This window comes from Candoia aspera, chromosome 3, assembly GCF_035149785.1.
Source record: "Candoia aspera isolate rCanAsp1 chromosome 3, rCanAsp1.hap2, whole genome shotgun sequence".
In the NCBI taxonomy this organism is placed as follows: domain Eukaryota; kingdom Metazoa; phylum Chordata; class Lepidosauria; order Squamata; family Boidae; genus Candoia; species Candoia aspera.
In genome coordinates this window covers 113587335-113709230 of record NC_086155.1, presented here as the reverse complement: position 1 = coordinate 113709230, position 121896 = coordinate 113587335, and the positions used below count along the sequence as shown (strand labels likewise).

General features: G+C 40.7%; 3 protein-coding genes across 4 annotated transcripts; 1 reads left to right on the top strand and 2 right to left on the bottom strand.

Moving 5' to 3' along the window:
- Positions 1-7966: 7966 nt before the first annotated feature.
- On the bottom strand, positions 7967-49092 carry LOC134493842 (histidine--tRNA ligase, cytoplasmic). 2 transcript variants are annotated; one of them, XM_063298642.1, is made up of 13 exons: positions 48958-49092; positions 47362-47451; positions 38990-39109; positions 35737-35832; positions 34201-34326; positions 25456-25563; positions 24683-24781; positions 18155-18248; positions 17007-17134; positions 16681-16923; positions 13133-13249; positions 11367-11513; positions 7967-8279 (listed from the first exon to the last, which is right to left on the bottom strand). In XM_063298642.1, exons 1-13 carry the CDS (start codon positions 49033-49035, stop codon positions 8220-8222), a joined length of 1506 nt encoding a protein of 501 aa, XP_063154712.1. In that variant the 5' UTR covers positions 49036-49092; the 3' UTR covers positions 7967-8219. The 2 variants fall into 2 exon arrangements, with proteins under 2 accessions (XP_063154712.1, XP_063154713.1); XM_063298643.1 differs by lacking the exon at positions 48958-49092 and adding an exon at positions 46588-46699.
- Positions 49093-53352: 4260 nt separating this feature from the next.
- Positions 53353-68866, bottom strand: LOC134493841 (histidine--tRNA ligase, cytoplasmic-like). The gene is made up of 14 exons (XM_063298641.1): positions 68624-68866; positions 67459-67672; positions 66466-66549; positions 66087-66206; positions 62492-62587; positions 60934-61059; positions 60563-60670; positions 60297-60395; positions 59575-59668; positions 59191-59318; positions 58832-59101; positions 56506-56607; positions 53772-53918; positions 53353-53598 (listed from the first exon to the last, which is right to left on the bottom strand). The coding sequence occupies exons 2-14, from the start codon at positions 67558-67560 to the stop codon at positions 53533-53535; spliced, it is 1542 nt and encodes a 513-aa protein (XP_063154711.1). The 5' UTR covers positions 67561-67672; positions 68624-68866; the 3' UTR covers positions 53353-53532.
- A 63-nt stretch (positions 68867-68929) lies between these two features.
- ZMAT2 (zinc finger matrin-type 2) lies at positions 68930-113843 on the top strand. Its single transcript, XM_063298640.1, has 6 exons — positions 68930-69054; positions 83386-83479; positions 83858-83981; positions 96230-96303; positions 108573-108718; positions 112319-113843. Exons 1-6 carry the CDS (start codon positions 69037-69039, stop codon positions 112460-112462), a joined length of 600 nt encoding a protein of 199 aa, XP_063154710.1. The 5' UTR covers positions 68930-69036; the 3' UTR covers positions 112463-113843.
- Positions 113844-121896: the final 8053 nt, after the last annotated feature.

The following is a 121896-nucleotide window of genomic DNA, read 5'->3' as shown; positions in this document are numbered from 1 at the left end:
GGTGGTGAACGGCGAATCCGATGTTCTAAGGATCAACACACCATTGGAACCTGGAATGTAAGATCTATGAGCCAGGGCAAATTGGATGTGGTTATTGGTGAGATGTCAAGATTAAAGATAGACATCCTGGGCGTCAGTGAACTGAAATGGACTGGAATGGGCCACTTCACATCAAATGACCACCAGATCTACTACTGTGGACAAGAGGACCATAGAAGAAATGGAGTAGCCTTCATAATTAATAGTCAAGTGGCTAAAGCAGTGCTTGGATACAACCCAAAAAACGACAGAATGATCTCAATTCGAATTCAGGGCAAGCCATCTAACATCACAGTGATCCAAATATACGCCCCAACCACAAATGCTGAAGAAGCTGAAGTAGAGCAGTTCTATGAGGATCTGCAGCACCTACTGGACAACACGCCTAAAAGAGATGTTATTTTCATCACAGGAGACTGGAATGCTAAGGTGGGCAGTCAAATGACACCTCGAATTACAGGAAAGTATGGCCTGGGAGAACAAAATGAAGCAGGACATAGGCTGATAGAATTTTGCCAAGACAACTCACTCTGCATAACAAACACTCTCTTCCAACAACCTAAGAGACGGCTTTATACATGGACTTCACCAGATGGACAACACCGAAATCAGATTGATTACATCCTTTGCAGCCAAAGGTGGCGGACATCTGTACAGTCGGTAAAAACAAGGCCTGGAGCTGACTGTAGTTCAGATCACGAACTTCTTCTTGCACAATTTAGGATCAGACTAAAGAGATTAGGGAAGACCCACAGATCAGCTAGATATGAGCTCACTAATATTCCTAAGGAATATGCAGTGGAGGTGAGGAATCGATTTAAGGGACTGGACTTAGTAGATAGGGTCCTGGAAGAATTATGGACAGAAGTTGGCAGCATTGTTCAGGAGGCGGCAACAAAATACATCCCAAAGAAAGAGAAAACCAAGAAGGCAAAATGGCTGTCTGCTGAGACACTAGAAGTAGCCCAAGAAAGAAGGAAAGCAAAAGGCAACAGTGATAGGGGGAGATATGCCCAATTAAATGCAAAATTCCAGAGGTTAGCCAGAAGAGATAAGGAATTATTTTTAAACAAGCAATGCGTAGAAGTGGAAGAAGACAATAGAATAGGAAGGACAAGAGACCTCTTCCAGAAAATTAGAAACATTGGAGGTAAATTCCAGGCAAAAATGGGTATGATCAAAAACAAAGATGGCAAGGACCTAACAGAAGCAGAAGAGATCAAGAAAAGGTGGCAAGAATATACAGAAGACCTGTATAGGAAGGATAACAATATCGGGGATAGCTTTGACAGTGTGGTCAGTGAGCTAGAGCCAGACATCCTGAAGAGTGAGGTTGAGTGGGCCTTAAGAAGCATTGCTAATAACAAGGCAGCAGGAGATGACGGCATCCCAGCTGAACTGTTCAAAATCTTGCAAGATGATGCTGTCAAGGTAATGCATGCTATATGCCAGCAAATTTGGAAAACACAAGAATGGCCATCAGATTGGAAAAAATCAACTTATATCCCCATACCAAAAAAGGGAAACACTAAAGAATGTTCAAACTATCGAACAGTGGCACTCATTTCACATGCCAGTAAGGTAATGCTCAAGATCCTGCAAGGTAGACTTCAGCAATTCATGGAGCGAGAATTGCCAGATGTACAAGCTGGGTTTAGAAAAGGCAGAGGAACTAGAGACCAAATTGCCAATATCCGCTGGATAATGGAAAAAGCCAGGGAGTTTCAGAAAAACATCTATTTCTGTTTTATTGACTATTCTAAAGCCTTTGACTGTGTGGACCATAACAAATTGTGGCAAGTTCTTAGCGGTATGGGGATACCAAGTCATCTTGTATGCCTCCTGAAGAATCTGTATAACGACCAAGTAGCAACAGTAAGAACAGACCACGGAACAACGGACTGGTTTAAGATTGGGAAAGGAGTACGGCAGGGCTGTATACTCTCACCCTACCTATTCAACATGTATGCAGAACACATCATGCGACATGCTGGGCTTGAGGAATCCAAGGCTGGAGTTAAAATCTCTGGAAGAAACATTAACAATCTCAGATATGCAGATGATACCACTTTGATGGCTGAAAGCGAAGAGGAACTGAGGAGCCTGATGATTAAGGTGAAAGAAGAAAGTGCAAAAGCTGGCTTGCAGCTAAACCTCAAAAAAACCAAGATTATGGCAACCAGCTTGATTGATAACTGGCAAATAGAGGGAGAAAATGTAGAAGCAGTGAAAGACTTTGTATTCCTAGGTGCAAAGATTACTGCAGATGCTGACTGCAGTCAGGAAATCAGAAGACGCTTAATCCTTGGGAGAAGAGCAATGACAAATCTCGATAAAATAGTTAAGAGCAGAGACATCACACTGACAACAAAGGCCCGCATAGTTAAAGCAATGGTGTTCCCTCGCATATGGCTGCGAGAGCTGGACCATAAGGAAGGCTGAGCGAAGGAAGATCGATGCTTTTGAACTGTGGTGTTGGAGGAAAATTCTGAGAGTGCCTTGGACTGCAAGAAGATCCAACCAGTCCATCCTCCAGGAAATAAAGCCAGACTGCTCACTTGAGGGAATGATATTAAAGGCAAAACTGAAATACTTTGGCCACATCATGAGAAGACAGGACAGCCTGGAGAAGATGCTGATGCTAGGGAGAGTGGAAGGCAAAAGGAAGAGGGGCCGACCAAGGGCAAGATGGATGGATGATATTCTAGAGGTGACAGACTCGTCCCTGGGGGAGCTGGGGGTGTTGACGACCGACAGGAAGCTCTGGCGTGGGCTGGTCCATGAAGTCACGAAGAGTCGGAAGCGACTAAACGAATAAACAACAACTAGGTCTATAAACATAGATTGCACCTACAGGAATAGCAAGCACAGATTCCTGTATACAAGGAAAGATCCAGGTGAATTTACAGGATATCTAAAATCAGATGTTTCGGTCATATACACATACAGGTTTGCAAAATGGCACTATAAATTAAGTGATTCTTTGCAGCATTGTGGTGTTGATACATGGTCTCAACACATACGATCAAGAGCTCCTGTGTCCTTTGTATGAGTTTCTTCCCAGCAAATAACAATATGTATCATGGTCTCTACCATTAAAGTAACAAACTTTGAACTTGCTGCTTAGTTATAACACAAAGCATGGATTTGAGCTACAGTTTTTAGATTTATACTTTTGTGCCAATGCATTGTATAGTATAAAGCATGAATCTGTTGCTTCGTTGATTCAAAACCTTGATTTGAAACATATTCAATACAAAGCCAAATCACCAGGGATCCTCCTGATTTTACAGGGAATACTTCCAGGTTTGTTGTTGAATAGAAAAGTACATTTGTACCTGAAATACTCTTGAATAAGCTAAATCGCTTTTGAAATGTTTTAGACGCTTTCCAGCATTCCATTTTTAATGTTATATTTTAAAGTATGTGTCATATCCTGGCAATTTCAGGAGTGTTAAATGGCAACGGTTATTCCAATTAATCCTATTCTGGCTTATGGGCGATGGTTTTGGACTGAAATATCCCTGATTGTATTAGTCAATTGTGAATGCCAGGAAAGTGTGATCTGCTTCTCCTACATGTCTTGGCTAGGGAATCCTCAGCCATCTTATCCTCTAGGCTGAAAAAATGGAGTAGGATGTGGCAGTTGCTCCAGTCCTACATGAAGAAAAAATTCAGAAGGTAGTATAGCTAGTGAGAAGGAGGTTCACTTTCAACCTCAGAGCCTTTAGCTTATGAAAGGGTCCCCTGAGATTCCACATTGTCCTCCCTGCTTCTTGGTATCTACATAGAGCAATGCTAGATAAACTCATCTGGCCATTTGGGTTGAAGTGCCTTTAATGAATAGAAGATACAACTCTGTCTTTCCTCTCTTTAAACAGACTGTAAGAATTCTGAACGGAATACATTTGCACAAGCATTATATCCTATCAGTATGATGAGTGTTCTTACAAAATATATGATCCATGTTATAACTGAGTCTGGATGCTGATTTATTTATTTATTTATTTAAATATTCTCCTCCACCTTGTTATTCTGAATAATGGTGGCTTAATGAGTATAAAGATCAGATCCAGCAGAGAAGGTATGTTACTGGTTCCATTGCCTACGGAGCTACATTTGGCTGGCCCTGGGCGGCAGGCCTTTTCTGCTGTGGCCCCTGCATTGTGGAATCTTCTTCACCCTGAGGTGAAGTTGGCCTCATCACTGTTGGGCTTACGGAGGTCCCTCAAGACCTGGTTGTGCCAGCAGGCCTGGGGACCCCAGGGGAGAGGTGAACTAGTAAGGTGGCTCCCTTATTTTTGATATCCCTTCATCTTTTATTCTTTAAGTTGGTTTTTAAATATTTTTGATGTATTTATTTATTGTTTTTAGCTCTTTGTACACTGCCCAGAGTCACTTGTTTGTGAGATGGGCAGCTATATAAATATGAAAAATGAATAATAAATAAATAAAGACTTGAAAGTTGTGGGTTTTGCTGTTTGTGAAAGAAGGCAAAGAAAGAGCATCCCTGCCTGCAAATGGGACAGAGACAATAGTTTTCCTATGAACAAGGAACCACTAATTTTTAAACATTGTTTCTGTGCATATTTTCAGAATTACAGATTTTGAGTTAAAATACATACAAAAATTCATGCCTCTAGTGCAATGAAGACCAGAACAAAGAGATAAAGTCAAGAGTTCATCTAATCCAGCATTCTGTATTCCACATCGGTCATTTGGATATCTTCAGGGAAGTTCACAAACATGGACAGGAAGATGTCAGGCCTTTTCCAAGATCTCTCACATGCCACTAGTATTTCAGGTCTGCTGCCTGCAATTCAGGAGGTGGTACTGTATTAATTTGTCCTTAAGTGTGAAGATGCTAGTCTTCAGCACCTGACCTTCAAAATGATGTATCTATTTAAATATCATAGATAATAACTGTTCCATCTATCCTCTCCTTAACTGTTAAAGATTTTGTATGTGAACATAGCCGTAGTGAAAGCAGCAACACTCATGTGATATTTATGTATTGCACAAGAAAAGATACTTCTTTTTTTGCCAGTATGGAGTTTGCTGCCTGTCTTGGATTACTTCATTGCCTCTGCTTGGTTGCTTCAAGTTTGAATTCTACAGCTAAGGAAGAAAACTAAAATAACATGGATTTAAATTACAAAATGTGGTTACCAAGGCTGGGCAGCCAACTAGCAGGGATAACTTGGAATCCTGCCCCAAGTCTCTGCTGGTGGCCACATCTCAAGGATGTTGGCTGATCTTGAAAGCTAAGCATGGTTAGTGCTTGGATGGGGGACCCACCTGAGAATTCCAAGACTGTTGTCCAGATGGGAAATCAAAAAGGAAAAAGTAAAGAAAAAGAGGAGAAAATTCCAGAAGAAGACAATTGTGAGCCATTTTCATAACACAGTTAAGAAAATTGCATGGATCCAGTCACAGGATTCTAGCTTGTTCTAAAGGCATATTTACCTTTACTGAGCAGGGTTATGGTTTCATAGTTTCAGTGGTCCCTTTGATGGAATGGTGATTTTACAGTTAATTTGAAGAAGGCAGTGAAAAGGCCATGTTTAGCTTCACAGACTGACCTTCCCTTGTTGCTGGGAGAGGATTAAGATAGATGAGGTGCCAGTGTGTCTCATTCGCCTTCCTGTTAAAGGCTGCTTGTTTTATCAGCCAGGTGCAGTGAGGAGGGAGGATCCACGCAGTGAGAATAGATAGATAGCCTTGAATTTATCTTTGGTTGCTAACTTTCACTTGTTACTGGATAGGAAATAGAAGCAGGTGAATTGCAGGCAATAGCTTTAGTTAGACTCCCTTCTGCTAAGGAATCTAGATCAAAGCCTTCCCCTTGCTGTGGAATGTTTTCCTTATCAGCTAGCTTTAGCTAAGCGCTAACAAGCAATTAACTTCTAGAAAGCAGCCTAAGGACCAAGTAATAGTCTGGTCATGTTTTTTTCTGTTACCATTTACCAATGATCACATATTTCTTTGTTTCAAAACTGTATAAAAAGCTGTATTAAACTTTAAGTGGCAGGCTTGCTTTGCGACTTGAGTCCTGAGCGCAAATCTTTGTTTCTGTTCTGAAATAAAGTTGAATTCTTGTTTCCACCACCTTTGTATGATCTTTGGCTACTTGCATCAGGTGAAACAAACCACCCAGCTTTGGGTTGGGCCAACACCTTCCAGCTTTTGAATTCTAAGATTTCAGTGTTCTCTACTTACGACATTTAGCAACCGTTCAAAGTTACGACAGCACTGAAAAAAGTGACTTGTGACTGGTCCTCGCACTTACAACAGTTCCAGCGTCCCTGCAGTCGTGTGATCAAAATTCAGACATTTGGCAACTGGCATGTATTTATGATGGTTGCAGCATCCCAGGGTCATGTGATTGTCATTTGTGACCTTCCCAGCTGGCTTCCAACAAGCAAAGTCAATGGGGGAGTCAGATGCACTTAATGACCGTGGCAAAAAAGGTTGTAACTTTGGCTGATTCACTTAACAACCACCTCACTTAGCAACAGAAGTTCCGGCCCCAGTTGTGATCGCAAGTCGAATCTGCATGTGCTACCTACATAATATCCCCCTGTGGGGAAGATATTAAAACTTTGAGTGTCTGTATCTCCTGTAACTAAATTATGATCCATCTACTCAACCCTGACTCCTGGTGACTCCAGGGACAAGTCTGCAGTTTTCTTGGCAGTATTTTCAGAAGTGGCTTGCCAGTACCTTCTTCCTAGGGTTGAGAGAGACTGGTGCAAAATCACCAGGGCTAGAACTCATGGCTCTATTTGAGAAACCTGCCTAGAACCAATCTTCTAATCTGCTATTAAGTCACATCTTTCCCTGGACAAGAAGAGTTGATAAAGATAATACTCCGAGAAACTTCCTTAAAGTTTTGCCAGAATGCAGAGAAGGGCCAATGTGTAGATCTTGTTCCTGCTGACAATTAAACCCCAATTTCTTACTCCCAAAGCAAGTACACATACTGCTTTGACAGGCATCCTTTTATATATTTCTACAAGGAAATAGAAAAACAAAGTAATTCACAACAGCTCAGCTAGCTGTCACGTTTGGGAGGGGTCCAGGAAGCAGTGTAAGGTTTAAGTCATCAGGAGCTGTTGAAGTCTAGTGGCCCATCAGCAGAACTGATACTGAAAGATAGCCTTCAAAGCTTTCCATTTGCATTTCTGAGGCATTCCGTTTTCTGCCTAATGACAAATCTGTTTCCTGCTAGCAACAGGCAGGGTCAAACAAAGATGGAGGTTCAGGACTGGTACTTCATTGCCAGTAACTATGTCTGTCACTGAGCCCGTATCACGTGCAGCCTGTCTTCACCACACTGTGGCAGCAACTGGTTGGATGCCATGCACTTTATTATTTATTTATTTGAATTTATTAGCTGCCCAACTCCAATGGACTCTGGGTGGCTAATACATTGTCTTTTGACATGCACTTTGTTTTTCTTACCCTCCATTACCTTCCCCAAACTAATAGACTGGATGTAGCAGGCTTAAATTATTTGGTTCTTACTGCTAAGCCAACAAGTTTGCTATCTCTTCAAAAGAAAATTGGGAAGAAGAAACTTTCTTCCAGCAGAAAGAGGAATAAATTGTTGGGTATGTATAATTGTCTTCAAAGTGGGATAAAACTGCAAGCTCCTGTAGCTCTCCAGAATCTGTGGGTCTGAAATTTTCATCCCCTTTGAAAGGTTTTGGAGAGGGCCTTCAACAGCAAAGTAGATTATCTGGACTCCCCACCCCCCAAATTTCGACTGCATTTTTGTCCAATTGTTTCATGAAGCCTCCTTGCTAATATCACAGGCAGCAGAATATTCTAAGCAGGATAGCTGACTGAATATGAGTAACATAAGGCTAGATATTCAATACATTTTATTATTTTGCTATAGTGGAAAAGATGAATGCAGAAAACATGGGTTGAAACAAGTTTTATTAATATCATATCATAGATTCAAAATGTCAATGTTTTAAATAATGGACCAGAATATTGGAAATATCAGCCTTCATTTGCTTGGAACCACAGCTCCTTACTCTTTAAGATTAAGCTCCTTGATCTCTAAGGTTAAGGAGCTTTACAGCAAAATAAATTACAGCTTTGAAAAAAAAACTGATTTGCCACAGTTACGAAGAATTTTGCAGATCTTTTCAAAGGGAAATCTAGTATTTCTAGAGAATATATGTTCGCCTCTTGATTTCCTCCACCAGCTTTCCTCTGCAAATATCCACCTGCAAAGCAAAAGTATGGCTTAATTAAGCTACAAAATATGTATCTCAATATCTTTCTCACTATACTTTAAAGTTATCACAATGTGACATTTATGTCGTATCTTCTCCATATTGCTGCCCAGAGTCACTAGTTTGAGATGGGCAGCAATATAAACTGAATAAATATCAGGGTTGCCATGTTTATGTCACTTCCAAGCAGATTGCTTACATCATGCAGCAGAAGACATGCCAAAAGCCTAGGTACACTTTTAATTAATTTTTTGAAAGACTATTCAAGGCCTGAACTTATATTCAGAGACTGTTGAAGGCTGCATTCTAAGAGGAGAGCTGTGTTCATCTATGGTAACCAAAAATCAGAAGGAATCCGTCAGCATCTTTTCAGACTACCAAATCTTATTAAAAGGCATAAGCTCTTGTAAACTGCAGCTCAACTCTTGCATCAGATGCATGGAGAGCTAAATTGATTTGGAGCTAAACTGGGATGAGGGGTGGCCAGAGTGGGGAGGGGATGGGGGGAAGCCAGAACACAGGGTGGTTAGGCAGGTTACATCTGAGGCAGCTTACAAGTACCTTACCAATTAGCAGTTTGTTGAGATCTTAACAAACACAATGGGTTTTTCACATATTACAATTGCTAACTGGTAAGATGCTTGTAATCTGTCTCTCATGTAACCTGCATCTGCATAAGCACCTTGTCTTTCCTGCCTCTTCCCAATTTAAATCCTACATCACTTTAGCTCCTTCATGCATCTGATGAAATGAGCTGCAGTTTATGACAGCTTATGACCTTCTAATAAAATTTGTTATTCCAAAAAGGTGCTACCACACTCCTGCTTCAAGGCTTCATGTTTCTCATGCAACAGCTGATGGATTACTTTTTGGGGAATAAAGGCACAAGGTTTTAATTCAGTCTGCCTCAGTACAATTAGTATCATTTTCTAACTTTACTGCTTGTGTAAAAACAGTCATCTCATTCAGTATCACAACATGTTCTACAAAAGGTCACTTTGCACTACATCTGGAGGAACTGAGGTGTATACATGTTGGAAGTCAAGAACAGGAAATGAATTTGTAATGTGGAAACTATGATAATGAACAGGAAATGTGCAATTATTTACTGCATCTCTTATAGACAACTATCTTCTGTTGGCATTTAACTTTTAATTAAAAAAAAATCATTCCTAGAGCTGCTTTATTTCAAAGCAAAGCCCTGGCCTCAGGCTGTACTATACTTATTTTCACACAGTGCCCCTTGGCTCCATGCAAAACTCACACATTCTCATCTACCAACACACAAACACACAGACACACACACAAATGGAGAATGACTTAATCAATCCGTTATTAGACAAAATCAAAACAGTTACTTTTTGTTGGGTCTTGGAGGATGATTTCAAAACTCCTAAAGGAGCCCAGGGGCACTGAAAATTTGCAAGCCCTACATTTTAAGTGCAAATGTATGCTTTTCTTCATGGTCTTTGTGCATCACAATGTGGTTTGTCCTTACACGTGGACTGTTTGAATTTTCTTAGCTGAGAAAAAACCTGCATAAGTTTAAGGAAGCCTCTTTTGCTATCACTCCAGTTCCTTTCATCTGCTGCAGTAGTAACATCTTTATAACTTTTCTTTAAGGTACTACTTTTTTTATTTTCCCCCGAGTTGTTATTCATCACGATACAGTACTCTTGGGCATTTTTTCTCACCTTTCTTTTCATATATCCTTGAAGGCTCTTGTCTATCTGTGAAATATGGCAGCGCAATAGCTCCCTTCAATCAACACCACTTGTAGCTCCTATCTTTGTGTGAGGGCACATTTTCAATTCATGTGCTCTCTGCCACTTCCCAGGGCTTTCAGGCCAGGGCAGGTATTACTGACAAATCCCTTATAGCCATGCTCAATTTCAGGAAACTTCTTCCAGATTTGCATGGCCTCACATTACATCCTGACCTCTTTTAGAGGAAGTAAGCTTCCTTCTTTTTAAGGGAGCCACTGAACTGGTGCTACCCTGGGATTGTGACCAAGGGTTTCTTCCTATCTATCTATCTTGGCAGGAAGAAACCCTTGGTCACAATCCCAGGGTAGCACCAGTTCAGTGGCTCCCTTAAAATATATATATGATATGATATGATATGATATGATATGATATGATATGATATGATATGATATGATATGATATGATATGATATAATATGATTTTATTTATTTGTTTGTTTGTTTGTTTGGTGGCTTTGGGTGAGTGTTGACTCTCAGTGACTGCCTGGACTAGTCCCTGCAGTTTTCTTGGCAAGATTTTTGGAAGTGGTTTGCCTTTGCCTTCTACTTAAGGCTGAGAGAAAGTGACTGGCCCAAAGTCACCCAGCTGGCCTATTTTACTCTCAAAAAATGGGATAGAAATCTTTGTCCTTAACCATTTTATCATAGAACTTCCTTCCTGGGCCTTTGATTGCTTTTTTAAATTTGTAAACAGAGTTAATCTATATGTGTCTATTAATGGTTGGTGTTTAATTTCAATATACTGTATGTAGACAAATTATTTAATTTTACAGGACAGAGACAAATTGAATCACAAATTCAACTGGGAAACTAATCATCTTAGGAGAAGCCACACCCAAAAAAGCAAGAGAATTCCTAGAAGTTTGGCATTCTGACAGATCAGCCATTAACAGACATATATAGATTAACTTTGTGTAAAAATGATTAAGAGACAAAGAAACAAAGGCCCATGAAGGAAACAAACAGCCTGGAGCACATCCTTTCTTATCACACACTCAACAATCAACAGATAAGCAGGAACCAGCACAATCAGCAGACAATACAATAAACTGAGCCAGGTAGGCCAATCAGAAACAGGCACCAACAAGCTGTAACAACCCATTAAGACAGGTAGGACAAACTGCCATACATAAAAATCTAGCAAACTTCATTCCTTCCTGTCAAAGCACTGATGATGTTACCTAGATTAGTGATGAAATGTCTGCAAGAAGAAAAACCAGCTCAGATAACACCAGAATCTAACAGTTCCTGCTTTTAGTTGAGCATTTAGTCTGGTATCATGCCATAACCCTAAAATAAAATGGCATGCACACCTCTTCTCTGGTAACCACATCACGCAATTTGACAACTCCATCCTTTAACTCTTGCTCTCCCAATATGGCAACAAGTGGAATTCCTGTTTCCTCACAGTACTGCAACTGGTTCAGTAGTTTGGGATTTTTCTTATAGAGAATCTCTGCCTGGAAAATATGGTAGAACAGAGGAAAAAGTTAGTAGGCCATGATGGAAACTAGCCTTCATTACTCTGGCTCCAAAACTTCTGATGCTCATCACAGTTTTTCTCAGTAAAGAGAGCTAGCCAGAGCTGCCAAGATGTTCAGAAGAAGGCATGGAAGTCTTCTTTGATAGCACAGCAGTTTGCTGTGGTATTATTCCTTTTGCTTTTTAAAGATTCTTTGCTGTGGCAATGTTTGAGTTCATGAGTTACTCATAATGGAATAATCAATCAATCAATCAATTTTATTTCAGGCATAGACCAGCATGCAACTAGTAACATAACAATCAAGCTAAAATAGACATAAAAATAAGTCATATTGATAGCATAAAATAAGGTAAAGATGAAATTATTAAGGTAAAATTACAGATATTAAAAAGCAAAGGAATCCTATAACATTATAATTAATTTTAGAATGAATAATCTAAATACTATAAATAACTAGGGCAAATAACTATAAAAGGATATAAGTAATACTAGAATTTGTAAAACACTACAAGAAAATAAAGCTATGCTAGCTTATATTATCAAATCAATTTTTATTCGGTCCTAGACCAGCAAATAAAACAGAAGATTCACATCTGATTAGAATAAAAGAAAAAACACTTAACATTCTAAAAAAACTAAGAAAAAATATAGAGCAATATTTAGCTGTGGTCAATGAAGTAAAATCAAATTGAGCAAACTTTCAAGTTCTTCACTATTGTTCATTAGACTACGCATTAAACAAAGCCTTTGATGTGGTACGTATGTTGTAGATTTATTTAATTGGCTCAAGCTTTCCTTGATGTTACAGATCATACAAAATCAAATTCTTGCCCAGTGGTTTGGATGTGCGTGCGCACACACACACACCACTACTGCTCAATATTTTCTTTCATGCGAAAGGTAAATTATTCCTTAGTGTTCCTTAGTGTAGGCTTTTGAAAAGGAGAAAAAAAGCCATTTTAAACAAGCTCATTATAAGACATCAGAGCATACAGAAGAATTTGGTACAAAACACTGTTTGTCCTGAGTGCAAAACTTTCAAACAACTGAAACATTTCTTCTGAGCTGCAATGTTTCTAGCTCTGAATGTTTTACAAACCCTCTTCCCAGGGTGGCTGAAAGCATCCTCCACTGATGGAACACACCAACTAAACTTCAAACGATCGAACAAATAATGTGTTCTATTGTACGGATATTCCCATAGTATTAGCTGAGAAGTGAAATTCTTGCTGCATTATAAGATGATCAAACTGATACTCTTAATGGGACCCAAACTACCAGGTTTTAAATAGAACAGGTTGCAGGTCTATCTTACTGAAGAGCTCTATTGCATCAGATATACTGTTTTAGATTCTTCACCACTTGGATTCTTTATTTTTACTTCTGTTTATATTATTTTTTAGTGTATTTTATTCTTTGTATTTATGGTGATGGTTTTAATCGATTGTTGTAAACCGCCCAGAGTCCTCCGACGGGAGGAGATGGGTGGGGATAAATTAGATAAATAAATAAAATAAAGAAATACTTAAGATTCTTTCCTACCAAACTCAGAGATCTAGTCTGGAATTCTAAGACCCTGATATAATTAAGTTGCACCTTAATTCCTGAATCCCACAGCTCAGACACGAGCTTTAGTCTTTCTTCAATAAGTTTCTTTTGAGCAGATGCTACAAGCACCTGGGTCTCTGTTGTTCGGATTTTCTCTTCAGAAGCCTGAAGGAGAAAAAAGAGTTGAGAGAGAGATTTATGGAAAAATACAATAATAAGAGAATCACTACAATTCATACTTGCAACCTGGATGGCTCCCAGGCCTTGGGCTGGGGTTGTTGGTACCCCTTTGTTGGATGTCAGTTGTTGGGGGGATGTTTCTGGGTTTGCCATTTTGCTCTTCTTTCTTTTTCTTTATCCAAGTTTGGTTCTGTGGTTTGTTTGTTATATTGTTTTGGTATACTGTGAGCCACCCAGAGTAGTTCGGAGTTGGGCAGCATTAAATTGAATAAATAAATAATAATTAAAAAAATATCCTGGCACTACTGTAGAAAATGGGTGCTGTGATAGACTGATAAACTGTGATACAAGTACAAGGAATTGATTCTTGATCCATCTAAGGATTACAACCTGATATCCTTCCAAATAGTCCTTACTCCTTAAAAAGATCTCATCATCTTGGTACACACCAAGGTCATTCTACACACTTCTACACACTTCACTAGCTGCCACATCAAGCATTTAATTCTTTTTAAGTCTGGGAAAAAATATAAGGATGGACACGAACATTTATACAATTATGGGTGATGTGATGGAGATAAAAGAAATAAAAGAAAGCTGTGACACTGTCATTTTATACTTTACACACATTTTATACCAATATTGATCAGTATAGCTGATTAATGTAAGAATGAATACAATCAAAAGAACATCATACAATAACTTTGCCACACTTTTTATTCTAAGCCAAAAAACGGTCTAAACTTTAATGTTTAATTATACAGAGGATACCCAAGTCATATGAACACTTTTTCAACTTTACTATACAATGACTAAAACTTTCCAAAAGTCTTCAAACATTGTCTAAATATTTATCTTTTTGATAAACTATTAATATACTTTAACATTTCCATATAGCTGCAAAGACTTAGGATGTGGAACTTATTTTTGCAGAAGCTACTGTATGCTGGTTCTTCTCAGCAAGGATAGTTCTTCTTTATGGAGCTTAATGGCTTCCATCAGTTTCATGGAATACATATTAGGCTAGCTAACATACAATACCCCAAAATTGTTACTCTAATATCTCTCTCTATACATTTGCTTAAAGATCAGAAACTTTGCATTTAATTTCATTAAGGGTCAGTGAATAGACGCTATCTAGAATAAGTGACTGATTAATTTTTGTCATGGATGGGGAGGAACTCCAACTCAACCCTAGCAAGATGGAGAGGCTTTGAGGTTTTGGTTCCCCTGGATCTGGTGAGGTATCATCTCTGACTGTTGCTGGGGTAGAACTGGATTTGCAGCTCCTGCTCAAGGAGCAGGTTGCAGCTGTGGCTAGGCAGTCATTACACAGTTTAATCTTGTGTGCCAACTGCAGCCATTTCTGGACCAGGAGGCCTTGCTCACAATCACTCATGTACTGGTCACTTCTGGTTGGATTACTGCAACATGCTCTACATAAGGCTGTCCTTGAAGAACACCTGGAAATTATAACTGGTCCAGAATGTAGCAGTAAGTGCAATTCTGGGCACTCCACTGTTTGCTCATATTACACTGCTGCAGTGCAAACTGCCCTGGCTTCCAGTTTCTTTTGAGGTGCAATTCAAGGTGTTGGTTATCACCTTTAAAGCCCTAATTGTTATGGGGCCAGGCTATTTGCGAGACTGCCTCTCCCTGAGGGTATCTGCCATTCCACCAGGTATGCTCCAGGTCCCTTCCCTTAAATGTTGTCTTAGTGGGATCTAGGAAGCACACCTTCCCTTCAGCAGTCCCTGCCTTGTGAAAGCAGGGACTTGTGAAAGCCCTTCCCCCTGAGATCCAGCAGCCCCTACCCACCTAGTCTTTCAGAAAGTCTTGAACAGCTTGCTGTTCCTAGAAGTGTTAGGATACAGAGAGGCTGGAGCCCAGTAAAGTGGAATGATGATGGGGGAGAGGGAATGTTGCCTTTGCGAAGTTTCTGTTATGGTTTGATGTTTTTAATTATCATTTTGTGAGTCGCCAAGGGTTATGGTACATAAGATTGGTGGCAGCATATGACTTTTAAATGTATCTGTATCTGTATTTATCTATCTTTGGGAGCAGATAGCAACATTTGGTCATCTGAGATAGTGGTCTTGAGTGCTGCCATGGAAAATGGCTGTCATGGGGGTATAGTCATTTACAGAACATCAGTTTTACCAAATGCAAATTAGTAATGATGACAGACAAACAACCTGACTGCAAATAAGAAGTGGGTCCACAACCCAATACACAGTACTTGAATTTGGACTTAGTTTTCGGACACAAGAGAATTTCAGATGGTACAGAACACAGAGGCCCAGAGAGAAAAAATACTAGAGACGTGGAAAATGTTCTGAGAAGGAAACATTTTAATTTCCTGACATGGGCCGTTTCATCTCTGTTCTTTGATCAAAGTAGATGTCTGGCCGCTTAGGATATACTTGGCCAGAAGTCAGAACATTTTGACTTAAAACATTTTACCCACTTCTAGAAAATGCCACTGTAAAGAACTGGTACTTCCCTGTAACTGATGTTTGAGGGGTCCATGAATTCAAACTCAGAGATGCAGACAGTGTCCTTGTCTGAAACACTCCAGAACTAAACGTTTTTGGCAGGAACCTTATCTCTACATAGACTGACACACAGACCTCTAGAACTGGGAGACTGAAACAATCACTTAGGCCGTATGAATTCAGAGATGACCACTTAAATAACATAAGGAAATAAACAGCTCTTTTTCATTGTGATTTCTGTAAAGCACACATATGAATGAATAATGTGCTCCATTTCCTGATGATAGGCTTAGCTGGCTATAGAGCCAAGGATGCAGGACCGCCTTTGCTGAACCTGTAATGTTTTATAAATATGGATGGATGGGAAACTACTGATATGGCCACAGCCTAAGTGGAATAATCTCTAATGCCTTCTGGATATGGTACATCAGCTAACTAATAGCAAAACTGTATGGAGGCAACAAGATGGAGGCTGAAACAAGATGAGAAATCTCTCTTGCACCCTTGTAACAAAGGAGTCTGTCCTCTGCATATAAAATGCAGCTTCTCCCATAATCCAATTTATGCAGACAGCTCTCCAAATGTATGACAGGATTTAGAAGGTACATAGGGAGAATCATATTTTGATTCATCTGGTATTCAATACCGTCATGAACAAAAAAGAAGTACCTAGTCCCAAAACAGAGTGCCACTTTGGTGTAGTGGTTATAGGCACTGGACTAGAAGCTGGGAGATCAGTAGTTCTCCTTTCAGCACAAAAGCAAGTCACATGCTCTCAGCTCTAGGAAGAAAATGCTTACAAACAACTTCCAAAATGTTGCCAAGAAATCTGCATGGTGCAGCTTTTATTTCATTTGTTGCAAGCAGACTTGTATCTAATCACAGACAAGCTTTCAAGTAGGAAAAGCAAGCAATCATTACCTCCATTTTTTGTTCCATAATGGAAAAGATCCGTTCAATGCCAATGCTGACTCCAACACAAGGGACCTTCCGACCCTTGGGATCAAACATTCCTACTAACCCATCGTAACGGCCACCTCCGGCAACACTGCCAACACCAACAGACTCCTCCATATGATCGTTTGGTTCCTGGAGAAGGATAGCCTCATATATCACACCAGTGTAGTAATCCAAACCACGCGCCAGACTTAAATCAAAGGAAATCTGTAAAACAATTTTAAAATCTCATAAGCGGAACAGAAATTCCCAACTCAGTGTCATTAGAAGAGCAAAGAATAGCATTTTACCTGATCTGAAATGCCAAACAGATCCAAATATTTGAACAGCTGTTTCATTTCTTCAAGCCCTTCCTGGGCCAGTTTATTTTGTGATAGTTTTGGATCTTGGAGCAATTGTTCGATCAAACTCAGCCCACCTGTGGAAATGAGACATGTAGGACAGATGTTCTGTGTGAAAGATGCAGCAGCAGCAGCAGCAGCAGCAGCAGCAGCAGCAGCAGCAAACCTTTATGAAAACTTATTCCATTCAACCCTCCTTTACTTTCTCTCTCTCATATGCAATGCAATTTCATTTCTTCTAAGACTGAAATATATACAAGTTGAAGTAGGCACACTGTACAGATAGATCTTGCTTAACAATGCTAATGGGGACCAGGAACACCGTTGTTAAGCAACGTGGTCGTAATTCGAAAAACCACGTGACCAGACTGCTTAGCAATGGCAGTTCCAGCAGTCCCAGTTGCTCTCATTAAATGAGAACTGTATGGGTCATTAAGCAAGAACCTCATGTGACTGTCACTTCCGACTTCTTCCGGCTTCCCCATTGACGTTGCTTGTGGGAAGCTGGCAAGAAAGGTTGCAAATTGAGATCACATAACCATGGGACACTGTGATGGCAAGTATGAAGTCTGGTCATAACTATCACTCATTCAGTACCATTGTAAGTTCAAAGAGTCACTGAACAAGTGGTTGTTAAACAAGGACCACCTGTATTTATACAGGTAGACCTTGCTTACCAACTGCCTCATGCAGCAACGGTTCAAAGTTATGAAAGTGCTGAAAAAATAAATTTGCAACCAAGGTGCGCATTTATGACTTTCACAGCGTCACTTTCTCTCTTAGTCACATGATCCCCATTACACTCAGTATGCGTTGTCCTGTACATGACGTATCTTTTTTTTTCTCCCTTACAGAGCAGAGAGATTGGAAAGGATTACAAGAGAGTAAGGAGCCACACAATGGGGAATACACATCAAAAGGAATGTGCTAGTGCTGGCAGCCACAATCGTGCTAGGCAAACAGCCACTTTGTGTGTCTATTTACTCTCCTGTAATCTCTCAGGTACTACCTTGACCAGTGATGGGATAGAAGAGAATAACATCAGTTTTTGGCTTGCATAGAGAGCCAGAATGTATCTCACCTGTTTTCATACTCACCATGGAGCCTTACATATTCACCAATATGATCTGCAATCTCTGGTGCCAATCCCTTCTCTCCAACCATCTCATTTTTTACATCCTCCCAAGCCATCTGTAGACAAGATCAAAGCTATGTAGACTCTGCTTCAGTGAAGGATTTTTCTCTTCTATTAGCCTGAGATAATCTGGAACCATATTGTTTCTTCCTGTTTTTTATTTATTTATATTTCAAATTTCGATCACCGCCCATCTCTCCTGAAAAGGGGATTGTGGGTGGTTTTTCCTACTCTAATTCTAAATACTCCTGAATGTAGAAGACTAGTAATTTTCAGAATATTCTATTCAAAAACATGCAACAATTGGGAAGAAAAGAAGGCAGGAAAGGAAAATTATTTCTTTGAACAGAATCTTTAGGAAAAAGATTGAAAATGAAACAAATAATATAGTAACGTCCTACAATATTTCAGATGTGATTGTCCCTATGGGGCAATCACATTTGAAATATTGTATTCAGTTCTGGTCACTGCATCTCAAAGCTATACTGTAAAGCTGGGAAATGTGCAGAAAAAGGCTACCAAGATGATTAGGGGCCTAGAACAACTACCCTACAAGGAACTAGAACAATCTTTGGGATACATCTAGATTGGCACATGTGTCACCTCTCTTGTGGGAGCGCATTGGTTACTGATTTGTTTCCAAGTCCAATTCAAGGTGCTGGTTATCACCTTTAAAGCCCTACATGGCTTGGGGCCAGGTTATTTGAAGGTCTGCCTTTCCCCAGTTACATCTATACAACCCACCAGATTGGGGAGGCAGGGTATGTTACAGGTCCCTCCCATTAAGGAGGTCCATCTTGAGGGACCGAGAAGAAGGGCCTTCTCCATGGTGGCTCCCTTCCTGTGGAACATCATCCCTGTGGAGATAAGATTGGCCCCCACCTTAATATTCTTCTGAAAGGCCCTGAAGACATGGTTTTGCCAGTGAGCATGGGGATCCCAGATTGATACAGAGCCCATCAAGTGGTTTGTTTGAATATATTGTTGTCTCCGGGGGAGTGGGGGTGTAGTGGGTTTTGTATTTGGGGTTTTATTTCTGTAAGCCACCTGGAGTCACCATGAGTGAGCTGGGCAGCCATATAAATTTCATAAATAAATAAATAAATTTTAGTTTACAAAAAAGGCCGATAAGAGAAAAATCTAAAAGAAGTATGTGAAATTATGGATAGCATGGAAAATGTGGACAGGAAAGCATTATCTCTTACAATATTAAACTTGAGGTTATCTAATGAAATTCAAGACTGTTAAATTTGATTGTTTTACACAATGTACAGTGAAAACTACAGAATTTATTGCCATCAAAAGTGGTGATAGCCAATGATTTAAATTGTTTTAAAACAGAACTAGACAAATTAATGAAGTATAGCTAGTAGTCTTATTTGTTGTATACTAACTGCTAGTTTACATGGAAGCATACCTTATACAGTGCATTCGGAAAGTATTCAGACCCCCTTCACTTTTTCCAATTTTGTTATGTTGCAGCCTGATACTACAATCGTTCAAATTCATTTTTTTTCTCATTAATCTACACTCAGTACCCCATAATGACAAAGTGAAAACAGAATTTTAGAAATGTCTGTAAATTTATTAAAAAGGAAAAACTGAAATATTACATGTATGTAAGTATTTAGACCCTGTAAAACAACATTTGAAATTTAGCTCAGGTGCCTCCCATTTCTCTTGATCATTGCTGAGCTGTTTCTACACCTTGATTGGAGTCCATCTGTGGTAAATTAAATTGACTGGACATGATTTGGAAAGGCACACACCTCTCTATAGAAGGCCTCACAGCTGACAATGCATACTGTATCAGAGCAAAAGCCATGAGGTCAGAGGAACTGCCTGCAGAGCTCAGAGACAGGATTATTGCAAGGCACAGATCTGGGGAAGGCTACAAAAAAATGTCTGCTGCACTGAAGGTTCCCAAGAGCACAGTGGCCTCCATAATTCTCAAATGGAAGAAGTTTGGCACAACCAGGACTCTTCCAAGAGCTGGTCGCCTGGCCAAACTGAGCAATTGGGGGAGAAGAGCCTTAGTAAGAGAGGTGACCAAGAACCCGATGGTCACTCTGACTGGGCTCCAGAGATCCCGTGTGGAGATGGGACAAAGTTCCAGAAGGACAACCCTCACTGCAGCCCTCCACCGACCTGGGCTTTATGGCAGAGTGGCTAGACGGAGGCCTCTCCTCAGCGCAAAACACATGAAAGCCCACTTGGAGTTTGCAAAAAAGCACTTGAAGGACTCTCAGACTGTGAGGAACAAGATTCTCCGGTCTGATGAAACCAAGACTGAACTGTTTGGCCTCAATTCTGAATGTTATGTCTGGAGTGTTAATGTTTTCTACTGCAGATTAAGGTTGCTATGATAACTAATCATTTTGGCCGGGTGAAGAGGTTGAATTCAATTGTCTCCTTTTCACGTGTTAATGGTTGCAGCACCTGGGGGGGAGAAACTTGCCTGGACTTGTTTTAGTTTCTGTTCCTCTCTGTGCAGACATGTAGAGAGTCAAGCTACTCTCACTGAGAGCCCAAGACTTTTAAATATGTTTTGCTTTCGTTTTGCTTTCTGTAAATAAAATTATTTTTATAGAAATGCCTGGTGTGTCACTTTTCTGATCTCTCCTGGGCCAAAGGCTTTCCCAGCAATCTGCCAACATGGAGGACACCAGGCACCGCTCATCTCCTGCCCAATACCATCCCAACAGTGAAGCATGGTGGTGGCAGCATCATGCCGTGGGGGTGTTTTTCAGCAGCAGGGACTGGGAGACTTGTCAGGGTTGAGGGAAAGCTGAATGGAGCAAAGTACAGATATATTCTCAATGAAAACCTGTTCCACAGTGCTCAGGACCTCAGACCGGGCCAAAGGTTCACCTTCCAACATGACAACGATCCTAAGCACACAGCCAAGACAACACAGGAATGGCTTAGGGACAACTCTGTGAATGTCCTAGAGTGGCCCAGCCAGAGCCCTGACTTGAACCCTATTGAACGTCTATGGAGAGACCTGAAAATGGCTGTCCACCAATGGTTCCCATCCAACCTGATTGAGCTTGAGAGGATTTGCAAAGAAGAATGGCAGAAAATTCCCCAATCCAGGTGTGCAAAGCTTGTCGCGTCATACTGAAAAAAACTCGAGGCTGTAATTGCTGCCAAAGGTGCTTCAACAAAATACTGAGTAAAGGGTCTGAATATTTACGTACATGTGATATTTCAGCTTTTCCTTTTTAATAAATTTACAGACATTTCTAAAATTCTGTTTTCATTTTGTTATTATGGGGTACTGAGTGTAGATTAATGAGAAAAAAATGAATTTGATTGATTGTAGTATCAGGCTGCAACATAACAAAATGGAAAAAAGTGAAGGGAGTCTGAATACTTTCCAAATGCACTGTATACCAGTTTTCAAGGAGCTTTGGGGGTTTTATAAGAGGAATGGACTTTTAGGGGCCTCAAGGCTCTTGATAACTCCTCTTTAATTTATTAGCACAGCTGTTGTTATTAAACAGAGTTACAAGTCTAGCATCTACAATTCTAGCCTGTTCATCTATTCAGGCAATTTCTAATGTTTACCTGTCAAGTAAGCAAAGCTAATTACAAAGAAAATGAATAGGCCTTCTGAATTTGTAGGAGGTAAGACACAGTAGCAATTATAAAATCAATAACCTCTTATTTGAATTCAGCTCTCATGATCATTCTTCAAATCTGACTACAGGCGGTCCTGAAATCAAATCTATAATTGCCATAAACCCAGGCTATGCTACAGCATAAAGTTTCACTACAGAGTAGATTTATATATTCCAAGAAAATTGGCTTCTCTCAATATACTGTATATAGAGAGAGGGAAAGGAAAGGAAAGGAAAGGAAAGGAAAGGAAAGGAAAGGAAAGGAAAGGAGATAAGATGGGGGAGTCTCATTTGGCAGGACTAATATTGCCAGTAAAAAATAAAGAAATGCTACCACATGAATTTCCTTCACTATTGTTACAACTGGGGAAATACAGGTAGTTCTCAAGTTATAATGGCAATTGGAACTGGAATTTCTGTTGTAAACCAAGATGTCATGTGACTGTACTGCTTAGCGATGCTTAGTGATGGGTCATTAAGCAAGCACCTCCTTGCAACTTCCTGCCAGCTTCCAACAACCAAAGTCAGTGGAGAAGCCAGCAGGAAATCCCAGGTGGCTCACAAGCAGGCCGGAAGGCAGGTAAGTGGCTGCTGCTGGGTGGGACAGGGAGCGAGGGGGGGTGTGGGTGGCTGAGGAGGCATGGTACGAGTGCAGCAAGGCTTGGGGAAGGTGCATGAGGGTGCACAGGAGGCGCGAGCATGGCACGGCTTGAGGTGGCTGCTGCCTGGTGAGAGAGGGTGCACAAGTGGCTGGGGAGGGTGTGTGGGTGGTGCGGCATGAGCACAGTGGGGTTTGGGGTGGCTGCTGCCGGCTGGGGAAAGGTGCATGAGGGTGCACAGGTGACCAGGGAGGCGTGGTGCAAGTGCAGCGAGGCTAAAGGAGGTGTGCAAGTGGCCAGGGAGGCATGATGTGAGCACAGCGAGGTTTTATTGTTATCATTGTCTACCACCAGAGTCATTGTTGAGATGAGCAGCTATATAAATTGATTAAATAAATAAATTTAAATATCTGGTGGCCCTAAGAAAAAATAGTAGGCTCTCAGCCTGAAGTAAAATGGGAAACTATCTCAGCCACAGGTTGCAAAATACTCTACAACACTCTAGAAAAGACTTAGAACCCCCCAAACCTGACATGAACATACTCTAAAATTTCAACTTGAACTCCCCCCAAACATTCCATGTATGAACTCTCAACTTTTTTCTGCCACTCTCAAAGAGCAAGTCATTGCTTATTCTACTTATGAGAAAAATGTTCTTAGGAGTTTCCTGTGTTTATAGAATGGATGGAGCATCTGCAGTCTTCTAGCGTGGCCATGGGCACATCTGGCAGGCTATGGATGAATCTCCAGAAAAATTTCAAGATCACGCTATGAGCAATGTGGGTACCTATGGTCCTTGTGGCACAGGTTTTTCCCCAGTGGCATCCACAGACAACCCCCCTCCCCAAGCTACATGACAGAGTTGTTTTAAAAGTTAAAGTACTTGTTAAACATGATTTTCTAAAATGTTATAGTTTTTAAGATAAAAATTAATAAATAAATTAGTTATAAATAGCATCACAGTCAAAAGCCTATCTGCAGAGAAATAAAAGACGGGTGTATAATTTTATGATTAATATGGACAATTATTATATGCCCTCACCATTTTAGTAATATTTGATAATCTCTACTCTCACGACAATCTTCACCTAATTCTTTATTAATTCTGACTTATAAATCTAGTGCATCCTTATTTATAGTTATGAAAAATGAGACTGGATACTGTGGAAAAAAGCACTGGAATAATCTTGACATTGAACATCACCATATATTTCTCAAAACCTCCCCCTGCCCCCTTAGGTTTCACTGTAGTCTTGAACTTCAAAATTGTCCTTCAGGAGATATAATTGTCCCCATTGGGAAATGCTGCTATAGGCTAAGGGAACCATTTAGCTAAGCTAAGGGTTTGGATCTATAGCACAGCTACACTGAAAGAAATCTATATCCCTTCCTTTCTTCCCGCTCATTCGAAATCTGTAAATAGAATTGAAGATTGTTTTTCCTTAAATAATAAATGTGAGATGTAATGCAAACTTATTCTTTGCTTTTCAGACTGGTTCTCTGAATTGTCAAGTCTACTGGGAGACAGATCAGGACCCTGTGATCTGTCTTACTCAGTTCATACGATCTGAAGAGAAACCAGAGTATTATTCAGTTTCATTAACTCCTTCATTAAAAGTTATCTCTTTGAAATCAGAACCAGAAATATTTCTGGCTGATGGGTTCTTTCTCATCACAAAGCTTCTAGATTAGAATGGATTGTTTACGAGCTTTGCCTATAAACCAGGGGCAACCCATAACCTACCACCAGCACTCTGAGAAATTTGGTAGCTGAATTTTGGCTCCACTTCCCCCTAAAAAACTAAGTGTGGGAATAGAATGAGACCCCTTGCTATCATTTCCACCTTAACATCCTGCATAGGTTCAGTTTTGGGGCTGATTCTGGCCTGCAGATTTTGGCATTTTTTCTCTGGAAAAACTCATTTCCCAGTCTTAAAAACCAGAGAAGTGGGGGGGGGGAGAGGGGGGAGAATAAAAAATGTTCACCCCCACCCCTTCTGGTTAGATGGTTTTCTGAAGCAATCTGGAAGGTCAGGAACCTAAGTTGTGGCCCCTGACCCCTCAACAGTTGCCCATCCCGATGTCCTTATCTACCTTCTTGAATGCTGAAGTTAAATTATGTCTTCTTTCCTGTTGTAGCTTCTGTAACAGCAGCCACAAGAATGCTGTTGCATTTTATGGCCGATGACTATGATGGCAAAATATATTTCCCTGGGTTTTCTAGTCACTTGAGTTATTATTCTGTTGTCCTAATAACAAATTCCTTACCTTGTCTAACTTGTCTACAGTGGAGCAAATGGTCCGGAATTTGCTGTCTGGAACCCCACAGACTGCAAACACCCCATCAAGGATGCGCCGGTCATTGACCTAGAAGGAAGTTGAGATGTTTTCAAACAGCAATCCTAATTCTCTTGGCAGATTTTGATACTATTGGTACGTTTCCTGGACTATTTGTAGGTTGGACCTTGGAGCACTGGTTTACAGCGATTCCAGTCCTTCTCACTGGGCCACGTACTAGGGACTACTGGATGTTTAATCTATTTTTACTTCCAGTCTAGGAAAATTTTGAGCATTCTTCTGGCATACCTAATTCTACTTATTTGCATGCTTTTTGGTTAGATTCTCCCAGGAACTCAAAATGGTATGTGTAATATTCCTTTTTCAAAATTTACCCACAACAACTATGTGAGATAGACTGGACTGAGATACAACTGGTCCCAAATCATCCAGTAGCTACTATGGCTGAAGATGTGCTTGCATTAAGATCTTTCCAGAACTTCTTTTACTTTCTGCAGGATAGAAATGAATGGCTGGGACACCAATATTGACGAGTAAGCAGCAATACTCTCACTCCAAAATGCGGGCAATTCTAGTTGCCATATACAAATACATATAAAAATCATGTCTCAATAGTTAAAGTATACCGTTTGTTGCCAGAAATCAAAGAAAAATACAAGTAGTAATTGACTACAATCATTCTAATGCTTGAATCACAACTGTGAGAAAAAAAAAATAGACCTTGGCCTAGGTCTTGTACTCACCTTGATGAGAAAGTCGCCTATTTGTAGGGCACTTAGAATCTCATGCACAATTTTCAGACACTCAGCATCAGGGATCATGATGTCGTAGTGTCCAGCAATGTCAAAATCCTGGGTTACAAATTGCAGATAAGAAAATCCATTAAGTATAAACTGTCCAGCAGTGAACCAGTCATTGCCTGCATTGCTCAGTATAGAGGAGCTATCGTTGCAAGTCTTGGAATCAGAAAAGCAGTCCTCTGGGATTTGACATACAGCACACACTGAGGCAATTGGGATTGCTTGAGGCTAAACCCTCTACATCCTCCAGTGACGCAAACTGCTTACTGGAGGGCTAACTGTCTGCATTTCTGAGACAGACAAATAAATAAATCCCAGAGTAGCCTACAGGAATGGGACTTCTTTAGGCATCTGTCTGTTTTTAATTGCCCCCATCCATAATCATAGGGACAAGTCTGAAAAATGAGCATGAAGGGATGGAAATGGGTAAGGTCCTCTGACTTTACTACAATAACTGCCAAATGGCGTTACAGCATTTTTTTTTATTCTGATAGGGGGAAGGAAAAACAAGGAAGCGATGGCTTCCCAGCCTCCTCTGCAGTGCTTGGGAGGACTCAGAAAACGGCTACTTCGCAACTAACTGAGATGACCAATGTCTGGGAGTAAGTAATGGAAGTGAATGTCTCTGTTACATCACCTAAACACAGCCACAGGATCTTAAATTACTTAAATCTGGCAAACAATGAAAAAAGTGCTAAATGTAAACAGAGAAATCAAGATCAGGTAGTATTATGAATATAGATAAAGGCAAAACGTAAACTAAGTGCTGTTTTATGGCACATGATTGCTGAAAATGACTGTGTTAAATCTGTAGGCGATGTATTCATATACTGCCATTAATGCGCATGATAATGCACATGATAGTGTAAAATGTCACGTCAGCAGAAAAAAAAATAGCCACATCCAACATGTTTAAAACAGAGATTCTGAGTCCTATAAGATTATTCATTTTCTTCATTTATTCTAAATCGTTTATATCAAGAAAACATCAACATTTTCTCATCACAACCATCTCTCTTATTTCTTTCACATAGTTAAATAATTCTACCCGTACTATGTTCTTACATGAGAGATTCCCAGATGTCTTTACACAATTTTGGAGAAAAAATCAGTATTACAATAAACTTTAGAATAAGACATATATGGTTATTATATAAAGACATCTATATACTGTACTGTGTTACTATCATTTATTCTGATAAAATTACACTGGCACATATGGAGGCCATTTCAAATTTCACTGGGGGAAGAAAAAAACATTATTGTATAGCAAGGATGGGAAATTCATGGCCCTGTGGGTGAACCTAGCTTATATTTCCCAGAGTGGGTGTGATCAAACATTCCGTGTATATGTGTAGATTAAGATTTAAGGCACCGATAGCCACCCTGAAAAACACTGAAAGCCTCCCAAAGATGTAGAATGATCTGCTCTCAGTATAAATGTACATTGCACATGGCAATACCCCCCTTCCAAGGGGTAAACATTTCCATGGAAATTGATAACTGGATTCCTTGGTGCTCTCTGAGCTTGGTTGTTTGCTTGCAGACATTTCATTACCCAACTAGGTAACATCATCAGTGCTAGCGAGTGTGGGGGTAGTTTTCTCCTTGGTAGTTCCTTGATTAGGGTATTGTTTTCTATGTGATTGTATGTCTGCTTGATTGTTTGTCTCCTTGGTAGTTCCTTGGTTAGGGCCAAGTTTTCTGCTTGTTTGTTTAAACAAACAAAGGAGAAAACCACATCCCCACCAACACTGACAGGGCAAGCTTCAGGGAGCAAACCCCCACACTCGCTAGCACTGAGCACTGATGATGTTACCTAGTTGGGTAATGAAACATCTGCAAGCAAACAACCTGTCATGCGCTGCCTACCTCCGAGTAATACACAGACGCTGATTCCGTGAAACAGGCTCTGGTTTATTCGCAGTGTAGATACAGTATAGGAAAAAAGCTGAGAGTGACAGGAGCGCGCCGGTGCGGGGTTTAAATACCCCGCACGGTCAGCGCCCCCTCACTCGCGGTTACGTCACCCCCCTTTGTCCAACACGCTGTCCTGCCGGTAGGTGAGGGGTTGCGAGGCCCCGCTGGCGTTCCGGGATCGCCCATCATCGGTTTCCCTATTCCTCCGGTGATTGCTGTCAGCTGGGCGATCTCCGTTGCGTTAGCGCTAACAGCTTGGGTGTGCCTCGCGATCCATTTAGCCATTGTCTCTTGTCCTTCAGTCTTTGTAAGTTGATGGCTACTTATCTTGAGCCCCTTCCCCTGTTTCCTTGTTATTGTCATGTGTGCCATTGCGCTGATGTCTTCAGCTCAACGGCACTCATGACATACTGCCCCCTGTCCGAATAGTGCCCCCCCCCGGTTTTCTGGTTTTTTACCAGGAGAGCTGTCAAAATGGTTTTTTTTTTTTTTTTTGAATTTCCCGCCGGAGTGTTTTTCGCCCCTCCCTTTCTTCCGCCCTCTACCACGTGTCTCTCTAGGGTGTGTTCTTAGTGCGCATGCCCAGGTCACACCCTGTTTGTTTGGCTCAGTTCGACGAGGAGAGAGGCGTGGCTGGTCGGGTGCTTATCAGCTCCAGGTAGGGCCCTTATTTTTTATTCTAAGTGCGTCGCCTTTGTTATGTGTGCTCCTGGGCGTTGCCCCCAGGATGCACTGTTGACTTGCTTGCCACTCCCCCGTGGGCCCGGGGCGGGGGGAGGGTGCTGGCGACCGCTTGTTACTGCCTCGTGGGCCCGGGGCGGGGGGGGGGTGAGTCCCGGGGGGGGGAGGTCCACCCAAGTCGCGGGCTTGGGGGGGCCCTTTCCCTTGGGGCACGGTAGGCGGGGGGGGCCCGCGGGGGAGGGGTTATGCAGGTGACGGTTTGCTAGTCTTGGTTTTGGCTTATCGGGGTATGCCCGGTGAAAAGCCCGGGTCAGGTCAGGCGCGTTAACGTTGTGCGCCGCCACCCATTCTGGGTGGGGGAAGTGTTTCCACCTGACCAAATAGTGTAAAGTTCCCCGTTGCCTGCGAGAGTCGAGTATGTCCCTTACGTCAAAGTGATGTTGCCCGTCGATCATCACCGGTGAGGGCAGTGGCGTGCTTGGGTGCCATCGAGAGGTGGTTGCCGGTTTCAGGAGGCTGGTGTGGAACACCGGGTGGAGTCTCCGTAGGTTGTGTGGCAGGTCCAAGCGTATTGCCACCGGGTTCACTATCTGCGTGACTCGGAACGGCCCGATGTACTTAGGCCCCAGTTTTTTCGAGGGTTGGGGTGACTTTAGGAATTTGGTGGATAGGTAGACCATATCCCCCGCTTGGAACGTCGGTTGTTGGCGCCGATGCTTGTCGGCCTGCTCTTTGTAGGCCGCCTGTGCATCCTTCAGCGCTGCCGTGATTATTGGCCACGATTCCGCAATCTTCCGTCCCCAGTCGCTAGCGTCCACCTGGGGTTCCGGGGGTTGTGGTAGCTCCGGTATGGGGACGAAGTCGCGCCCCGAGACTACCTCGAACGGAGTTTTCCCCGTGCTCGTGTGGACGGCGTTGTTGTATGCAACTTCGGCGAACGGGAGCAGTTCGGCCCAGTCGTCTTGATGATAGTTGGTATATGAGCGTATGAATTGCTCTAGGGTGGCATTGAGGACCTCTGTGGCTCCGTCCGTCTGGGGGTGCCAGGCAGTGGATAGGGCCTGTTGGGTCCCCGTCAGCTTTAGGAAGGCCCGCCAGAATTTAGAAGTGAACTGTGTGCCCCTGTCGGTCACCACACGTGCGGGACATCCGTGTAACCTGTACACGTGGATGAGGAAGAGTTTGGCTAGTTGTTGTGCGGACGGGACCGACGTGCAGGGGATGAAGTGGGCCTGTTTCGAGAAATAATCCTTCACCACCCAAATGGCCGTTTTCTTCTGGCTGGGTGGGAGGTCCACTATAAAATCCATGGAGATTTCCTCCCATGGGCGGGAGGGTTCTGCCACCTGTTGTAAAAGCCCCGCGGGTTTGCCTGGTGCCCGTTTGGCCCTGGCGCACGTTGGGCAGGACGCTACGTATGCTTTCACGTCTCGTCTTAGCGCGGGCCACCAGAATTGACGCCTTGTTAGGTGTAGGGTCTTAAGGAACCCAAAGTGTCCCGCTTGCTTGGCGTCGTGGGATCTATGCAAGATCGCTTGGCGTTGCGAGTCCGGGACATAGATTCTGCCTTCCCCCCATGCCAGGTCCTGTGCCATCGTTACCTTGTCGGGGTTTGCCAGGAACCAGGGGTCGGTTTTGAGGGTGGCGGCGAGGTCCGTGCGTATCCCCCCTGGTAGTTGCGGTTGGCGTCGTCTGGTCACCGGTTGTCCCGCCGTCGGTTGCGCCGTAGAGTCGAGCTGCCTCCGAGCGCCGCTCCGGGTGGTCACGGCCATCCCCAGTTGAGAGGCGGATAGGACCGTCCCAATGGTGTCTGGGGCGGGCTCTTCGTCTTGGGGCAGTCGGGAAAGGGCGTCGGCCAGGAAGTTCTGTTTACCTGGCATGAACTTCAGCTGGAAGTTGAAGCGGCTGAAGAACTGGGCCCATCGGACCTGTTTTGGGCTGAGGCGTCTGGGCGTTCGGAGGGCCTCGAGGTTCCGGTGGTCGGTCCAGACCTCGAATGGTTGGGTGGCTCCCTCGAGTAGGTGTCTCCATGTTTCTAGCGCCGATTTTACCGCGAAGGCTTCTTTCTCCCAGACGTGCCATCGCCTTTCTGTCTCGGAAAATTTCGACAGGTAGGCTCATGGTTTCAGAAGTCCTGCGGGGTCCTTTTGGAGTAGGATGGCCCCCAGGGAGAAGTCTGAGGCGTCGGCTTGGACCACGAACGGCCGTTCTGGGTCCGGGTGCGCGAGGATTGGCTCCGTGGTGAACAGCGCTTTCAACTTGTTGAATGCGGTCTGGCACGCGGGAGTCCAATTCAATACTGTGCCTGGGTTCTTGGCGCGTCGGGTGTCCCCCACCCCTTTGGTTTTGAGGAGGTCCGTTAGGGGGAGGGCTATCTCTGCGAACCCCCGGGCGAATGACCTGTAAAAATTCGCGAAGCCGAGGAAGCTCTGGAGTTGGCGTCTGTTGCGGGGGCGTTCCCAGTTCAGCACCGCCTCGACTTTTGCGGGGTCCATTTCTATGCCGTCTCTGGAAATTCGGTACCCCAGGTAGTCTAGGCGCGCTTTATGGAATTCGCACTTTGTGGGTTTAGCATAGAGCTGCGCCCTTCTGAGTTTGTCGAGGACTTGCCTGACTAGGGCCACATGTTCCTTGTGCGTTTTAGTGTAGATAAGGACGTCGTCTATGTAGACAAGGACCCCTTTGAACAGGTGTTCATGCAGGACCTCATTGATGAGCTGCATAAACACCCCAGGGGCCCCCGCGAGTCCAAACGGCAGCACTTTGCACTGGAAGGCGCCTAGGGGGCAGTTGAACGCAGTCTTCCATTCGTCCCCCTCCCTGATTCGGATGCGGTAGTACGCCTCGCGAAGGTCCAGTTTGGAGAAGACTTTGCCCGTGGACAGGTGGGCGAGCATGTCTTTCACCAGGGGTAAGGGGTATTTGTTGGACAGGGAAGCCGCGTTTAGGCCCCGGTAGTCGGTGCAGAGCCGTAGGGTGCCGTCTTTCTTCTCCTGGAATAAGACAGGGGCTCCGACCGGTGAGCATGCTGGCTCTATGAATCCCCTGTCTAGGTTTTTATCGATGAACTCCCGGAGGGTTGCCATCTCCTTCGGGGTCATCGAGTAGATCTTCGGTCTAGGTAAGGGGACGTCGGGCAGCAGGTCGATCCGACAGTCCATCTTGCGGTGGGGGGGTAGTTGGTCAGCTTCCGCCTCTCCGAAGACCTCGGAGAAGTCGGCGTATTGTTCCGGTAGGTCTGCTGTGGTAGCGGCGTTGTCCTGTGTAGTCGCCTCTGCTCGTCCCACAGTGGGGTTGGTTCTGCCCACCGGAACTGGTGCCCGATACTCGCCGTCGCCAAATGTGAAGGTGCGGGTCTCCCAGTCGATGCGCGGGTTGTTTGTCGCGGGCCATGGCATTCCCAGGACTGCAATGGGTCGTCCGATGTGGGTGACAACGAACGATGTGCGTTCGGTGTGAGTGCCCATTTGCAGGGTGACCGGCTCGGTTTGCATCATGGCTGGTTTCCCTCCCGCTGTTGAGCCGTCCAGCTGGTGGAATGCCAATGGCGTGGGGAGGGGGAAGCAGCGGAGGTCGAGTTTGGTGACTAAGTAGGGGTGGATGAGGTTTTTTGAGCACCCCGAGTCCACTAGTGCTGCGGCCGTGGTGGCTCCGTTGCCGGCAGAGAGTTTGATTGCCGCCATTATCACGGAGCTTTCGCCGTTCCGTCGAGGTGGTCCGCGCTGCTGTCCCACCGCCTGCCTCGCAACGCGTTTCAGGGCAGGCGGGGAGCGTTTCCCGCCGGCTGGTCTGGGTCTACGTCGTCCTCTTCCCCCCAGTGGGCGTCCCAGCCTTCCTCTGGTGTCGCTGTGGCTCCGGTCATTCGGCAGTGAGGGGGCGGCGGAGGGTTAGGTGGTTTGGGGCTAGTTTTCGAGGTGGGTTTAGGCACACTGGTCGGCGGTCGGTTGGCGAAGCAATCTGCCGTCTTGTGCCCTAGTTTTCCACACCTCCCGCAGGGCCCACGAATAAATTTCTTCCTAGGGTATGTGGGGCCGGCCGTCCCCACGTGTGGTGCGGGTACCTTTTTGCAGGTGTCGTTCGTGTCTTCCGTAGTTGTCATGAGGAAGGTGCGGTGCGCGTGTTCTGCTTTCCCCGCGAGGTGGATCCACCCGTGTAGAGTTTCTGGGTCGTCGCGGTAGAGGGCCCATTGAAGTACGTCGCGGTTGAGCCCCCTTTTGAACATTTCCAGCAGGGTGGTCTCGGACCAGTCGTTGACCTTCCCCGCGAGGGCTTTGAACTTGAGGGCGTAGTCCGGGACAGTGCGTGCGCCCTGTTTAAGTCTTTGGAGTGCGCTTTTCGCCCTCACTTTGGCTAGTGGGTCCTCGAAGTAGCTTTTCATCTCTTTGATGAAGGTGGGGAAGTTGGCGAGGGCGGGGGAGCTGGACTCGTACAGTTGGACGTACCAGTCCGCCACCCGGTCTTGTAGTTTGATCGCCACCGCAGCGATCTTGTCCGCTTCGGAGTCGTAGGAGTGTCCGTGCCTCCCCATGAACTCCCTGGCGTTCGTGATGAAGAACGACAGTTTCGCGGGGTTCCCATCAAAGAAGATGGGGAAGTCCTTTGGGGCCCGGGCGTTTTGTGCGCCCCTTCCTCTCGCTTCCCGGCCTGTGGTGTCGTCTGCCTGGGCCGTTTGTTGACCTTCATTTGGCCCGTGGGGGTTCGGCGCTTCGCTCGGGGTGTGGACCTGTGCGGGGACGTCGTTGGGCGGCGCGGGGGGCATCAGCGACTGAAGCATGGTCCGGAGTTCCTTCAGTTGGGTCTCCATGGCCGCGAGTCTAGCTTGTGCGTCCTCGTCCGCGATCCGCTCCGCCGCTGGGGCCGGTTCCGTCGGTGTGTCGGCGGGGGTGGGTTGCCGGTGGGGTTCAGTCTCTCTCGCCCGTTGGTCCGCTTCCTCCGCCGTCTGCTGGGTTGCTTCTTCGTCCTCCCCCGTGCTTACCGCCGTTGGGTTGCCGCTCCACGCCCATTGCTGGGGTGCGATGTGGGGCGCGGGGTTCTCCGCTGGTCTCGGGAGGTATGTTGCTCCCTCCCGTGGCCAGGTTGCCTCCGTCGCCATCTCCCCTTGGGGTTGGAGCTGAGGCTCGGGTTGGGTCGGGTGGGCGTCCATGGCTCCGGGAGTCCGCGGTGCCTCTGGCCTCGATCGGTCCTCCTCTGCTTCTTGCCGTGCGGCTCGCCCCCCTTGTCCGCGTCGCGCCGGCCTCATCTTCCTGGTCTTCTCGCCGTCTACTCCTCCCGCGGCTCGTTATCGTTCGGTGGGGCTCGGCGAGGCTGAGTTTATGACTCTCAGCTTTATGTCATGCGCTGCCTACCTCCGAGTAATACACAGACGCTGATTCCGTGAAACAGGCTCTGGTTTATTCGCAGTGTAGATACAGTATAGGAAAAAAGCTGAGAGTGACAGGAGCACGCCGGTGCGGGGTTTAAATACCCCGCGCCGGTCAGCGCCCCCTCACTCGCGGTTACGTCACCCCCCTTTGTCCAACACGCTGTCCTGCCGGTAGGTGAGGGGTTGCGAGGCCCCGCTGGCGTTCCGGGATCGCCCATCATCGGTTTCCCTATTCCTCCGGTGATTGCTGTCAGCTGGGCGATCTCCGTTGTGTTAGCGCTAACAGCTTGGGTGTGCCTCGCGATCCGTTTAGCCATTGTCTCTTGTCCTTCAGTCTTTGTAAGTTGATGGCTACTTATCTTGAGCCCCTTCCCCTGTTTCCTTGTTATTGTCATGTGTGCCATTGTGCTGATGTCTTCAGCTCAACGGCACTCATGACACAACCAAGCTCAGAGAGCACCAAGGAATCCAGAGTTCAACCCTGAGCTACAGATATTCTTTTCTATTGGTATTGATAAGATAGAGAGAAACAATGTTGTCATCATCCCAGGACTAGTTGCAGAACTATCCAGATATATGATCATATGAACTAAGGAGATAGAAACTTGTTGGTAACATTAGGTAACACTGCCCACATTTGTATCCAATACTGTGGAGCTATGCATTCCACTGTGGAGGAAGCCAATTAGTTACATATAACCCAATGGTAGATTGCATGTACTTACACACTGATAGAACTCCCTGTAACGTCCCTTTGTCATGGCTGGATTGTCCCGTCTGTAGACTTTAGCAATATGGTAACGTTTAATGTTGGTGATTTTGTTCATAGCCAAATAACGAGCAAATGGCACCTGGACAAAGAGGGCTAAGGAGAACACTTGAAATCCTAAGGCAAAACATCTTTCTTTCTGTGAAGATTCTACTAGAGCAGAGGGGGAAATCTAAGAACCTTTACTGCTAAGTAACATCTCTCAAGTGGAAACTATTAAAAGGCATTAACGTGGAGATACCCCATCCCTTAGACGACTGAGTAATTCAAAGATGCCACCAAGGCATCATCATCTAAATTGATATGCTGCCTGACTTCCAGCAACTCTGGGCAGTTTACAAATGATTTAAAATATGAAAAACAAGACAATAAAAACAAGAAACAAAAGAAGGGTAGAGATGGAGAATAACAAACTGGGCGGAAACAAAAGAAAACAACCTAGGTTAAAAGAAGGCTTCAGTCATCCCCACCAAAAGCCTGGGTGAAGAGCCAGGTCTTCAGGCCCCTTCAAAACACCAGCAGGAGAGGAAGAATGTACGAGGAGCAAAATGGGAAGTCAAGCCCAAAATAAGAAGCCGTGACCCTATGACCTTTCCCCAATTGATGGATATAATCCATATCCCACTGATATAAGACAGATATCTTGTTCCTAAGTGCATGTACAGAGATGTGTTATTATGTTCCTCCTAAGCAGCTTGAAATTCATTTTCCAGTAGTTGCTATATTATTCAGCAATCCTCTTTGAAAAATTTACTGTAAGTCTCACAGTTCTACAGGGTTTAACTATTTCTGTTAAGAGTCCAAAAGAAAACATCACTACGGTCTCCTCTCCTTCCTTTTGGTTTGTCACTTCAATTTTTGTTTCTCTGTTCAGAAACAAATCTTTACAACTGCGCAATGGATTCACTCTGTCCAGAACTACAGATCTGGATTTTATTCTATTCCTGTTTGCTAACTTTATGGAGTTGAACCAATGTATTTTGTTTGATCCAATGTGTTGAAGATATCAGATTACTGCCTAGATTTATCTTCTGCAAAATGTTGATAACAGCACAGATTTGTACTACCTACTCAAAAGTAAATCTCACTAAAGTCATCTTCAATATACCTCAACGGAACAGGCTCCCATGTAAGTGGATATACTGTAAGTCTGCCTAGATGTCATTAAGCGACTTCATAATTTTTGTAAAAGCAGGCTGTGAAAATAAATCCTCAGAAATGGAATACTTTAGCAATGGATCATAGGACCTGTTGTGACTTCCGTTCTTTCAGATAGTAGCATCAAATTGCCTGGATACCTATATATTTTCCCTCTTTCCTCATTTCTAGTTGAAAATTTGTTTAATCAACAAGTTGAACTATCAAAATAATGCTTCAGTAACTTGTGTATGGACTGAGCTTGAATAATTCTGATCACAGAATATGGAATGTAAGCTCAAGATGCCCGCTTACCATTTTATATTTATGACAGGAATACCAGGCCTTAGGATACAGTTAAATCATAGCGAAGAGATAGCAGCTCTCCTCCTTGGTCTTTCAGATCATAGATGAGCTTGGAGTCTTCTCCATATTTCCCTGTTAAGGTTTCCTAAAAAGAAAAGGAGTAAGAAAGAAGAGAGGAACAAGAACTAAGAAATGACAGATAGGAGTAGCAGTAAATAATGTTCTTACAAGAGACCAATAAAAGTTCTAGTCACAACGTTCTTATAAAGGTCACAATTGCTTGGCATCTGAATAAAAATAATAACAGTGAATCATTTCCATTCCTTTCTTCTACTTCATATAAATAGCAGCTTAAACAAAAAACAAAAAAACAGAAACTGAAAACAGAAACCAGTACAATTAATCAGATACAATATAAATGTCAAAATAATGAACAGCACTGATATAAATAGGAAGGGAAGAGCAGTGCAGGAAGGCTGTTCCATCAGGTATGGAGACCAGATTTTAAACCGATTTCCGTTTTTGCCTTACTTCCTTGTGGAAAACTTTCAAAGAGAATGCATGGCAGACTTCAACCGGAGTGATGTTTCAGAGCCATGGCAGTACCACAAAGAGGCAGTTGTACATGGCAATGAGAGTAAGGCTTCTTTCTTGTATGGTAGGAGGAAGTGATAGTTTGATTGGGAAGCAAACAGATGGAAACACACAAAACAACCAGGAAAATCTGATATGTGTTGGTGCAACAACCAGTACTTGACTAAATAAGTCTTGGTGTCTTGGTACTTTGTGAATGAATAAATTTATTGATTAGTCAAATGACCATATCAGAAAGTACTGGTCTTTTGGCTTTTACGGTACACTCCCTTGCCAGCAATCAACACCCAGATACACAAAAATCAACACTAGGTTTGACACCAGATGAACCATCAAACAGCACAATACACCCTAATCAAGGAACTATTAACTCAGTCAATCAACCAAGCAGCAAACAACAGCCCAATCAAAGAACTCCCAAGGAGAGAACAACACCCCCACCAACACAAGCAGGGCAAGCCACTGTATATAAACTGAGAGCAAGGCCCACTCCCTTTTCGCACTGAAGATGTTGCCTAGTCTGGCAATGAAACGTCTGCAAGAAAACAACAAGGCTCAGAGAGTACCAAGGACTCCACAGTTCAACCCTGAGCTACAAATATTCACTTCGATTGGTATCTTTACATTTGCCCCATCAATCCTTGGTCATGTGTGAATGAACTGTAAATTGTAACTTCTAAATATTTTATTAGATTTTACAGTACAATTATTTCTATACTGTTAACTTATTGCATTATATTTAGAATTCAAACTTTATTACAAGTCACTGACCTAGATTTCATTAAAAAAAAGTATGTAATACAAATTACAATGTGATATACATGATAAAAAAGCATAACAAAAAGGCCTGTAGTCATGCATAACCTACTTTGCTGTCAACATGCACAAATTCTACAGGCTACCAATAGAAACTTTCCAACAGCAAGTATATCAACCAAAAGAAGCTGCACATAGAATTCTTGTCTGACCAGGAAATGGGCTAAGAAGACGTGTTAGTAACTCATTGCAGGTGTCTTGGTAAAAATTACAGTACAGCGGGATATTATCTTGGAATTCAGTGCTTCCACCTTTGCAGGGGCAAAACCTTTCAGCATAGGTGATTTTTTTGCTGATGGCAAGATATTAAATCACAGTAGTGTAAAGTCCCTTTGAAGTTTGATATTTGTAAGTTGGGCCAGATATAATGCTGGTTTAAAATGGAATTTGCTGTGCCCCAATTGAGCTCAAAGTGATATTTCTGTGTATTCTGTTAGTAATTCTATGTCAAGAATTATTTAAGAGCTACCATTGCCTGATCTCATCTCAAGTACATCAGCATCTCAGTGTAAAACTCATTTATGTAGTTTGTAATTCATTTGGTGTTTCCAAGAAGAGTAGTAATTATCTGTTAGGATAAGATGCCTTGAGGCTGAAAGTGGGCCTTTACCCAATATCTGAGTCTTGGCTTCAAAAAGCTTCAAAGCAGGTGGTACATACTGGGCTTCTCTGGAGAAGAAGAGATGATTACTGCTGAACTCCTCCAAGTATTCAGAGCAACCCAAGATATATGATTATGTCACTTCTCTGAATAATGTAGCACAAATCTCAGGGACTTAAAACATGGGATTTGTTCAATTATGTGTCCTTCAAGGGTCCAGTAAAACTTCACATAGCCCCTTGCAAAATGCAGGACCTTTGATTTTTCATAGTTAATTTGTAATGACCTCCCCTAGAGAAATGGACCAGTGCTCCCTTGGCTCTTCTAAGACCTGCTGGTGTCTGTGATAGTATGACAGCATCATCTACATAAAGCAATAAAGATATAGGTTTACTAGCCTGGGTTGGGTGTGAAACTCTTCCTTGCTGAAGGCATCTATAATTACATTAATATAGTAACTGAAAAGAAGTGGGTTTTTTTTAGCTAATTCTAACTTCTAGTTTTAGGTTTTAGTACTAGTGTTAACAGTGCATTGCTGATTATTTTATTTATACTTAAGTGTAATTTGAGGACATAGGATGGGTTCTTAATACACAAGTTTCTCTGGAGAGGAAATCTACATGTCAGAAAATTCTGTAAATTTTTCTTTAAAAAAAAGGACGGTATACCTGTATCAAAATACTTAAATGTAAAATAATTAACACTGCAATGGCAGCATATCCATGGCTATTTAGAAATAAGTAGCATTGAGGTCAATAGGGTTACTCTAAGATAAACAGCCATAGCATGAATTTGCAATTTTGGGGGACACTGGAAACCTTTAGGATTTTGAAAAAAGTATCCCAGGAGCTTCTATAAGCTAGCTGGAATTAATTTTAAATTATTGGAATCACCCTTCCTTACCTTTACCTCTCTGAGTAGATGCATGCATGCATGCACCTCACTCTCGCTTTGGCTACGCCTACTCTTCACAGCTACATTCTTTCTGCACACACTCTTCTCTCCCATCTCACTCTGTTTTCCCAAGAAGGTTCTCTTCCTCTCCCTCTGCCTCTTCCCCCCACTCTTTAGGAAAAAATAAATAATTAGGAAGAATGGGGGCTTTGCCAAATACTGAGAGAGCTAACTATGGAGACAGTCTAGGATGCAAAGCTCAGTGGGGAATTACTTCTTAGAATATTTTTATTTTCAGTTCATTTTCTGAGTTGTTTGAAGTTACAGATTTGAAGGTTATTCATTAAATAAAAAAATATACCTGAACTGTTGCCATCCCTAACTTGTGCCATCTTACCTTTAATTCAAATACTGGAGTATCTATCGTCTCAGCTCCATGACGTTTGAAGCATTGGGTAATGATGCTGAAGACTTTCTCCCTGATAGCCATCTGTTTGGGATTATAGTCCCGAGTACCCTGAAAACAAAAATGAAAGGTGTGGGTTAGAAGACAACCTCAGTAACTTCCATCCTATTGAAAGTGTGATACATTAAGAAAGTGTGGATGTGAAGCTTGACACAGTAGAGAACAGCAGCAAAAGAAAACAATTCACAGCAGCTCTTTATTATATGGAGCTTTTAGCTTAGTTAAAATAGAAAGTGAATGGGGACAACATGGTGCAGATTTTAAAAGTTACGATTATGAAAAGGATGGATGGAATTCTTCTCATTTTCTCTCATAACTTCAATGGTTTGGATTAATCACCCAGCACTAATTATAGGACAAACCAAATTACAATGCATGCTACAGAGATGTGCACAGGAAATATCAAACAACTGTACTGTATCTGCAAACATCTATCCAGATTCTGTTATTCCATGTGTGTAAGATGTACAGTACTAATGACCCATTAGTAGTGGGTAGTTCTACTGAATTTCTTGCAATTTCAGAACATAATAAAATTACAGCAAATATGGTTTTGATGTATTATTACAAAATAATTTTACTGCTAAACTAAATCTGTAAAAATCTATCTTAAAGGTGATACATAATTGATTATGAATGATCTAATAGAATTCACTGCCACAAATTATTTGAGAGCCATTATTTAAATATGTATCTGATATTTATTGGCCCTAATAAAGGTATGGATATTGGACAGCATACTTTTAAGAAACAGAGGCTAAAAGGCAACAATGGGGGAAAGCTTGCTCTGTTTGCAAACTGTGATGGACCATAGAACACAGAGGAGGCAGAAAACAGTTAAGAGAATAAACAAAGCCATTACAGGAGAGATTCTTGAGTCCAGACGAGGGGAAAAAGAGATTCTACCATAATTACACTTAGTGTGAGTTATGCAGGAGAATTACTCTGGTAGGCTTTCAAAATTGTGTTACATTATCCCACAAGCGAAAAAGGTCTTTCTAAAAATCCAAGTGGTTCGACTTCCAGTGGGACTATGGCTGGACAGAAAACACTTGGAATCATCCCATTTGTATTCCAGAATGTCGCCTTGTAGCCTGAGGATGGCAATCAGTGTTGCGTCAATCTGGTAAGAGGAAATGGGAGTTGGGGATGCCATCATTTTCCAGACCATGCTACAGCCTAATGGGACACTAGGTCAAGCCTTTCCCATTTCTAAATCACCCAATTTATATATTTTTTAAGTTTCTCTACCCCAAGAGAGGCTTTCCACAGCAAGAAGAAACGAATCTCTTGGTACTCGTCGTTATTTCTGGATTAATCTTAAAACTTCTTTTTAATTGTGGGCTTACTTCCCATTTAAATTTTAAGGAGTGATAATAAATAATCATCTCCCTGTTACTATTTTTGTATTTAATTTGAAGGATTCAATATTTTCCTACATGTTGACTTTGTCCTTTTGAGTCTTCAGTTTTCCACTAAAACTTTCACTTCCATTCTTTGGGCTCTGCAGCTGCTGGTTAGAACACTTTCTCTTTTGTCAATATCACTCAATAACTTTCCGAAGCCTTTCCGTAACCCGCTAGTTCCGATCTGTGCTAGCCATGTATCCAGGGGGCGCCATAATCTACTGCCTGAAAGATGGATGACCTTAAGGAAACCTTCTCAGACCTTCATTCTGGGTTCCGTTGTGATCTCAAAAGAGACTTTCCATGATATTCATCAAGTTATTCTGAAAGATATTTGGGATATTTTAGAAAATATCTGCTCTAAAATGTGTCAACTGCTTGTGGACGCTTTTGAGGGAGCGGAAGAGTTCTATCAAGAGCGAGATATTTCTCCTGACAGCAAACTCTTTGAAGAAATGCCAGGCGATGAATACATTCTGGTGATGAAGGAGTTACAGTCCGACTTGCAAGATACTGATGGTTTTTTTTTTCCTTTAAGGGATTGTTTTGGGAACGAAATGGTTTTGCTTTGTGGGAGGATTTTTGACTTTTTAAGTGGGGCAGTTGGGCTGTTTGATGTCTTTATGAAAAATGCCTTATATGTAAACATGGAGACAAATAAATGTTCTGGTTTATTTTGATGTGGGATAAAAAAAATTAAGAATATATATTTGGTCTGACATTAAGGCTTATATAACTTCATTTTTCATTTTTATTTCATTTTAATGATTTGACTGGATTTTTCAAAGGTTTGATTCATAATATTTATAAGACACCTGTAAGGTAGAATAATAATCGGTTTTTAGGTTTAATAGGGTTAAAAGCTTCAGCAAAGGATCGTTACCTTGTCGTGGTGCTGGAGCTTGAGCACCTCAATGATGCCATGAGCTAAACCGTGAAGGGCCACCCAAGACGGGAAGGTCGCGACAGAGAGGACAGACTAAATGCGATCCCTGGGGAAGGTAATGGCAACCCACCCCAGTATTCTTGCCGTGAAAACTAAATGGATCAGTACAACCAGAGATATGTCGGTATACCATCGGAAGATGAGACCCCCAGGTCGGAAGATGGTCAAAATGCTACTGGGGAGGAACAGAGGATGACTTCAACTAGCCCCAGACGTGATGACGCAGCTAGCTCAAAGCCGAAAGGACGGCTAGCGGCCGACGGTGCTGGTGGTGAACGGCGAATCCGATGTTCTAAGGATCAACACACCATTGGAACCTGGAATGTAAGATCTATGAGCCAGGGCAAATTGGATGTGGTTATTGGTGAGATGTCAAGATTAAAGATAGACATTTTGGGCGTCAGTGAACTGAAATGGACTGGAATGGGCCACTTCACATCAAATGACCACTAGATCTACTACTGTGGACAAGAGGACCACAGAAGAAATGGAGTAGCCTTCATAATTAATAGTAAAGTGGCTAAAGCAGTGCTTGGATACAATCCAAAAAATGACAGAATGATCTCAATTCGAATTCAGGGCAAGCCATCTAACATCACAGTGATCCAAATATACGCCCCAACCACAGATGCTGAAGAAGCTGATCAGTTCTATGAGGATCTGCAGCACCTACTGGACAACATGCCTAAAAGAGATGTTATTTTCATCACGGGAGACTGGAATGCTAAGGTGGGCAGTCAAATGACACCTGGAATTACAGGTAAGCATGGCCTGGGAGAACAAAATGAAGCAGGACATAGGCTGATAGAATTTTGCCAAGACAACTCACTCTGCATCACAAACACTCTCTTCCAACAACCTAAGAGACGGCTTTATACATGGACTTCACCAGATGGACAACATTGAAATCAGATTGACTACATCCTTTGCAGCCAAAGATGGCGGACATCTATACAGTCGGTAAAAACAAGACCTGGAGCTGACTGTAGTTCCGATCACGAACATCTTATTGCACAATTTAGGATCAGACTAAAGAGATTAGGGAAGACCCACAGATCAGCTAGATATGAGCTCACTAATATTCCTAAGGAATATGCAGTGGAGGTGAAGAATAGATTTATGGGACTGGACTTAGTAGATAGGGTCCTGGAAGAACTATGGACAGAAGTTGGCAACATTGTTCAGGAGGCGGCAACAAAATACATCCAAAGAAAGAGAAAACCAAGAAGGCAAAATGGCTGTCTGCTGAGACACTAGAAGTAGCCCAAGAAAGAAGGAAAGCAAAAGGCAACAGTGATAGGGGGAGATATGCCCAATTAAATGCAAAATTCCAGAGGTTAGCCAGAAGAGATAAGGAATTATTTTTAAACAAGCAATGCGTAGAAGTGGAAGAAGACAATAGAACAGGAAGGACAAGAGACCTCTTCCAGAAAACTAGAAACATCGGAGGTAAATTCCAGGCCAAAATGGGTATGATCAAAAACAAAGATGGCAAGGACCTAACAGAAGAAGAAGAGATCAAGAAAAGGTGGCAAGAATATACAGAAGACCTGTATAGGAAGGATAACAATATCGGGGATAGCTTTGACGGTGTGGTCAGTGAGCTAGAGCCAGACATCCTGAAGAGTGAGGTTGAGTGGGCCTTAAGAAGCATTGCTAATAACAAGGCAGCAGGAGACGACAGCATCCCAGCTGAACTGTTCAAAATCTTGCAAGATGATGCTGTCAAGGTAATGCATGCTATATGCCAGCAAATTTGGAAAACACAAGAATGGCCATCAGATTAGAAAAAATCAACTTATATCCCCATACCAAAAAAGGGAAACACTAAAGAATGTTCAAACTATCGAACAGTGGCACTCATTTCACATGCCAGTAAGGTAATGCTCAAGATCCTGCAAGGTAGACTTCAGCAGTTCATGGAGCGAGAATTGCCAGATGCACAAGCTGGGTTTAGAAAAGGCAGAGGAACTAGGGACCAAATTGCCAATATCCGATGGATAATGGAAAAAGCCAGGGAGTTTCAGAAAAACATCTATTTCTGTTTTATTGACTATTCTAAAGCCTTTGACTGTGTGGACCATAACAAATTGTGGCAAGTTCTTAGTGGTATGGGGATACCAAGTCATCTTGTATGCCTCCTGAAGAATCTGCATAACGACCAAGTAGCAACAGTAAGAACAGACCACGGAACAACGGACTGGTTTAAGATTGGGAAAGGAGTACGGCAGGGCTGTATACTCTCACCCTATCTATTCAACTTGTACGCAGAACACATCATGCGACATGCTGGGCTTGAGGAATCCAAAGCTGGGGTTAAAATCGCTGGAAGAAACATTAACAATCTCAGATATGCAGATGATACCACTTTGATGGCTGAAAGCGAAGAGGAACTGAGGAGCCTTATGATGAAGGTGAAAGAAGAAAGTGCAAAAGCTGGCTTGCAGCTAAACCTCAAGGAAACCAAGATTATGGCAACCAGCTTGATTGATAACTGGCAAATAGAGGGAGAAAATGTAGAAGCAGTGAAAGACTTTGTATTCCTAGGTGCGAAGATTACTGCGGATGCTGACTGCAGTCAGGAAATCAGAAGACGCTTAATCCTTGGGAGAAAAGCAATGACAAATCTCGATAAAATAGTTAAGAGCAGAGACATCACACTGACAACAAAGGTCCGCATAGTTAAAGCAATGGTGTTCCCCGTAGTAACATATGGCTGCGAGAGCTGGACCATAAGGAAGGCTGAGAGAAGGAAGATCGATGCTTTTGAACTGTGGTATTGGAGGAAAATTCTGAGAGTGCCTTGGACTGCAAGAAGATCCAACCAGTCCATCCTCCAGGAAATAAAGCCAGACTGCTCACTTGAGGGAATGATATTCAAGGCAAAACTGAAATACTTTGGCCACATAATGAGAAGACAGGACACCCTGGAGAAGATGCTGATGCTAGGGAGAGTGGAGGGCAAAAGGAAGAGGGGCCGACCAAGGGCAAGATGGATGGATGATATTCTAGAGGTGACGGACTCGTCCCTGGGGTTGCTGGGGGTGTTGACGACCGACAGGAAGCTCTGGCGTGGGCTGGTCCATGAAGTCACGAAGAGTCGGAAGCGACTGAACGAATGAACAACAAGGGTTAAATGTTCTAGTATTATTAATTATAAAAGTAGTTTTTATAATTTGATTTTTGTTATAGTGGACAGAAGTATATAGAATAGTGATAGGAAGGAAAGGAGGGAGGAAAATTGATTTATAGATTTATATATTATTTCTGTTTTTTCTATAAGGGGAAGGAGCAATTGTATTAGTGATTTGTATATGTGCTAACGGAAGGATTTATAGAAATAATGCGAGCTGTGTTTGATATAGAATAAGGGTTTGAATATGGAAATTGCTGTATACTCCTGTTGGTGAAAGTTGGAAGTCACTTCATGTAATCTCTAAAATTCTTTTTTCTTGCATTTTGCACTCTTTTTAGTTTTTTTTCTTTTTGTAGTTTTTTTCTTGTAGTTTTTATCGTTTCTTTAAAACTTAATTAAAATTCTTATTAAATAAAAATAAAAATAAAAATCCAAGTGGTTCCAGTTTCCTAAATTTGCTAGCCTCACAGAGTTTGACACAAGCTTGAAGTTTGGCCACTATAAAAAACCAGATGCCAAGTTCAAAGAATCCCAGCTGTGTCCCTATGCTCTTTTCAGAGCAGTATCAGTAAGATTCTGAGACCAGCTTCAGTGTCACAAACTACTGCCTATAGCCCTCATAACTAATCCACCCAGGTAGTAAGGAACAAATATGAAGCAGGAGATATAGCAGAAGATATCAACAATGGATTAAGGCTGCAATCCTGTATGTGCTTAGCTGAGAATAAGACAGAGACAGAGTGAGATGGGGGAGAAGAGTGTGTGCAGAATTGACTTCTAAGTCAATATAAACTGGACTGCAATCAGATGAGTTCTTTCAGAGTAAACTTGTTTAATATAAAGTTATAAATATTACATTTTACTTAAGTATGACAATGGAAATGAATTGTAGGTTGTAAAATCATTTGTAAAAGTTATTCATAACAAAACATTCATAAAAGTTATTCATAACAAAACATGCATTCTGCTAGATTCTGAACTTTTGCTTCCAGAGATCATTACACAATCACCATGCTATCAGATTAACTTGAATATAAAAAATTGGGAGTACCACATATTCATATAACAAACTATGATGACAATTTAAGAACTTTAAACTGGAACAAATTATTTCTCCACATAATCATTCAACTTTAACAGTATTCAATTTAATATTGAATACTGAGATTCTATTGGTTATTACCAACAGGAAAGCTGAAAGTAATCTCTAAGTAGAGACTGACCAATGTCTTCCATTTGGTTATGATAAATCGGAGGAAGACAATTGAAGCACTCCTTAAAAATCAACCTCTATTGCACTGAAACATATGGGAGGATTGTTGTGGCATTCTCTAGATGTGTTATTTTAAACAACTGCATGCAATCCAGGGCATCATAGTTTTTACACAGAAAAAGCCTTCACTATCAAAAGGAAGGTCCTCCACTTTAGCACGTGTGGTAGATACAAAAAAAGTACAGACTTAGTGATGTCTCAGGAATGGTAAGAGGATGACAAGTGCTGATGAGCCAGGTCACCATATTCCAAATACTGAAGAAGGTTCCACTTATGACAAATTAGACGGTGTCATAACGTCATCTTATAGATTTTTGAGGTGGACAAAACTGACTCATGTTACACAACTGGGCCAGGAGTTCTCAAAACTGTTCCGTCATGACTGAGAGGGGGGAGTACACATATAAAGAAAATGCCTCTGGCATGGCAGTCAAGCTTGAGTTTTTGAGAACTACAAAGCTTATAAACAGATTTATACCTTCATTCTGTTATGAAACACCAGCAAAATTTGTTCTTAAATTATTATTTCTATTACAGAACATTTGGAAATGAGCTTTTTATACTTCAATTTACAAAATGTTTTATACACGTCAAAACTGTCAATAACATTTTTCAATACGATTTGATTAAAGTGTAATGTATTCATGGATTAGAGATTTTAATGCAATTCACGCAGACTAAACTCTCATTTCAGTACAGTATAACGACTGACACCTATTGATTGTATGATAAACAATTACTGAATATTGGCAATCCACTGATAATTACCAATAGTTAGGTTCAGCTCCTTTTGGCAATATTCACATGTCTCCAGCATCACTTCCAGTATGGCATGCAGTTATAGATCCATAGCCTTTGAAGTGTCTATAGAAGTGTACATCTTAACAAAGTTCAGTATTTTTATGTTTTATTTTATAAAATTATATCAAAGATTAAAATGTAATTAATAAAAGTGGTGCAATTCTAGTCCCAATGAAACTATCATTTTAGGGGGTTGCTGAACCACAAAGTTTGAGAACTCTGACCTTGACAAACCATAGTGCAGCCATCCGTCATGGTAGCTTACTCCATAGGATGAATACTTACAGAACAGCATGCGCGAGGCTACAGGAAAGCAAGATACCACTTCACTAAGTATTTTTGCTGCTGTATACTTCCTTTAGCTTGCAAAAGTAGAAAGATAGAAAACAAGCTGCTTAAGAGAAAAATTCCCTCAGCACGGGATGTAGTTTATAGACAAATCTTCCCAGTGTTAAAGGTTAAAAGGAAACTGGGGGAAAAGGCAGGTACTGCACCCAGGAATTTGCACACTAGAGATAAATTTATCATTTAAAAAAAAAATCTATCTCAGCTGCAGTAGATTCTAAAGCTGGGGCTTGTGCAGATGAAAATCTAGTATATGTGAGGCACAGATACCATAATGAAGAATCATCAAATTCTCCCTTGATGCCAAAAAGACTTTTTGGTAGCATAAAACTGAATAAATATAAGTGGTCCACAAGTTGGCGTCTGCAATGGAAAAAAGAAAAAGTCAAAATTTACCTTAGGTGTCTTCAAAACAAATTTATGCTTCCCTTCTTCAGGATGCATTGCTGACTTCATTTCCAGAAGCTTTGACACCTGCTTTGTGATCTGAAAGATATTATTTTTATTCATTGTAAGTTACACAGGTATTAGTTGCTACATACAGTATACATGCCTTTTTTATTGCTGCCAAATGGGATAAACTGCCTGACCCAAAAATTATTGTAAATTTTACCATTTTTCTCATGCTCAACATGCCATCTTTTCTTCTCTCCTTTAAAGTTTTTAAAATTACTTAAATATACAAGTGCTAAAAAAACAGAACCTTCGTAGAAAGCTAGTAGAAAAGGAAGCAGCACTTATGTTCAACTGGGATTGATTTAGAAAGCAATACCCAATATTACACCAAGAAAAACATATACTCTATGCACAATATTCTCTCCAGTAAAGAATATATACTGCTGCTGTTTCTTTCTTTCCTAACAACATATAAGCATACAGCCTCTTACAGCATAACATCGTCTCATTTTAATTTGCATAACTTACAGATAGAGCTTCTTCTTTGAAAACCTATTTATTCTGCTGTTCAGATATGCTCAGCTAGCACTGTAAAGACGGTGTGGATTTAATACCATATCCTTGAGGTATGCACGGTTAAGGTTACTGAAGAATTTGGAGATTTCTACATACATTTAATTATTACAAGAGATTTTTACATAGTTTCCTCTGATTTTTTCCCTGCCCATATTCAGTAAACTACAACTAAGAGGACACCCCCCCCCCCAATGTTTAATGAGCAAAGGAAGGGGAAGATAAATGGAGGTGAGGCAATAGTTTCAATAGGACAGTATTAATGGCAGGCTTCCAGGGCCAGTGCTTACGATTATAAAGATCCCTCCAGTCAATCTCAGTTCCTCCTGGTTAAACAAACACATCCATATAATTTTCTTGGCAACCACATGCAAGTGGTCTGCCCTCGCCTTCTCCTGGGTTTTTAAGGCTTCCCAATCTAGCCTACATACCTGGGATTTTCTGAGATCTCCAATCCAGGTCTATGCTGCTTGATTTTTGGCACAATACGTTGTCACATTGCTATGGTTTATTTTGAAGGACAAAATAGCCCAAATATTTGATATAAAGTAATTCTGTGCTTAAATATTATATCAACCTGAGACTTATATTCAGTTTATTGACTGCACTTTCTTTCACCTGTATGCAGGTGAATGAAGCCTAACCCCCTTGGGCAAATTAGTGCTGGTTTCAAGATAAGCATGAGAATGAGTATGACACTCCATTTACCTTCTCATGTGGCCTGTGTTTTTACAGATTATTTGCCACTGCATTGTGTGCTTTCAATATACTGTACAAAGAATCAACGCAGAGCAGAAACTTCCAAACAGCATGGTTCTTGCCCAGTAGAAATTATGAAAGCTGCCTCACCAGCCCAACGTGCACCTTAGGAGGGGTGATCTGTGACACTATATGTTATTCACATAGAACAAGGACATGTCAGTTCTCCAAGCGCCACTTTCCTGCACTTTATGAAAATCGCGAGCCGATTCCGAAATCTAGACTATGGAAAAAGGCTGTCCATAGTCCCGTTCATCGCCTTACCTCTTCCGGGCTAGCTTTCTCCTGCTTGAGGCGCCGCACCATATCTGCCTGTCTCCTCAGCGCCTCTTCCTCAGCCATAACGATGACACTCCCCGCCGACAGGAAAAAATGAAAAAAAAGGGGAGAGGAGAGAACCGCCGGCACCTTTCGCTCTTCCTCACCCGCAGAATTTGACCTTTTGCCTCCCTACGCATGCGCACTGCCTTGTATTGAGGCGACGGAATCTGCCCACACTTCAACTCGGTGTTCAGCGGGGGTGAGATTGGACGAGCCTGAGGTGGATGATGCAAGAGAAGCAAGAGAAGAGAGGAAGTGACGTTGGCTGCGCCTTGCTCATCATCCTCTTGGCGCTGCCGCCTTTCTTTTTCGCGAATGAAGCCTTCATCTTAAAATTGCAGTCCTGTTAATCTCTGTTCAGAAATAGCTCCCTTGAGCTCAGTAAGCCGTATGTTCAGGATCGGTGAAACTTAAACACATTTATATAAGTCAAGTGCAGGGGCTGTGCTTGCACATTGTCCTAAGTGATTTGTTTTAACTACAATGGTTGGGTTCACACATAACACTGAACCATAATATAGCTTATTAGCTTTAGATTATTGTTCTGTGTGAACCTATCCAGTTGCAATTATTTCAGGAAAACAAGACTTAGTGTAATGTATGAATCCAGCCAATGACGAATTCTACAGAAGGGATGTTTGGTGAGCAATCGTTCTGTCTGGCGTCAGAATTTGATAGAAGCCACCATAAGCCAGGGATAAGGACTGCACAAAAGCAGGGGTGGGCTGCCAGCAGCCCCAAGCTTCCCATCCTCAAGATTTCCCTGCTAAAATTTAGCACTTTGCTCTCTATACTTTTAAGAAAGTATTTTTTAAAATTACAAGTTAAATAGCTTAAGCATCCATTGATTTAAGACACCCATTTTACTTTTTAACCTCCTCAAAACAATTCCAAAATAATTTGGTTTTCTGTCTCCATTAAACTTATAATGTCTGCTGTACTATATTATTAAGAGGAAGTAGCCTACCACTTTACTAGACATATACAGAAGTACAGTAAGTAGAGATTAGGGCTCACACTATACAAGCTGCATATTTTTTATTATTTTAATACAATTACTTCTAAATATCTTGGCTCTCTTGTGAGGATGGTGATACAGTTCATACATGGAGCTCCATATCTAGAAACTGTTCTTTGTTTCCCCTCTAGGTGAAATCTAACCACATTTCTCCCCTTTGGACACTGGAGAGCTATTTTTTTTATCTGCCAAATGCTTTTCAAGGTTAATTTTACTGACTGACTAGTTTGGGGAATAAGAATAAGCAACTAAGGACAAGCCTACAGAACTCCAAGTCACAACAATCCTTAAAGGGCTTTAACAAATGGAGGTTTTTACCAGCAGATTAATTAGTAAGTACATTGGACTCCTTCATAGTCTCAAATGTGAATGCTCCTTTGTTTGAGGCATTACGTATTATGAATATCATGAATTTTGTATCTGATAATAATGGAGGAGGGTGGTAGAATTTACTCTTACTGTATCAACTAGAGGCTTGCAGTAATACTGTCTTCCACCATTGTCTTTCTCAACAGAACTTGTTGCCAAGGAATGCCTTTTAATCTGAGACTACATCTTTGTTATTTACCAAAACTAACCCCATGCAGGAAACATTGGAAGGGCAGAAGATTAGAATAGAAGCTCTCCTATCAAAAAAGAGGAAACATTGTGGCCAATCCTGCTGTTACTTTCCCAACCTCTTCTGAAAAGTGTCTTAACATACTTAGCACAAATGGGTTGAACAAATTTAGGGCCAACTGCACACAGCTGAGCATTTACACCTGCAACCCACTACTAAAACAACTTGCTTTCTGTTCTTCAGGCAGGTGGTTCTGTCTCTATGAATAAACATAGCCTAGAAAGGTGGGAGAATAAAAGACAGAGTATATTATCCCTGGCTCAATTGTTTAAAAGTCAACCCCACCAAACTGAGTTGCTATATGTGAAGCAACTGTTTGGTCCACATCACAAGAGAAAATTATTGCTTACATTTAAACAATCAGTTTTGCCAGGAATGTTTCTGAGAATGAGGAAATTCCATGCTAACTTTCAAATTTACCACAGTAAATTTTGAGAATTGTAAAAAACTAGAAATGAAGCAGTCTTGAGAGAGAGAGAGAGAGAGAGAGAGAGAGAATCTTATAAGAGATTCATCAGATGTCAGATTAATGTCACCCCAAAGACTTGACCCTATAAATACCTTTAAGCAATCTACGGTTACTGAAGCCCCTGTGATGTCATCTAGTGGTGCTGTCCGGTCTTTATGTGAGTCTGAACTAATGTTCAGTGTAATGTTCATAAATGTTCATAAAGCATAATGTTCAGTGTAAACAAAGAAAGCATTTATTAGGACTCAAAAAAACTTGCCTCTTTGGCCTCCCTCTTGACCAGCTAGTGTCTTAGAATATAAAGAAGCTTTCACATTATTAAGACCAGATTACTTGATACTGAACAACAGAATGAATTTAATTTCACATCATATCCAGGAACATTTAGAAACCCCTAGATGGAAACTAAGTACATATTTCACCACACCTATATCATCTGCTTAGCAACAAGCCTTTTTAAGAACCAGATATGATGTTTTACTTACAGTGGTTCTTAGTGGTAGATTAGCCAAAATTCCTTTCTCTGAAAGAACTTGTCCCTACAATTCACTCTACTAGGGCCATACGCACTGAGTTGGCAATCCACCTCTTTCATTTCAGCACATCTCCAGATTGTGCCCTGCACCATTTTGTGAACTCCTTGGCCACTTTTCAACAAGCTTTCAGCAGCATAACCACTGCTCAAATCCAACTCAAGTTGGCAGCCCTTTTAAAACCACAGCTCTTCAACATCAGTCTTGGTCTTAGTTAATAGCCTTTTATTTATTATTAGATTTATATCCTGCCTTTTTTGTACAACTCAAGGCAGGGTACATAATACTCTTGCCTGTTTCCCCACAATCACCACCCTGTGCGGTGAGCTGGCCTAAGAGAAAGTGACTGGCCCAAAATCACCCAACCAATTTTCATGCCGAAGGGAAGACTAGAACTCACGGTGTCCCATCCAGCACTTTAACCATTACATCAAACTGGCTTTGTACTTACTTTATTTGCATTCTTTCAGCTCTCCTTCCAGCCCAGTATCTTCAGACCCTCCTTCTCTCTCCCATGGGAATATGTACTATATGAAACTAAACTCTTTCCCAGCTTCTCTTTATCAGCAAAACTATCACAAAGTGTTTGTTTGGATTTCAGTGTGGGTATATGTCAGACCTTCGAGGCAGAACAGGTCAAGAAACAGGCATGGCAGGGATTCCAGGAATGGTCTTTATTAGAGTAAGGTAGGATAATAGAATCTTGAAAGCCTGTCCCAGATTCTCTGTCCCATCTTATACTAAACAAAAACAAGGTGTGGTTGTTTTGAGTTTGTTTCTCACATTTCCCTCTATCTCAGGACTGTGCAATTTTTTCTGCCAGACCCCCAATGCTCACTCCTTCCTCCCCCCACAACATTTCTCTCATACCTTCCCCAAGGTCAATCCTAAATTCCTTTACAGTATGTCAACAACCCGCAGGAGGTCACAGGTATACTTGTTGGTGGTGCAGTCAAGTGACAACAGGGAATAGGATATCAGCACTTCATGACCAGTTGAGCCTGGTGAAGTAATGACCTCTCCCCTATGGTCCCAGCTGGCCTAAGAGAAAGTGACTGGCCCAAAATCACCCAACCAATTTTCATGCCGAAGGGAAGACTAGAACTCACGGTGTCCCATCCAGCACTTTAACCATTACATCAAACTGGCTTTGTACTTTGTCTCTTCCAGGTCCATTCTGTTTGGGGAGCTGGAGAATCTGCTCTTTGAAATTGGGCAGGAGCCTGCACCTTACAGATCAGTTCTGGGACATGGTGGGTAAAAGCATGAGAAATCAGTTATTTCAAAAGAAGCACCTTTTGAAGAGAAAAACACTATTTTACCATCACAGCTGGCTGAGACACTGGATTTTGACAGATGGCTTAACCAGTATGGGTTTAGATCTCTTTCAAAACTCTGCACTTCTGCAAAGCCATGATCAACAGGCTACTACAGATGGTGAGTTTTGCCAGATGGCTAAACCAATGAGTGTGGCTATCTGTCAAAAACATTTACCAAACATTCACAAATCAATCAGCACTGGTTTCCAGCTGTCTAGTTAGCTGCAGATTTGGGAACTGACTCATGCAAATCAGATTGGCCATGTAAGTGGAGAACGTAATCAATGACAATAACAGCAAAGTTATCTGCCTTTGAAAGACTAGTATACTTGAGCCTATGTACACAGTAATAGCAGATAAGAAAATTACAATGACATAAGTCCAATTCTCCAAATCTTGGCTTGTATGACTAATACATGAATTTTTTTTTTACAAAAACTGGAAAGAAATGTTGAACAACTCCAGGTGCTTTACAGGCCGGCAGTATTCCATAAGAACGGTATATAAGTACATAAGTCAGCTCTAGGAGCAGTATAAAACTGTCAAATAAATATATGAAACTAAGGATTGTATTTTTCCAACCTTCTCTTGATCTCCTCTATAAAATTCTCTTGAGGGATATTAACCTGAAAAGCAGACAGTGGAGACTGGATTAGTGCAACTCATCAAAATAAAAAATCTTTACTAAGGGAAAATTGAATTGTAAACATCTACATGATCCCAGTTATGTTCAAACAGCTCTAGGGAAATATTCAGATCAACAGTTTCAGATTGACTCCATTAAAGCACCAAAACCAACCTCTTTCCTAGTCACAACATCCCGAAGTTTCACTACTCCATCATTCAGCTCCTGTTCTCCTAAGATGACTGCAAGTGGAATTCCTGTTTCTTCACAATACTGCAGTTGTTCCAGGAGTTTGGGATTTTGTTTATATAACATCTCTGCCTGAAAGATGGTTGTAAGAAATGGAAAGATAAATATTGGCAACATCTGTAAGATGTTTACTAACAAATAATTGGCCCAGAAAATTATTTAAGACATTTAATAAACAAATGAATTTAAAGAGACATTTTTCATCAAATTGAAGACTACATATGTCTTACAGCTCTGTGTCAGTATTTACCCCTTTTGGATCTTATGTTTGCATAACTTTGCCACTATATTAAAGCTTTGTGTGAATACTACATAAATAGTATTATAATAATTATATATGACAATATATAATCCATGTATAATATACATTATATAATATTTAATTAATTTTTATCCCGCCTTTATTACTTTCATAAATAACTCAAGGTGGCGAACATACCTAATACTCCTTCCTCCTCCTATTTTCCCCACGACAGCAACCTTGTGAGGTGAGTTGGGCTGAGTGTGTGTGACTGGCCCAAGGTCACCCAGCCAGCTTTCATGCTTAAGGCAGGACTCACAGACTCCTGGTTTCTAGCCCAGCACCTTAACCACTAGACCAATTTAAATATATAAATATACAATTTATATCATATTATATATAATATAAATTGAGTGAACAAATAACACCAAAGTTTATTTCATAAACTCATCTTAACAGGTGATATGGCAGTGTGAAAAAGTATCACTCCCCTCGTTAACTCAATACTATTAAAGGGATAACTGGGATCAGTGATGAGAGCATTTCATTAGACATTCAGGGCTGATTTGGGCCAGCCCTGCCCAATACACCTTACAGACTTTAGCTCCTCTGAGCACTGTAGGGTTCTTATCACACAGATTCTAGAGGCATGCCATGTCGTGCTCTAGAGAATTTTCTGAAGACCTCCACAAAAAAAAGTAATTGATGCTTATCAATCTGGTGAAAGTTATAAAACCAGTCAGAGACATAGTCTTGAAATGGAGAAGATCTGGATAACAGCAAATCTTCCCCACAGAAAAGGACTGGGTAAAAATACAATTCGAAGGGAATAAGAAAGCAAAATCCATGTCCACTGAAAAGAATGTTCATGTCTGAAAATTGCCAAAAAACACCTGAATGACCCTCCAGACCTCTGAAGGAATGTTCTGTGGACAGATGAGTTAAATGTGGAACTTTTTGGGTTACGCAGGTGTTGTTATATCTGGCAGAAACCAAAGACTTCTTTTAAGTTATTCAACATATTCATAAAGGACTTAGATGAATCAGAAGATACGACTACCGAATTTAGGATAAAAAACACATGGGGTGTGTTTGTGTGTGTGTGTGTGGAATAGCAAACACCTTAGAGGGCAGTATCAAAATTTAGGAGGATCTTGACAAGCTGGAACAATGGCAGAAACTAGCAACATGAATTTCAAAAGGAACAGATACAAGGTTCTACATTTGGACAGGGGAAACCAAAGGCATGAGGATAAGATGTAGGGGGAACCACACTGGGCAGCACTATAAGTGAAAAGGATCTGGCTGTCTCAGTGGATCCCAAGCTGAGCATGAGCCAACAGTGTGATGCAACTGCAAAAAAAGGCAAATGCAATCATCAATATATTGTCAGGATTGAGACAAGTCATTGTTCATTTCTATTTTGCATTGGACAAGCCACATCTAGAATACCATATTCAGTTCTTGGCATGGCATTTTAGGAACGGCTTGATAAACTGAAACATGCCCAAATGGGAGGACTAAGATGGTAAGGGTCTTGGAAGGAAAAGCTGGAAATATTTAAACAACCTGAATGGTCATCTGTTGAGGATGGTGTGTATTCTTTCACTGGGCAGGGGATTGCACCAGATGATATCCAAGATGCCTTCCAATGTTTACATTTTATTATTCTGTAAAATTCCATATTCTGGAATGGCCAAACCCACAGAAATGTTGTGGCAGGACCTGAAACGAGCACTTCATGCTAGAAAACCCTGAAAAGCTATTGCAGTGTTCATTGTGGAGGAACAGGACAAAATTTCTACACTGAGAGACCAAACACCTAACACAGGAAGCACTGCAGATATTGACTGCAGTTGTAGCAAAAGATGGGCACAACTGCTAACTAAATTTAAGAGGCAATTACACATTTGTACTGACACGTTGGAATACTTTGTTTATAAAATAAATGAAACATCTATCACTCACTCTCTTTATATTTCATTAGCACCTTCAAACAACTTAATAATAATAATAATAAAATTATATGTCACTGACTCCTAGCGGCTCTGGGCAGTTTACAATTGTTAAAAACATTTAAGAACAAAAAACAATAGAAAACCCACAAATAACAGCACAAGACAGAACAACAATGATGGCAAAGAAAACAAACCTGCTTCCAGGGTCCTGATAGATGACATTGTTTAATCGATGGAACCTGGAGCGCATCAACTGTGCTAGGTCGAACCAGCCAGGCAAGTACTATGGCAGAGAGGCAGTAACCAGGCCCTCTGCCATGTACATTCATTGGCAAAGATACATAAGCATTCAAAAAATCTGAAAGGGAGTGACTACTTGTTCACAGAAATATATGCTCTGATTTTAAAGAATTCTAGCTTCCGGGTATACAATGGTATAACCTTAACTTCTCAGGGTTACCTTGATTCCAGCATTCCATAATTCAGATATGAACTTCATTCTCAATGCAAGGAAGTTCTTCTGGGGAGTTGCCACAAACACTTGTGTCTCTGTTGTGCGGATCTTCTCCTTGGACATCCCAGATGAAAGAGAAAAAAAATCAGTATTATAACCAGAACTTGTTAAAATTTGCAGACAAGCTCTGCTTGAATTGGACTTAATTATTCTTGGAAATATTCCATGGGCGTCAGACATTTCCACTCATTTCCTAGATATGGATATGGTTAGCCATGTGTACTATGACTTGCATGCTGATCCTACTTATTTCTGAGCAAATATGCATTATTTTCATGCAACCATTTCTCCAACTGTTTCTAAACCAGTTGTGTCTTGCTGGTTTCTATTTTTCTCCCTGCTAATCTAAACAGTAGCTATTTATTATTACAAACACCTTGTTTGTTTATTATTCAAATTTAATTACTGCCCATCTCCCCCAAAAGAGGGACTCTGGGCAGTTTACAATAAAATCAAACTACAGCCATAAACGTTACAATCTCATAAAAATCAAACACATTACAATTATAAAATGCAATAAATAAATATAAATTTATTATAAAAAGAGTGCCTTATCTCTCTTATACAAAGCAGTTAATATGTTGATTCTTTCATTGATAGATGAGAATTTAAAGCATATATTTTCTTTTTTGGAATATTAGAAAACTAAAGCTGTGAAAGTAAGGGAGATGACCTTGACAGAAATATGCAAAAACTGATACCCAGGCAAAGAGGGCTGAAATGTTATTTAAGTCCTGGGAAGCAAGATAATTTTTGGAAGCGGCTCAAGCAAACGCCTCCCTGATTCAATGGAGTGAAAGGAGGAGGGAAGGTAAAGCACAATCAATTGTCTGTTATTATATCCTACCTCAATAAAATATAGTTAGTTCTAGTCTTCCTGTGGAATTGATTTTCTGGTCTGGTGTACCTAGTGGGGATGACATCAATCCATCTACTCTGAACAAAGTTTTAGAGGGCCAGGTGAATTGCATCCTAGATGCTGAAGGAACATGCTTTTAAAAATGTTTACCAGAAGAGTGCTTTTAAAAAATTGTTTCTAAAATGAATTTTTACAGTGCTTTCAGTTAATACTAGTTTTATTAAGATAAAAAAATAATGAAATATTTGCAACAGGTCCTCATAGTTGTGGCTGTTGCAGTGGCCCGCAATCATGTGATTGCCATTTGTGACCTTCACTGCTCGCTTCCAACAAGCAGTCAACGGGGAAGCCAGCAGAAGGTCGCAAATGGTGATCATGTGACCGTGGGACGCTGAGATTGTGCGGGATTTGTTGGTGCATGTGAATTCGCCTAACAACGGCAACAGAGGCTGCTGTAACTGCCATTGTGAGTCAGTGGGGTCCCATGACATCATGCCTTATGACCGCGTCGCTTAGCGATAGAGTTCCCAGTCTCAATTACTGTTGGTAAGTGAGGACTACCTATAATACAGGGGGACTGATCATAGGGACAGAGGACAAGTAAGGGAGGGCAGGTCTCATTCAAAGTGCACTGGTAAAGATTTCTTGTAGGCTATGAAAATACTGAACAGGTGGTCTGAGCTAGCAATTCTATAGTCAAAAAATAAAATAAAAATGCAGTTCAAGATGCAATGATGGTTCTTACTGGACTCAGAGAAAAGTTTATGTCTGGATCATAAATGTCTATATTAAGCATGGAAGACACTGGCTCAGTGTCCCCTAAAGAGGCAGCTGGGAGCTTGTTGAAATTGGCTTTGGGAATTTCCTACCTTTTTTCTCCTGCAAGACTAGACTGTTCTATCACTCCCTAAAGCAGTTTTTCTCAACCTTAGCAATTTTAAGATGTGTGGAATGAGACTTGGACTATTTTAGATATGCCATGGTCCTGTGGTGCAAATAGGATATAATCTCTCTGGCTGAGTCTTTTTGTGCAGGTTTCCTCCAGAGAAATTCTAGAGAGTTGGTTTGCTGCCAGGAAGAGGGGAAGGGACCTGACTACATGTGGCTGGTCCCTGACCGAACAGGTTTTGTTATCTGCTATAGCCAGGCCCCAATCACTTTCTGAATCAAAGAACAGAAAAGGGAGGCAGGCAGGCAAAACCCTAAGGAATATTTTAAAACGCTAATGGTGGAACTTTGGTGCTTAAGAATCAGGGTTGTGTTACCCGCCCTCCCGCCAAGCTTGGATAGTCCTTGCATCTCCGTATTATTTCCTATCCTACAAATATACTGTATTTCCTATCCTGCACTTCCCCACTTCTACATTTGTATTCTGATCACTATGCACAACCTTCAACCTATCGTTCCCTTAACACCTTCTAACTGCTTAATAGACCTTACCTCATTACTCTGCTCTATGATGGAGAAGATCCTTTCAACACCAATGCTGACTCCAACACAAGGTACCTTATATCCCTTTGAATCAAACTTTGCCACAAGCCCATCATAGCGTCCACCTCCAGCCACACTACTTGTGCTAAGAGACTCATTCAGGTGGCTATACTTTGGGCGTAATAAGACAGCCTCATAGATGACTCCAGTGTAGTAAGCTAGACCACGAGCCAGAGCCAGGTGTAAGGAGACCTGTGAAACAGGACAAGAGGGCTATTAACAGGAAAACACTGGACTGTCCCAGATCACTTATATTTACTTAATACTGTGTCTCAGGTCACCTGATCTATGATACCAAATAGAGTAAGGTATTCAAATAGCAATTTCATGTCCTCCAGTCCTTCCATAGCCAATTTATTCTGGACCAGTTTTGGATCCTTGAGAAGCTTCTCAATGAGACGTGGTCCCCCTGGAGAAAAACAGATGCATTTAAGGATAGAAGATACACATACACTGTTTTCTATCTACTTCAGTCAACCTTACAATTACTAACTCAACATTATTTGAGCTATAAGCAAACTTAGGTTGAATCCAATTCTCAAAACAGAAAACATAAGGAAGAGAGCACTTGGTTTGCACAAAAACATCTATAAGATCATAGTCAATCTTTCTCCAACTAGAGATTAATTATTAACACGTTATATAGTGCCTATACTGAAACTCACCGTGAAGTTGAACATATTCGCTAACATGATCTACGCATTCAGGAGAAATCCCATCCTCTCTGATCATTTCATTTTTCACTTCTTCCCATGTCACCTGTGGAGGAAATTGGGGAGTTAACTCTGCATTCTCTAGGTTAAAGTAATTCATCTTCTGGGTAATGACTCTCTTTGCTCAAAAAGCAGATCACTTAAACTGACAGACATAGGGAATGACAATTTGACAGGATCCAAGTGAAATAATAATTATTTTTATTTCATGTACACCCCATAAATTAAACAGGTAACATTTTCAGGGCTGAGGGCCATACTCAGGCTTGCATGTTCATATGTGCCTGAATCCATACAAATCCTACCCATCCAGGCATATACCTGCAATAACCTAGCAGTGCTAATTCACAGATCTACTCTTCATGTAAACACTTCCATGGCTGCATTCCTTAGCCCCCCTTCCATGTGCACAACCACAAATTCTCACACACAAACATGCCACATACACACTTCCATCAGATGTTCTGTCATCATTTTATCCCGCTTGTGCCCTCCCATTTCCATATACACATCCTATCTCCTCCGTGTTCCCTCATGCATGCCTATCCTGCTCCCTTTCAAATAAATGATCAAATATATCTATTATACTCTTCCCCTCCTCTACTTGCACTTATTCACTTTACTTTTACTGCCTCTCCTACAAGCCCACCAAGATCACACTGAAGATACTTTACCTTGTCCAGTTTGTCAAGGGTTGAGCAAATCCTTTCAAATTTGATTTCTGGAATACCACATACTGTAAAGATCCCATGCAAAATGCGCCTATCATTGATCTGGGGAAAACAAAGAGCAGAAATCAGAAAGATTTAAAAAATAAATGCATTCACTGCAGATTTTTTTTAAATTTTCATGTTTACTGTGTTTCTATTTCTTCTTTTTACAGGCAGCAGTTTGTAGCACAAGTCCATTTAGCCTAAGAAACAGCAACAGCTTTTCTTACTTTGATAAGGAAATCTCCAAATTGCAGGGCAATTAAGATCTCATGCATGACCTTCAGACACTCTGCATCAGGAATCATAGGATCGTATTGGCCAGCAATGTCAAAATCCTGGAATACAGAAAATAACTATTAAAAATCTCCAAATAAACTAGGTAGAATAATTGAACTAAGGACTCAATGAATAAATCCTATTTTCCTGAAGGGTGAAGTAATGTATGCACCATTTCATAAAGCACTCGCTCCCTTCCATATTTCAAACATGGAAGTTTCCACTCCTTTGGCAAGTCCAATTAAAAGGTCAAAGAAAGAAGACAGTTCCTCTGCCTCTCTGTCTTGCCTCCCAAAAGGGGAAAAAATCTGCAGATACTCACACACTGGACGAACTCCCTGAAGCGTCCTCTCTTTATGGATGGGTTATCACGCCTGTAGACTTTTGCAATGTGGTAACGTTTACATCGTTTAATTTTGTTCATAGCCAAGTAACGAGCAAATGGCACCTAGAAACCTAGTCAAGAAAACTTGCCTATTGCACAGAAAGTACGTAAACAATGGGCAACCTTTTCGGCACCTGAGAAATATTTTGCTTTCTAGCAAAACGAAACTAGTTTTTAAGACTTAAGAAGTACATCCAGTGACATCACCAGGGGCTAGGTTTCCAGACTTTTTCTGTGACAGATTGAAGCCATAAAATAGGTGCCTTAAATCTCATAGAAGCTCAGCTCACCTGCTTTGCACCTTGTTGAGGGGAGAACAGAACTATAAACAGAAGCATTTTGGTTGACATCAACAAGATTATTACTCTGACTCTGAATTGACCACTGGGTATTGAAAGATAGGTTCTTTTTGGCTATACTCCAAATACTGTGATTCAATCAAGTCATCAAGCATTGTGGTTTCTGGAGGCATGGTATAAAAGAATTAAACCATACTGGAAGGAGAAATCTACACAAGATTCACTGCAATGGATTGCTGAAATACACTGTCAACTTATGGATTAGGGGGCATGTTTTTTTTAATAAAAGGCCAAAGAATAAGACTTTCAAGCAATATAGTAACTTTATAATAAAATGTTCTAGCCCCCTCTTCTTTTTCATTATTATTTTGAAATCATATCATTTTGATAGTACTGTCATAAGTATCTTTGATTTTCTTCTAGCATGTATTTTTAAAAAGGATTTATTGCCACTGTAATTTTGTTACACATTAGCATCTTGTCAATTTGGTGGTAACTTTGAAGATGGATTCCATGGGTCATACACAGAGGTTTGGGAGCTTCTTGTAGCCATGGACTGTCATTTCTATTGTGGGGACAGACATAGAGACTTTCACATTCTCTGAAATATGGCAAAAGCTGGAGCTTGTATTTCTTTGTTAAAAATGTAAGATAAAACTTCTTTAAATCAGCAGCAGCAGGGTGAAACACTAGACAATTCTAAAGTTCTAGAAAAATGGTAAAAAAAATCAAATTACTGTATAGCAAATTTGGAAAGTAGCTTCTTTCCTAGAGAAGAGACAGTAAAGTTGCAGCAACCACAATAATATTTTGTGGTTTCATATTAGTAAGTTTCCTATCAAACAATGTATGTAGAAAGAATTCTCTATAAGTTCTCAACAATTTCACAGACTTTTACAGAAGATGACACACCACTGGCTCAGGCTGTTTGTATTATAGAGTTTCACCCTAACACATTAAACTGTGAATGAACACATTCTGGCTAACAATGTAAATAAGAGCTCTGATCTGATATGCTCCCCTTAAACAAACCAACTACAAAGGGGAAGCTTCTTCTGAACCTCTTGCCATTTTGGACCAGTCTTCAATCACTGTTATGAATGATAGGGCAATCTTATCATTATTCCACAATTCTGTGCAAGACACTCTGTCTTTAATAGAGTGGTTCTTGCAAGTTAGACATTTCGTTAGGATACAGTTAAGTCATATCGAAGAGACAGCAGTTCCCCTCCTTGATCTTCCAGATCATAAATCAACTTTGTTGCCTCACCATAGTTCTCCAACAAGAGTTCCTTAAGTGAAGGAAAAGAAAAGGAAAAACAAAATATATTTTGTCATCTGTGACTCTGTTTCAATCTCTATCTCTGTCCATCTGTTGCTCTGATTATAACTACAGCAGCCTCCTTGCCTGATTTGTACCTATATAATTTGTCTGTCTCCTTCTGTCTCTTTAGGACTGTCTCAGCCTCTCTGTCCACACACACTGCTGTCTCCATAGGTCCTCTCTCTTCTCTCATACCTTAAATTCCCTGGATCAGAATACCTTGTAGGACCACCTATTTTCCTGCTAAAACTTCCTCATAAGATTTGTTCTGAAATATATTGACACATACTTACTGAGGTCTACTATGGCTTTTTCCTCCAGCACTGTCCAAACTCTGGCCTCCTCTTGGAGTATAGCAATGTACCTCTTCACTGCTAACCTTCTAGAACAGGCAAGAATTTTGCTGCATTGGAAACCTCCTGAACATAGTGACTATTTCTTTACCTAATGGTTGGGCCATATGACTAAGTAGTTGCAAAGGAAAGCAAGATACATCCTTCAATAACAGAAATTGCGAATTGGATTTATTGCAAAAGTTCCTATAGTAAATTGAGAGGATCATACGATAGATAATTCCTCATATTCAATCCAGAAGAAAAAAATCAAAGAATTTTGTCAATCCTTCATGATGGGACAGAGCTTTCCAACCTAAGCTTGGCAGCAACACTGTGTAAAAATCATATTTAAGAGGAGTATTGAAAAACAGGAAAAAAACTTATAGAAACAAAGAAAAGAAAAAAATGATATCCTATCCTAACAGATATAGAACCTGGAAGGCACAAAATAATTGACTGTAGTAAGATTGCCCTTATCAGTAAGGGAGTAAAAATTATCTAACCACTGTAGAAGAACCTTCACAGTAAATCCAATGTTCTATTTTCCATGAGGAGGAGAAACAATAGATGGTAGGTAAAAAAGGAGATGCCATGTGAAGTAGTTTCTCACCATATTAACTACGAAGGAGTCTCTCACTGAAGTATCTGCCAGCAACTCTGAGAAGGTAACAACTTTAAACACTCCTTCCCAAACTTAATAAAAATCTAAATAAGTCAACAGAAACACATATAACATCTATAGTACCAGATACAGTAATCTGCAAAGCATACATTGACACACACTGATAGCTCATACAACATCTTGGCCCAGTGCCTAAGGAAGGGCCATTCTAAAAGCCGGCAGGAACTTGGAGGTGATACTATTCCATTGGACAGGTGCAGTGAGAGAAGGCCCACTTCCAGGGTCTAGCAAGATGGCACAGTTTACTAGCTGGGATCTGGAGCATGCCAACCCTGTCTGATCTTTTTGAGCCAGCAGAGATAATTAAGTCAGAGTCCCTTTTGGGAGATGGGCGGTGATAAATTTTATTAATAAATAAATAAAGTCAGGTGGTTCCCTCAAATACCCTTGCCCTGTGCCATGAAGGGTTTTACAGCTATCAATTAGCATCTTAAATTGCATCCAGAAGCCAACCAGTAACCAGTGTGGCATACAGACTATTGGTATTACATAGGCGTACCCATAACTACCCATGCTGTTGCATTCTGGATGAGCTGTAGCTTCTGAGTGGTCTTTAGGGGCAGCCACATGTACAACATGTTTCACTAATCCAGGTTAGAGATCACCAAGGCATGAGTGACTGTGAGCAGAGCCAATCCAGGAACTGGCAAATAGATGGAACTCTACTAAGATAGATTTGTGCTTATCCCTCCTAAGCATGGTTGTCACCTGCTCCTTGAGCTAGAGGCTTAAGTCCAGGAGAAGCCCCATCCAGATGTAGTGATAGAAAATCTCTGGGATCAGAGCAGAGTTATTTAGTTTTGCTAGAGTTAAGCTGGAGTCTAATCCTCCCCATCCTGATCACCACAACTTCCACGCACTGAGATAGAACTTTAATGGCATTACTTGAGTGACCAGGAGCTGAGATGTACAGCCAGATACAGGTATCAGCATATTGATAATACTTAATTCCATGTTGCTGGATGACCTCACCTAGCAGCTTCATGTAGATATTAAATATGTAGCACCTCATAAAGGAAGGTCTTAAGGCTAGATCCCCACTCCCCAACAACAGTGACTGCAACCAGTCCTGAATAAAGGAACAGTACACTATAATCAATGTACCTCCCACCCCCATGAGCTGGTCTAGAAGGATACCACTGAAGGAGAAAGAGATATTAAGAGATACTAATCTCTCTCATTTGGCAGCGAGTACTTATCTGCTGCTTCTTCTGTCTTATCACGACTCTATTGTATCTTCCCAGGTTGCTTGATTCTGTGCCTCTATTTGTTCTATTCGTCCCACATATGGCTGAAGAATAGTACTAATCTTAGTGACTACTACTATTATATGTATTATTATTATGTTATTCTATTTTATTTTTATGTTTACATTTATTTATAGGTTTTAGGCACATGTGCATGTGTATATCTATTTTTATCTATATCTGGTATACATATTTCATGTATGTTGTGTTCTCTGGCTTTAAAGCCATAATTAAGATTAAGTGATTAAGAGCATTCTCCTCGAACAAAATAAAGTGCCAAAGAACCAGAAAGGAAGAATGTAAACCAAACACATTTTGGGAAATACCAAGTAAGAAGTCAGATTTAAACAGACTAGAATACAACTTGAGGAAAAATATTGTTTATATAAATAGCCCAGCTATGAAGAAAGGGCAGAATATGCTTACAAATAACCCTTCCTGACGAAATAATTATATGAAACAATTTTGACTTGGGTAATTTATAATTCAAGATTTAAGTTATAAATTATTACATTCAAGATTTACCACTATAATGTATCATACTGAAGAACTATTACTATATTTTCATACAATTCAATTTCCATTGTAGAAGAGATGCTATTGCATAGTGATCTGTATTAAATACATGGATATATTTACTATTTTTATTGCAAAGCATGAAGCATTACTGTATCATCATTGTAAGATTTTATAAAATTATGAAGTGATATTAAACGTTTTATCTACGACTTTATGCTTTGGAATACAGTTCATATGGCTTGCATTCATCCTTTCTAGTACTTTGACACTTTATGCTGTATTCTTGGAAAGGATTCACCTGTTTTAAGTTATGCTGGAATATCTCCTAGCATTATGATGCTGACTGTAAAATGCACAGCTTAAATAAAACGTTTTGGTGAAAATGAGGGATACCATAGGGTTTCATATTATAGGGGTACTACAGAACAAATGTATTTTCCATTAAATAAACTATCTTATACCCCAATCCTAAACTTTATTATTTGGAACAAAATAGCAGCATAATCAATGAGTTCAATAGTAAAAACAAAACAAAACTATCTTTCCGTCCTCCTGACCTGTCTCTCCACATTCAATCACGCATATAGTTTAATCAATTAAAATTAAGAAAGCTGGACTATTCCAAAGAAATAGGCTACAAAAATCATATCAACAACAGCAAAGTTATTACTGACTTATTCTCACCTTCAGCTCAAACACAGGGGTGTCTATTGTCACAGCTCCATGACGCTTGAAACAGCTAATTATAGTGCTGAAGATTTTTTCACGGATAGCCATTTGCTTTGGGCTAAAATCCCTGGTGCCCTAAGAGTTCAAGGCAAAGGCAAAGGGGTTAGAACTTGAAAATGTTTGGAAGACAGGATAAAACTGAAAAAGCAGCAATTAAGTATATGGAGAAAAAAACCTATCTGGAAAGGGTTAGGGTTAGGGTTACATAAAGTGCATCACATAAAGTGCATCTTTTTCCACTGAAAGGAGTATCAGAGCTAAGCTACTTGGAAGAGACCCTGCAGGGGAAACTGAACACAGCAGATCCAGATCGGTGATTAATACGGGACATTACCTTGGGAACTTTGAGGATCAGGTTTTCTTTTGAGGCACCAGCATTCTGCTGGTGTGATAGCTGTTTTTCTGCATCTTCAGTAACCTGGGAAGGTAAAGGTAAAGGTTTCCCTTGACGTAAAGTCCAGTCGTGTCCGACTCTAGGGGGCGGTGCTCATCTCCGTTTCTAAGCCTTAGAGCCGGCGTTGTCCATAGGACACTTCCGGGTCATGTGGCCAGCATGACGACACGGAACGCCATTACCTTAACAAACTTGATATAGAAAAAGAGTAGCACTGATCTTCTAGTCCTTGTTATTGTCAGAAAATTCAACAGGTAAAACACAGAATAAAAGAACTTCCATACCCCCAATGACTATTCAGATTCTGTGCTTCCATGTGTGGAGTATTGGTTAAGTTGTAGGACTGGCACCAGGGGGATACACATTCTAGTCCCGCCTAAGCCATGGAAGCTCACTAGATGAATCTGGCTCAGCCATTATCTCTCTTCATACACAGGAAGATATCTGTTCCGTTTTTTAAAAAATCTTTTAAAATGCTGAGATATATATTAATAAAGTTAGAATGTTGAATCTGATAATCTTACACTTGACTTAAATATTATTAACAAGCCTTCCTAAACATGTGAAGTAACTCTGTAATATTAATTCAGGCCACTGCCTACCTAGCCCAGACTTATGTGAAAACAGAACAATATAGCAATCTAGCAAAGTGGTTTTTCCCAATCTAGCTGTCTAGCATCTTTTAAATTGATAGTTACAAATGAAATACTGTTCAATTAGCATCTACAGACTACCAAGGTGCTGTGTATAATAATGGATAAATGATAGATAAAAATATTATATAAATATTTTTCAGCTCCAACATTTGCAATTGGATGGAGATAGATCCCGGCAAATAAACAGAGCCATAGACCAAACTAATTTTAGAATACTAAGTATATAAACATCCTAGACTATAAAGAGGAGAATTAAGTACTGCTAAATAAGACACACCTGATTTGGGAGATGACTGGAAAACAAACGTAGGATGCGAAACTGTACTGGCAATTGCTGGGTTCGAAAGGAAGCCTTTCTTAAAACAGTTATCCAGTGCATGTTGCAAAATTTAGATAATTACATCAGGTGCTGTAGTGTCCTACTACAGATTCATCCATCAGATTCATGAGGAACTGCCTGCATTTTAGCCAGAAGTAAGCAGAACTATGATCTATAAAGAATAAGACATGCAAAGAAAAAGGAGAAAAAAAGTAAAAGAATATAAACCCCTTAGTGAAAAAATCATATTGGCCTATTCTTTAATACCACAGCAAACAAAGATGCAGCATAATCACAGTGCAAAATAAAGCCCAGGAGACAGTATCATACGCATACTGGAGACTCGTCCACTATAGAGCTCATAGGTATACAGAACAGGGATCCACTCCATTTTGACCTCCCAAATCTATCAGAAAGATTAGGCCAAGATATAATGTAAGGATCATACAGTAAGCTTTATGGCACAGTTCAGTTTACAACTCAGGTCTGGTATAACTGTATCAGTTCTAAGGGGATGAGTAACCTAAAGTCCCTAACTTTTTTCCTGCAGCCCCCACAGCTCCCCACCTACTATTGGTAAAAATAAAGACAGGGTTTCCTGCCATTTTGAAGCAAGAAACTCTTTTTAGAAACAAGGAGAAAGAAAAAGATCCATTGAACCTAACCCCACCCCACAAAACAATTAAATTCCGATCCCGGTCCAGGAACATGCTAAATCTCGGCAAGTAATGCCAAAGGGTTGCTCTCTCCTGCACCAGCTGACTCACAAATATCGTTTAATATTAATCAGATTAAGGAATCGAGCGAGGTAAGAATTGCTATTAATGCTTAAATGCAATTTTTGGAAAGTTCAACCGCCGTTTCACAGAAGGACAAGGGGCTCAATGCATGAGTCGTTCAAAGGAGATTTTCAAAACCACAAAGCTCTCCTCTCGAAGGGAAAAGCTTAGGTTAGAGAGGAGCAGAACTTCATAAGGCAAGAGCATATTCCTCATCGGAAGTGAATCGTTTTCACTTTCTCGGCCACAGATTTAAAATGATAAACCAGTGTTTCTCAACCTTGGCCACTTTAAGATATGTGGACTTCAATTCCCAGAATTCCCCAGCCAGTTTAAAAACTAACCATTTCACCAACCCTGCTTTGGTCTTCTGACAAGCTTTTCTGCTTATTTTAACGCCACTTCGGTTTGTTCTCCGTCTAAAGGTACGACACGTGCCAAGAGCACGTGGAGAAACACAGTCGTTTAAAGGTTTGCAACTAGAGCCTTTGCTGAAAGCATAACTTAAAGCAAACCGCGCAGCGCACGTTCCTTCAGCCTCCAGGTTTAGACTTGGGAACACATCCGACCAGCAGAAAGGCGCTGCAGAGAGGGTCCTTGAGCGCTTTGAAAGAAGGCCAGGGCTCGCCAACCTTCCTCCCCGCTTTCCGGGTGCCTCTGCAACCAGGAAGCCCTTCCAACGCCTCTGAGCCTGCCCTTCCCGTGCGCTAGAAGGGCGCGCGTTGCTTTCCGGCTTTCCGGACGCTTCGGAGGCAAGATGGCGTCGAGTAGTGGGGTAGGTGATCGGTTTGTATTTTGTTACCCCAAGGAAAGGATAATACGGTTTCTGTTTCGTCTCTTTTGCTGAGAATCGTAGCGCTTTGAGGAAACAGTTGGTAAGGACCTCCGCGTAACTTCATCGGCGGAGATCTGGAGCGCCTCACGTTTTTCACGGCCTTAAGAAAAGGTCCGACCTCAGCGCTTAATAGGTTTTGGCTGAGGGCATTCTGCATGTGTAGCTGGAGGACAGAGGAGCCTCGGTGGGCTTGTCCATGGTCACCCCGCGTTCAGCATTTTGGTCATATAGTGGCCCCACGGACGCACTCGGGAAGCGATAGGCCCCTTCGCTCTTGCTCCCTGATAGGTTTATGATGTGCTGACTTTATGGTTGCCTACTAACTCCTGGATCCTAAATCTATCTTCCACAGCATCTGAAGGCGGTGAATTCCACAATTTTAAATAATTTGTGCAAATAAGTAACTTTATTTCGTTGGTTATGAATCTCCTTGCATTGTATTTTATTGGATACCTCTTTCACTGTATGAGTGAGAGAAAAGTAGGGTCCATAGGTTTATGTAGGGTCATTGGCAATTTTATTTTCAGCTACTTTCCGTTTGATTCCAAATACGATATTAGTCCATACACTCTTAAGATCCCTTTGTTAATCAGCTTAGCACCAACATTGTGATAAAGGTGAGTAAATGTGAAGTAGGTAGAACATTTTAGTTTTTATTTTTATACACACACACACATGCACACGGACAGGATCTGTACTAGCAGTTGAAATAAGAAAAACATAATTACAGAATGAAAATGTGGCTAGGTTTGAAAAGTGCACTAAGCTAAAATAAACCACTTCTAAAAAACCTTGCGAAGAAAACTGCAGGGACTTGTCCAGGCAGTCTCTGGGAATCAGACACGACTGAATGGCTAAAAAAAAAAAGAATTGGCATTTTGTGTTAAGTCAGAAACAATGGTTTACAAACCACAGGGGCTGGGTTCATACAATACTAAGCCACAGAATACAAACTACATTATCAGTCTATGTGCAATAGTATATTAGCAAAAAGGATTGAAAATAAAACTTGTGCACATCTTATCTCAAAAATGATATTGTAGAATGAAAAGACAAGAGAATACTAAAAAAATTGGAAACCTGTTTTTAATTCATCAAAATTATAACTTATGCATGGTGTTCAGTAAGCAGTCTATTTCTAGATGGCACAGGTATCTTTCTTAGGCTTAGCAAGGCATAGTGGCTCTGCATGTAGCTGCATATGGGGACAGCTAGGAGCTATTTATGAAGCAGCCACATGAGCCTGGAAGAAGGACCTGCTTCATTGATGCAAAGAAATATGTGCATGCTTCTGCGCTTTGGGAAGCAATTCTTTCAAAGGATTTGAGCCACCCTAGTATAATATATGATATATGTGCACACCTAGATCAGCACACATTACATCTCTCTTCTGCAAACCACATTGGTTACCAGTTTGCTTCCAGGTTCAATCTGAGGTGCTGGTAATGATCTATAAAGCCCTATGTGGCACTGGATTGGGTTATTTGAGGGATTGCCTCTTCCCAATCACATCTACCCATCCCATCAGTTCCAGCAGGAAGGGCATGTGCATGCCATTCACAGAGGAATGCCATCTGACAAGACCCAGGAGGAGAACATTTTCTGATGAGACACCAGCCCTTTGGAGCATCATTCTCCCTGAGCTTAGATTGGCCCCAACCTTGCTGGAAGGGCCTGAAAACATGGCTCTGTCATCTGGCCTGGAGATCCAGTAACATGGGTGTGGAGCCTGCAAAGTGGCTGTTTTGCTAGAGAAATAGAGTGCACTCTTCAGATTTGTTTTAATGGTTTATAATTACTTTTGTTATCTTTGATTATTTTGTTGTATTGTTTTGTGTTTTTAACTTTGTATGCTGCTCAGAGTCATGTATGTGAGATTAGCGGATATATACAGTATGTTTATCAAATAAATATAGTATAAGATCGGTCAGGTCAGTTACCTCTTATCTTTTATATATTGCTGTTAATAAGCATGGTCATGGAATATAGTTAAAGTAATGATTACCTTTATGGTGGTAACTTAATGCTTTAAGAAAATGTTAAAATCCATTTAAATTTTAAAAATTTGATTCAGTTAAAAGCCAAAATTTAATTTAAAAGATCTCACATTTTTATTTGATTCTATGCATCAGTGAAACAAAATACCTTGTACTCTCAAAGCCTTCACTTATCTGGAATGAAGAAAATCTTGAAAAGACTGAAATAGGGTGCCAGCTAATCAGTCCAGCAGGTTTTTATGCCTTGTGGTCAACAGATAGCAAGTGATATATTCCATATGAACCTTTATCTGTTGCCTGTGTTTCTGCTATGGAGCTGGAAAGGTATATGACTTCAGGGGAACTGAAAATCATGACTTTTACCCCCCACCCCCCCAGTGAAAACTTTGAAAGCAGACTGATCACTACAATTGGTCATGGATTGATTTTTCCTCCTGGGCAATATAGAGAATTGAATGAGATGCAAATTACATAGTTCCTGAATCTGGGTACATAATAGATGTTAATGTGGAAGTGAGATGGAAGAGTGAGTATGCCACGAGTGCTGGCGACAGGACAGTAAGTAATAAGTGTAAAAAATGCCTTCTGGCTGTGAAGTCCTTTTCCTGGTTCAATACAAGACTTCAAATTAAAGCATCCCAAGAGATGGCTATCCGGCTTCTGGTTGAACACATCCAGTGAAGGAGAACTCACTCCTACTTGGTTCTGTAATCAAACAGTTATTATTTGGAAGTTTTTAATAACAACTAGAATCTCTCTTCCTGCAACTTAGAACCATTGTTCTCTGCCCTTTATTATGGGATACAGGTAGTCCTTGTTAACGACCACAATTGGGACTGGCAACTCTGTTGCTAAGTGACATGGTTGTTAAGCTAGACATTATGTGACCACAACTTGCAATTTTATTGCCAGCTTCTCCATTGACTCTGTTTGTTAGAAGCCTGCTGTGAAGCACACAAATGGTGGTCACATAACCATGGGACACTGCAATGGTTATAAATGCCTTTTGGTTGCAGAGCACCTGAATCTCAATCATGTGACCATGGGGACCCTGGTGATGGTTGTAAGTGCAAGGACTGGCCATAAAGTTACTCTTTTCAGTGCTGTCGTAACTTCAGAATGGTCACTAAACAGGGCAGTTAAACGAGATCTACCTATAATAGAGAGCAGGTTGTGGTATCTCTTTAGGTACTTGAAAAATGCTCTTCTATTACCCCCTTCTTTTGTAAAGACAAACATACACCCAGTTTCTCAGTTTTCCTCCTAAGGCTTAGTTTCGAGTTTGTACGCTAAGCTCAGGAAGAGGGTAGATGGTTATCTGTCAGGGATACAGGTAGTCCTCACTTAATGAGCATTTGTTTAGTGATGGTTGAGACTTATGACAGTGCTGAAAAAAGCGACTTACAACCAATGCTCACACAACCGTCACAGCACCCCCAGGTCACATGATCACGATTTGGGCACTTGGCAGCCAGTTTGCATTTATGACTTTGCAGCATCCTGTGGTCACGTGATCATCATTTTTGACCTTCCCGGCCAGCTTCTGGCAAGCAAAATCAATGTGGAACTGCGTGATTCACTTAATGACCATGTGGTTCACTTAACAACTGCAGTGATTTGCTTAATGTCCACTGCAAAAAGGTCATAAAAGTCAGATTCACTTAGCAACCGAAATTCCAGTCTCAATTGTGGTTGTTAAGCAAGGACTACCTGTAATGCAATTTGATTTCCTGCACCAATCCTACTTCAGTCTAGCCCCTCTATGCATCTGATAAAGTGAGCTGCAATTCACAAAAGCTTATGCTTTTAAATAAAATTTGTTAGTTGGAAAACGTGCTACCAGACTCCTGATTATTTGCCACCATAGACTAACATAGCTGTTCTCCTACAAAGCACCAAGCAGAGGGTTGGATTTGAGGAGATAAAATGCCCTTTCCAACTCTATGATATTAAGAGTAGTTAATGTGAACAGAATTGGCTGAACCTGAGGTGGGCGTAAGCAGTGTTCTCTGTAGCTGTGTCTCTGAAATGTGAAATATTTGCTGCTGTTATTGAGTGGCAGTGGTTGTCACAAAGAACTATGTTGTACTATGAATAGAAAAACTCATTCTGAACAGGTTTTAATCATTTGTGATATAACGAAGATTCTAGCTGCAGTTCTATTACAGGTGATGTTCTGCCACCAGTGGAATTCCCCCCTCCATGTATTTATGCTGGGGGAAAGGATAGATATTGGGGGGATTGCAATACGTAAGGGAGATTAGCTCTCCCATCTCTGGCTTCTTGAAAAGCGATACATTATGGCAATTCCATTATCCATCTTTTGTTAGGTAATAGTTCTCAGATCCCTCTGCCTTTTCTGAAACTTGCCTCTTCATTTCACACTATGGCTTTATTCTTTTTTGTCAGATCTTAAGCATGAGGAATTAATGCAATGGTTCAGTACTGTAATTTGCACATTGCCTTGCATCTCCCTTCTTTAGTGTAGGTATATACACTAATATTTTCCAATCTATCATTCCCACAGCCTTGTTCCATATCTGTTGACCTATAGCTGTTAGCACTAACTGCCTCTTCTCTTGCAGTTCTAAATGGTTCAGTCGGTATTTCATCACTGCCGGGTACCATACCTCAATTTTTAGTGGAGCTTGTTCCTGATTGTATTCGTTCTCTACAAATGTTTTTGTTATTTTTTAATCCCATTTGTAAAGAGTTGCAGTACAGTCTATTTTCCTTTAATCTCACTTCCCTCTTACCAGTTTTCTTCCATGATTATTTTTATGTATTTTTACCTTACCTGTACACTTTCTGTAATTTTACTGATACCCATTTATTAGATTTATATTCTGCCTTTGTTTTGTACAACTCAAGCCAGTGTACAAAATGCTATTTTCTCCATAACAATAACCCTGTGAGGTGGAGGGGTTGAAAGTGAGTGATTATTCCAAGGTTGCCCGAGCGGATTCCATGCCTAATGAAGGACTACTATTCTCATTCTCCTGGTTTCTAGCCCAGCACCTTAACCACTGCACCAACCTGACTTTCTTAAAATCTTTATAATATTCTGTGAAATATCTGGTTGTGGATTTGTTTGTTTGTTTTTTGGTGTTTCCCAATTTATTGACCTCCTTTACTGAGGACATGTGGAGCTGTGTAGGTGTGAGGGAGGGCAACCTAGCTAGGGAACAACCTCCAAAATCAAACCTGGAAACAGGAATTGGTAAACCATTTCTGTATTGCTGTATGGCTTTGGCTGCTAAGCCTAGCATGAAATGCTGCTGTGATTTCCAGCAAACCTGGCTTTGATTACACAGGAAAAGTTCCTCTGAAATTACAAGCTAGGCCTTAGGTGAGAAGTTGAGTTTAATTCATTTCTACCTGCTTAGTTTAGGGATGCAGCTAAAAGACCTTCAAATGACTACAGCTTCTTTTTATTATTTAGGAGAAAAGTGAAGCAGCTAGTAAATTGCCTTCTCTCAGGCACGGGAAACTTTGATTTATGATAGTACTGCTTCAGTGTGGTTCAATCTGGAAAATACCCTCCTTGCCACCTTATTAATTTTTGCCTTGTAAATCATCTTTATTATTCTTCCTGGAAAAAAATAAGCAGTGATTTAGTTATGACAGGTTTGAACTGCTTAACATGCTCTAGAAATAAATGAAACAAGGTGTCAAGCTGTTTGGGGTTCATTTTGACTGAATTCGCACTAGTTCTGTTTTAAGTTTTCAGGAGTAGGAGGAAACTTTGATTTGAGTACATCTTTTCCAACTGAAGCTTTCATTGCTGTGAGCTCAATAATTGTGGGAAAGAAAATATGAAGATGTTGAGGCTCTGAGACATAAAAAGGAAAGTGTGTGAATAGCCTGGTTTTTCTTTTTCCTCGCATAGCTGCTTTATCATGTTACAATGTTAAAATATGCACCTGACTTCTGAAAAAGTGATTTATTTTTCAGAGGCTCTTTGATACTTAGTCTTTTCTCAGAACTGTCTGGATTATGGGAACAAGGAGCTGATATAAGAGTTCTCCATTTTGCAACCAACACACTTTTTGGTGTATCGTGCAGCTCCATAGTAAAATGGACAATTTAACTTGATCAGAACAATATACAGTACTGCTTTATTTATTTATTTTATTTAATTTTTATCCTGCCTTTCTTATTTTTATAAATAACTCAAGGTGGTGAACATACCTAATACTCCTTCCTCCTCCTATTTTCCCCACAACAGCAACCCTGTGAGGTAGGTTGAGCTGAGAGAGGGTGACTGGCCCAAGATCACCCAGAGGGCTTTCATGCCTAAGGCGGGACTAGAACTCTCAATCTCCTGGTTTCTAGCCCGTTGCCTTAACCACTAGACCAAACTGGCTCTCTTATTTACCACAAAAGGCCTGCAAACCTATGTATGTTAACCTATATATATAATTATAAGTCTCATTTATATCAGTTTGGCCTACCTCTGAATTGATGTGCGTACCTAAGGAAGTGTCTGACCAATACTATTACCATTCTAGCAGACTAACTGCCAGGTTACATTAGTATAAATGTGAGTGGAAGTTAACTGATATCCTGCCTGTTTCTCGTAGAACTCTAAAAAAACAACCCAGCACTGTACTCCAGAATACAAAAATGAGTCCCATCAATCAGAAATCATCTTGCTGATGACTCCTTAATGTCAGCTGGGCACAGCCAGAGTCAATTCACATAAACAGAAACATCCCTGTGACACCATAATCAACATATAAGATACTATTAGTTGTTTAGGTAAAGGTAAAGGTTTCCCTTGATATTAAGTCCAGTCGTGTCCTACTCTAGGGGGTGGTGCTCATCTCCGTTTCAAAGCCGAAGAGCTGGCGTTTGTCCGTAGACACTTCCGTGGTCATGTGACCAGCATGACTAAACGGAACGCCGTTACCTGCCCACCAAAGCGGTACCTATTAATCTACTCACATTTGCATGTTTTCAAACTGCTAGGTTGGCAGGAGCTGGGACTAGCAACGGGAGCTCACCCCGTCACACAGATTCGAACCGCCGACCTTCCAATCGGCAAGCTCAGCAGCTCAGCAGTTTCACTAAACTGATCAGTGAACAAAACAACTATTGTAATCAAGTTATAGCAGAATATATCTGTAATAACATATATTTTGTGTTGTAGCAACATTTTAAAATAGTATAATTCCAGGTATGTATGGCTTAGACCTGACTATTTCCTATATTTTAAAAAAAACTCTATACTTTTGATTATTCCTAAACCTCAATCTGTAAACCTGTAATCCTCAAAATGTCATTTAATTTTAGTCCAGATAACTTTAGATACTGTTGAGGGCATAGGGAATGACCTTGAAGGTCAGGAGGAAGAGCTGCTACCAAGGCAATGTTCAGATAAGCAGGGCTTGAGCCTGGGCCAAGAAAATAACTTGAGGAAGTACCTTGAGACTTGCAAGATTGACTAAGAAACCAATGTCATATAGATCAGGACTATTTTTATTGTAACAGCTATAGAAACAGAATCTTGCAAGTCTCACTGTGCTTCCCCCTCCCTCAAATTCTCATCATGTAAACTAGGGAGGGGCTTGTCTGAGATGTTTTCTCAGGTTATTTTCTTGGCCCAGGCCATTGCCTTGGTTGTGGCTCTTCCTTGGCAATCTGACCGTTGCCTTGGTTGTGGCTCTTCATCCTGTCCTTCAAGGCCATCCTCTGTGTAATGGTCTTTGGGAATGACCTTGGTTTTTGTCTATTTTTTTTTAAAGTGAGAATTACAGAAGGGCACACAGAACTGCTGGACACAGAGATGTCATGCATAAGTTATTGCAGGCCGGCCCCTCTGGTTATAAGCCAATAGGGGTCCCTTCACACAGTGGTTTAAGTATACACATACCATTTTGATATACACTACTAATCATCAGTAAAGGGCAAATGATCAACAGTATAGCTAATTATCCAAGTAGCTTCCAGCAACAAAAATGTGAAAGCCACTTATGAAGAAAAGGAACTTTTTGTTAGGCAGAAAAAGGGAAAAACTAAGATAAGCAGTAGTGAAGCCACAGTTGCACTTTTACAGGAATAATCCTCAATATCTCTCTCCATAGGGCATGAGGCTGGGTAATGGGAGATGCAAATTCAGCTCCCACAAGTTCAACCCACCATCATGAGGAATAGTGAGAACAAGACCTGATCCACCTTCTGCATGCCTGGCCATCACCACATACTTTACACAAGGACATCTCCTTGTCCATCCATGGTGGCCTACAGGAAGAGGACAACACATGGAACAATTATCAAAACCTGAATACCAACCCACCCAGGAACTTAGCCATAAACACTAAAATAGGGGTTGTTAACCATTCTCTGGCTGGGACTGCAGTTTTTAAAAATTATTTTCAGGGCAATGGGAGCAAGACTATGCTGTTATGACCATGTAATGGAGGGTTTGGAAGGGGGTGTTTTGTATTTTTCCTGCTGTTTTAGATACATTAAATGTGTCCAAAAGCTTATCATATCTTATTTCTTTAGTTTGCTGTTAGGAACTGATAGGAGCATATGATTCTTAGTCATCTGTCTTCTCATTTCAGGAATGTGTTCCTGAGGGGTTCTAGGAGCTATGAATAAGGGGTGTAGAGATGCAGCTTGCAAGCTATAGATTGTATATCTTTGTATTAAGGCTACAGTAATTACAGATGGGATTCTAGCCCAGTGAATCTATACTGGTCTCCACTGTACTTTTCCAATGTTAGTTGAGGCCTACAGACAGTACAGTGCCAGCAAAACCTCCACCTGAGGCACCCTGAGTAGGTATGGGAACAAGGCCAACACTCAGGGGGTTGGGGCCAGGACTTGCCCCCTACCACAGCTCCTTCTTACTTTAGGTTGGCAAACATGGTCCTGCGCCTGGGCACGGCAGACTGATGGACAGCTGCACTCTTAGTCCTCACGTTGGGACACCATCACAACTAGGGCAAGGGCCTGTCAGTTCATTGCCTGTGCATAAAACCATCCTTCTTCTAAACTCATAGCAAGGAGGTAGCAATAGGAACTACAGGCTGCCCCACTTGGAGCTGCGTGTTTAAGACTCCTGCATGACATCCTTTTTTGTCAGCCTAAAAATGATTCAGAAGCTGCTGCCCTATTTTTGGCTGTGCTCTCCTGTTTTATGTGAGTGCGGCTGCATGAAATGACTGGAGGATGCAATGTGTGTGCTATGAGTTTGAGACCCCTGGTATAACCTCTATTGTCTAACCCAGCCTCCTCCAATAAGGGTACCTTCCAAGGTTCTCAGCAGTGGCCATGCTGGCTGGGGAATTGTGGAAATTAAAATCCGCATGTAGAACGGGTATTTGAATTGGAGAAGGCTGATATAGCTTTCCTCCCATATTTACATAATGGATATGCCTATTGCTTGTTGCTGCCTCAGGTTATGAGAAGTACTTCTTACTTTCTAAGAATCTTCCCAGAAGTTAAACTTGGTCATTAATTCTTGCTCTCTGGTTCACAACCGAGAAATAATTCCAGGGTTATTAGGGAATGGATTCTTTTCAGTGATGGCTCCATGTCTTTAGAGTTCTTTCTTTGGCTTCCTCTTTCCTGGTTTATGAATGTACCCTTAAACACTTTTTATTTTGTCAAGTGTTTTCTTAATATGCATTGCTGGTTATTTGTGTTTTAATCTGATACTACTTTGTGGATGGCATTTATTTTTTTCTGATTTCTTACTCCGTAAGATGCCATGTGAATTGGCCCTAATAGGCAGCATAAAAAGACATAACAGATAAATATAAATAACTGGGCCCAATCTAGCTGTGTACTTCAAACTGATAACGTCTGCTCTTGTGTATTCTTTCTTGAGTCAAGTGAAATAAACTGAGCAGTATGGCAAATATTGTCTGGATTTACTTAGTGGAATACTAGAATTGTAATGCTGCTTGTAATGGGCAAACTTGATCTTTTTGGGTTCAGGCTAGCTGTTCTAGTGACTCCTGGCACACCTAGGCCTTTTCCCAGGCTAGATGCCATCCAAGAACTCCAAAGGGTATTGTCCTGAGGCAACAGCTTCCTGCGCCATGGATTGTTGCCACCACCAGTTTTAGCTGGAGCTGGTCCTTCTTCCTACTCTTTTGTTTATGGCAAAACAGGAAATCCCTCTTCCCTTCTGATTTTCATACATATTGTTATTTTTAAAATTCTGTTAGTTCTAGCAGGTGATGTGGCACTTAAGAGCACTCAATAAGCAGGTGATGTGGCACTCAATAAGCAGATACATCTGAAAAATGTCAACATTCTCACAAATGTTTCTGTAGATGATAATTGAAAGAAACATACTGTATGCATTCCAAAAATGCAGTCTAATGCCTAATTACATTCCCTATCTCTTCATATTGTCCTTTCCTGAAGTGGAAGCAGGTGAATCAATCTCTTTCTTGAGAAGAGGTAATCACCACCACTTGGAACCTTTTTTCCCCTCCCTTCTTGCTAATACTTTAATCGCTATTCCCCAGCAAAATACTGTTTTTTAGGTCTTTCATATATAATTTCTTCAGTGAAGAAACTGAATGTTATCACTTAGTAAAACAAAAATGAGAGCTAGTTTGGTGTAGTGGTCAAGGCAGCAGGCTAGAAACCTGGAGACTGAGTTCTAGTCCTGCCTTGGGAATGAAGCCAGCTGGGTGACCTGGGGCCAGTCACTCTCTCTCCGCCCTAGGAAGGAGGCAATGGCAAACCACTTCTGAAAAACCTTGCCAAGAAAACTGCAGGGATTAGTCCAGGCAGTCACCAGGAGTCAACACTGACTTGAAGGTACCCGCAAACCTTCCCTAAAGAAAAGTTCTGATCCATGGGGTGCAAGTTTGTATTCATTTGCTACTTGATAGTCTTCTCATAACTGCATTCTGCATGTAGTTGGGCTAAGGGATCCAGAATAGAAACTGATACATGGAAATATATTGCTGAGCTAAAGTAGTTTGTAGGAGAAAAAAAATACCTTACTGAGATCTCCAAGCTCCTACTGAAATCCTGGAAGCGAATCTGTGAAATAGTGGAAAAATAACAAGCAGCAGCTCTGACATTAAAATGCTTGTGTAGAAATGCTTGACTAATTTTAATTTTGATGTCTTATTCTAACTCTCCCTTAGGCTCAGACTTAGTAACAATTTAAAGCTGTAAAACTTAATTTAAAATTGAAGCTTTTTTCTTTTCATGCTCTAGGCAGGTGACAATAATTTGAGTGATAATAGGAATCAATATTTTTCAAAGCAAATTACAGAAAATATAAGAAATCTTCAAACTATTCCTCTTCCTTATGAGTAATATTGAAATAATAACTAAATTACCCATATCATTCCTAGCCACCAGTGCTCATCTGATCAGAAGCTTAGACTTATTTTGATGAACTGCCAGAAGGATGGATTTTCAGAGCGAGGGAATGCCTGCCAAAGGATATCTTGATCCCAGCTCTCATTCTTCACTGTCTGGTACATGAAAAGCAGAATCAAAGGGTGCCCTTGGCTGATTGGGGGGCACATAGTTGGTTTTACACACTGAACAGCTATTGTGGTTAAATAATTGATCCATGTGCTAGCATACAAAAGCACCCAGTTCTGTTATTTCAAAAAATAGTGCCTGTTTACCATGAACTGATACTGTTTCTGTTACAAGGTTTAGAAGGTATTATGCTGCTTTTTATCATTTGAACCTTGAATTGCGTGAAACAGTAGGATTGGATCATGTATCACACTAAGCCATAATTGGTTTGTTTGTTTTTGGCTTAGCATATTCTCTGATACTTAAATTGTTTTCTTTATATGTCATTCTGTGAGTAGTGGTTTTATGCACACATTGAGGTTCATAGGAAAGGAATAGGAAGCTCACATGCAGATTTTCATATTTTTCCCAATTCCATTTTTATATCTGAAGGTAAATTTGTGCTAAAGTTTAGCCATCAAGTAGGATGCCAAATACTATTTAGGCACGTTATCAAATGCTTGTGCTGCTGGGCTTCAGAAAATCTGTCTTTTTTCCCTCTGGAGAAGGCTTGTGTTTGTCTTGCTGCTTCAGGACATTCTCTTTTTCTACCATTTTTTAAAATAAATCTTCCTTGCTCCAGACCTTGCACAAGCATAAGAAAAGATCTGTTGGTTCTTGCAAAATGTCCATATTGTCCTCATCAGTTTCTTACATGCTTTTAGGATTTTTTTCCTGTTGCATGCCGAGGCAACTATGACCACAATATCTCAATTGGGATATTCATTCTATCCATCCATCCATCCAATTTTTATCCCACCTTTATTATTTTTATAAATAACTCAAGGCGGTAAACATACCGAATACTGCTTCCTCCTCCTATTTTCCCCACAACAACAACCCTGTGAAGTAAGTTGGGCTGAGAGAGAGTGACTGGCCCAAGGTCACCCAGCGGCTTTCATGCCTAAGGGCGGGACTAGAACTCCCAGTCTCCTGGTTACTGGCCCAGCACCTTAACCACTAGACCAAACTGGCTCTTACTTATCGGGATTAATAGGCATTGACTACTGATTGTTTCTTGCTAAATCTCTTTAAAAAAATCTGACCAGAGGCCATCATCACATTTTGTGGCCTTGAATTTTCATACCTTAGTTAAATGATGTAGTACTTCCTGTTGTCTGCCCTGAGTCTAGTGCCCACTATTCAGCTGAGAACATTTTATTTACATGGTGATAGCCTCATTTTATAGTTTAATGCTCTTGTTGTATATGTCTATAAACTACTTAGATCCACTCAGATTTTGTGGAACTTAAAGGTAAACTGATGTCTTTATTCAGTTACAAGTAGCAATTAACAGTCATAGTTCTACATGCTATCTTCACATCATGCCATGTCCAGTTCTTATACTTCATCCTACCATGTCTCATTTTTATGTGTTATTTTTTCCTAAATGGAAAAACTCCATATGAGATGGAAGTTGAGTAGGTAATGGGTTTTTTCCTTGCCATAATCTAAACCTCTCTAGGTATACTTCTATTGCTTTTTCCCTCTTATAGTTAATGACAACACTTTCATTTTGATTGTGTCTCCCTGCCTTTGCCTTTTTCTTAAAACTGTATAAATACTTCAGTCCTTGTCCGATATCTGCTGCCTTTATTTTTCTGTAGTTCATTTTAATAAGCATTGCTACCTTCCTGGTCTAGTAATTGTCTCCATAGGCTAGCATTTATTTCAGTCAGAAATGGAATCATGGTCTTTTCTTGTAAAACAGTTGTAAGAATATTAATAGAGTAGAACAGGTATATCAGCAATGTGGCTCTTGTGGGTATCATGACACCTCTAAATGGCACATATGGAACCCCAAAATGAAACAATTTTTTAAAAATAGATGAAATCTTGCATATTCACCAAATCTTACGATATTGAAATGTTCCCTCATAACATCCCCAGGCTGGGACTGTTGAAAACGCATGAGATTTCTTCCATTTCAAACAGAAACCAGGCAACTTTTTAAATGCCCAGACACAAGATCATACAATGATACAGCTAGAAGCGCCATTTAGGCCATTGAGTCCCATTCCTTATTCAGGGCAGGAATCCAGTTTAAAGCATCCTCGATCAATGGCTGTCTAGTTTCCATTTAAACACATCCAGTGAAGGGGAATCCTTTTGGGTAATTGATTCCACTATTGTTTTGCTTTTCTTTTTAAAAAAAAAAAAGGTTTCCTACTGTTCAGTTATAATCTTCCTTCAGTTTATGTCTGCCTTCCTATAACTTTAGTCGAGTATTCTGGGTCTTGCTGTCCGGGAAAGAGAGATCTAGACTTTTTTCTGTGTGACATCCTTTCAGATATTTAAAGACTACAATCATATCTGTCCTTTGTCGTCTCTTGTCAAGACTAAACATGTTATTCTATGATGAAACATATTATTCTGTGATGGACTTTGACCACAGAAAAAGTGGAACTATTACTTCCCATGATTTAGAATGGGTACTTCTATTGACGTAGCCTAAAATTTCACCATGCATATGTGCACGCTGCCTGAAGAGATTGCTGACCCTTGTGGAATTCAGCTATTGAGACTTAAAGTACAGTTTCTTTCCTTATCAGACCTTCTCAGTTCTGTGGATTTTAGAATTTGCCTGGCAGCATATAATAGTTGAAGCTTATGCTTTCTGTATAAACATTTCCTGTTCATGCTTTTCCCATGTTAGAGTTTTCAGAGAAAATGAGTCTCCTACAAAGTCAGTAATTTATACTATTGTCAAAACCAGAGCTTCCTTTGTTAATTGAATGTTCTTGCATTTTTCTTTTGTTGGTAGGCTAAAAACCTAGACTTCCGCCGAAAGTGGGACAAAGATGAATATGAGAAGCTTGCAGAGAAACGACTTACAGAGGAAAGAGAGAAGAAAGATGGTTAGTAGTATGCTGACTATGCAATGCATTGCTCTATTTCATTACTAGTTGCTGAATCAGTTTGTAGAATGAGATGGAAAGCACAAAATTTCAGAGAGAAAGTTTAGTCACTTCATCTCCTGTTCTTTTCCAAACAAAAGTATAAAAACCTCCTCCTTTTCCTGATTAGCTTACTAATATTGAGCAAATTAAGAAGCTAGGCTTATCTGATCTTAGAACTGGAGGAATTAAAATTAAGTGAAGAACTTCCTTTGGCAAATGAAGAAAATACAATATTTAGTGGTTAAAATGAGGGTTTTACATTTCAAGGTGTAAACCAAATCATTCTCTCATTTGTCTGTCTGTCTGTCCTCATTCATTTTTTAATTTATATTTTAGGCAAACCAGTACAACCTATCAAGCGTGAGCTTCTGCGGCATCGAGATTACAAAGTGGATCTGGAATCCAAATTGGGAAAAACCATTGTTATTACCAAAACTACTCCTCAATCTGAGATGGGAGGGTAAGATGTTAGAGCTTTTGCATGCTAATGTATTCATCTGATTAACAGAGAGGCATAGCAGCTACACATCCAGTGCTCTCTGTTCATAATGTATTTGGAAACAGTGGGCAGGTGATTGAACAAACTGAAATGAATCCGAACATGCCAAGGGTGATAACAGTAGAGTCCCCTCAGATTGTGGATTGTACAGATTGTAGATGTTTGGGATAGATATAGTTGTTGCTTACTTATTGAAATAAGTTCACAGCCTAGGAGAGACTTTTGATTCAGCCTTGCTTTTTTATCGGTAGATTATTTCAGTTAACCTAAGAACAGAAGCAGTGCCCTGATGGATCAGACACCTGGTCCATCTAGTCTGGCAGTCTCTTCTCACAGTGACCAACCAACTGCACAAGGAAGCTCACTAATCTTCCAGCTGATGACCTTCAGAGGCAGTCCCACTGCCATCAAGGCTAATAGTTATTGATCCCCATGATTTTCATCAATTGGTCCAACCTGTTTTTGAAGCCAGCCAAACTGGCAGCTAGCACCACATCTCATGCTAGCAAATTCCAAAGTTTAATTACATGTTGTATAAAAAATTCCTTTTGTCTGTCCTGATTCTCCCTGGATTCAATTTCATTGGGCAACCTCTGTTTTTACAGTAGTATTTTGGGAAGGGAAAATAGCTCCTCCTCCTCTACTTTACCCACACCATGGATAATTTTGTACCCACTAATCATGTCCCCTCTCATTTGCTTCCTTTCTAGACTAAAAACTCAAATGTTGCTTTCCTCATAGGGAAGCTGCTCCAGCCCCTTGATCACCTTAGTTGCCCTCCTCTAAACTTTCTCCAGCTCCATTATACCCTTTTTGAGGTGCAGCGACCAGAACTGCCTACCATATACGGTTGCACCATTGATTTATATGAGAGTGTTATGATATTGGCATCTCTATTTTCAGTACAGTTTTTTATTATCCTTAACATGCTGTTGGCCATTTTTACAGCAGATGCACACTGTGTCAGCACCTTTATTGACCTGTTTACCATTATTCCAAGATCTCTTTCCTTATCTGTCACTGTGAGCTCTGATCCCATTAGTTTGTATCAGTAGTTAGGATTTTTGGCACCAATATGCATCACTTTACACTTGCTGACCTTGAATGATTTCTGCCATTTTGATGCCCACTTCCCTAATGTGCAGAGATCCTTTTGGAGTTAGCCAGTAGTGGTTTAACAATGCTGGACTGGCTCTGCCTCTTCCTAGATAAAAAGGAACCCATGCAGTGCTAACTGATACTTTGATGAAGGCCAGGATTAATGGCTGCAACAAACTATGCCCTGCCCTTGAAAACATTTTGGAAGCTTTGGCTACTGGAGATTGTTTTTGTTTGCCTCTGGGTAAATATGTCTTGAAATCATATTGAGCCAAGGTTATTCTAGTGGCTTTGGCTACTAATATGCTTCTGAGTTTGGTTCAAGATGCTGGTGTTAACACATGAAGTTCCATATTCCAACATTTCTCTTATATTATCCTTCTTATATTGTCCTACACACAGCACCACTTCTGTTCTTCAGCTCAAGCCCTGTTCTGAGTGCTAGGTCCAGGCAAAATTAGATCTATTGCAGCAAGAGACAGAACTTTTACATAAAGTACCTTGAGACTGTAGAATAAATTTGACCCTAAGATCTATAATTTCTCTTGTCTGTACTGGGTATTCAAGGTAAAAATAAAACACATATCTTATTTTTAATCTTCATTTTGTAATTGTAATCCTTGTGCTTGAAACATAGGTGATGTGACTGCCCAGAAGTCGTAACTGACATCTTCTAGAGCAGAGACCGACTTTTAAATGGGAAATGCCTCCTTGGCTTACATGCTTCCTGGAGCAGTTCTTGCCTTTTCCATCAGTTTTCTTCTGACTACTACAGTGGTAGCAGCATCAGAAAGATTCATCTCTGAATTTCAGTTGCTCTGAAATCTTTTTTTAGTTTGTTCCTAACATGTTTTAAAATGAGGCCTACTTTTCCACAGAGCCCTTAAGAGTATGGCTAAATAGCCTCATTCCATAAGCATTCAGGTCACAGTAGTAAACCTCTGTTCATAAACATTGTCTTTGCTTGGGTTCCCTGGGTCAGGGTCATGCTGTGGACAACTGCCCACATTTCAAGAGTTTTACAAAGCAAGCATGGCATACCAGATCATCCAGACTTTGCCTTTGCTTGGGGTAAAGCATTGGAAGCTGAAGCTTCATCAACTTCTTGTCCTCTGGTTAGAACTGAGATGTTGCTGAAAAGTAAAGCACAGTTATCCCTCTGAGCTTATAAAGGGTTTGGTTTCTAAACACTTCAGCAAAGGTGTCTCTTCCAGACTTCCTTAGCAACTTCAAGTAAATTCAGAGGAATGGGCTGGAAGCAATACTTGGGCTGCAGCATTTGAATTTGAATGAATAACTTGGAGGAAGGATCAATTGCAACAATCAAGTTATAGGTAGAGACCTTTTTAGACTCAACAGTTCAACCACGCATATGGCCTGTTTTCTTCAGATGCTTGTTGATTCCACACCACTGAATAAGGGGTGAGAATTAGATGCGATGGAAGGTAGTCATATTTGAATGCTGTATCTATAAAGCCCTAAACAGCTTAGGACCCAGGTATTTGAAAAATTGCTCCCCCAATACCATTCAACCCGTGTACTAAGGCTCACTGGGGAAGTCCTGCTTATGGACTCAGTTGTAGGTTCAGCTTGCAGTATGGTGACTGTTGAATGGATGTACCCTTTAATGTCTAACCCAGTTCCTGATTAGTCTGCAGCTTGATGAATGCTACATCAGTCAGAGAATCTAAAGTATGCAGACGCTGAGAAAAAGGTTCATTTCTTGCCTTTATCGGATCCAGGCATGCTTTTAACACCAGTACCCTCCTTTGGTGTAACTTCCCAATTGTATCCCCCCCGCCCCAAAATCTTGATAAATCATTGTGGGAGCTAGATGGTGATGCTGAAGATCAAACTGACAAAGGAGAAGAATTCTTTTCCCTGTGTCTAGCAGCCACTCAGAGAGAGAAGTCTGGCTTTGGGTCTCTTGCCATCCCTGGAATTTCCTCTTCTGACATTGATATTGTTTTCTGTGACACCTAAAATACACCCTTTTCTCTGACAGCTGATCTTAACATCGAACAGTATGTACCAGCGTATGTTCCCACCATTCTTGAGGATCTGCCTCTTACAGTGACTGCCACTGGGAACTCAGATTGACATTTGGTTACCTGTAAAACCCTAACAATTCTTTCATGGAATATTGCATGCTGGAATGCTAAATCCAAAGACTCAACAACAATGAATCTTGGATATAGATCTCCAAAATTTTTAAAGTAAGGTGCTACACCCCATTGTTGATCATTTTCTTCTAAAAGTGTTCATTCCAGCCTCCTATTTATCTTCCATGACATGTCTGAACGTTTTAACAATACTCCTGTGCACCTTCAGTTATGTCAGTGTAGCGATGGCTCAATAGAAACTCTAAGCCCTATGCTATTATACTGTTCCCTATATAAGGACTCTAGGCAGACCCTTATATATCCAATTTTGAAGAAATTTCCAGGCAGGGAGTGTGATTTCTATTTAATGTTACTTCTTTTGGACAAGGACGTGAAAATACCCTCCCAAGTTGCCCAGTTTTGTGCGACCATCTGTACGATATGCCGCACCATTACTTACGTTTAGAATTTCTTATAATTATATTTTATTTTTATTTATTTTAGTATTTTTATTCTTACTTATTTTAGAGCCTATCATACTTACTGTTTTTCTGTGTGTGTGTGTGTGTGTGTGTGTGTGTGTGTATGGATGTAATACTGCTATTATTAGACATTTTGATTGTATCTGGCCTTAAGGCTGTAATAAACTTCATAATGATAATAATGAAGACGCTATTTTCATGAATTATGGCCAAAACATTCTCCTACTTCAAGAAACCTGGCTAGATAACAGCTTGTTTATAAGTAGGTATAAGTCTTTGTTGCTTGCACCAGCTCCTGGAGCAGGACGAGTTAGGTTGTGTGGTGGCTTAAGTATACAAATTTCAATTAAGTTACATTCAAACGTTATACAGTTAGACCCAGTGGAGCGCTACACAATGTCTGTGCTGCTAAAATTTAATAATAATCTATTACTATTGGTCAATATCTATCTTCCACCTCTCAAAATAGGTCCCAATTTAACAGCTTATGGACCAAATTCAAAGCATATATAAATACTCTTATGTTTAATAACCCCTCTGCTTACATAATAATTTCTGGTGACCTAAACACAAGGGTGGGGGCAAATGATAACACACTTTTTATTCAGTTCCACCAATACCCTCCAGAACTAGTTAAAATCCCCCATCTATCAACCCGGCAATCTAAAGATCCAAAAGGGGATTACAAGAGGTTGTATTTATTACAATTAACAAACTAAATGTATATCTATGGAATGGCTTTATCAGTATGGGCCTTCTTAGTGTCAGCATTCCAATTATGGAACTTTTAGGAACACTCCCAAAGGATAAAGACATACCTTTTTCAGTGAGACTTTTGTAGGATAGCACTTATCAGAACCAAACTGTCCTTTAGATTGCCTGTTACTTTGCTTTTCTGTTTTTTAAAAATGTATTCTTTTTGAGCATTGGTAGGTTTATGCTGATGGTTTCATTTAATATTGTTGATGTTATTATATATATTTCCCCCTTCTCCTTTATACTGCTGGGTCTTCTCAGGTAGGAAAAATAAATATTTTGCCAGTATTAGTCCTGCAGTTCTATCTGAGCTTTGGGTTACTATGCATATCACCTAACTTCATGAGCTGCAGCTCCTCTTCTTTTTTTTTCTTGGAACCAAGGCAGGGACTGCTGTTTTTATTGCAGAGGTTTGCAAAGTTGATTGTAAAAACCATGTCCTGGAATGCTAGATAGCAAAGCAGCTGTCTTTAGAGGATCTCAGTGGTCCTTGTACACAGGCAATGTCCTCTTCCATGGCCTTTTACTAGGGTCTTCCAATTCTGTAGGTCTGTAGAACAGAACCTTCATCCCAGCCTTTCACCTTCATTAGGCACAATTGCCTTAACGTTCATGCCAAGGCATGTGCATCTTATAAGTGGGCAGTTCTGGGAGCCACTGTCACCTCGGTCTGGCACCTACCTATTGCCATTTGGTAAGCTTGTTCCTTATTTATCAGGCTATGGCTTACCTTTGGCTACTGCCATACTCTCAGGGAACATGCACGTAAAGGAGGGTGCTTTTCTCGCAGCTGTAGAAGCTCCCAGCAATCGCTTTTGTGCCACATCACCTATATACAAGAACCCACAGGCCACTCAAAGAACCATACGCAGAGAAGCAGACTAGCTTGTTTAATGGGTATTTTGTTTTTACAAGTTTTAGGTAATTGTTCTTTTACCACAGAAGATGATAATAAACATACTCTTATATGAGCAGTTACCTCTTAAACTACTATAAAAAGTAACATCAAAAACTGTTTAAAAAAAACAGCTCAGCTATAGGAGACTGTTAATGAAAAGTGGTGGGAGATAAAATATGATAAACTGGGATGGCGTTTTAATGAAGACATCTCATTTCTCTGTTCCCTTAAGCATTCCAGTGCCATCCCAGCCAACTTTGTAGAGAGTGTCCTTGTACAGACTTACAAGTAGCTATAACCTCCATTCATATAACCACAACTAATTAAATCTTTACTTCTCAGAGCTGCATTTCCCCTGGAAGTTGACAATAATATTACAGTGTCATGTGGAATTGATTGCTAATCGTTGATAGCGTTTGAAGAATTACTTTCCAAAAGAAATTAATTACTGGGCTATTTAACTACATATGCAGGAGGTTGCCTGTGTCTCCAAAATCCCTTCAATAACTCATTTAAGAAGCAGGGATTAGGCAGGTACACAAGAGTCAAAATGCCATGTCTGCCCCAGCTTCAGAAAATGCAATAATACTTGAATAGAAATAGTTTTAATAGTTTGAAAAATAAATAAACACCACTGAGATTCTCCAAGTTCCATATTCAAGTCATTTTCCCATATTGGTTTGCACCCAGATTTTTGTTTTATAAGTTACTTGTTGTTTGTAGTTAAATGGAACCATCCTTATCTATACCTTCCAGTACTGCACAAAGCTGTTATAAATAAAAGAGTTAATGACCTACAAGTCTCACTGACTAGATAAGCTGCAGTGGATAATGCATCTGGAACCATCCCAATGTATTATTCCCTAACATATTGCTAATAGAATCCCCAGTCAAAGAACGGTTTGCTCTGTCGTATGAAATCACTAAGCCTTTCTCTCTGCAACCAGTAAATTGTTTGTATTTTATAAGTGTAGAAAAGTAGGATAATCCTCCCGCTCAAAAAAAAGAAGAAAATAATCTAGTTCAGGTTTTCCAAATTCTCTAGATATGTCATTTAAAAATGGCAGTGACATAAGTACCGTCAAGGCAGGGGTAGTAGCACCTTGAGAAAAACAAAAAAAATGATAATAGTGGTTTTTTTAAAAATAAAAAATTTGACAAGTTGGCTCTTAAAGCTTTCTGATATTTGACTAAAATAATTCATCTCTTAAGTCTTCCCCCATTAATCAATTTTTAATAAGGGCTGCTGCTGCTTTATCTTATTATCTGAAGGTAATCTATGGACAATTTGAACAAGAAAAGAAAATGGAGCAAAATCATCACTTTAATTATAATGATTTTCCCCAAGAGAGAGAGTTTTATAACATGAGACTATGTCACCCTTATTTCTCTTAAATGGAAGGTTGCAATTCCTAGGGATCTTGAACTAAATCTTTCCTGGCCACAATTCTTAAATAATTACTATACAAAAGCTAAACTTTGATAATTCATATAATCTATATTGAGTGGAACTTGACATTTTAATTCACACAAAAGATTTTTTCATGATTAATTTTCAAATGATATTAATTAAATTATATTTCTTGTACTGTGTACTGTTTTTGCTAGGCTTATGACTGTCTTGGCAGGTAGCACTCAGCCAGTCTTTACTGGGATTAAAAGCTAAATAGGGCCTGGTTAATACTTAGATGGAAAACCACCTGGGAATGCCAGGGCTAGACTAGGAAAAATCATCCTGGAAGAAGTGAACAGCAAACTATTTGTATATTGTTTCTAGGTAAACTACATGGATGTGTCCATGTAGTCTTTAGGAGCTGAGTGTTTCAAAGCGACATCTTTATCTTTGTGGCCTGTGGCTATGAGTGGCTGGCATTATAGCGGTGCTCAAAAGTTTGTGAACCCTTTTGAATTTTCAATATTTCTGCATAAATATCACCTAAAATGTGGAGAGCCAGTTTAGTCTAGTGGTTAAGGTGCTGGGCTAGAAACCAGGAGTCTGTGAGTTGTAGTCCCACCTTAGGCACGAAAGCCAGCTGGGTGACCTTGGGCCAGTCGCGCTCTCTCAGCCCAACTCGGTGCAGTGTAAACTAGCCTCCTCGTGCACCCTGGGCAACGTGACCTGTCATGGCTAAATAGTCTACACATCTGGCTGCTGGACCTCACAAGGATTTCCCAGCAAGAAAAAGCAGCATGAACACCGAACTGCTATCCCATACGATTAAAACAAAAAACAAAAACTGACGTGATCTGTTCTCCACACAAGTCCTAAAACTAGATAAAGAGAACCCACTTAAACAAATGAGTCAAACACATTATGCATGTTCATTTATTTATTGAGGAAAAGATCCAAAGCTACATATTTGTGTGTGGCAAAAGTATGTGAGACTTTGCTTTCAGTAATTGGTGTGATTCCCTTGGGCAGCAATAACTGCAACTCAACATTTCCAAGAACTGTGGATCAGTCCTGCACATCGGCTTAGAGCAATTTTAGCCCATTCCTCCTCACAGAACAGCTTCAACTCAGGGATGTTGGTGGGCTTCCTCGCATGAACTGCCCACTTCAGGTCCTTCCACAATATTTCTATAGGATTATGGTCAGGACTTTGACTTGGCTATTCCAAAACATTAACTTTCTTCTGCTTTAACCATTGTATGACTTATGTGTTTTGGGCCATTGTCTTGCTGCATGACCCACTTTGGAGCTTCAGTTCATGGACTGATACCCTGACATTTTTCCTGTAGAATTTGCAGGTACAATTCAGAATACATAGTTCCATCAATGATAGCAAGCTGTCCTGGTCCAAATAGCAAAGCAGGCCCAAACCATGATAACTGCCACCACCATGTTCCACAGATGGGATAAAGTTCTTATGCTGAAATGCAATGTGTGTTTGTTTGTTTGTTTTTTGACAAATGTAACACTTTTCATTCAAACCAAAAACTTGCAAGAGTGATGTCAGCCCTTTCAGATACAGATAGTCCTTGAGTTATGATGATAATTAGGACCAGAATAGCTGTTGCTAAGCGATGCAGTCGTAAAGTGTGATGTCACATGACTGCATTGCTTAGCAATGGTAATCCAGGCAGTCCCTGTTGCCATCGTTAACCGAACCATCGGTTGTTAGGCAAGGACCCGTCCCGATCCAAGCCGTTCTTGAGGAGATAGTTGTGGGGGTTGAAGCGCCCCTGCAGTTATAAGTGCAGGCAGGCTGCCAAGTGCCTGAAGTTAATCTTAATTGTACTAGGAAGTAATTGTTGCCCAGCATTGCTGCATTATGTGGTCATTTGCCAAAAGTTCCCACTTCTTCCAAATAATCACCTTTTACTATTGGCTAGGATTATGTCAAGGCTATGTGATCTCCAAGTGCCATTCTCAACCTTCTGCAAAAGGAATATGAGACAAATCAATGTTTTGGAAAAACCCTCCTTGGCTGAGTTTGTCTCCCAATAGATGTGAGAGTAATTAAACTTTCAGTAAACACCAACCTTGGAGCATGCAGGGTGCTCATATGGCACTTGTCTGCCATTCCTGACATCTGGAGCATTGCATGGCCCTAATATATACCAAGTCATATTTTCCTTTCTGTTTTAAAGATAAAAAAATCTGCTGCTTCATGTCCCGTATTCTGGAAATCAGCATAGATGCAATAAGGCTATGAATTCTGTGAGTTGTTCTTCCTGATGTTTCACTGAGAACAGTAGCTTGACAGGTCTGGCAGGTTGTAGATTTTCATCTCCAGTCTACATGGGATTCAGTTTAAAGCCCCACTGATCAAGTTCCACATGTTTTGGCCTAGCCTTGGAAGGTGCGACCCATTTCATACTAGCACCCTTCTAGAAAACACAGAACAACTACCTCATATGAGCATTACTTCCACCACAGTAAGTTAATTTGCAGGATTCTTCAGTCCCTTTCCAGTCCTCGTCCATGGGTTGAATCGGGTGGATGGGAACTTGGCCCCCAGGTTCTGGGGCTTGTCTTGTAGAAGTGCAAACTTAGGGGCAGTACAGATGTAGCTGCCCTTGGTATTTAAAACTGCAGTTAGGGACAGGAATTTAAAGATGATGTCAAGCCTAGGCCTTATCTCCACATTATTACTATGTCTTGACAAGAATGAAGGCCTTGATTGTTTAATACAAAGGCACGCATTCCCTGCTGATGCTGCTTCTACTTTCTTAGAATTTGGATGCTGTTTAATTCCTGTAGTTAAATGTCAGTGGCCTGTGAAATGCTGTCAAGAGGTATGGTGTTTTAAACCTCATTAGAGAACATTCCTTATTGCGCCTTCAAAAAACCGATAGCAAGAATCAAGAGAGGTTGTTGCCATTGCATTTTTTAATTAGAGGACAATATTGTGCTACCAAGTCAACCAAAGCCAGGGGGTTATAGTATTGATCTTGACGCACTGTCCAATCACCATCAACAAGTATCAGAGGGACTGGAGTAGCTGATTTGTTTTTGAAAAAGGTAATATAGCCAGGCAATCTCTAAAGTAGTCTTCTTTTATGCTTCATATATGAAACAGTCTAAACGTGTTACCGTCTTCACTTACACAACTTGAATTATTCAGTGAAAATGAGAAAATTATTGGGGGTGGGGTTGAAGTGACAGAAAGTTCAGCGACATATTTTGTAACAAACACGACCAGGCTTAGTTGATTCTTATCAGTTACTGGATAACACAGAGATTCATATTGATGCTTATCAGTTATTTGATATACAGAGCACCTTGTATCCTAAGGTATGGAGTTGTATTTTCTGTTATCCAGGCATGGGAGATATCCCAGAATTGATTTTTTTTATTGTTATTTCTTCAACTTCAGGGAATAAAACATCTGATCCCAGTATGAGGTCTAGTAAAATTGCTGATTTTATCTTGATTTTGCTTTCTTTAGATCTGAAATATTGATCTCTTAGGATTCATTTGTGGCATTTAATAAAATACCCTACTGATAATTGATTTCTTTAAAATAAAGTTGCAAATAACATAGAACTTTTATATAAAGGAGATTTTTCTAAAGATACTAATGGATATTGCTGAATTCATATATTATGTAGTTGGTTTGGTTTTGGCTTAGTGTGGTGTGAATCTTGACACTGTGGCTTGTAAGTGTGTTTTGTTAGGATTTAGCATGTTGTTTGAGTTTGGAGGATCTATTCATTGACATTAATCTCTGGTGAATTGATCAGGGTGGAGGAGTAGAAGTAGCAGTGACATCTGACTCCTGGCTGTTTTTGGCTTTAGGGCCAGTTTTTAAGCCACTTTAAAAGTGCGGGGTGGGGGGGGAGATCTGTACTGTAGGTACTGTAAATGCAACCCTTTTGTGATAGGCTACTAGGCTTCATCCCCAGGCCCTGTCTGTTTATCAGATAATTAAGTAATCCATTCAAGAATGTGTACAAAAGGTAGGCAATAATTTAATGAAATAAAGGATTTAAAACATAGATTAAACAATAATGAAATACACATATTAAACTTTAAAGTAGAACAACACTGCAGGCTTTTTGGCTGTTGTCAGTTTATAAGAAGATCAGGAACTCTTGAATGACAAATGGAATAAGTAAAAATTTATATAAACTAATGAGAAACCTCCAATGCATGATCTGAAATTTAAAGCTCAGACCTTGAAGAAAATAATGGCTTGCTTTACTGTTATGCAGAATGAGGCAGATGATGTTTGCTTTGGGGTCATTTTGCTTTTGGATGTCATAAAAGAACTGAAAATTATTTTAAACTGCATTGGTGAATTTTACTCTTAGGGAGGGGCTCTTATGGAATTTTTTTTCTCATGTGCCAAAATATTTTGGCTCGCTTTGATGACAGTTATGCATTTTGACTTGGGGAATGCTATTTGCTGCTCTGCCTCAGGCACAAACTGATTGTAGCCAGTCCCTGAGGGCTCTGTGTTTTCAGGACTCCCTGTGAGCCACTGAATAGCACACCTCTCTTTCTTTTTGTAATGTCTTAGGCATAAGTATCAAATAACAAAACTGAACCCTTTGAACTCAGTCAGATCATATGTGTACACCACGTATATTGTATTAAAAGGAGGACTGAAACTGTACATATAGCAAAGAGTGGGAGCCCAGAAAAATGGGTCTTTCATGTACAGGTAGTCCTCAACTTACAAAGGCAATTGGGACCAGAATTTCTATCGCTAAGGGATGCGATCATAGAATGTGACTGCATCGCTTAGTGACAGCAATACCTGAAGTCCCAGTCCAGCAAGGGGGTATGCAAGGGTGCAAGGGAGATGTGGCAAGGCTCAGGGAGGGTGTGAGGGACTGTGCAAGGGTGCAAGGGAGGCACAGTAAGGGTTGGGGAGGATGCATGAGGATGTGCATGAGTGGCTGGCATGAGCACAGAGGGTCTGGGGTAGGGTGTGCAGGTGGGGAGACTTATCCCAGTGACTTGCGACCTTCCCTGCTGACTTCCCCACTGACTTTCTGGGGAAGTCGCAAATGGCGATCATGTGATTGCAGGGTGCTGCAACTGGTCATAAGTGCAAGCCAGTTGCCAAGTGCTGAGATCATGATCGTGTGACTTCAGGGGGCCTGGGATGGCCGGAACTCAGAGGACTGGTCTTAACCACCATTCTTGCAGCGCCATCATAATTTTGAGTGGTTGCTGAATGAATGGCTGTAAGTTGAGGACCACCTGTATGTGGAAGGTGCAGTTTGATATAAAAGACCTGCGGGTGGCAGGAGGGATAATTTCCAAGATACTGGTACTAAACAGAAAAAAAAAGCTGTGGCTTAATCTTCTTCTGGAAGCTTAGTAATACTGATTCTGTTGCCTCTGGGTGGGACCATCCAATTGATATGAAAATGTTGAATTACAGAATTGGTCATTGATTATCTTCTCTTCCTCAGGTATTATTGTAATGTCTGTGACTGTGTAGTGAAAGATTCCATCAACTTCCTTGATCATATCAATGGCAAAAAACGTAAGTATAGCATATTTTTTATTTACTAATCTGATATTATTATTATGGTTGGTCACACAGTCAGCCAGATGTTTAGACTGAATTTGGCATTTTTGTCCACCTGTCAAGTCCTTCCCGCTGACCTGGAATAGCAGATGTTGTTTAATAATATTAAAGGTATCATCGCAGGATATAAGCTGTTCCAAGTAAAGCTGCCTTTTGCAATTGACTGATGGTGATTTGGTCAATGCCAATGGTGTTCACGTGGTGCTCCAGATGTTTTGGAATTGCACCCAAGGAGCCTGTTGCTATTGGTACTATCTTGGTTTTCTTTTGCTACAGTCCTACTTCTATTTACAGGTCTTTATATTTTGTGATTTTCTCCAGTTCTTTCTATTCCATTCTGCTGTCTCCAGGTATTGCAGTGTTCACTATCCAGACTTTTGTGTTTTTCTTATCAACAGTTGGTAGGTCTGGGGTGTTGTGTGGCAGATGCTTGTCTGTTTGAATTCTAAACTCCCAGAGCACTTTGGCTTCTTCATTTTCTATTACTTTGTCTATTTTCTGGTCCCACCAGTTCTTGCTTGCAGGCAAGTGGTATTTCTTACAGATATTCCAATGCACCATTGTTGCTACTTCGTCATGCTGTTGTTTGTAATCAGTCTGTATGATCTTTTGCAGCAGCTAACTAGGTGGTCCACTGTTTCTTCAGCTTCTTTGCAGAGACGGCATTTGATGCCTGTTGCTGTCTTCTCAATTCTGGCTTTATATGCATTTGTTCTTAAGGCTTGGTCTTGTGCAGCCAGAATTAGCCCCTCTGTCTCTTTCTTCAACTTTCCTGCTCTTAGTCATTGCCAGGTCTTGATATTATCTGCTTTGCCTGCTAGTTTTTTTAATCTACTGGCCATGTAAAACTTTGCCTTGCCATGTCTCTTTTCTATTCTTTGTTTGGTCTTTCTTATAGGCCAGTTTGGTCTCTTTAGTATTCAGTAAGCCTCCATGGTATACTAGCTTCAGTGCATCTTCTTCACTGTCCTTCAGATATTCTTCCAATGTCCTTTTTTCTTCTTCAACTGTCTGCTGTACTTGCAATATTCCATGCCCACCTATGCTCCTTGGTAAATAGAATCTGTCAACGTCGCTGTGTGGATTAAGGGCATGATTCATTGTCATTATTTTTCTGGTCTTCCTATCCAGGGCTTCTAGTTCAGCTTGAGTCCAGTCCACTATTCCAGCTGTATATCTAATGACTGGAATTGCCTGGGTGTTAATCACCTTGATGGTATTTCTGCCACTGAGTTTGGGCTTTAAGATTGTCTTCATTCTTCTGATGTATTCACTACTAACCTTCTTGACTTCAGTGTGCTTGATGCTGTCAGCCTGAAGGATGCCCAGGTATTTGTAGTGATCTTCTTCATCCAGATTCTAGATGTTATTTCCATAGGGCATCTCGATTTCTTCTGTTTTCACTATTTTTCTCCTGTTGGTGGTAAGGGTGGCATGTTTGTCAAGTCCAAACTCCAGTGCAATTATCTTGGCTGTATATTTGGACAGTGCTGGGCAGCAATTCCAATTCAGATGGTGTTTTTCCATACAGCTTCAGATTGTCCATGTAAAGAAGGTGGGATAGCCTGCCAGATGTTTTTGATGTTTGATAGCCATGGCCTGCCTGACTTGTTCAGTACTGTTGACAGAGGAATCAATGTAATGACAAACCATAGTGGTGATAGTAAGTCTCCTTGAAAGATTCCTCTCTTGATGTTAACCTCTCCCAGTCTATATTATTATTTAAATGTGTATACTGCCCATCTCTCAATGATTCTGGGAGGCTCACAGCAATCAGACAAAGAAAATACAATGATTTTCAGCCTGGCTGTAGAAAAGAGAAGTGACCTTTGGTTTTAGTCAATAGAAAGCCATCATTTTGTTTGTTTGTAAAGTAGCCACGGATGCAGGTCTTTATTCTGTGGGACATAGTAGACATACTAACCTATCTCATACAGAATCAGTGCATTGGTTCATCTTGCCCCATTATTGTTTTTCTTGATTCTCAGCAGTTATCAAAGATCCGACAGACTCCAGTGACTTCTGTATGCAATTCATATATTGTTCTGTTAAGCCAGTGTGTGGTCTGCAGACCACCAAGGTCCAAGAGGTGGTCCTCTGCAGGTTCCCCATGTCCACTGGTCAGTGTTTGATCACTGCCTAAGCCCTAGTTCCCTGGGCATGTCAACAGTCTGCTGGTGAGAGCCCACTCTCCATCTCAACCCTGCCCCTATGTGCGCTGCATGTCAGCTGGCAAGAACCCACTACTATCTTAATCATATCTCCCAGAGCATGTCAACCACTGGTTCATGAGAATGGATCAATGGTTCATAAACATACAAGTAACATTGTGTAGAGAGTCACAGAGATGACCTTGGAGAGACTATACAGAGATGGTTTCAATAACATGTACACAACCATGCTTTAAGTACAGGAAACAAAGATAACATAAGCAACTCCAGACTCATTCTGCCCTAACTTCCTGGAGTATAAGAGGGAGGGAAGGGAAAATGCAGTCAAGCTTTCAAGATTCAGTTACTATAGTCTGTATCAACAGTATACTATAGCCATATAGACTATTTCAATGCACTCTACATGGGGCTACCCTTGAAGAGTATCTGGAAGCTACAGCTCATTCAAACTGTGGCTGCGCGAGCAATTTTGGGTGCCCCAAGGATGGCACATGTAACACCTTTGCTGTGGGAGTTGCACTGAGCACCAGTTTGCTTCTGGGTCCAATTCAAGGTTTTGGTTATGACCTTTAAAGCCCTACATAGCATGGGTCCAGCTTACCTGAGGGACCGTCTCACCCCCATTACATTTGACCCGTCTCACCAGGTCAGACAGAGAAGGCATGTTACCGGCCCTGTCCATGGAAGAATGTTGACTGGCAGGGCCCAGGAAGCGGGCCTTCTCTCCCGTTGCCTTCACCCTATCAAACACTCTTCCCCCAGAGGTGAGGCAGGCCCCCACTCTCCTGGCCTTCTGGAAAGGGGTGAAGACCTGGCTCTGCCATGTCGCATGGGGTGTGAGGGGTAACCAACCCTTCAGGTTAGCACCCTGAAGATGCTCCCATAAATTAAGAACTTTTTAACATCTATATCTTGGACTATATCTTTATTTGGGAATATTGTTTTATTGTATTTTAATGACTATTCTTATTTTATTGTAAACCGCCCATAGTTGCTCTTTGAGTGAGATGGGCGGTGACTAAAATTGAAATATAAATAAATAATAAATCAATAAAGTGTAATTTCAGTCAAACCTATGGAGTTGGTTTTCAGGTCTGGATTATCTTGAAGGGCTGACACATCATGAGTACTAAAATTCAGAGAATTGGTAACAGTGAACAGCTCTCAAGTATCATCTGTGAGTCTACATATGCTTTGCTAAGTAGAGCTGTGATCTCTCATAAGCATCTCCAAAAGGAAGGTGTGACTTGGAAATACAGCGATGACTATCTGAAATTGGGATTTTATTTGCCCTTAGATCCTTAGTACTCTGAGATTTCTGTTGCGGAATATTCTGGACTAGCAAATTTGTGTTAAGTATTATGACATGGGGTACATAAAATCATTCAGAAGGAAAATAAATATTTTTCTGGATTAATTTTTTGGTACAAAATTTTAAAAGGTCATTAAAAATGGAGGAGATGGGAAGGCATTACTGAATGCAACAAAAATCATTATCTTATTTGCCAAAAAATATGAACTCCCTTGCACTTAGATGAAAATGTAAGGAGTGGGTTGTCTGATTGGGTGGCATCCGTATTTTCTGAATGTTTATTTAGTGTTCAACAATTGCAGAACGTTGAGGAGAAGTGCATGAAACTAACATTTCTTGCTACTTTCTGTTTCAGATATAATGCATGATTTAGTTTTTAACATATAGAGTGCCTTGCAATTATTATTAAACAAGTGGTTGTTTTTGCTCCTCCAGTTCTACCATTCTAGTATTTTCCATATACCCAGGCAAACATATGCCTCTTCACTCCAAAATAAAGTGAGGATAGAAACATATTCTATTCTGCTGCTTCTGTTTGCCTTGGTGGCCTAAGGAAAAAAAGGCACAGCAGTTTTAAGTTTTTAGTCTTGGTTGACTGAAAAAGGAGCATTCTTTTTTATTATATAATCTACAGGTGACCTTTTTCAGTACTGAGTTAACTGAGGCATTCATTAACTACTTGAAATGTGAAAGCTATGCTAGTTTTTGTTATATTCATTTGTCATTACATCCTTGTGTATTTAAAAAGTCCTAAAATCTTTACAGCTACCATATAGAGGGCTTGAGATAAAAATTTTCTCTTATTCATCCATTCTTTTCCCCTGATCCCACTTTCAGACTTCTTTAGTTTTAAGATGTCTGCACATGAACATCAAGTGGAATAACACCATAGAGAGGCTTCTTCTGTACAGCATCCCTTTATCTGGAAGAATATACTATCCATCACGTCTCCAAATTCCTCTTGAAAATGATGCTGTGAAGAGAAAAGGCTTCTCTCTGTCATGGGCCATTCCACACAAATTGCTTGACATATGGAGGCAGACTCCATGCGCTGCTTGAAAAACAATCACCACATAATGATTAATTATGAAGTTCCCCATGGAGTAGTGGAGAATGACCTATAGTTTTTTTTTCCACAGTAGCAGACTCTGATCAATATATAGTGGGCTACATGAGCAGATGTCCACTCTTGCACCAGACCTTCCTGTTGAGCTCCCTTTGCATCTCCCTCCCCATACACTACAGATCTGCTCTGAAGGTTCTTCTGACCCATCCCAGCAGGCATTGGGAGAGGTGAGTGGGAGGAGCCTTGTCTGAGCTGCTGGATTGTTTCCTCTGCTCACAAACTGCTAACTCTCCCGTGAGAAAGAACAAGGGAGAAGGGCAGGTCAAGAATCTGCCTCAGCTATCCTGTCCACTCCTCACCGCTAGGCCAATTGATATCATTAATGACTCTTGGTTTTGTAGTTTTCATTGTAATTTCACTTGACTCCTTGAAGTTGGAATATTAATAAATATAGTACAATTCCACAGTAATGCTGTTTTCTTTTTTCACATTCTTATGTGCCTGACTTTACCATTGGTTTTTGCCTTAATAAATCTTAAATGTCAGGTTGTTTTGCTTTTGAATTATTCAATACTGTGCCATTTATAAACTCATTCTGCTGTTTAGTAATTGCACATTTACTTGCAATAAATGTAGAGAGTTGTGAATGGTAAAGATGGAAAGCCCCCGTAAGTAAAGAGAAAGCAAACACAATATTATATCCATATGTTTACGTTAGCTGGATTTCTCTACAATCACTGATTCAAAGCTGAGTTTTTTGTAGAAATTTCATTCAGCTTTCCTTTCAATATAGAAGCCATAGCACAAGCAAAAGAAAAAGAAAAAGAACCACTGATTGCATTTCATACCATAGACAACATAGAGACATACTAGCTCGTGAATTCTGACAGAAATAGATGGGATGTAATAAGAGCCCTGCTGGATTAGGCCAAGAGCCAACATCCTATATCATGCATTGCTCCATCAGATTCTTTCAGAAACTTAACAAATATGTGTAATGATTGCCTATTCTAAAACATCATCAGACTCACAGGCAGAAGTTTAAGGATATCTGATTTATTAAAGAACAGCATGCAGGATCACAAAGAAAGCTGAGAATGCTAAAAGCGCGGGCAAATTCAAACTAAAAACCCTCGGTGCAAACTAAATCCCTCCCCCCTTAGAATCTTCTCAATTCTACAATCCCCGGTGCTCCTAACGGTTCCTGATGGTCTGCGGGAAAAGTCCTTGAGCAGAGCACATAACCCAAACACATTCCATTCCCCTGATTCCACATACAGAGCTTGGTACAAGGTTTCACAGCAGCTCCCTCCCATACAGAAACACGCATCAGCGCCATGGCATGGGAAACGTTACGATGTTTAAAATACATTGAAACAGTGAACATGACAACATGAATGAGAGGGTGATAATCCTCTCTGCTGCTCTTCCTGAGTAACTGGTATTTAAGCCATACTACCTGCGGTTTCATAACTAGCAAACTGCCCTCAAAAATGGTAACCATTGATACTTTGTTCCTCCATATAGTTCCTCAATGTCTAGTCTCTTTTTAAAACCATTTAAATTGGTGGCCATCACCATATCTGTTACCCGCCAATTCCAAACCTGAATTATACATTGTGTAAAGAGGTATTTCCTTTTATTGGTCTTGAATCTCTCTGCATTTAGGTTTAATAGAAGACTGCCACTGTAAAAGGGGGAGAACAATATCTGTGCTCAGTAGATATTCACTAGTGTTCAAAGGAGAACAATATCTCACTTTCTACCATATATGGTTTTATATACCCCAGCCCTATTTCTTCTTGCTCCCTGCCGAACTAAAAAAATCCCAAATGCTATAGTCTTTACTTTAGCCTCCTGCAAGATGCAAGAATAGAAATCTCATACCTCATTTCCAAGAAACTGCCTGGGTTTACACACGCCGGCCCTGCATTCCTGCCTTGGTGTAGCTGATGGTTACTGCTACAATCAGCCGTCTTACAAGGGGAATGCTTTACCTGACATCCTAAGCCCTGTGTGAAATAGACAGGGACCCCACAGATGGTATGCCTTACTGGCAAATAAAACACAAAGCTGATAATCATGAAATCTGTAGCACCACCTTCTGACCCTGCTGCATGAAGTGTATGCTTTGGGAAATCAGCTCCCCCTCCCTCTTTGAGAGGGAGATCGCTTTCACAAGAGATAAATAAAATTATGCATAAAATTAGAATATAAATAAATAAAACACGATAAAATTAAGCATAAAAATAGAATGTAAAAGTTCCTTTTTAATTTTAAGTAGTCACATGTACGGTTGTAATTGAAATTATTCAACCCCCATTGCTAATCAGGTTGATTGTCAAAATGTACAGACTTTTCAGCTGTTTGCAATGAACAAATCAAATGAAAGCAATTGGAATAGCTCAAAACAACAAATGCTTCAAGTGGTGTCTCCAAAGTCAACTGAAAATGCAACTTATAATGACCTCTCCAGTCTCAGAATTATTCAACCCCTTCATGGCAAGCATCTTCAGTACTTAGTAGAGCACCCTTTTGCTGTTATGACCTGCTGCAAATGAGATGCATAGCCAGACACCAGCTTCTGGCAGCGTTCCTGAGGAATCTTAGCCCATTCCTCACGAGCAATGGCCTCCAGTTCAGTAATATTCTTGGGTTTGCGTGCTGCAACCGCCTTCTTCAAATCCCACCAGAGATTTTCTGTGGGGTTCAAGTCAGGTGACTGTGATGGCCACTGTAGAATCTTCCAGGACTTCTTCTCCATCCAAGCCTTAGTGGAATTTGAGGTATGCTTGGAATCATCGTCCTGTTGGAAGGTCCAATGACGCCCAAGCTTCAGTTTCCTTACATGACGTTTTCTCCTAGGATTTTCTGATGCTTCAATGAATCCATCTTGCCGTCCACACACTGCAGGTTTCCAGTGCCAGAGGATGCAAAGCAGCCCCAGAGCATCACCAAACCACCACCACGCTTAACTGTAGGCAGAGTGTTGTTCGCAGCGTATACGTCATTCCTCTTCCTCCAGACATATCACTGATCCATTGGGCCAAAAAGTTCCAGTTTTGTTTCATTGCTCCACAGAACAGAATCCCAAAACTTCTGTGGCTTATTTATATGATTTTGAACATAGTGGAGCTGACTTTTCTTGTGCTTTTGGGTCAGTAGTGGTGTATGTCTTGGAGTTCTGGCATGGGACCCTTCTGTGTTTAGTACGCGCCTTACTGTGCTCACTGAAATCTCAGTGCCTGTTGCCACCAGGTCTTGCTGCAGGTCTTTTGCAGTCACTCGAGGGTTTCTCTCCACCTGCCTTCTCAGAAATCTGGTTGCAGCCACTGACAGCTTCCTTTTTCTGCCCCGTCCAGGTAGTGTAACCACTGTTTCTTTAACTTTGAACTTGCAAACTATGCTTCCAACTGTATCTCTAGGAACATTCAGTGCCTTCGCTATCCTTTTGTATCCTGTTCCTTGTTTGTGAAGGGCGATAATCTCTTCTCTTACCTTTTTGGACCATTCTTTTGACTTAGCCATACTGTATTTCTAACATGCAGTCAAATGTGACACTCAACAAAGCCGTAGCCAGTTCAGGTATTTCATGTGTTTCAGCTCAAGCACACCTGGTGCAAGTAATGAAGCCCTTGATTAGTTGCATCAGGTGTGCTTGAGACAACAGCTGTTTTGCATACTGTATGTGTGCTGTTGTGCCGGACTCTATGCAGGGGGTTGAATAATTATTCAATATCTCAATAGTAAGAAATCTCTCTGGAGCCTGTTAGGTCTCAGTAAAGTATTTCGTTTATTGAAAGATACAGTAGCACTGCCCTCTGCATCTAAAGACTCAAGTAATTGTATTTCCTCCACCCTCTTCTTTTATCAGACCCAGGTCCCTGCCTTCATTTGAAATTGAATATTTACAACTGCTTTCAGTTTTACAACATGAGCTTCAGCAACATTCTTCACTGTCTGTTGGCAGATAACACTTTAGCCACAGCATTCTGGTGTCAACTTGCTGAGTATGAGAAGTTTCTAATTCTTGCTGGCTCTGTGATGTTTCCAGCTCTCTCTCACATCAATCAAGTCTCCCCCTCCATCCCTCCTTTACAACCCATGACAGAGAAAAAGGTCCAGAAGGGGGTTTTATGACTTCTGGGGCCAAACCTCTGACAATTACAGTACTTTTGTCTGATTTGTTCATTGCAAACAGCTGAAAGTCTGTACATTTTGACAATCAACCTGATTTGCAATGGGGATTGAATAATTTCGATTACAACGGTAAAGCATCAGGGGCAAAGGAAGTAAAATATGGGGCTGTTTAAAACAGAAAGGTATTTTAAAAGGATCTCCAAATGAAAAAGACAAAAGAATATGTATGGGCCTAGGTAGACAAGAAGATAATACTGATACACTTCTAATTTAAACACTATTTAAAGAGTTTCCAGATTGCACAGAATGCTCACAATACTGGTATGTAAGCCCTGGTAAGTTGCTTCTCTTCTTTCTGCTTCCTGGAGGAAAAAATGCCTGCAATTTCTCCCTACTCTCCCACAGACAAAAAAGTTCTCATCTGGAGAGGAAGAGTTGTGAGGGAATCTCCTTGTTAAAGTCCATGATTCTGGAAGATCCTGCTTGTTATGGAGGAATGTATACAGTATTCCCTATCTGGGGAACAGCTGTCAATCTTGTGAATGCGAAGTGGCATCACATCATCCCCTAATTATTTTGATAGGGCTTCTTTGCAGTTCTACAACCTTTTTTCAGATGTGATCAGAGCTGTACACAGTAATCCAAGTGTGATTTTGCTATAGATTTATATAAGGACCTTACCAGATTGGCAAATTTTGCTTCAACTCCCTTCTTAATTATTCCATGTTAGAATTTGTCTTTTTTACTCTGGTACTTTCATTGAGCTATCTACCGTGATTCTAAACTCCCCTTTCTCATCAGTCATGAGAAAGTTGTCGAAGGGTTTTTTAAAGTCCAAATATACTGTACAGTGTCTGTTGGGTCATCTGTATCTGTATGCTTGTTAACATCCTCAAAAAGTCTAAAAGATTAAGACTTAATCACATAGAAATCACATTGTCTATTTCTCAGTAAGGCTTATTTTTCTTTGAATTTGATTGTTTGCTCTTTAGTAGTTTCTACCACTTTACTTGAATTGACATTAATTGAAGTAGCCTTTAATTTCTTGTAACTTCTTCTTAATCCCTTTTAGAAAATTGGACTGTTTCCTACTTCTTGGGAATACATGCCAGACTTAAAGTGAAGTTACAAATTTTGTCAGAAGATAAACAGTTTCACATTTTAATTGTATAAGAATCCTTGGGTGGATACCATCTCATATTTATATATTTATATATAATGTGTGGAAAACCAGCTTAAGCACAGGTATCTGTTTTACATTCTCAGCAGTAAAGACGTAAGCAAAGAATTAATTACATTTTTCTGCAATTTCCATATTGTCCACCTTTGATATTCCTGTCATTCAACAGCTTCCTGGGTCAGCTTCCTGTTTCAAATATATTTAATAATTTTTTATTCCTTGTCTTAATGTTGGTTGTCCATATGCTTAACATATTTTCATTTTCTATCTTTTATTGACTACTTCTGTGTCTTTTGCTAAAGTTTAGGGTTAACTTCATTGGGAGAAGGCTTCCATATTTTGAGGGATGCCTTCTTGTCATCTAACAGCTTCTGCTAATTAGCACTTTTGGCATCCTTTTGGATTTTTTGATACCATTCTTGATTTGAAGTTTACATTTAAAGTGAGCATCTATTATTGCAGTTTTGAATAATTTCCAAGCATTAGAGAGAGACTTATCCCTTTCAGTTTCCTTTTGAAGTCCTTTCATTTGGCCCACAAACATCCCTTTGATAACCCTTGGAGTCTTTTGGTTCCTTTTTTGCACTGATAGGATTAATGGGGGAAATGGTTGTCCTAAATCTTGCAGATGCTTAAGGCATCCATTTCATTGTGTAAAATCCCTAAAAACCTTTAGAGTGCAGTCTTTGACATGCGTGTGTAGGTTGGTGCAGATCTTGAGCCAGTGGAAGTTGCACATCTCTGATTTGCAAATATGTTGAATAATTTATTCTAATAACTAAACACAGTTTAGTTCAGTAACTTTTATATTACAGACATGATTCTGGGCACTACTTAGGATTAAGCCTGTTCCCTACACTGGGCTCCTTCATTACCTCTTGGAAGGCACAAACATTTAGCATATCCAGATATTTGGTCTCCTTATCAGATAACATTCATTTTCCCAGCCTATGTGAGTGTAATTTAAGTCACCCATTGCTGTTACTGATGTTTCACCTGTGTTCCTCTGATGTCATTTTCCTTCTGAAGCAGCCTGAGCTTATTAATTGCAGCTGGGGGGAGGGGGGGAGTAGTATGTTCTGCAGTGCAGGGATTCTGTGGAATCACTTTTGAGTTCTACAAACTCTGTGCTTCTTTCAGACATGGAGCCACTCTCTGTGGGCACTTATTCCTGCCCTTTGTGTAACTTACATCCCAACAAGACTGTATCCAGCTGGTTCTCTCCATTTCACCTGATTTCTGTAAGGCTTGCTATGTAACTCTGTTCTCTCCTAGTATTAAACACATCTCATTTTGACTCAGGGGCTTCTGGGATTTGCATACAAGTGCTTACACACAGTATCTTCATTTAATTCTTTTTCCCATATGGCTTTCTTGATCAACTACACTAATTTTCTAGATCTGCACTACCCCCCCCCCTTTAAACCATTATAGTAATTTATACCCTCATCCTCTTCCTGTACCAAATGCTCCTTACATCCTGTCAGCTTTCCCCACCAGAATTAGTTTAAAGCTGCTTTGCCACATTTTTTGATAATATGTGCCAGCAATCTGGTACCTTCTTGGTTCAAGTGGGCCCTCCCCCATTTGCACAAGCCCGGCTTGTTCCAAAAGGCACTCTAATGCTTCACAAATCCAAACCCTCCTCCCAACATCATCTCATCCATGCGCTAAGGCTGCTCAGGTATGTCTGTCTAGTGGGGCTGGCATGTGGAACAGATAGCATTTTGAAGGAATCTGCTTTGACCATCCTGGATTTCAGCATTCTACTCCATAAATTTGGTTTCCAGGACTGAATAATCACTAGTTCCAATGTGCAATACAGCCATGTGCTCTTCTCCAGCGCTCTTTGCCAGACTGCATAGATGGTGTGTTGTACCCACAAGCCTTAATTCAGTCAGGCAAGTCACCATGCAACTGCATGCCTATCACTTAGCCATCCATCTGTGGTAGAAATGTGTAGCTATAAATGCAGCAAGCAAATGTAGGTTCATCCCTTGTCATTTATGCAGCATATCAGTGTCATCAATATTATAAATGAGAGTGTTCTAAAATGCATCTTTTAATGAACCCCCACCCCCACAAGCCCAGGAATACAAATCTAACTTGGTATACAGACTTGGATAATTGGGTGGGATGAGGATGGACCCTTGTATTACTCTGGGGGAGATGATGAAAACAGAACAGCGTTAAAAGAACTCTCGGTCCAATACTTAACAGCAGTCATTATCTACTTGTACAAAGTATTGCTCAGCTTCAAGAAAACAATACATTCTGCATGTGATGCCTGTTAAAATATTGGTAAGGTTTCCTAGGCAACTCTGAAAATACTTAATTGGTTCCTGCTTTTTCTAGATCAGAGGAACCTTGGTATGTCCATGAGAGTAGAGCGTTCTACTCTGGATCAAGTGAAGAAACGCTTTGAAGTGAACAAGAAAAAAATGGAGGAGAAACAGAAGGATTATGACTTTGAGGAGAGGATGAAGGAGCTCAGAGAAGAGGTGAGGTATAGCCCAGAAATTAAACAGGACATGATTGTAATGGAATACATCTAAAGTTGATAGGTGTTTTATTACGATTATCTTACTGAAGTGTCATTTCTATATCATCTTCAAAAAAGATACCCAGCAACAATGGTGATTGTTTTGTAATTCTTGATGGAATTAGATCTTTGTGCCAAATTCAGCATATTTATTATTCTGATATTGCCCCAAGAGTTGCTTGTTGTGAAAATGATTCGGAAAGTTATTTTTGTTTCTTGATTTCCCCAGTGTAATAACGGGCTGAATATAGCATTCAAGTTTTCTCTTACGGTATTTCATTGGCTTTGCAGCAATCTGGTGATATTGTGTATGAAGACTTCTAGAACATGTTATCCTGTGAATAGGAAAGTTGTGTATTTTGGTCATTTTTTAAAACCAAAATGTGACAAAAATTAGAATTATTTCTCATTCTTTTAATATTAGAGAGGCAGGATATGCTGTCTGTCCTGTCCAATAAAACAAAATCTGTTTTTAAAAATGTCTTATACCTAAAACTGAAGTTTGTTTGCTTATTTATTTATTTATTCAATTTGTCCCTGCCCATCTCCTCCCATTAGGGGACTCTAGGCAGTTTACAATAATCGATTAAAACAACAACCACATAATAAAATAAAATATACAAATATAAAATTATTCTAATCAATAAATATAAATAGGAGTAAAAAATAAAAAAGTCCAAGTGGCAGGAGAACCTAAAACGGTCCATATGTGGGAGGAGTGGTCTATAGCAGCCATCCCCATGTAGATATTATATATTCCCCTCTCCGCCCCAAGCGAGGCGGCAGAGCCAGGTCTTCAGACTCCTCCGGAAGGCCAGGAGCAATGGGGCCAACCTCACCTCCAGGGGCAGCATGTTCCACAGGGCGGGAGCTACTGCAGAGAAGGCCTGCCTCCTGGATCCCACCAAATGAAGTTCTCTTACAGATGGGGTCCACAGCATGCCCTCTCTGCACGATTGGGTGGGACAGGCTGATGTAATGGGGAAGAGGCGGTCCCTCAGGTAACCTGGCCCCATGTTGATAACCAACACCTTGAATTGGACCCGGAAGCAAACTGGTACCCAATGCAGCTCATGCGGCTTTGGTGCCCTTCTAGGGGCACCAAAAACAGCCCACGCAGCTGCATTCTGGACCAGCTGAAGCTTCTGGATACTTTTCAAGGATAGCCCCCTGTAGAGCGCATTGCAATAGTCTATATGAGAGATAACAAGGGCATGAGTGACTGTTTGAAGGGCCTCCTGGTCCAGGAAGGGGCGTAACTGGTGCACAGCATGTAGCTGCGCAAAGGCTCTCCTGGCCATGGCTGCCACCTGCTCTTCGAGCAGGAGCCGTGAGTCCAGGAGGACCCCCAGATTACGCACCAGGTCTGTCTGGGGCAGTGCAACCCCATCCAGAACCAAAGATGACAATGTCCCAGATACGGAAGAGCCATTAACCCACAGCCACTCTATCTTACCAGGGTTCAGTTGAAGCCTGTTGTTCCCCATCCAGATCCCTACAGTCCCCAGACACCGTGAGAGGGCAGTCACAGCATCACTTACCTCACCCGGGATGGAGATGTACAATTGAGTATCATCTGCATATTGATGATACCTCACCCCGTGGTGACAGATGATCTCACCCAGTGGTTTCATGTTGATGTTGAAAAGGAGCGGAGAGAGTACCGAACCCTGCGGCACCCCACAAAGAAGGGGCCGAGGGTTGGATCTCTTGCTCCCAATCACCACTGATTGGGACCAGCCCTGGAGGAAGGAGGCGAACCAGCGTAAAACCATGCTGCCCACCCCCAACTCCCTGAGCCACCCCAAAAGGATACCATGGTCGATGGTATTGAAAGCCACTAAGAGATCAAGAAGAGCAAGGATGGATGCACTGCCTCCATCCTGCTTCCACCAGAGATCATCCATAAGTGTGATCAGTGCCGTTTCTGTCCCATAACCGGGCCTGAAACCTGACTGAGAGGGTTCCAGGACCCTCTGGAACTGCAAAGCCGCCACTTTCTCAACCACTTTCCCCAAAAAGGGAAGGTGGGAGACTGGATGAAAATTGTCCAGAACAGTAGGGTCCAGCAATGACTTCTTGAGGAAGGGGTGCACCAACACCTCTTTAAAGGCAGCCGGGAACACCCTCTCTCCCAAAGATGTATTAACCATTGCCTGGACCCAGCCACTGTCTCCTCCTGGGCTGCTTTTACCAGCCAGGAGGGGCATGGATCTAGATGACATGTGATGGCATTTACAGTCCATAGGATCCTGTCCACTTCCTCAGTTGTAAGATCTGAGGAAGACTTTCAGAAGTCATGGAAGAATCTTCAGTGCCATTCACAGGTCCCAGAAACAGAAGAAATAATTTGTTTATTATTGCATGCATATATGCATATTTAATACAGGTTGCAAAATTAAGGTATTTTTGCACATTGACTTTAGTATTTAGCATAGAAGCCCAATGGTAAGATGGATGGATGGATGGATAGATGGATAGAGTTTCTTATGTATCTTCCAGAAAGATATACCTTGCCTCAACATGACATAGTATCTTTTTTAGGAGAGGCAATTTGGGAATTTATTTTATTTATATGCTACCTTCAGTCATTTGAAAGTAACCTACGTGATGACCCCCGGTCATTTTTCCTTGCAACAAACCCCCTATGATGTTAATTAGGATGAGAAAGAGTGACTGGCCCAAATCATTCTGGAACTGAGTATCTGGGGACTAAACCAGTGATCTGGGAATGCAAAATGGAGGTTTTGGCAGGCCATGGATTGGCTGTCTTTATCAAGTGGGAGATGCAGAATTTGCTTTTGGATTTTTGGTAACAAGGAACAGTATAGAAATCATAAAAATATATAATTTTGTTCAGGTCCACCTAATAATCACTGCGAGCCATGATTTTGATCTCCCAGGGTTGTGGGTGGTTAATATAAAAAAGATCTGCAATGCCACATAAGCTTTTGCAGCTTTAACAACTGCTAAAAAGCTGTTAAGCGAAGTCCCACTTCAACATCTCCCAACACAAGCACGGGCACCTTCCAGGTTTTGCAGTCTCGCAGATCAACAAAATATTTTGATTAGAGCTGCAGAAGCTCTTTGATGCCAGAGCCATTCAGAGCACAGCTTATGTTCTGCTGAGCAGCTGTCATCAGGCTGTTCCAAGAGCCATCAGCTGCTGACATTGCCTGCTGGCATCATTCAGCACCACATTTGTAACAGGGCATCAATACAGAATCCATGTGATTGTTTTCAAACAAAGCTGTATTTCTATCACTATTAATTTCTGATGAAGCCTTCAGTATTGGTTTAACTGCAGATGCTAACAGTGAATGGGTGCTCTCCCATGCAATCTGAGTCTTCTCATGCCACTTCAGTGTGCACGCCTTTGGGTTGCTCTCCTTCCATTGTTTCTTTGGGATGAGCCATTTCTCTTCCACCCGTTTTTTTTGTTCTTCAGACCAGAAAGCATGTTGTCTCAGTTGCCTAATTTCTGAGGTTTGTCTTTCTTTTCAAAGATTCTAGTTGTGCAAGCAAGCTTGGATAAAAGAGTTATTTCCCTGTGTTGCAGGAAGAAAAGGCCAAAGCCTACAAAAAGGAAAAACAGAGGGAGAAGAAAAGGAGGGCAGAGGAAGACTTGACATTTGAAGAGGATGATGAAATGGCAGCTGTAATGGGTTTCTCTGGTTTTGGCTCAACCAAGAAAAGCCACTGATGAGCCACAAACTGTCTTCTGGATGGCTACTGTTTCTGTCCTGCTGGTGCTTCAAAATCCTAGGAAGACTTTTGCAAAGAATTTGTATCTAAATATTCTGTTGGAAGTTGGGAAACAATTCCACACTTCCTGTGTGGGGCTGATTCTGCCCTGCCATCAGTAGAATCTTCCTGTCTGAAAAGGTAGCACCACATTTGCCTGTGTGTTGGTAACTCTGAATCTCAAATAAGAAACTAGTATCTCCCCTCCCCTGGTCCCTTGACAATATTTAGGGATGCATCTTTTTTCCAGATCTGCTTGAATGCACATACACTCTCACACAGAATTCTGTGAAGATTATGGAGTGATTTTTTAAGAACTCCATTCCTCTTGGCCTTGTCTGCAGCTTCCTGTTTTCTGGTGCAAGTTCTGCTTGCTTCTTACTTTATATTGTACTGCTCTGTGTGCATGAGAGATGTGCTACTGGGTATATTTTTTTTCTTTTAATAAACTCATAAAAATCTAGTGCAATGGGGTTTTTTAAACTGTTTTATAAAGTGTTTATATATGGGGTGGGGCGGGGTTTGGTATGCTTATCTATGCTATTATTTTTCAGGACCCACAGGAGATTATTATAACCTGTATAACTGAGCAAGGGTGTATTGTCTACACCCTTAGCTTGCTGAATTTTTTAAAGAATATCTCCAGCTGGTAACTTAGGAGGATCAAGGTTTCTCCTTGATCCCCTTTCATTGATATAGATAGTAAATAAATGAATATATGAGACTTTGGTAGGATTAGGCTAATGTGAAAAAAATAACATTTTCTGAAAAAGCAATAAATTGTGGTGCTCTGCTCTAAAAATAGAGAATTTTTCTCATCAGGAGAAGATGACCCCAGTGGGAATGCCTGTATCTTTAAAAAAAAATGAAATCTCCAGTTTAAAGGTTTTCCAAGGTTAGAACAGTAAATTGCCCTTTGGGTTTAATGCAAGTACTGAGAAGGAATCCCAGATGAGTCTCTTTTCCATTAAACTAGAATGATCCTTGCCAGTATCTTGCCACTGGCCATATTGAATAGATATCTCTGAGTTTTATCAGAACGGATGGGGGTTTGATAGAGAAGAAGGGGCTTTCTTGCCATCTTGATTCAGACTGGAGAAATGTTATCAGTGCTGCTCTAGCTGCTGTTTATGCCCCATGTCATTTTCATTGCTTTCTTAATTTTAGTTCAGCCAACCCCACTGTGACTCATTCATTGGTTTAGGAGGATTTATATCTAGCATGACTGATTTTCATAGTCTCTCCCTTATAGTGATGGGATCATTGTTCTTGCCTTTCTCCTCACTTTAATTAAATCTTACGTTCTTTCATATACAGGTAGAATAAATCCTATGATGCTTTCTGCTGTTTTAATTCCTTAATCTTAGGCTGCTGACAGCTTCATTGCCTCAGATATTTCCACTTCAATTCAGATTATAATCCCCATTGAAGATGTCATTGAAATGATACGAAACCTGTAGTACTGCTAGCAGAGATACAAATGTCCTTGGAGACTTGATCCTTTAAAATAAAAAAAAAAAACCTGCTTAATGTGCCTCAAATTCCTTCCATGCACCAAAGAGAAATGAACATTTAATTCCAACTATGTCCCTATTTGCATTCAAACTATAAAGTCAACTCTATTTGAATGTATGAAAAATGAAGCCTGTGACTAAATATTCTACACAATTTGAAGAGAGGGGGTACAAAAAACAAAGGGGTTTACAATGTGTTAATTCTTTTTATGCACATTAAAAATTTGGTACATTTTGAATAATTTTACCCTAGCTAGCAGTGTTGCGAAGTGCTCATTATTGTATGCGAAGTGCTCATTATTGTACCCTGAACCAATTTGGCTATTGGTGATGAGAAATAGTGTAATCCAGGGGATCTCTGATACAGGTGAGCAGTAGGAAATGCTGGGTCCTCGTGTTCTAAACTTAATAGTAGACTTGCTTCCGGGGGAGCTTGTTAGTGTGAATTTCAAAAAGATTCCGTTCTACATATTGTTAAAAGCTCTTGCAATTGAGGCACAGTCCTTTTATCTGCACTTTATGGTGGGGAAAATCAATGGCTACTTAGCTCTGGTGGTGGGTATATTAACTTCTAGTCTCAGAGATTGACAGTGTTTGCTGGGAAATAAATGGGAATGGCATTTGTGTCCTGCTTATGAGTTCCCATACACACTTGCTTGATCTTTGTGGAACCAGAATGCTGTACTAAATGGGCCTTTGATTTGATGCAGCACGGCTCTTGTTGTGCTCTTGAAAAGGTTAACATAGAGATACTTGGTTTTTTAAGCCATGCAGTACAGATAATTAGCATGGCACATTAATGTTGTATAACTTCCTACTCTAAGTTTGGGTAGCGTGTGGTTTGTCAAATTTTGAACAACTATTTTAATGAAGAATAATATATTGTACCCACTCAACAAGTGACAGAATTGTATCAATTGCCAGTTGATAGGATGAAAGGTGAGAGAGCCCCTCTGCACACTATGATGTGTATTTGTGCTTCAGTGTGAATAGAGAGAGGAGTTTAATTTCCATGGTACTTTCTTCTCCGTTCCCCATTAAAAGCCTATTTAAAAGCCTTTTCCCTATATTCCAGCCTAAGGGCATCTTCCTCCATGGGGTCAGAGCATCTGCCTGCACATGCAGTATTTCTGCCTGTCTCTCCCATCCCAGCACGGGAGCTTTTTTCTGAGTGGTGGGGGAGAAATGCCTTTGTCTTGGTCACTTGCTGGGAGCAATGGAGTGTGTAGTGGCAGAGATACAGACTCCTGCTGGATTCCCAGCAGCAGGAGCTGCCTCTAGCCAAGGATGCAAAACCAGTTTCCTTGGAGGAAATAATATTTAGAAAAAATCTAGAGAAAATGTTTTTTTCTGCAAAGATCATTAACCCTAAGTTCCCCATGCAACTTTCTGCTTGCTGAAACTAGCTCTTTCTTTTTCTGGCTGCTCACACCACAGATCTGTGTATTGCCCACTAATCATCCAGTGGTAGTTTATCTCCTTCACCTGCCCGAATTCCTTTGTTGCCTTTTTCATATGTATGTGTGCTGGTTCTTCCCAGGGACCCAGGGGCTGCATAGGCTGATCTGGTTGGAAATTTTTTATCTGTGATTCTGGCTGAATGGATACTGTGATTTGCTCCCTACTTTGGTTAGGCAGAAAGGGTGGGGAGACTGGGTGAAGTGTGTATCATAATTTCTTACTAGGTTTATTTTATCTCTTCTGTAATTTATTGCTGTTCATGCAGACATCATGTAAAGTCAGAAGGATGCAAGTTTCGTTTTCCAGTTTTAACAGAGCAGGAAATTAAAAATGGTTGGTATCCAATATGGGAATAATGATGATTAAGCTTGTGTGGTTGCTTCTTTCCTCGTACTGTTGATCCATGTAACCCACAATTTTGGTTGATAATAACTGTAAAGATGACACATTTCACTTCTTTAAGCACTGTCCCCCCCAATCACATTGATTTTTTCTGAAGTTTTGTATATATACACATGTTCACAAGTACACAGGGTTTTTTTAATTCAGCAAACATGAAGATAAAAAGGAAAAACAATAGAAAAACCAGACACTAAAGCAAAAGCAAATTAAAAAAAATAAAAACATGCCAAGTATGAGAGTGTGTGTCTGTGTGTGTCTGTGTACACATGGGCACAGCAAAACACACAACTCTGATCTGAGAAATCCAAACATTTTAAATATATTCAATATTTCTATCCAGAAAGATTGTCATTATAACTAATAAATGGTGACCAGATTTAAATATATTTATCCTCCATTTTAGGATTTTTCAAAACTCTTTCAAAGATAGGAGAAAACACCTTGTCCAAAACAGTTTGCTTTTTGCATGTATCTCAAAACCCTTTTTTAAAAACTACCTTTTTAATCTAGGTGAATTTTAGTTGATTGTAATGCTCTAAATTAATTAATTGAGGTATATTTTGAATAAATTGGAGGCATGAAAGAAAAATATATTCTAAGCAGACCAAAAAACCCTGCTTTGCAATTTTGAAAGGTAGAGTTCTGATGCAGTCTTACAATGTAAACCTATGTATGCCCACTCATTAAATCAATTTGTGAGCAATTTTTGCTACTTCACCCTAGCATTACTTGCTGCAATCTGAGATTATTTTGGACCAAGAAAGAGCTAGTTCAGTTAAGGCAGCATCATACTGTCTACTTTCTTTGCTAAAGGTTTTCAGAATGTCTGGCAACCTGTTATCTTTCTGTTAGTTTTTGCATTGTTTAATTGTATATCCAGCTATATCAATCATTTTAAAACATTGTAATAGTCTGAAAAGCAGTTTTGATTAAGTTGCAGGCTTCTCCATCAGATCTGGAGTGTTGATCCTAGCTTTGCTTATCACTCAACCTGAAGAATAATTCTAGTGAATTTGAAAGCTTTCACATTACTCTGGGATATTTTAGCTGCATCCAGTTGAGCTAGCAGATTGCAGTTACATCACGGCTGTTTCTAGCTACATCTCTTCCATTGTAGGGGACTGCAGCCATATTTCTGTCCACAAAGTTCTGGTTTTAGAATTCTTTGCAAAGGACACTGATAATAGTGACTGTTGCTATAGTTTTGTCTTCTAACTGGAAAAGGCAAGATCTGTGACTTGGGAGACATTAAGGCTGACAATTACACTGCGTGCACAATTATTAGGCAAGTTGTATTTTTGAGGATGAATTTCATTACTGAACAACTACAGTGCTCTCTGTCAATCCAAAATGTTAATAAACCTCAAACCTGAATATTTAAGACAATAAAAGTGAGATTTTGGCTTTCTTAGGAGCATATCTATGTGTGCACAATTATTGGGCAACTATTAGGGTGCAGAATTATTATGCAACTAAATGAAAAACGAAAATTCCCCCATCTCTTATTTTCATCTGTTAAAGTGAGAATAATAAGCAACTCAAAAGTTACAAAGAAACATTTCTGACATTTGAAACAAAAAATCAGTGACCAATATAGCCACCCTTTGCAATAACAGTCATAAGCCTTCCATTCATGGAGTCTGTCAGTGTCATGAGTAAGGATGGCGAGCAGGGGGCTCCCATCCAGACTGTTAAGCGCAGAATTAGGTAGCCATTCAAAGAGACACAGATCGGGACCGCCTTAACTTTGGGGTTTATATGTCTGGGTTTTTCCCACGCTTCTTCAGTTTGTTAGGATTCCTGTTATGTACAAGCAATAAAACATTAGAGACCAGTTCCTTGTCTCAGCGTGTTTCCTGGCAGTTAGGACAGTCAGTTTCTTGATCTGTTGATGATCAACTTTTTGTGCAGCAGCAACCACAGCCTCCCAGACACTGTTCAGAGAGGTGTACTGTTTTCCTTCACCATAAATCTCCCATTTGAGAAGGGCCCAGAAGTTCTCAATAGGGTTTAGGTCAGGTGAGGAAGGGGGCCATGTCATTATTCTTTCATCTTTGAGGCCTTTACTGGCTAGCCACGCAGTGGAGTACTTCAATGCATGCGATGGAGCATTGTCCTGCATAAACATCATGGTCTTCTTGAAAGATGCAGACTTTTTCCTGTACCACTGCTTGAAGAAAGTGTCTTCTAAAAACTGGCAGTAGGTTTGGGAGTTGATTTTGAGTCCATCTTCAACCCGAAAAGGTCCAACTAGCTCATCTTTAATAATACCAGCCCATACCAGTACCCCACCTCCACCTTGCTGGCGTCTGAGTCGAAGCGGAGCTCTGTGCCCGTCACTGATCCAGCCATGGGCCCATCCATCTGGTCCGTCAAGAGTCACTCTCATCAGTCCATAAAACCTTTGAAAAATCTGTCTTCAGATATTTCTTGGCCCAGTCTTGCCGTTTCAACTTATGTGTCTTGTTCAGTGGTGGTCGAATTTCAGCCTTCCTTACCTTGGCCATGTCTCTGAGCACTGAACACCTTGTACTTCTGGGCACTCCAGGTAGGTTGCAGTTCTGGAATATGACAGCACTGGAGGATAATGGGTTCCTGGTAGCTTCATGTTTGATTCTTCTCAAATCTTTGGCAGTTTATTTGCTTCTTTTTTTCTCAACACGTTTCTTGCAACCCTGTTGACTGTTCGCGACAAAACGTTTGATGGTTCTGTGGTCACACCCCAATATCTTAGCAATTTCAAGAGTGCTGCATTCCTCTGAAAGACTTCTTACGATTTTTGACTTTTCAGAGTCAGTTAAATCTCTTTTTTGGCCCATTTTGCCTGAGGAAAAGAAGCTGCCTAGTAATTATGCACACCTTGATATAGGGTGTTGATCTCCTTAGGCCACACCCTCCTTCATTACACAAATACACATCACATGATATGCTTATATCCCATAAGCATTCAGGTTTATACAGCTTGGAGGTGGAAAATATGCATAAAAATTATGATATGGTCAAAATACTCACTTGCCTAATAATTGTGCACACAGTGTAGAAGCCACACACATCTTCTCTGTCCTCCCTACTCCCTAGTAAACTCTTCAGGACCACGTGTACTGAAGGAGCCATGCCTTTTTTAAAAAAAATCAGTGTGTATTCTAGTCAGATATTTGTTAGGTGATCTTTATTCAGTGTAACAGTTGGTTCATCCTGTTTTGTTTTGTTTTATACATGCCCATGACCATTAGCTCTCTGTTTGCTGAAGAATCTGGCTCCATAGAACTGATTTTGACATCTGTGCACTGGTCGCTATCTGCAGGGGCAGGCAGCAGCAGCCTGGTGTTTGAAGGTAGTCTGTCCTTGAAGAACTGACTTGGGGAGGTCAGGATTTAGTCAACGTTCTCGCAGGCTTGAAATGAATGTAAAATATTTGTACACCGTTAGGAGTTTTGAATGTCATTTGTGAACTTGAAAAGTTCTGTTCCTTTGTGCCCTAGACATAAAAATTAATGAGGCAGTTGCGGAGTGTTTGTTTGCTGATGAAGCATAATATAACTTATTAACTTTTTATCTTGCTCCAATAGCAGACAGAATCATACAGAATTAAATCTTTTGGTCTTAGATTTTCTTGTATCTTTCCCAGCTGATACAGTGTTTCCTCTTTACTATGTCATTGCTATATGCTCTCCATTCTTCTTTTTCCTGTCAGATTTTTAAATTATTTTTTTCTCATGGAGGAGATGGAGGGAAAATGGACCGAGGATGTTTAATTGTACAGTAATGTTTTGTCCAGTACAATTGCTTATGCAGCTATTTATCTATGCCAACCTCAGATAATATCTAATAGAATGTTCATATACGAAAATAATTGAAGTTCTGGTTGAAATAACAGATGAAAAGAACTCTAGAGTCAAAATGATTTGGAGACACACATGTACACAAAATTGCGCATAAATTACATCTGTAAACTACTCCAAGGACATTTGTCAGTTGGGTGATATATAAATTCCGTCAATATATTTATAGTAACAAGAGGCCTCACAGAGTCTTCGGAATTTAACAACTTTATGACATTGAGGGAAACAAAGCTGCTTATCAGCTGTAATAGACACATTCTCTTATTGAAGCTGGAGGATTTTATGACACTCTAAGTTTGGGCTATTATTGTGCATACTGGATTATCAGGCATGGATTCCTTTATCTTCCCTAATTTTGTTCTCCTCTCTAATACTTCCCAGAAAACATTAATGCCTTTGCTATCTATCCATTCATTCCTGCCCCATTTATCCTTCAAATCCCCTTTTCACAGTCTTGTTTCCTCAGTTTATTATTAAACCCCCACTGCTCTTTATATTTTACACTGAAAGAAAAAGAAGGAAAAGGAAAGTTTCCTCTTTGCTGTTTTCCATGTATTTCCATATATTATATTTGAAGACATAAGATGATACACTAAATGTTAACGAGTATTACACTTCTTTTGCTCCAATAAACTAATGATATGAGTACATAATAATGTACTCAAGTAGCATGTTTATAAAAGGAAGTGCATGAGAAGGGCATCTATGGTTGGCCAAATTTGATGCTGCCACCATCAGTCACTTGGGCTATGACAACGAGAACGTAGCATTCATCAGATGCACGTGGAGGACGTAACTATACTCCCCATGGAACGAGAGGAGGGAGATGGCTGTGCTTTCAGTACATGGCATTGTTGCCTGTGCTCAGTATTGGTTTCTATGACATGACATGAAGGTTGAATGGACATCCTGCCTTGGCTAAAGAGGTGTGTAGAGTTGGACCACTCGGATTCAAAGTGGTGTATGGGTAGGTAAAATACTTGGGGGTGGGTAGTAATCTTAGGTAGATACCTAGGAGTTAATACTGTAGTATAAAATTCCTTGTCACTTAGAAAACAGCAATTTCAAAGGAAATGTAATTAAGAAAAACACTCTATTCCACATATCAAAATTAGTAAAAAATAATAATAAAATACAATGTAAATTACCATGTATGTTTAATCCATGGCTGTCTTTCAATTTTGACAATTTACCATAGCATGGTAACTAAGAAACTGAGCCATAAATTGGGAAATTCGTGGTTCAAACCTCATTTCTACAATGCACTTAACTCTCAAACACACACACAGACACACACACGGTCTTTCATCTGTGATAATAATGCTGACCTGACCTAACGTATAGGGTTGTTGTAAGGACTTTAACAGTCTAATGCATTTTAACACTCTAATGCATGTTGTAACTCTATTAGTATATTTTCCTTTGTATCTTGTCATTTTAATTAACACTTGAATGTAGTTCAAAGAAGGATTGGACACATTCATGTAGGAACTGAAGAACTCATCATTTCAGAGGGTCAGAGAGCTGTAACCAGAAATAGCAGCGGCTGATTTTGATAGGTACCTGAAGTCTTCTACCATCATTAGGAAATTAAGTTTCCATGTGATTGCTTCATTTCATACTCTGAACATTGTATTCATATCTCATTTTGATTAGCAACCACTTCTTTTTGGGTTTCTGCATAGGCTTCTGAGTGTTGTGAAGCTTTTTCAAACTGAAGCAGTGTTAAAGCACACTAAACAAGCAGCTTTCTGGATGTAGTAGAAGCTGCTACTGATAGACATTTTCCTCCAGCATGGAGGAGCCAAGCTATTCAACCTGGGAATATGCTTCTAGGAATTCCTGTTAGGAACAGTTTCAAACATCTCTTTCTGGGTTCCTTGCTTTCTATGAGGTGCTAGAATCCCTAATTTCCAGAGGTAAATGAGAAAGAATATACAAAACTGCTTCAACACAGGAAAAAATATCTTTCAATCTCTCTATGTGGATATACGCATATAAAAGGATATGGCTATCCTATAGTAATAGGTGAAATATATGTTTGAGAGTATTTTATGTTTGAGACTGTTTATATGTGTCTTAAACTATTTGATCTTGAATTAAAATTCTACAATTATTTTTTATATACACTGATGACCAAGTTGGTATCTTCCGTCCTCCACTAGCTTGCATTT

Excerpts from the sequence above, each read along its gene's own strand:
- ZMAT2 (XM_063298640.1), top strand. Across the intron at positions 83,982-96,229 it reads CCTCAATCTGAGATGGGAGG|GTATTATTGTAATGTCTGTG; the intron begins GTAAGATGTTAG and ends TCTCTTCCTCAG. Across the intron at positions 96,304-108,572 it reads TCATATCAATGGCAAAAAAC|ATCAGAGGAACCTTGGTATG; the intron begins GTAAGTATAGCA and ends TGCTTTTTCTAG.
- LOC134493842 (XM_063298642.1), bottom strand. The coding sequence starts at position 49,035 with ATGGCTGAGGAAGAGGCGCTGAGGAGACAGGCAGATATGGTGCGGCGC. Across the intron at positions 24,782-25,455 it reads TAGGCGACTTTCTCATCAAG|GTCAATGACCGGCGCATCCT; the intron begins GTGAGTACAAGA and ends ACTTCCTTCTAG. Across the intron at positions 17,135-18,154 it reads TGAATATGTAAGGCTCCATG|GTGGGCTGAGTTTGATCGAA; the intron begins GTGAGTATGAAA and ends TCATTTCCACAG.
- LOC134493841 (XM_063298641.1), bottom strand. The coding sequence starts at position 67,560 with ATGCACTGGATAACTGTTTTAAGAAAGGCTTCCTTTCGAACCCAGCAA. Across the intron at positions 60,396-60,562 it reads TTGGAGATTTCCTTATCAAA|ATCAATGATAGGCGCATTTT; the intron begins GTAAGAAAAGCT and ends TGTTTTCCCCAG. Across the intron at positions 53,599-53,771 it reads ATGTTGTGACTAGGAAAGAG|GTTAATATCCCTCAAGAGAA; the intron begins GTTGGTTTTGGT and ends TCTGCTTTTCAG.